The sequence below is a fragment of the Pezoporus occidentalis genome, unplaced genomic scaffold (genome assembly GCF_034315485.1).
Source record: "Pezoporus occidentalis ecotype Australia unplaced genomic scaffold, CSIRO_AGI_Poc_V1 ctg148, whole genome shotgun sequence".
NCBI classification, from domain to species: Eukaryota; Metazoa; Chordata; class Aves; order Psittaciformes; family Psittacidae; genus Pezoporus; species Pezoporus occidentalis.
This window is the reverse complement of record NW_026913295.1, coordinates 526,687-649,718: the sequence shown is the minus strand read 5'-3', so window position 1 is coordinate 649,718 and position 123,032 is coordinate 526,687. Positions and strand designations below refer to the sequence as shown.

The 123,032-nt window shown below is 55.1% G+C and overlaps 4 protein-coding genes across 6 annotated transcripts; 1 reads left to right on the top strand and 3 right to left on the bottom strand.

The window, feature by feature from the left end:
• The first annotated feature begins 2,653 nt into the window (after positions 1–2,653).
• On the top strand, positions 2,654–55,916 carry CCDC42 (coiled-coil domain containing 42). The gene is made up of 8 exons (XM_062610606.1): positions 2,654–2,745; positions 51,993–52,109; positions 52,440–52,542; positions 52,636–52,740; positions 52,949–53,146; positions 53,850–54,071; positions 55,089–55,247; positions 55,621–55,916. Exons 1-8 carry the CDS (start codon positions 2,654–2,656, stop codon positions 55,690–55,692), a joined length of 1,068 nt encoding a protein of 355 aa, XP_062466590.1. The 3' UTR covers positions 55,693–55,916.
• A 5,518-nt stretch (positions 55,917–61,434) lies between these two features.
• Positions 61,435–77,349, bottom strand: LOC134159519 (bMERB domain-containing protein 1-like). Its single transcript, XM_062610543.1, has 7 exons — positions 77,242–77,349; positions 71,392–71,512; positions 68,162–68,235; positions 64,695–64,809; positions 64,497–64,570; positions 63,672–63,826; positions 61,435–63,124 (listed from the first exon to the last, which is right to left on the bottom strand). Exons 1-6 carry the CDS (start codon positions 77,306–77,308, stop codon positions 63,708–63,710), a joined length of 570 nt encoding a protein of 189 aa, XP_062466527.1. The 5' UTR covers positions 77,309–77,349; the 3' UTR covers positions 61,435–63,124; positions 63,672–63,707.
• Positions 77,350–84,474: 7,125 nt separating this feature from the next.
• On the bottom strand, positions 84,475–86,923 carry MFSD6L (major facilitator superfamily domain containing 6 like). The gene has a single exon (XM_062610542.1). It carries the CDS (start codon positions 86,896–86,898, stop codon positions 84,883–84,885), a length of 2,016 nt encoding a protein of 671 aa, XP_062466526.1. The 5' UTR covers positions 86,899–86,923; the 3' UTR covers positions 84,475–84,882.
• Positions 86,924–90,015: 3,092 nt separating this feature from the next.
• PIK3R6 (phosphoinositide-3-kinase regulatory subunit 6) lies at positions 90,016–122,817 on the bottom strand. Of its 3 annotated transcripts, none has more exons than XM_062610539.1 (21): positions 122,575–122,812; positions 115,014–115,381; positions 110,364–110,498; positions 107,061–107,144; positions 105,984–106,075; positions 104,150–104,218; positions 103,525–103,657; positions 102,196–102,265; positions 101,285–101,468; positions 100,394–100,541; positions 99,538–99,624; positions 98,657–99,113; positions 97,518–97,617; positions 96,670–96,792; positions 96,091–96,201; positions 93,748–93,838; positions 93,144–93,214; positions 92,851–92,941; positions 92,292–92,362; positions 91,155–91,267; positions 90,016–90,440 (listed from the first exon to the last, which is right to left on the bottom strand). In XM_062610539.1, exons 2-21 carry the CDS (start codon positions 115,069–115,071, stop codon positions 90,284–90,286), a joined length of 2,445 nt encoding a protein of 814 aa, XP_062466523.1. In that variant the 5' UTR covers positions 115,072–115,381; positions 122,575–122,812; the 3' UTR covers positions 90,016–90,283. The 3 variants fall into 3 exon arrangements, with proteins under 3 accessions (XP_062466523.1, XP_062466525.1, XP_062466524.1); XM_062610540.1 differs by lacking the exon at positions 90,016–90,440 and adding an exon at positions 90,460–90,584 and having other exon boundaries at positions 122,575–122,817; XM_062610541.1 differs by lacking the exon at positions 115,014–115,381.
• Between the last annotated feature and the right edge of the window lie 215 nt (positions 122,818–123,032).

Sequence of the window (123,032 nt, the reverse complement as noted above, 5' to 3'; positions counted from 1 at the left end):
AATATAGATATAAAAACATTAAAGATTTTGAGTGGATAGCTACAGGAACAAGAAGGCAGCAAGAAGATGTTTTAAAATGTGAATCTTCAACTACAGACAAGAACTTGAGCCACTTGGTAGGAGGCAACGAGGTAGCAAAACCTTGCTCACAGTCTTCCTGAAAAGCTTCACTCTGTATTCCTACAGCCTGCTCCTGTTCTCGGTTGGGAGCACTGACATCACCCCATTCCCAGAGAACATCTCCAGATCTCAAGTGCACCGTGAGGCTCAAGACACGGCAAGGACAGACATTAGATTTTAGCCAACAGCTTCATGGGCAATTTGAAGGAGAAAGAAAAACTGCTGACAGCTGCTCCTGCGCGCCCATTGTACCTGCTCGCCTCTCTCTAAGAGACACCACTGCACCTTGAGCTAGGGCTCCTGTCACATCCAGGATTCCTGAAGTGAGCAGTTTCACCTGTAACCGCCTGAGGAGCGGCAAGGTCAGGCCTGACACTGGGTACCCCGGTTATTAAATATGCTGGGGTTTACACACTAGATGTTTTCTTCTGAAGCACGTTACACTGGCTAATGGAGCCTCCTCCTGCAGCTAACCTGGAGGGGAGCTTCAAAAGCGAGGAGGTTTCGCAAACCAGGCTCGTCATCTCTCACAGTGTGGTATGTGCCCTGATGGCAGCTCCACAACACACCCATGCTCAGGAGGCTGTGTAATTACACACAATAGCTGTGTCTCCATCCACACAGGGACACTGGATACACTGTTCAACTTGAATGTAAAGTAAGCATAAAGCCACCGAAGCCCTCGGAGGTTTGAGGAGCAGCAGACCGTTTCCTACAGCCGGCTTCATTCAAACCCAGAGGTGATGACTCAACAGTTAAAGTATTTTAGAGGAGCCTCGGAGAGAACAATTCACCAAGAAAAAGGGAATCGGTGGGGGGACACCTGAGGTGGTAGCTGGGCTCCTCAGCCAGGATAATGAACACATGAGTCAAGGGATGCCACACTGGGCTCAAGAAGCCCCGCAGCGAACAGCCGAGCCTCCCGCCCCAGTGCGGAAAGCCGTTTGTCTCCACGGTGCGAGACCGCAGCTGAAATTCCAACAAAGACCCGACACACCGTCGCTGCCAAGCCTGGGGAAGCTCCCTACACACGCACCACAGAGCTCGGCCGCAGCCCTGCACAGGGAGATGCAGTGAGACCTGGAGGTCAAGCACAGGGCACACCACTAAATCAACCATTCCTCTTCCCCAGCAGAATCGGAGGTGAGGACCAGAATGAGGGCACGGACCGGCTCCAGGCCGCACACACCGAGCACCGAGGGTCACACACAGCTCGGGGTCATTCTTCCACTTCGGCTTTTAAATGCGCAGAGCCCATGACAAAAGACCCCGTGCAGCAGGGAAGCGCGGCGCAGCTCACCCGAACGCAGGGCTGCGCTGCCAACAATGGCATTCAAATCCAACACCCAAACGAGCACATTGCTCATGCAGGAATCCTGCGCTCCCGACGCACGGCGGCTGCAAGGGGGGAACCCTACAGATGTGCGGCTCCTGCACACAAAGGGGCGTGGGGCGGGGACGGGAGCGGATCCCCGCGGCCCGCCCGGCCGCTCCCCAAGGACGGAGGGGCCGGGGCCGCCACCACAGGACAAAGGCGGCGGCCAGAGCGGCTCGGCCCGGGGGGCACCGGGAGCGGCGCGTCCGACCCGACACCCCCCGCCCCATAGCGCGGCCGCGCGCGCCCCCCGCCCGGCCCCGCCCCGCCGGCGCGGGAGAGGCAGAAAATGGCCCCCGCGCCGCCCCGCACCGCTGCGGCCGGGAGCGCGGGGATGCGGCGGGGATGCTGCGGCGGCGCGGGCCGCACAACGGAGCCTTTGTGTGCCGGGCCCGCCGCCCCCGCCCCACCCCCACCCCCCCGCGGGCGGGCCCGGCCGCGCGCCCCCCCTCCCGCAGCTCCCCCCGCCCCGCACAGCCCGGGCCCACCACAGCCACAGCCGCCACAGCCACCACCGCCACCGCCACCGCCTCACCTGGGTCGCGCCCGGCCGCCGCCGCCGCCGCCGTGCCCCGCAGCTCCCGCCGCCCGCTCGCCGCGCGCCTTTAGCGCCACACCGAGCCCTCCGCCCCCCGCGCGCCGCCGCCGCCGGCACCGCCCCCGCCTCCCGCCGCTCTCCCATTGGAAGGCGGCCACGTCCGTTCTCCCCGGCGCGCTCGCCCATTGGTCCGTGGCGCGGCCGCTCTGCAGCCACGGCCATAGCAACCTCCACACGCTACCCTCCAAACCCCGCCCCCCAGCCTCGCCCCGCCCCCTTCGGCGCTCATTGGTTGGACCCGCCCTCCCGGCTGCCCAGTGCGCTTCTCTCATTGGTCAGCCTCAGCGCCGGTCAGAGCGGGCCCCGCCCCGCGCTGCAGCACGCCTGGGGGGGGCGCGGCGCGGTCCCGGCTCTGCAGCGGGCGGCGCGCGCGGTGGTGCAGGGGGAGGCGGCCGCGCGCGTCCCCTCACCCACCCACAGCCCCCTCCCCCCCCGCGGCGGGGTTTTGGGGCAATAAAAGAGGTTTTCGGGTCTCCGCCGACGTGAGCGGTAACGGGAATCCCGGCCCCGGGCCCCGCTGCGGGCCGCTCACGCTCGGCTGAGGTGGGGGCGCCGGGCGGATGGCGGCGCAGCGCGAAGCGCCTGGACCCGGGTCCGCACTCCCGGGAGCTCCGGCGCGGCCGCGGGAGCCGCTCGCAGCGGTCATTGCCCGGTTGGTCAGTGACAGCCAGCCCGCACCGCCTGCTCCTGCCCGAGAGCCGCCCCGCAGCGCCCGCAGCTCCCACAGCACCCACAGCTCCCTACAGCACCCACAGCTCCCTACAACCCCCCACAGCACCCACAGCTCCCTACAGTACCCACAGCTCCCTACAACCCCCCACAGCACCCACAGCCCCCCACAGCACCCACTGTCCCCCACAGCACCCACAGCTCCCTACAGAACCCACAGCTCCCTACAACCCCCCACAGCACCCACAGCTCCCTACAGAACCCACAGCTCCCTACAACCCCCCACAGCACCCACAGCCCCCCACAGCACCCACAGCTCCCTACAGAACCCACAGCTCCCTACAACCCCCCACAGCACCCACAACCCCCTACAGAACCCACAGCTCCCTACAACCCCCACAGCACCCACAGCTCCCCACAGCACCCACAGCTCCCTACAGAACCCACAGCTCCCTACATCCCCCCACAGCACCCACAACCCCCTACAGAACCCACAGCTCCCTACAGTACCCACAGCTCCCTACAACCCCCCACAGCACCCACAGCTCCCTACAACCCCCCACAGCACCCACAGCCCCCTACAGAACCCACAGCTCCCTAAAACCCCCCCAGCACCCACAGAACCCACAGCTCCCTACAGAACCCACAGCTCCCTACAACCCCCCACAGCACCCACAGCCCCCCACAGCACCCACAGCCCCCCACAGCACCCACAGCTCCCTACAGAACCCACAGCTCCCTACAACCCCCCACAGCACCCACAACCCCCTACAGAACCCACAGCTCCCTACAGCACCCACAGCTCCCTACAACCCCCACAGCACCCACAGCTCCCTACAGCACCCACAGCTCCCTACAACCCCCACAGCACCCACAGCTCCCTACAGCACCCACAGCTCCCTACAACCCCAGCTCCCTACAACCCCCCACAGCACCCACAGCTCCCTACAACCCCCCACAGCACCCACAGCCCCCTACAGAACCCACAGCTCCCTACAACCCCCACAGCACCCACAGCTCCCTACAGAACCCACAGCTCCCTACAACCCCCCACAGCACCCACAACACCTACAGTACCCACACTCCCTACAACCCCCACAGCCCCTATAACTCCCTACAGCACCCACAGCTCCCACAGTACCCACTGCACCCACAGCTCCCTACAACCCCCACAGCTCCCATGGCACCCACAGCTCCCTACAGCACCCACAGCTCCGTACAGCTCCCACAGCACCCGCAGTACCCAGAGCCCCTTACAGCACCTTACAGCACCCACAGCTGCCACAGCACCCACAGTACCCAGAGCCCCTTACAGCACCAACAGCACCCACACCTCCCACAGCATCCACAGCCCCCACAGCTTCCACAGCACCCTCTGGCTCCCACACCACCCACAGCACCCACAGCTCCCATAGCACCCACAGCTCCCACAGCACCCACAGATCCCACAGCACCCACAGATCCCCACAGCTCCCACAGCACTTTCTCCTTCCTTGCACCCCATCCCCAGGCTCCGGCAGCCCTCGCCCGTGTGCCAGCAGGGTTTCTGGATGAGACGGGCAGGCAGGAACATCCATTCGCAGCATCCCTGAGGACTTTGGAGAATTCACACCGATCGGGTGTGGGTTACACACCCTCAGGGGGTGCTGGCCTGTGCCCTCCATCACTGCCACCGCCTGGGGTTGAGGGAGGGATGCTCCCCCTCCACTGACTCTGCTGAGGCCACGTCTGGAGCACTGTGTCCAGTGCTAGCTCCTCAGGACAAGAAAGACAAGGAGCTGCTGGAGAGGGTCCAGAGGAGGCCACAAAGACGATCAGGGTTCTGGTGCATCTCTCCTATGACAAGAGGTAGCAGAAGCTGGGCCCGGTTTATCTGGAGAGGAGACCTCATCAATGCAGAGCAGTATCACAAAGGTGGGTGCCAAGAGGATGGGGCCAGGCTCTTGGTGCTCAGTGACAGGACAAGGGTCAATGGTGCATCCAGCCTCCAGGGAATGGGCACACCCTGCTCCCTCCAGCCCCACGCGTGAGCAGTAGCTGAGAGCATCAAGGGTTCCCATCGCTGTGGGTTTCATTCCTCCACCCAGACCAAATGCAAGGGGCTCAGGAGGGTTATTTCAGTGGAAGGAATTTGCCGCAGATCCTTCTGAACAGGACTGAGAGCGGGGTGAGGAGCAGAGAGAAGCGGCAGGAGGAGCATCAAGCATGGCATGGGGCGCAGCTGTGTCGGGGGATCCCAGGAAGGGCTGGGGATGGAAACAAGGATGTCTCCCATTTCCCCTCTGCTTTTATGGACTACCTGCACAAATGGAAGTGTTTCAAAGCAGCACCTGCCATTCCAATACCACTTTGCTTGGTTCAAAAAGGGAGGCGATGAGGTGGGGAGCCAGGCTCCCAGCATGGAGCTGGGAACCCTTGGGTCACCTTGCTCATCTCCACACCCAGATCAGCTCATGCGCAACTCCTGGCGCTTGGATTTCTATGCAAGCCTCCCTCTCAATTACCATGTCAGTGGGAGGCCTCGCACATCCTGTTTCACCGAAAACCCGGGGTGTTGACGGGCAGAGGGAGATGAAAAGCCAGAGGCTGAACTGGTTACTCCCGCCCGGTTTTTGCTTTGCAAGGACGGCCACTCCCGGGGAGCAGAGCGAGGCCAGCACCGAGGCTTTGGGGTGCAGGCACCCGGCATGCAGCATCTCCGGGGCTGCTCAGTTTCCCTTGCTCAGCCACCAGGTTTCCACCAGCGCTCACAGAACGGGTGAGGGCTCTGCCCCGGGATCAGCATCGTGCAGCAGTTACAGTCACCCTTGGGGCGGTGAGCCCTCAGGGTGGTTCAGCACCCATGCCTCGACACCCTCACGCTCCGGGGCAGCACCTCCACATCCTTCAGGCTGCAGTCATAGAAATCCCACTTTTAGCCATACAGGATCCTTTAAAATAAAGAGAGAAACACTGCACAGCAAACGTTATTCTAGATAGGAGCTGTTTGAGAGTTTAGTTTCTTTTAGAAAATGATTTCCATGGAAAATCTTTGAGGATCCTGCAGATGCCATGGGGAGTGTGTCAGGGTTATAACACTGAGTTAGTATTTTTATCACACAATTATTTTTATCCAGGCTGCTGTTATAGGAAGGAATTCCCCAAATCCACTCAATGGCTTTAACCCATAGAAGGAAAGATGATATTTCCCTCTTCCCCAGGGAAAGCAGAAAGAGCAGAGACTGGAAAGAGCTGAAAGAAAAGTCTTTCACAAAGGATTTTTATTGGAAGTAGAAACTCAGCTGGACCCTAATCCTAAAATTGTTTCCCTGCCTTTAAACAGAAGGTTAATGATACCGTTGCTACTAGGGCATGCATGTGCTTAAAGCAAAGCATGTCCCATGGGTGTTTCCAGAGCTGGAACTCAAGCAGGTAAATAAGAACAGCTTGAGCTTAAAGCAATGCTTGAGATTTTTAAAACAATGTGGACAATTTTGGAAGAAATGTTCCATTTGTTTCTAATTTAGAGGCCTTACTACTGGTAGCCTGAATTGGAAAGCTCATCTCCATGCTGGGGGATGTGTGCCTCCATCCCCGCTCCGGTTTGAACATTGCTGGGCAGAACGAACTTCTGCACAGGGAGAACACGCAACCGACACCAACCGCTGTTTGTTCTGTCCCATGTCCCTACCAGCACCTGCACAGAAGCCAAGCAACCCTCGTTCCTTGATTATTTGGCACCTTTGCTTCCTGCAGGGACTGGAGTCCTCCTCCCTGCCCTGCTCCCTGACTGCGGCAGGCTTTGGGCACACTTCCAGAGCCAGCTCTGGCCTCCCCCAGGAGCCCACGTCTCTGCAAATCAGGACATCCTGGCATCTTTCTGGGTCATGTTTTTTCTCCATAGCTTCAAGTACTGAACCATACTGAGCCAGGCGTTAGAGTTAAATGCTTAAATGCGGGAACTGCATATGCACAGACATGGTCTGTGTTTAGGGGTGCTGAGGGGACACATGAATACAATCCATGTGGATCCAGTTTCCAGTTCAAATCCTGACTTGCTGTGGCTTTGAGTGGCCACGGTACCTTCCTTGCCCTTGCTCGCCCTGCAAAGGGAAGAGGCTTCGTTATGCCCATTTGCCATGCCAGGGATGAGAGCACATTTGATGTATAATGTCCTTTGACACCTTCAGAAGGAAGGTGTGAGGAAAAGGTAGGATTGCTCATGTAATTACTGCCGGCTTTGTTGCATGGGATTAAACACAGAGAAGTGGAGGAATAAAAGAAAAATTATTCCACCATAAAATCGCTTTATAGTAAACATTTCTATGGGAGAAGCTTGAAAGGAATTGGAAATTCATGCCTCATGCTTAATGCTGGAGTTTCAAGCTTTCCAAGATGTAATAAATTACAGTAAGATGAGGTTACACTTATTTCTTGAAGCATGCTGCTCTCCAGGGCCGCGCCATTTGTTTTATCTCACATGGCAATAGGAAACGTTCTGAGACAGGAGGTGTTCTCCAGGGCACTGCAGAGGGATCAGCACCAAATATGAGCTTCATCATCTCACCCATCATGTATTTTAGTCCTGGGTAGTTTAAAAAGTTGGCTAAATCAGGCATGGAAAGTCTGCTCCTTACTCACAAAGGGGGATTGCACAAGGGTTGGTTGGACAGGCTGCTGTGAACCTGATGTCAGATCAGCAAAAATAGCCACCTCTGCAGCAAATGAGCCGAGATCAGAGCAGAGAGCGGGAGCTTTGCATCCCCCCAAGCAAGCCTCCAACATCCGCGCGGCCGTTTTCTATCGTGTGGTGCTGGAAACAAAGATGCTCCACGGAACGTCTCAAGCTTCTTCGCACAGGAGGGGCTGAAGCAGTGAACATGGGATGAGATCCATCTCTGATCACCCTGCTGCCATCACGTAGGAGCGAGACCTGGACACGCACAGAGGACCTGTGCTCCCCAGGCCTGGTTTCCTCTATTCCTTTCCCTTTCCTCCATCCGTCACACTGGGAAGGAGCAGAGCTGGAAAGGCAGAGCAGGATTTTTCCACCTTCCGCTCAAGGGTTTGGCATGTGTTTCTCTGCCCTTAAGGAAAAGGAGGGCTCATTCACAAGTCTGTGCTTAAAACCAGCCAGAAAGCTGAACCTCCCTTTTCCCCTCGCAGCAGGATCTGTCCTCCCCCGCCTCGCTCACCACACCCCGGGATTGGGAAGTATCCCCAGGAAATCCACGTGCGGCAGGTTTGGGAGCTGCCCCTTTGCTTCTCTCTAGCTGGGAGCTCGCACTTTGCCAGGCTGGATTCCCACCCCAGTGACACCAGCTCGCACTGCAGAAGCGCCCCTTGTTTGCAGGAGTGTTTATAAGGGAAAAGGATTGAGCTATTATACAGTAGAAAGGTTGGAAAGAGATATTCTCAGTCATCGTGGGATCAGGGTATCTAATTCCATCTGGGACGGGCCTCAGGAGATCATCGACTTCAACCTAGGCAGGATTTTGCAGTCTTCAGAAGGATACAGGAAAGGATTCCCATGGAGCCACTCTCAAAGGGCACATTCCGGTGCCCTGTCCAGAGCTGGCCTTTACTCAGCACAACTGCAAGATTAGGTGCCTGGATGCCAGCAGGACGAGCACATCACACAAACCTCTCCCTAGGGGAAAGATTCCCCTCCTCGCATTCCGGACACGGGGTTTATTTGTAGCCTGCTCTCTCGTGCCCCATCTCCATTTCCCTTCAGCAGGGCTGGAGTATCAGCACTTGTACAGCACCCACCTTGGCTACCCTGGCTGGAAATCCTCTTTATCCCCTCGCTTTCCTTCCCCTGTCCCTCTGGCCATGCTGTGGGGGCTCACAGAATGATTCCTAATTTGAACTAAATGCCCCGTTTACAGCTGGGCAAACCCAGCAGCGGGGTTTGGAGACAAAAGAGAAGCCAAGGAACAGGATTCCCTGCGTGGTCCAGGGTCTGGACTGGCCCTGTGCTGGAGGGGCTGGGCAGAAACCGAGGGGCTGCCCTGGAAGGGGTCACTGCCCCAAAGCTCTTCTAGCAGTGGGGAGCGGGCAGGGGGCAGCTGCCCAGGGCTCATTTACTCACTGACCTGCAGTGGCCCATGGCTGGGCTGAAGAGACCAAACCATTCCTCTCGGGGCAGAACCTCCACTTGGGACCAGTCACTCCCTTGTGGCAGAGATTTAACTAAACCCATCCTTTTTTACCCAATTAAATGATTCAGCAAAGAAGAAACAGTGCTGACATGTTCCCATCAGGGCATAACCTTGGTGGCCATGGGATGAGGAGCAAAGCACAGCAGAGCTGGTCTCAGCAGGGCTGGGGTGGGACACTGAGAATAGAGGGGACATTTTGGCCGGGGCTGCCCCAGGTGTTCCCCAGCCCATGATCTGTGCTGCTGCTGCAACAAGATGGGACCCATGCTGGAAACCAAGCCTGGAAACGCATCCCAGCTCTGCAGATCCCAGCTTCCAGCGCCCCCTCAGCGGCTCTTCGAATGCCCTGATGTGCCATAGAGGAGAAAAACCCATCAGAGCCCACTCTGAGAGCGAATGGTCAAAAGCTGAGCTGAGGATGGCATCTGGCAGACCCCAGGAGAAACCTTCCCCCAGGAGCAGACACCTGGGGTGCCCAGGGCCCATTTTTGAAGACCACACACCTGAAATGCCTCCCTGCCTTGCAGGAAGCCGTGAGCTCCTTGGGGTCCACCCGAGGAGCCCTGGACATGCCCAAGCACGCAGCAGGTCCCACCAGCCTGCCAGCGGTCTCCAGGGCCAGCAGCAGCTTCAGACCTGACCCCGAGAGCTTGTGACTGCTTGGAAAACCACAGGAAAGCATTCCCAAGGCTGACCTCGTGTTCGGACATGGGCACAGGTGCTGCCAGCTCTCCCAGCCCTGCACAACCCTCACCCAGCTCTGCACCTCCAACCATCTCCAGGCCCCTGCGGGTGGCAAGCGCCGGCACGCAGGTCCTGCCCCAGCAATCCCGGTGTGCCAGGGATTTTCCCAGCCTCAGTTGAAGCCTCCTGTCAGGCTCTGCACAGCCTTTAATCGGAGCTGATTTACGGCATTTTTATTGCTGCAGCCAGCCAGCAGTTGGCATGGCAGGCAGCGTTAATATTGCTTGTGCGTTTTGGTATTGAATCACCAGCTTGGAAGGCAACTGCGGGGCTTTTTATAGCTGCCGCCTGCTCAGGAGCAGCCTGGCACCACAGCTCCTCTCTGGTCTCCGAGTGAATACCCCTCAGAGCCAGCAGGACCCCCTCCAGTTGTCCATCCTTGGGCCCAAAGGCTGGGACACAAGCGGGTCTGAGCCCAGAGGGTCAGGGGCTTGTCCTGCTTGGCAGCTCCAGCAGCACGGCCACTGCTCTGGGGCTCCTTGGTTTCTTTCCTGCCCTGTAAGGTTGGCCTTGCCATTTGTGCCTGTGTGTTTTCACCATGGATGTGCAAGTGCTTCTCCCAGAGAGCAAAATGCAGCTTTGCTGGGCTTGGTGCCTGCCTTGGGCACATCCCTCTCACTCCCCAGCTCAGGAGAGCTCAGAGGCTGGGGCAGAAGAGCATGTCCTGTGTCTAGCAGAGACTGTGACAGACCCGGTGGCTGTAGGGTACATCTGTAGGGTACCAGCTCACCCTTTCCATTCATATGTTAATACTTCACTTACTGCTCCCACAGGCATGAAGGATCTCAGTCCTGGTCCAGTTCAACCCCGGTGCAGCTGGCATGATAGTACGCCTGAACGGGGGGGGTGCTGGTTTCCTCCTGTTATCAGTTATCACATGCAGTGTGCTTTAGCGTGTTACATTCAAAGGAGCCACTTGGTCTTTACCAGCCTCCTCCACGGAGTTCCCTCAGGCCCTGGCAGCCAGGCTCACCCTGGGTTGTAGCCCACGGCCACAATCTAATTCAATTTCATTGAATCCAGTTTAATGACTGACTGAACCCTGCTGGTGTAATTAGCAAGCCGATACTCAGCTATGAGCTGGTCATTGAGTTTATACCACGTGTAGCAGCCCCTCCTCTGGGCTGGGGAGGAGGGACCGGAGGGGCCAGAGGGGGATCAATCTGGGCTTGGTCCCAGCTAACGAACCCCTTGGGGCAGATGAGGATGAGCAGGGTGAGGAGCAGTTAACCCCTGGCACAGCCCACATGGCACAGCTCCATCGGCAGATCTGCACCAGTGGATGCCAAAGGGAAAGTGAGCTTGGATATCCCGTTAGGGTGAGGGTGCTCATCCCCTTGTGGCACTGGTGCTGGCCTGAGCACTGCGATCCTGCCAGCAGCATCCAGTCCCACCCGGGCACCTGAAGGCACTCACCAGTCGCGGCAGACACAACTCAGCCATGGGATGCTTGCTTGTTCTCACCAGTGAATGGCACTATCCTGAGCTATCCCTTGCTTGGGAAAGGAGGGAAGCAGCCACAGCCCAGAGCTTGAAGCTGGTGGGTACCACAGAAATGGCTGCCAAGAAGTGCAGAAATACCATTCCTACAACGAGACATCAGGGTCTGAAGGGCAGACATCACGGCAAGCAGGATGCTTCCAGCACAGTCACCTCTCCACTCTCACCAGCATAACCCAGTTCCCACGGCCGTCTCCCTGTTCCTCTGATCATCACCCCATTTTCACCATCATCTCCCCGTTCTGTGATCATCTCCCCATTCTGCAATTGTTGCCCGGTTCCAAGATCATCTCCCTGCTCCCACACAGGCAGCGTTCCCATTTCCCCCATGGTGTGGGTGCAGCCCACATCAGGGGTATGGAGAAACCAGGGACTAACTGCTCCATAACTGCTCCCAGACACAGGGCAGAGCCTTGGTAGAGCTTTAGGACGAAGATAAAGGTGATTTGCAAACCATTCAATGATTTTGGTTTTAATTGGACTTGTGCCTTTTCTCATCTGCTTAAGATGGATGAGATTGGGCTGAACATCTGAACAGGCTGTTTGCAAAGCAAACAGAGTATTAATTACCCTAGATGTTAACCTTGGTCTTTGACTTTGCAGGAAGGCACTGGGGGAAGAAGCTCTGCTCTCACTGAGGGAAGGCCTCTGTTGGGTTCAGCTCACCAGGCATTGCCTTATCACATGGAGTGGTTGCAGCCACCTCCACTTAACCTTCCACAGCCTGGCTGAAGAGACCACACAGCCCAGTTGCATCAGTTTAATGAACCCATCCAGCAATTGACTTTAAGGGAACTTGAGGACAAAGCTGCTGCAGCCTCCCCCACCTCTACTGGAGGGTCTTGGTGCTAGATATTTAAAAGGGGCTTCCTTCCTCCTCATGCATTTACACCTGGGGTTCAAGAGGCTGCAGTGAATGCCTTTTTCAGTACTCAAATGTTTGTCATATCAGTTTATTATTTCTTAGTTGTAGCTTAGTTATCTCTCTGTTGCTGTTCAACCCCCACCAGATCTCTGCAGTGTGGAAACTGAACCTGCTGCTGAGAAAAAGAAAACATCTTCTTTATGTATAGTTTTCTACCTGAACAGCCTCTGCAGGCGCTGCTGAGCCTCCAGGCCAGAGGCAAGGGATTTTTCTATGTAAAATCATGTGGAAATAAGCACAGGGGGGAGAGCTCATACAGGGATTATGTTTAAATAGAATCACAGAACCCCAGCCTGGTTTGTGTTGAAGGGACCTTAAAGCTCCTCCAGCTCCAACCCCTGCCACAGGCAGGGACACCTTCCACTAGAGCAGCTTGCTCCAAGCCCCTGTGTCCAACCTGCCCTTGAACACTGCCAGGGATGGGGCAGCCACAGCTTCTCTGGGCACCCTGTGCCAGCGCCTCAGCACCCTCCCAGGGAAGAGCTTCTGCCTAAGAGCTCAGCTCAGTCTCCCCTCTGGCAGGTTAAAGCCATTCCCCTTGGCCTGTCCCTACAGGCCCTTGTCCAAAGCCCCTCTCCAGGTTTCTTTTAGGCCCCCTACAAGCACGGGCTGATGCTGTTGGAAACAGCTCTGGTAATTATGCAGGTGTGCTGGTGCCATGGCTATCACGGGAGTGCTCATGTTGGGGACAGTGATGGTTTTACACACCCTGAACCAGTGGCTTTGCTTCCTCCCTTGGGGTATCTCAATCCCCAGCTCATGCACCAGAGCTGAGAGTGTGCCCACGGAGCATGGTCCCGGTATCTGTCACTGGTGGCTCCTCATCTCCTCCTGCAGGGCTGAAATTAGGGGATTTCCTTCAACTTGAAGCTCTGCTCATCTCTTCTGTGCTGCTTCATCTCTTTTGGTTTGATCTGCACCATTGGAATGGTCTGCACCATTCAAAACCATTACTGCTCAGTGCCATAGGAACGGTGTTAAGCTTGAAAAGGGGCAAATTTAGATTAGACATTAGGGAGAAGTGCTGAGGCGCTGGCACAGGGTGCCCAGAGAAGCTGTGGCTGCCCCATCCCTGGCAGTGTTCAAGGGCAGGTTGGACACAGGCTTGGAGCAAGCTGCTCTAGTGGAAGGTGTCCCTGCCTGTGGCAGGGGTTGGATCTGGAGGAGCTTTAAGGTCTCTTCAACCCAAACCAGGCTGGAGTTCTGAGTAGCTGCAAACTGGTTGTGGCCGGGCAGGTCCTGTTCACTGGGAGATGCTTTCACAGCTCCGTTCCCAGCTCAGGTTTCCCAAAGGAAGCAGTGCTGCAGAAGAGAGCTTTCAGCAGGGCCCCCGCCCAGGTCCCCGTGTGGAGTCCCTGCCTGGGCTGTGTGCGGCGTTGGTGCAGCCAGCAAGCACCACGTTCAGCAGCATCCTGGCTCACCCGCACCCACCCGTGTCCCCAGCAACCAGGGCCAGGAGGAGGGCGGCTGCTTTCAGAGGGTCAGGGCATGGCCCCTCAACCCCCCAAGCTTTGGGCAGCTGGGGAGAAAGCAGGTGGGTTTTCAGGAGAGATGGGCAATGCCTGAGCTCCTGCTTGGGCTCCTGCCTCAGCAGCAGGGGACCGGGATGCGCTGGTGATCCCAGGGCTCCTGGAGAAGCGCGATGGAGCTCAGGGCTCAAACTGCGGCTGCATCTCTTCACAGCGCTGCTCCTTCTCTGGGAAAACCCCTGGTTTATCTGGTAAGGGCTCAGCCCTCCCTTAAAGCCCATGGCCGGGCCAGTGCCAGGTCACAGCATCACCGTATGTGTAGCAGCGCACACTCATGTGGCTGCTGTGGCCACTTGGCTGCCCTGCCTCTGCCTTCCCAAAGGCACTGTTCCTTTGCCTGCCCGTGTGCTCCCAGCAGGCCGGGTGCAGGGGGTGTGGGAGCAATGCAGCAGCACAATTCACCTTGTCACCCCTGCACAGCAGCAAGAAAAGCCTTCCCCAGCTCCAGGGTACCTGCAGGTTACCCCACACCTAACACAGGGCTCACACATCTCTCCCGAAGCAGGGGAGCATGAACTCCCCCTTTATTGTGCCCCACCGAAGGTACCCCTACTGTGATGTGCCCCTGGACCAGGCACCTCCTCACCTGGGGCACTGGGAACCCCAGGAAGCATCTGGGTCCTCTGGATCTACCTCGGTGTCTCACACCTCCTCCCCCAGCCTCTCCTCCCAGGAATGCTGCGAATGCAAAAGCTGAGAGCTGCCCAAACCAGCTTTTACCCTTATATAGTATCTGCTTACACTCTTCCCTCCCAAAAGCCGGGCTGGAAAAGCCTGATGACAGTGTGGGAAGATAAAGGGCCGCTGACAGAGAGGGGATAAATATTTGTCATTTTCCATCACTTTGTAGGAGCAGGCATCAAGGATCACAGGAACCTGCAACTGAACTGGATTCCAATCTGATTAGCTGCAGTGCTGCTGACTTAACCCTTCTGCAGCCACCCACCTGCCGAGCCAGCGTGGGGCTCCCAGCACCAAAGAGGTGAACGCTGGTACATCCAGGGAGCAAACTGTCACCAGGGATTAACTGCAAGTCCAAGGGCACAGTGCGGCACGCCACTGGTTCCAAGGACTGGATGCACACAGTGGGTGACGGCTGGAAGAGGGTCCTCGAGCAAAGCCCCCTTGCAGAGAGGGTGCTGGCTGTGCCGAGGGGCTGACGTGGCATCTTTGGTCTGGACTGAGCCCTTCTCTCCTGGTATCAGTGTTGGGGGTACCCGTGTGCTGGCAATGCTTCCCAGCAAACAGCCCAGCAGCAGAGCCTGGCTTTGCCATGCACACCCCCCAACCCGTCTGCTTGCCCCCCATCCCTGAACGCTGCACATGAGCCTTGCAGCAAACAGGCACATCCTCCCTCTGCCCATCGGCACAGGGGCCACAGCTCCTACACCCGCCTGCCCTGTGCTACAGCTCCAGTCTCTCCAACATGGGCTGCTTGGCCCCAGCTCCCACTGGCCTTTAGTGGGCCGGTCCCCACTTTGGCAGTGCTGCTGTGACCAGATGTGTCCCTGCAGCAGAAACACTTGCGGTGGGCAGCAGCCCTGGCTGCAAAGCAGATGGGAAAGGGCATGGCCCTGGATGCCCACAGGCACTCCATGGCCTGACGCACCCATCACCAGCTCTGCCAGCTCAGACAATCAGTCAACTGCAGTCTTCCCTTCAGACACACAGGAATTGCATTTCCTCCTTCGTTTTTATGTCCTCTGGGTCTCTGGGTCTCTCATCCTCACTCCTCCTTGAGAATAACCAAGCCCTGCCTGTGTAGGGCTGGACCACACAGATCCCTGCATGGGAGCTGGCTGCAAATGTATTTACTAATTCACCATATAGAGCCCCCCTTTTCTCTCCTTTGCTGGGGGTGCTGCTCTGCTCCACAGAGGAGGACCTGGATTAGATGTAACCCGCTTTTAAAGACGTGTTTCATTTCTCCCTTTGCACTACAGGTGACTGGTGCCTGATCTCTGCATTCCTGACATGCCTGAAATTCCCTGACGATTAACCTCAGCTCTGAATTTCCTGGATTTATAACATTTAGGTTTAGGTTAGTAGCAATGACCTTGTAATATTATTCACCCCAAACTACTGGTATCTGAGCTCCCCCTTGACTCCAGTTTAACACCATTTTCTGCACGTAACATACATACAAGTTTCACTGTTTCTATTCAAATTCATCTGAAATCCTGGGCTGAGGGAGTGTGAATGAGACTGGCTTTGCTCAGCAATCTCTCCCTCTCACACAGACACACTCTGCAGCTTGGTGGGATTCAGACCTGATATGAATCTGAGCATCAGGCTCCCCAGGGCAGGGCTGCAGTCACCGTCCCTGCAAGTGTTCATACCCCATGGAGACGAGGCCTCAGTGCCATGGGTTAGCGGTGGCCTTGGCAGTGCTGGGAACGGTTGGGCTGGATGAGCTTAAAGGGCTTTTCCAACCCAGTTGGTTCTATGATCCTCCAGCTCCCCACACAGCGCCCCAGCCTCTCATCCCATGGCCACGGCCTCTCCCGCACTGTCAGCCTGTGCCTGCTGGGAACACCTCCGGCAGGACAATTCTCCATCACTTGTGCCTTTCCCCAGCGCCTGCCAGCCCCGCTCCCAGCCACCAGCTCTTTCCTTCCCAGCACTGAAGAAGTCCCTTAAACATTCCTAAGCTGCTGGGCTGTGGTGCAGAGCTCTCCCACTCGCAAGAGATGGGGCACGTGGTGAGCAGGGGAAATGCAGCTCAGCTCCCAGGGCTGCACTGGGGGATGTCACTTTGCACCAGCTGGAAACGTGGCCTGTGCTGCTTGAACGAGTGTTCCATAGAGTCACAGAATCAGCCGGGTTGGAAAAGCCCTTCAAGCTCATCCAGTCCAACCCTTACCCCAGCCCTGCCAAGGCCACCCCTAACCCATGGCACTGAGGCCTCGTCCCCACGCTGTGTGAGCACTTGCAGGGACGGTGACTGCAGCCCTGCCCTGGGCAGCCTGTTCCAATGCCTGAGCACCCTCTGGGGCAGGAATTGTTCCTCAGCTCCATCTAAACCTGCCCTGGCGCAGCTTGAGGCCGTTTCCTCTTGTCCTGTCACTGTTTCCTGGTAATAACTGCAGGGCAACTGGGTAAAGGGTAGAAACCTGGGAGGCCCCTGAAGGCAAATACCTGCGTGTGTTTCACAGTGCGGTTCAGGTCTGATCCTGGTCTGGGCATGAGAGGGGCCGGTGGCTCCTCGCTGGCTCCATGCCCACGGGGGATGGAGGATGCTCACGGTGTGAGCAGTGCAGCGCACGGCCGCGTCCTGCCCTTATCCCACATCAAGGGTACCTGCCCCGCCTCCGGCCGGGTGGAGGCCAGGCCTGAGTCAGGATGGGTGCAGCCCTGCCCCTGCTCGCTCAGCGGTTCCCTATCGGCCCCAGCATCGCTTTGCCTCTGAGGGAGCTGCTGCAGATCAGCGGTGCTGAGCAGGTCTGAGCAGCCTCCCCGGTGCTGCAGCAGGGCAGCCCTGGCTCGGCTCAGCTTCCTGCCCTGCTGGAGCCATCCCTGCTGGGACGTGCTGCAGGCCCGCAGGAGGAGTGAGGAGGCGCAGACACAGTGGTCCTGTGCCAGACCCATCCTCAAGATGCGCAGACACTGCCGAGGAGTGTGGTCTACTCCAGCACCCGTTCAGTCCAACCTCTGCAGCTGCCCACATTTACTGGCCTGGGAGATGCTTTGGTGACACAGCCACAGAGGTGATGCTGACACACCTGGATGTGGCTATTTTAACCTGGATGTGGATGTTTTCACCTTCCCCTCTTTGCCCTGTGACACCCCAGCAGGTGTGTTCCCCCTAGTTGTACCATATTTCCAATTTCCAAAGCAGAGCAAAAGCTTCTCCACTTGAAATAGTTTTGTCCTGGAATGTTCCCCCTTTGCTTCCTTTTACAGAAAATGTTCTGGGATTCAGATTTTTGTAAAAAAAAACAAAAACAAACCAAAACCTTACCAAGAAGTGAAATAATCCCTGCACAGAAACCCTCCCAGGTCCATGTGCCCTGTGTGCATCCTGCAGTGTGCATCCTGCAGCGCATCTTTGGGAGCCTCCTGGCTCAGCATCATGAGATCTCAGCATGCTGCTGGCCTCCTGTGCCCTCCTGCTAACCCAGGGACACCAGATGCCAGGTGGGGGGACCCTGCAAAGAGCTGGAAAAGCATCTAGTGCCATCAGCACAGGAGGGACAGGTTAGAGCTGCAAAGGAGGCTGAGCTCCTGCGTCTCAGCTGCAACAGAAATGGTCTCATGGAAAAGAAAAGAGGGGGGTTTCCTTTGCTGAAACCTGGTGGATTTGCCCTTGTTTTCTGCTGAATGAGAAATAAAAGATTAAACCTTGGGGTTGTGGCTGCATTTGCTTGTCCTGGAGACAGTACAGGGGAAGCTCTGCAAACTCCTGGGCTGAGAATCATCCCTATTCCAAACCCCTTCCCACTGCTCCTGCCCAGGGGATGAGTGGGTCCCATTTCCCAGCCATGACATGGAGCTGATCCAGATGTGCATTTCTTTGCAATAGCTGAAGGAGCAAATAACTAAAGCCAAGTCATCATGCATCAAAGTGGGAAGAGGTCTTGTAATCAAATGGTGCTTGGACAGGCCCTGTGAGTAATGCCATCTACACCAGCAGTCCTGTAAGACAGGGTCTGCATGTGTCCCTCAGCCCTTTTTCACCATGTCCATGCTGCTCTTCATCCTGCAGCCCTACAAGCCAAACTCACTCTTCCTCTTCCAGCACCTTTGAGCCCCTCAAGTAACCACCACCACAAGCAGTGGCATCTCTCAGACAGAGAAACCTCAACTTTCCATGTCCCCAGGAGCTGAACCAGTTCTAGGTCTGGGACCAAGGGTCATCAACACCATCCTCTTGCCTGTAGCCAATGCCTTCAAAAGTGACTTTTGGGCCTGCAAATGGAGGCAACCAGACAGAGCGTGGAGAGCGTTTCCTAAACCTGCTCGTTGCCTTGCTCCCAGCCCAGCCAAACCAGGGCGAGCGGTGCTACCTGACCGGTTCCCATCCAGCCTGGCTGGTTTGGCTCTTGTCTTGCTGGCGAGACAACTATATTTTCTGGTTTTACTTGCAGCAGCTTTCATGTGGGATGAGCCTGTTGGCTGATCTGCTTGTACATCATAGCTCCAGCACAGACTGGGACTGGGGGAGCTTCCATGGACACATGGATCTATGGCTGCGCAGTCAGAGTTGCCTTCTCACCAGTAACAACCACTGCTCGGGCACTGGGAATATCCCAGTCTAGGTGGCCATGTATCCACATTGTTCCCTATGTGTGGTAGCTCTGGAAGGTCTCCAGTGCAACAACACCGCTTCGCTTCCCATGGCTGGGCACGGGATGCTCAACCAAAGGGCATCTGTGCCCATACCTTCACCACTAGACCTGCCTTCTTCTGCCAAGGCATGTCTAGGGTCAGTGACAGAGCTAAAAGGCAAGGAACCAAACCCAAGCATCCCAACTGCTCCTCCTCTCCATTTTTCTCCACCCGGCCTGGCTCTCCATAAAGGAAGGCTTAATCAAGGCTGTTACAGTTAACTTGAAAGGACCCTGCAGCATAAATTCATGAACCTAAACATAACCAGTTCCAGGTTAGTAATGAGCGCATTTCAGTGTGCATTGCAGGTGCATCCTGGGAGCTCTGAAACAAGTACAGGATCAGCAAGAAAAATATCTGGAAGGGACAGCAGGGGTTTCAGAGGACTCTGGATTATTGCTGTCTGCCTCGTTAGAACCACTCCGCTACTGGGAAGCCTTAGGGAATTGTGGCAAAATCCTCAGATTTCATCTCCTACCTCAGAAGTGAGGACCCCCATAGCTCCTGTGTCACAGGGCTGGCTGGACCATCCCAGTACGAGCGTGGACAAGCCACTTCATCCCGTGCCTCATTTTCTCCTTCTCTACAACGGCAGCGGTGTTCCCGTGCCTTGGAGGGGTGATGAATATTTGCACAGAGCTTTGGTGTTCAGGGATGGAGGGATGAAGTCCCTGTGAAATGCTGTGGTGCTCCCCCTGCTCTGAGTCACGCTCAGGTCAGTGACCGTGGGGAGCATTCCCAGCATGGTTCGGGGCCAGCACTTGATGAGAGTCAGCCTGGGGAAGTGCTCCATGCAGAACGTGATAAATCACAGCTTTCGCTGAATCCCCCCAGGGGAAACTTGAAGCTGCTTTGTCCAAGCTTGTTAAGTTGCAATACATTAAACAAGGAGGCAACTCATGTCTTCCAGGAGCTGAAACTCTTCCTCGAACCTCCTTCTGCCCCTCTACTCTGCTCTTTCGAGGCCCCACTTGCAGCACTGTGTGTAGTGCTGGTGTCCTCGCTGTAAGAAGGCCATGGAGCTGTTGGAGCAAGTCCAGAGGAGGCCACAAGGACGATCAGGGCCTGGAGCACCTCCTGTATGGAGGCAGGCTGAGAACACTGGGGCTGTTCAGCCTGGAGAAGAGAAGCTGTGTGGAGACCTCAGAGCAGCTTCCAGTGTGTGAAGGGGGCTACAAGGGTGCTGGAGAGGGACTCTTCATCAGGGACTGGAGGGATAGGACACGGGGTGATGGGTTCAAACTGAAACAGGGGAAGTCAGGTTAGATCTAAGGCAGAAGCTCTTCCCTGTGAGGGTGCTGAGGCGCTGGCACAGGGTGCCCAGCGAAGCTGTGGCTGCCCCATCCCTGGCAGTGTTCAAGGCCAGGTTGGACACAGGGGCTTGGAGCAAGCTGCTCTAGTGGAAGGGGTCCCTGCCCGTGGCAGAGGTTGGATCTGGGGGAGCTTTAAGGTCCTTTATACCCCAAACCATTCTATGATTCTAGGACACGTCATGGGATGTGATGGTCCTTCCTGGGAGCCAGGAGCTGGTGGCCCTTGGGCAGAGCTGGGGTCTGAAGTGTATGCCAGGATGAGATTAGCAAGCCTATTTTGGTGGGGAACATGGTCTCCTGGAATTGTTTTTCTCTTCTCTCTGCGGTTTGCCCAGTGTTCTCTCTGTCCCTCTGCTCTCAGCCCCTCTCACATCTCCTGCAGAGAGCCTCCCAGCCAGCTTCCTGGAGATACACACTGGGCCTGAACCTTTGTTGGTCAAAGCCAGTGTCCCTATGATGCTCCTGTGATGTTGGCTCCAGGGTGCAGTGACCCCAGGGGTGCCCATGCTGTTGGCAGCAGTGCCAAGGAAGGGGTTACCTTGCCCTGAGCCTTGCCAGGGACAGGAGGTCCACGTAGTGGTGGACCAAAGCTTATACCTCCCTTGCCCTCATTCGCTCTTTCTCCCGTCAGTTTCCTGCAGTCTGTGATTTTCCAGCCATCCTCACCAGTGATTTACCTGGAAGTCTTGTCTCCCTCCCCATCCCGTCACAACCTCCTGTTTCAGGTACGGTCAGAATCAGACAAAGCAGGTTCTTCCTGTGGCACTCAAGGTCTCTGCCTGGAGGTGAATCTGGTACCTGATCTCCAGGACACGCGCTCACCTGATGGTGCAGGAGCAGAGCTGGCCCCGCTCAGAGCCAGGCAGTGAGAAAGGGCTGGTTCCAGGCACTGCAGCCTCCCAGCAGCGGGGATGTGCGCAGGAAGATGTGTTTGTGTTCCCAGCTCCTTCCCCTGCATCCCACGGCAGGCGCTGGGCTGACAGCAGGAGCCCTGCTGGGCCACCTCCTGATGGGCCATTCCAGCACGGGCTGGGAAGGGCTGGTCTGGAATCTGCCGAGTCCCAGATCCCAGCGTGGGGCAGTGGTGGGAGCAAGGGCTGCTGCATGGGCAGCCCTGCTGGTGCTGTGCTGCTGCTGAAGGACAGGGACGCTGCTGGGGAAGGTCCAGGCAAGGCACCGTGCTCCTGAGAGCTGCTGAGAAAGGTCTGGCTGTACCACTGAGACCCTCTGCTCTGTGGCGGTGGCCACAGGACACGGAGGTGTTGGGTCTGAGCCATGGCAGTGGATCACAGAACCCCAGCCTGGTTTGTGTTGGAAGGGACCTCAAAGCTCCTCCAGTTCCAACTCCAGAGCTCATCTCAGTCTCCCCTCGGGCAGGTTAAAGCCATTCCCCTTGACCTGTCCCTACATCCCTTGTCCCAAGCCCCTCTCCAGGTTTCCTGCAGCCCCTTCAGGCACTGGAGCTGCTCTCAGGTCTCCCCTTTAGGAGCCTTCTCTTCTCCAGGCTGCCCCAGCCCAGCTCTCTCAGCCTGGCTCCAGAGCAGAGCTGCTCCAGCCCTTGCAGCATCTCTATGGCCTCCTCTGACCTTGCTCCAACAGCTCCATGTCCCTCTTGTACTGGGGGCTCCAGAGGACAGCATGGGGTGGGTATCCAGGAGGGTTTGTTTGAGCCAGCTTGGCCCTGATGTGCTGTAAGAACACCCACGTTAGCGACCACCATCTCCAGGCAAGGGCAGCTCCCAACAGGTCTGGGTCTCACCCAGCCCCAGACCAGCACCCAGGGAGGTGCCCACGCTCACTGCCTCCCTCCTCTGCACAAGACTGCGCAGTGGAGAAACGGTGCCCGCCGCTGCTGCAGGGGCTCCCTACATCATTGTGCTGTACCAGAGCAGCGGGTCTCTGCCACAGCCCCAGGCTCTGAAGCATCTGAGTCTTCCATAGGATTGGGAGAAAATGAGCCAGGAAAATACAGAGTGGAAGGATGGAGCAGTGAAAGCTCCAGAGGAGAAACTCCCTGAGCGTGGAGAGAGGGTTTAAACGATGCAGTGGTTAAATGCTGTGTGTGCAGGTTCTGGAGGCCAACAGGAAGGGAGGGGTGGAGGCAGCCTGATTTCAGCACTTGACTCTCTTAATAATGGCTTTTGTGTAACTCCGTGAAAGCCAGCAATAAAAGTGCTGGAGGAGTCTCTGGTATCCTGCGCCCAGCAGGCAAATGGGACTGGGAGAGATGCTTTTATAGTGGAAGATGCAAGAAGGCGAAGCCCAGGTGGGAGCTGAGAACCAGCCATGCAGCTTGGCAAGGAGGCAAACCACGTCCCCAGCACAAAACCAAACTGTGGCAAAACCCCAGAGCCACAGAGCAAGCACACAGACCTGGTCTGCCCAGTCTGGAGCGAGCTGAAAGGCACCCAGGGATGCATGAGGGAGATGCTGGACTTGCCACCCCGTGCTCATCCCCACTGAGGAGCTGAGCTGTTGGAGCACAAAGGTACAAAGTGAAAACCACACAGCTGAGAGCTCTGTAAATGTGACCAAGTTCCTGTCTGCAGCAAGTGCCTGGGGCAAAGGCTCCATAGCTGCACGCTTGGTAGCTGCAGGACAAGAGCTGCAGAGGACATGTAGAGGAAGATGAGGACATCTTCCCTTGACCTGAAGAACACCCAGCTCTGTGCAAAGAGCTGGAAGAGCCCAGCGGTGCCCCAGTGCCTCCCCATAGGAAGGGCTAAGAGAAAAGCCAGCAGCACATTGCTGTGGACACCCTGGTGAGGGTGGAGGTGTGCAGTGACAATCACCGCACAGCAGCAGGCATAGCCTCCACTCACGCCCAGACCCAGCGTGCTGTGCATGTAGGAGGAATATTTCCACTGCTTCCAAGGGGAAAAATTCTGGGAGGTGACTCATGCCAAGTATTATGTGGTGTGCATTAACTGGCAGGTAGGCTTGGAAAAACAGGACCGATCCCATGAGCACTGAGCTCTCCTTTAGGATGTACTGACCTCACTGCTGGCTGGGTGGTAGGCAGCACTGAGGGGCTAGCAAAATAAAGTAAAGCCATTTATGATGGTGTTTGGGGCCTTTCACTTTATACAGGTGGTGTTTGGAGTTGGAAAGAGTAGAGGAACACAGTCCATGGGTCTGAGCCACTCCTGAACAGCCAGAGCTGCTGGACTCAGTCAAAAAACTGAGGACAACAGAATAAACCATCTACAATGAAAACAACACAGCTGAGTGAGGAGTTGCAAGGTGTGAAGGGTCAGGGTGAGGGTATGGCAGCAGCCCCCTCCGATGGCAGAATACAAGAGACCTTCCGATGTGAGTGGTGTTGGGAGCCGGGTCCCTGCTCTAGAAGCTTCAATCACTGCTGGGACTGGCATGAGGTCCATGTGGGGAGCGTCTGGTTCCCCAGGAGGTATGAGATGAGCTTAAAACTGCACAGGAAAGCAAGCCTGGGGTGCTCCTGGGAGGGGAAGACCTGGTTTGCGTGTGACAGACCCTCTGCCCCAAAGGCTGGGACCTCATTTAACTTCCCAGTGGGAATTGCTCCATGGCCATTACATAGCCTTTAATTCTCTTGCAAAGTGGGGGGAGCCCAGGAGGACACCGAGACCCACCACCATCAACAGCATCGCTGAACTCGGACACCAACTTGTTGCTGGAGCTCCAAACCCCCAGCGCAGGAGGAACCACCACCAATATTTCATGTCTTTATTTACAGGAAGCCCATATTAGTGAAACCTGCTTGACAAACAGCCCCCACAAGACTGCAGAAATACCTTTTCCATCTGTAAACGGGCTGTTAATAGGAGAAGATTTAGTGGTTTCAAATGCACTTCAAGAGCCTGTGATAAAAGTGTGTGGGAGCAAAGTCCAGAGCTGAACTAATGCTTCTCTGCTGGATCAAAACCGCCCATCTGGACTCCAGCAGGATGCAGACTGAGTGCCAGAGCTACTGCTGGAGGGGAGGCTGCCGGAGCTGCTGCGGTATTACCCCAGCGCTGTTTCTTGTTTAGTGGGGGCTCTTAATACCCAGTAGGGTCTTGTTTAAAGACCGGTGATTCAGAAGCAGAAACAAGGTCTAAAGGATATATTTAGCATGGGAAATGTAAGATAAAGGCCAGAAATATTTTTAACTGAACTCCAGTGAACACAGAGATAGGGAAGGATGTGAGGGCTCGCTGCGTGTGCCAGAAATAGAGTACATCAAGGAAAATAACCTGTAACAATGGCGCAGGAAAAGCTTATCTGCAGGAGCAAAGTAGCACAGGCTGCTTTATACTGCCTGGAAAAGAAACCAAACCAAACCTAAACAAAAAGATGACCTTGTCCTAGATCCTTGTTCTTAGATGTCTAAACCAGACTTCATAAATCCACCACAGCTACTCAGGATGCAAATGAAATGCGTTGCGGATGTGGCTCACCTGGCCAAGCAGGGGCTGGCCCACATGTCAGTGCTCATACAGGTAGGGAAATTGCAGTGAAAGGTGGAAATAAAGCATAGCACCTAACCTTCAGCACCACAGCTTCATAAAGGGATGCAAACTGAGGAGCCAGGCTGCAGGCCACACTGTGGAATCACACACGGGCAGCACCGAAGGCAGCTCCCGTCTGCTGAATGTTGTCAGAGTGCAGTGGAGGTGTGGGGACTGTCAACGAAAGCAAACCAAGGTCTAGGTCCTCTCAGACAGGATGTGCTACTTCTTCATGAAAACATCCCCTGTCACATCTGCCTGTGGGCCGTAATGTCTGCCTGTAGTGTGTTGCATGAGGCAGCCCCCTTGTGCTTCTCTAGATGGATGGTCCAGAAAACGACTAAGTCCTTCTGCAAATCTGAGAGGAAAGGGCCACCAGATGAAGCATCACATCTAGGAAGGTCTTTGGCAATAAACACAACCAGTGGGAATAGCTGAATGTTTGGGTAGGACAAGGTGGGATAGACAGACCCATTGGGTATGGAGGGATGAGCTGAGGTGGACAGAGAGTTGCAAGCCCTCAGGAGGGCTGGTGGCCCGGTGGGGACAAGCGGGTCCCGTTGGGTACTACCTGATACATCATAGAATCCCAGACTGGTTTGGGTCGGCAGGGACCTTAAAGCTCATCCAGTTCCAACCCCTGCCACTGGCAGGGACACCTTCCACTAGAGCAGCTTGCTCCAAGCCCCTGTGTCCAACCTGGCCTTGAGCACTGCCAGCGATGGGGCAGCCACATCCTCTCTGACATAGCCCAAGGTCAGTATGACCGTGTTCACTGTTATGTGAGCAATGATCTCTCCATGTGAGCAAAGGTGGAGGAACCACCTGGGCAGCGCTGAATTCCAACATCCAGCAGCTGGGTGCCCACAGGTGATGGGCAGGGGCTCAGCAGGACAAGGGAGCCTTGGGCTTTGGGATGTGCATCATCTGCAGGCGATGGGCAGCTCAGCCCTGTGCTGGACAGACCATGGGCAGGTTCAGCAGAGATGCTGTCCCTGTCCGGTGCTGTGCAGAACTGCAGGTTTTAACGTGCTGTGCTTTTCATTGCTGCAGCCCAGCCAGATGAGCAAGTGAGCAGAGCCCAGGCCTGCTCCTGCTGGTGTGAAAGGCTTTCTGCTGCTTGACAGGCAACGTCTTGCAGCCGGTGCCACAGGGTGGGATGGGGACAGAGAGCCCAGGGCAATGGCCATGGGGGCAATGGGAGATGCCCGTGGGCAACAGGGCTGCAATGGCCCTGTTGCCTGGATTTCCTTCTCCGAGTTGGGGTGATGCTCGCAGGGGCCCTGCTGCAATGAGGACACCACAGAGCCCTGGCGAGAGCAGGATCCTGAGGGTTGTGTAAATATTTTGATTAACTTCTCCTTGAATCTGATGAAGGGCAGATTTTTATCACATTCACTGACAAGGGCGGAGGAGGCTGAGTAACAGCAAAAGGAGGATTCCTGGAGTGATTTCATACCAGATGAAAGCAGTGAGATAGGAGCTGCTGCTCCCCAGGAGCAAGTGGACCGCCACCACCAGCGAGTGCGTTGCACATGGATGGGCAAGCTTACGATTCCTGTTTGATTGAGCAATATTTGCCGTTCCCGTCTGCCCGCTTGAGCTGACACAGAGCACGGGGCAGCACAAGGTGCGTGTCCAGCTCTGCGGGCAGCCTGGGCTGGCTCCCTCCTCCCTGTGCAGCAGTTCACATGGTTCATTGAAGGGCTCTGGTTCAATCCCCATGGCTGGCTTGGTGTCCATGGCATCAACACAGCCTGTAAATAATCCTGTGCCAGGGGGGGTGGCAGCGTGGTTCACAGCAGTGCAACTGCCCCACGGGGACGTGGCTCTGCCGTGGTCTGGACCCAACCCAGCACGAGCCCTCCACAGCCACTGTCACAGCCGAGGATGTCCACAAGTCCCCAGGGGAGGTTCAGCTGAGCCTGCAAAGAGCAGGTGCCCAAAGGGGTGCAGAAATGGGGATGGGACGGGTGGCATTTCCATCGGCAACGTCTGCCTGGGTGCAAGCCAGTGCTGCTTGTGCCGGTGCAGGTGGAGGAGGCTGAAAGCAGGAGGTGTTCACCTGCTTCCAGGAAGCAGGTCCAGAGCTGAGGCATCACCAGGGATGGCTCCAGGGGTGTGGGAGGAACACAACCGCAATCAGTGCTTCACACCTCATCTGCATCCCCAGTGCTGGGGATTGCTAAATATCGCCTGGAGGGGATTGCTGACAACTCCTCACTGCAGTTTGCCACCTCCACAGGCAGTAGGGATGGGGCTGGGGTGGCAGTGGGCTTATCGAGACCAGGGCAGGCATCATTCACCTGCTACCCAGCTGCGTCCCGGGTGCTCCTGCTTGGTCTCAGCAGTGTGACACCCTGCAAAGCTGTGGACACCCTCTGTTGCATCGCTTTCCTGTTATAAATGCACCGGGCTCTTCCTTATTTCCTCTGGCAGAGGCACAGCACCAAGCACAACTAGGGATGGATTTTGCTTCGAGGCTACAAGAACTCTCTTTTAAGCTTCTCTGGTAGTTTAAGCATTTGTGAATGCTTTACATTAAAGATTTCACTGTTCGTTTTGCTTTGAATGAAAGAATGGGAGTTATGGAAGATGCTTCAGGGCAGGGAGAGGTGCTGGGGCAAAAATGTAGAAGTTTTGGTAAAGAAAAAGAAGTTAAACCCTTTCCCTCAGAGAGCTGTCTTCAGGGGAAGTCTGCTTCCACCTCGCTCCAGCAAATACCCAAAGGCATCTTTTAGTGTATTTCATACTCAAAGGCAAAGGCTGGAGCAGTTGTGTGTGAGGTGAGTGCAGCGGTGGCTCGCTGATGGGGGAGCTGGAGACAGTCACGGGTTGACTGTCCTGCAAGCAGCACATGGTGTCTGCATCAGGACAACCGTGACAGTTATGGGCCCTATCTCTGCAGGAAGAAAGCCCCAGGTGATATAAGCACATGGAATAAATGGTGCACGGGTTACAGCCTCACTGGTAGAGTAAACAGTTCTGGGAAGGATCCTGGCCCTCGTGTCTTGGCAGACATGAAATAGCCCCAGCCGTGCTTCGGGGTTCCCCTGCAGTGGATTCTCTTTGCCGTGCAGCCCTTTGAGATGAAACGTGTTTCTGGGAGGAAGTCACTGTGATGGCACCCGATGCCCGGGCACAGCCTGCCCTGACCCGCAGGTGGGGATGTCACTGCGCTGCGGTGGCCGGGCTGCTGTAGAACATCACAGCAGCAGTTTGCAGAGGGCTCTGGTAGCCTCATGATCTGAAGTCCTGATTTATTACGCGGGCTGTGTTGTCAACAGATCGGTGATGATAGCGGGCAGCTAACAGCTATTTCACATGCTGATTAGACTTGCTTGTCAGTGAATGCCGGCACGATCGCTATCTCGAGACGTGCGTCATGGCTGGGATTGCTTCTCCTGTCTCTGAGCCCACAAACCCCCACAGACCGCCAGAATGAAGAGCTGTGTCAAGAAGAAAAACAGCGTCGTGCTGGCACAACGTGCAAATCCATGGTGGGGATGCACTGAGAGAGAGGGTGGAGGCAGGATGAGGAGGAGGAGACAGGGAGGGGAGACATCCCTCTCTGGGCACAGGGCAGCTATGCAGCAGTCAACCTGCTGTCCCCGTGCCATCCTCTGCTCAACACGCCTCTTCCCACAGCCAGGTGGAGAAGTCCTTTGCGTTCCCAAAGAGGAAACCTCTCCATCCTCCTGATACAGTTCTGGGAGTTCAGAGCATGACTTGCAGTGGGATGGGGCTTCCTGAAGTCTGGAGTGCCCAGGCCCTTGTTCCCATTAAAATTAACCATCCTAGAGGTCTGGACTGGAGTCACACAGGTGCTTTGGAAAGCCTGGGACCATTCATCCACTCTTCAGGCCTCGGTATATCTTCATAGCCAGTCAGTTTTGGCTGGTGTTTTCTGCCTGTCCTGTTGCATTTGCCTCCAGCTTGGCTCCCCAGGAGTAAGGAGTTTGTTATTTTCTAGAACAAGTTAATTTAGGCAGTAATTTCTGCATTAAAAAAGTGCTTGGCCATTACTGTAAAGAGCAAATGCCCGTTTGACAACATTTGTGCTCATGGCTGGTCACTTGTGGTGTCCTCCAGGAGATCCCTGCTCACGGCCTGGGAGCATCCCCCACCAGAAGAGAGCACAGCTTTGAAAAAGCAGGGCGGGAACAAAGGAGAAAAGAGCAATTTTGTGTTATTTTCCTTTTCTGGGCCATTTTGAATGAATGAAGGAATGTGATCTAAACTATAAATACCCTCCTCACATATGATTTATGGCCTGTTTGTCCGGGATCGGTATGTGCTTAATCTCTAATTGTGAGCCCACCATCTGTTTTTATTGATCCGCTTGCCAGGAGAGTTACTGCTCTCTTTGGCCTTATATGGGAAAATGAGGTATGTGGTGAGCGAGCCAGCCCGGAGTGCTCGGATCCTGCTTCCCAGCCCCGCTCCGGCCCCGTGCCTCTGCCGGCCTCCGTGTGAAACTGGAGCCCCATCACTGTGGGAGCATCCCCCAGCCTCCCTCCGCATCCATCCCTCAGCCCCCGGAACGGCTTTGCCCTTAAAGACCAGAGGACAAGGAGGGGAAAAGCAGCGGCTGGCGTGGCCTCGGTGGTTCTGGTGATAAGTGAGGCTGCCGCCAGCTCAGGCCGTGCTTTCAACGGTGGGAGTGTCTCCATGAGAAAACAGGCTGGATTTAGTCATTAAACCCGAGGGGGATTCGCCTGCGTTATTACCAGCTCGATAACAGCACCCGAGCCCAGCCCTCGTCCTCCAGACCGAGGAGGAGGGCAGGATAAAAGCTCTCAGGAGCATTTTGAGGCTTAAAGGAACCTGTGGGTTTGGAGAAAGAAGTGCAATTTGTCTGCAAAGCTGGGAAAGCAGCGATGGAGCCGCAGGAGAGCTGCCTCCAAAGGGAAGGGGTCTCCATCCCCCTCCACCAGCCAGGGGATGATGATCCCTCTGGCTGTCAGACCCAGCTGGACTGTGGGTGGGATTCTCTGGAGAAGGGTGGGATGAGTCAGCCTCACTTTGGAAGGCACTTTGGGTTTAAGGACGGATAAAAAGGGAGGAGTGGGATGGGGAGAGCAAGAGGTTGCATTGGTTACTGAGGGAGGTCCTGAGCTTGGAGGTGGCTTGTTGGGAAAAAATCCTCGAGGCTTAGCTCAGGGGAAGCAGGAAGGGGCTCTGCTGGGGAAGCTGCGGCACAGGGAGATGGACCTGGGACAAGGTGGATACTGAACCTTTCCTTTTTGTGGCTGGTGCTGGCTGCATGCGTTGCGGTCCTAGCAGGGTCCAGCCACTGAATCGCCATCTAAGCCACAAAGGACCTTAACTGATGCTGTGTGTGCTGCCTGGGAGATCAGTGCCCTCCAGACTATGCTCCTCCTTCTTCTCTTCTCCTCCTTCTCATTCTCTTCTCCTTCACGGTCCCATCAGCCCCTGGACCACTTTCCAGCCCCACTCTGGGGCGGGCTGTGGATCTGGGGTGGTTTTGGTGGGCTGGGAGATGCTCTCACCCTCGTCTGCACCACATCTACAAGGGGAAGGAAGCTTTCAGGTCCAGGCTGCCCGCAGGCCCACTGAATGGCTGCCAGGCAGGGTGTCCACCAGAGCACACCATGGAGGCAAGGGCTTGGCTCTGCTTCTGCCTTGCATTCCCAGGACCACCAAGGGATGTATCCCACTTGGGACACAACCTGGTTCACTACAGGCACCCAGAGCTGCCATGCCACAAGCAGTGGGAACACAGTGGTGTCCAGGACCCACAGTCCCCTGCCCAGGCTCTCCCCATCCCATGGCATGTGTGTGCTGAGCCAATTCCTCCCCCTGGGGGAACTGTTGAGACAGGAGTTGTGCCAAGCCTCTGGCCCCTCAGCTATGGATGAGCCACAGAATGCCCCTATCTCAAGACATGTGCCGTTGGGAAGGAGCTCTCCTCATCTGCTCAGTCCCCGCATCCTCCCGTGGTTATTATTTTAAGCTGCTCCTCTGATTGCAGGCCCTGGTCTGGAGTTTCCCATTCCCAGACTGACTGATGCGTGCGATGACAGAATTTCTGCTGGTGGGCAAATTAATTTCCCATGGGATTGTGGTGTAATCTATAAATATAAACCTGACACATTTGTGCTCAGCTCAAAACAAAGCAGCTCCAGCTCAAGTCTGCAGGAGATAACGCTGCCAGAGATAAGGCAGCTGCTGGAGCGTGAACTGCAGCGCGGATCCTGCTTTTCCCACAGATCCCCAGCGGTGTTTGTTGGCCGGACCGAGCAACGTCAGCTTCCCATTAGCGCCGGCACCAACTGTGTTTGTGCCCTGGTTCATCTCACCCCATACCCAGGCACAGAAGTGGCTGCGACAGTGGGAGCAGGGAGTCTCCGTGCCCGGCATGCTCGGGATTCACCAAGGGGATGCTCCTGGAGCAGCAGCGGTGCTGGGGATGCTGGTTCAGACCTGGAGGAGGTGACAAATAGCTGCTCCTTGGGAATGGCAGGTCCCAGCTGGGCTGGAGGGATGGCAGCTCTGCTTCCCCTCCTCCAGGCAAGGAAACATCGAGAAAGCTGTGCTGGGCTATGGGATTTCCACCCCTGTGGGCAGGGCTGTGCCAGTGCTGAGAGCCGGGCAGCTGGGGCTGAGGTCCTGGCTCCTGTCCACAGCCCTGTGAGCTGCTCTAATCCAGCGCTGTCTCTAAGGCCCCTTTGTGTACGAGTTCTGGTGAGCAGGAGGCTGTGGGCCCGAGCCGATGCGGTGGCTCGGTGCCTCAGGGACCAGGCTGTATTTGGAAGCTGATCTCAGGGCCCTGGAGCCCTGGGTCCGTTAGTGCATGCAACCGAAATGAGTGCGTTCAAGCCAGAGACCCTGACCTCAGCCCTTATAAATAACCCAACCGGGGTCATGCAGACTTTGGCTCCCCTGCTCCCAGAGCAGCCCCTTCCCTTCCCTTCCCTTCCCTTCCCTTCCCTTCCCTTCCCTTCCCTTCCCTTCCCTTCCCTTCCCTTCCCTTCCCTTCCCTTCCCTTCCCTTCCCTTCCCTTCCCGTCCCTTCCCTTCCCTTCCCTTCCCTTCCCTTCCCTTCCCTTCCCTTCCCTTCCCTTCCCTTCCCTTCCCTTCCCTTCCCTTCCCTTCCCTTCCTTCTCCCAGGCTCCCTCACTGCCCTGGGAACCTGCCCACCCCCATGAGGATGATTAAACCCTGAAGAATGCGCCGGGGCTCTGCAGGCACGGGGAGCGGGTGACGAGGCGCACATGGTGTGCGAGCTCAGCACAGCCAGCATACCAGAGGGGGCTTGTCTCCAGGCTGCGTAACCCAGGCAGGGCCAGAGCCTCTTGGCTTGCCGGTATCGCCCCATCCCGATCTCATCCCACTCCATCCCGCCCCAGCCTCTTTGCCTGGAGCCTCTGCGGAGCAGCAGCTCATGGCTGAGCTTTCCCATCTTCCAGCTGCGCCAGCCGCGCTCCCCAGGGATGGATTACCGGCTTGTGGCAGCCCTGCAGCCTGCAGCTGCTCTGCTGCAGTCACTTTCCTGTCGGAGCTGTCACCCTGCCAGGGCCAGGCACGGGTGACCTTCAGCAAGGCAGCCTGGGGCCTGCGGGCACAGCACTTTGGGATGCTCCCCTGGGAGAGCACAGGGAGCGCTGCGGGAGCCATGGACGCTGGGGCTGCCTGGGGCTGGGGCTCAGTGACTCTGGGTCGTTCACCAGGGCAAATTCACTTGTATTCTAGGTGAGCCGTCTGCCCTAGAGCAGGGTGTCTCAGTGTGAGTGGGGGCCATCCCAACTAGCTGGGAGACCCTGGGCAATGCAGCTGGGAGACCCTGGGGCGAAGTAAGAGAGAGCCCTTGCAGGAGCGAGTCACACTCCATGGAAGGAGCCAGCACAGTGCAAATCTGCGGCGGTCCTACCAGAGAGGTGTCACAAGCTCCTGAGTCACAGACGTCCACCTCCATGGGATGCACTTGTCCCAGCTGGGTGCTCCTCATACCTCTGGCTGCGCTGCACCGTGGCGGCCAGAGGAGGGTGAAGGTCTGGGGGCAGTACCAGAGGCAGGCAGTGCAGCTGGTGGCAAACTCCACATCGTTAATGAAGAGTCCACAGAGTACACTTGGGGCAAGAAGCATCACAGAACCCCAGCCTGGTTTGGGTTGAAGGGACCTTAAAGCTCCTCCAGCTCCAACCCCTGCCACAGGCAGGGACACCTTCCACTAGAGCAGCTTGCTCCAAGCCCCTGTGTCCAACCTGGCCTTGAGCACTGCCAGGGATGGGGCAGCCACAGCTGCCATTGTAAGCACCTGAGGTAGCACCGAACAAACAGGAAAGGGCTGTGCAAGTGATGAGGTGGGCAAGCAACTCTTGGAAAGTAGATCTGAGCAAACAATGCCAACCCTAGAAGGATCTGTCCTTTTTCAGAGCACTGCACACGCATACTTAGAAAGAGCTCTGGGGTGTATTGCAAAATTCGCCACGTTTGGCACAGGTTTCACGCACTTCAATCCCTTTTTAATGATACTCCTCAGGAAATGACAAAGCTTTGGAAAAACAACTGGGCTGGATTCTGGTTTGGTCCATTTCAAACTGCCACAGATTTTGTTGATGCAGCTTGCTGAATCACAGCAAAAACACACAGCATCCTGCCACGGCTGCTCGTGTTCCTCTGACACTTCTGGCGTGAGAATTGGACACTGCAGCAGATTCCAAGGCTCAATTACATCCAGGATGGGCCTGCACGAGGAACCTGGTTTTGATGGCACCACTTTCAGGTTTAGAGGTAACAGCCACATGGTGACTTTAGAAAGAAACTCCCCCTGGCACTTGGTACTTCTGCAGTGACCTCCTGGTACCTGTGGATGGGCACTGCCAGCAGGTCGCAGGATGAGGCCATTTTCACTGTGAAAAGCTTGGTCTGAACACCTTATGCGTGTGTGGGACCCACTGTTTATGTAGGAATAGTTGGGTTTTGAGTACTTGGAGGTGTAAGCACAGAGCAGGGACTTCTCAGAGCTCCGTGGACTGACTGCACTAGGGAAAGAAAACAAAGCATTGGTGTTCTTCCAGTGGTGAGTGAATATTGAATTGTTCCACATTTTTAGTTCAGGAGTTGTTTTATGGGGTTATAACTTTTAAAACAGGAAATGGAGAAGCCTCTGTGCTAAACCAAGGTCGTGCATGAGGGGAGGTTACACTTGAGAGAAATCCACATCAGATTTATTGGTATTTACTTTAAACCACAGCGAGAAGGGAGAGCTGGGAAGGAGTCGGAGGCATCTCCTGGAATCCCTTTGTTCTAACCTGGGCCTGCAAACAGCAAATGTGGGGTCTGGGACCTTTCATCAGTGTTTGGTGGAAGTCAGTCCTGCAGCTACAGGTCACACATGGAGCCGCGCTGGCACCTGAACCACGGTGCTGCTGCATGTTGGAGCCCAGTGCAGAGCACCAGGATGAGGGGCAGGGCCCTCCAGAGCTGAGGCATGTCTGGGGTGGGATTTGATTCGGAAGAGCTCTGGCTTCAAGGGACACAGCAGGAAATAGCGACTACCTTCAGCAGAGCGGCATGGGGCCCCTGATGGGAGGCAGAGATAGAGCAGGCGGGGAAGTGCAGCGTGGGAGCAACGAGCTGCAGACCCAAGCAGGGGAAGATGAGCCAAACATCTGGTCCAGCATCCGTTTAAGCTGCTCTGCAGACTGCAAGTGGATTCAGACTCACCACAGAGCAGTGCCAGGGGCTGCATGGGCTCCTGAATCCCACAAAACCAGGTGATGTGGTGGCAATGCCTCCTGCCAGGAAGGAAAAGGGCTCTTGCAGCAGCCTGATGTGATGTCCCATCCGGGAGGGTGGCAGAACAGCCCAGCATCCCCTCCCAGTCCCCAGCCGTTACAAGTCCCTAATGAATGCATGTGCTTTGCATCCCTCTTGCTGGGGCACAGCAGAGGCATGGGGATGGGAACAAGGGCAATGAGTTAAGCATGTGTCTTCTGCATGTAGAGTCAGCAATGGCTGGCATCTCCCCATACCTCCAGGGTCAAGGCTGCTGCTTTATTTCAGCAACAGGGGCTCAGCTGGATGATGGAGCGGGAGTTCCCAGCAGGGCAGAAGCCCCAGGATGGTGCAGTGTGGGATGTGGCAGGGAAGTTGCTGCACCTCATCAGGAGCTGAGCACCCAGAGCAGCAGGGCAGGGACCCTGCTTGGAGGCAAGATCCCAGTGGGACCAGGAGGCTGCCCTCTCCTTCCCTGCAAAGTCACAGCACCGGCTCCTGCAGGGCTGGCTCCGGGCTTCATCCCGGGTCCCTTTCAGATGCGGTCGAGCACTGCAGCAGAGCTGGAAAGCTGGTGCACAGCTCTGCATCAGACTGCAGCTCCAACACCATTTCTTTGCCCTTTCCCCAGGGATTTGACACAAAAACACTGTTATGCTTTGTCCTTCCCCAGCATCTGTGAAAAAATGAGTCTTCCCCATTCTCCTGAACAGCAGTGGCACGCCATCAAACTGGGCTCCATCCAAGCACTGAGGTGCATAAACCTGTGTGCAGACAACTGGAGCTGCAAATGAGGGAATTCCTTACTGGGAAGGGGTGAGAAGGGATTGCCGGCTCCTATCTGCCATCAGTTGTCAGGGCCATGTGTGGTAGATACTGATTTCCTCCAGGACCTTCACACATCAGCCTGCGCGAAGCAGCTCATTAAAAACAGCTAATTGCTGCAGTCAACTGTGACATGAATTTTTCAAGGTTAATTTAGTTTAGCACCGAGAGGCTTCCATTTATCTCCAAAGAGGGTGAACCGCACATACTGCACATCCACCCCTCTGCTGCACTGCTCCGCTGCGGACAGACTGACCAGGATGGGGGGCTCACATGTGGAGCACCCTGAGGGACTGCTCAGAGGGAGCACACTGAGCTGTGATGGGGAAACCCAGGCCAAAGGATGCAGAGTGTGGGTACCACGGTGTCAGGGTGACCAGTGGGCCAGCTCGGTCTGTGCTTGATGCAGACATCAGCTTGATTTCGTCCTGAGATGAACAATTCCTGTGTAATCTGCTCAAGGTGGCCCTGCCTTTGCCCGGGAGTTGGACAGGATGATCTTCAGAGGCCCCTGACAAGCTTCACGGTTCTATGAATTCCTTTGAAAGTCCTTTTAACCATTTACCTGAGCATGCAGGAGTACTGGGGAAAGCAGGGTCTGAAATGGAATGCGTCCAGTAGAATGTTCCTCATCACCTCCCTTATCCTATTTCCTCTTCACCATGGAGTTTCCATAAGCAGATTTTGCTGTCTGCTGGACTTCCAGATGGTATTAAAGGTGTCAGTAATTGTCTTTGGAGGGAAAAGAGACGTTTGATGGAATGGTGATGGTGCTTGGTGATGGAATCATTTTCTGCTGCCTTGCAAATTAAAAGCAAGACCAAGGAAGGAAGCAAATGCAATGCCAGTTTCTGGAGTGGCATTTCAGGTCCAGCTATGGGAGGTAGTACCAGTATTTGCTGCTTCCTTTGTGAATGACCATATAAACCAGGCTGTGCAGGGGTGCTGTGGGACACCAAAGATGAGGCCTCTGCCCATGCAGGATCAGTGGGGGCCTCTGCCCATCTGTCTGCTCACTGTGCATCAGCAACCCATGGAAGGAATCAGCCTCAGGGAGCAGCCTTGCCCCATTTGGGGTGAGGCCCAGCATCCCCACAGCAGCACAGTGGGGCACTGGTCCTGGTGTGGGGCTTCCCCCCTGCCAGACCCCCTTGGCCACAACATGCATGGCCCCAGGATGCAGCACCAGAGGGGAGCTCATGGAGCTTTACTTGTCCCACCTGAGCAAAGTGGGCTTGGCTCCCAGTGTCTGGCGGGGAAGGGAAAAGGGCTGTTTAATGAACGTATCCTGTGTTTAGAGAGGAGCCGCCAGCTATGACAATGCAGATGTTTCCTGTCTCCCCACATCTGCAAACATCCATTTGCTGCCTGAGAGTGGCTCCTACCACGAAGCTGCAGCAACCAACCTCCAGCGGGAGGGACGTGCCGAGGCAGGGACCATCACCTCCGGGGCCAGTGCCCATCTGCAGCCAGCCTGGCTCTGCACCTCCAGGGAGACAAGCCCAGCTCAAAGGCTTGGCCGCCCCATGGCACGACATGAGTCCCCCTGGGGAGGGACAGGGCCGTGCAGAGTGCAGCCAGCCCCATGCAGGATGTGCTGCTCAGCAGGTAGGCAGGAAGATCCCACGTGTGAGCAGGATGGGAGGATGTGACCGCATTTACTGCGCACCTTTGTTGAGTCTCCATGTTTTCCTTGTCTGCCTGACAGCCTCTGCCCTCCGCAACCGGGACCCCGGCACCGAGTGTCGCACCTATTCTGCAATGAGGAATTGGGTAAAAACCAGGTTCAACCCTTTTCTGTCTCAAGCACAGCCTCCTGGCAAGGCTGGGGGAAAACCCTCTCCCTTTCTTTGCCTGAAGAAACCACTGTGCAGCAAAGACACCAAAGAGCAGCTGCAAACACGCAAGGCAAAGCCATTGGGAAGCTGAGGAAGGGCTCGGCTGCAGCCCTGCATGAAGGACGCTTTGCTAAGGGACTCCTGGGTGCTGGTCCCTGCTCGCTAGGATGAGTCGTGAACAAATCCAACTGCTCCTCTGGTCTCAAGAGCAGGGTCTGGGGCCACTGCTCTGACTGCCCAGACACACATCCGCATCCTCCAGGCTCATGGCATCGGTCTGGCCTCTGCCACCCAAAGGCTGGTGGTGGGAATCCCCCTGAGAGGGCTCCCTGCTGCGCCAGTCCTTTGGGAGGTTCATGGGCTGTGGACATCAACAGGAGAGGCAAATCCTCAAGTCCTCAAGGACACACCTGAGCAATGCTGATGCTCTCAGAACGCAAGATCTGCGGTTCAGAGGCACCTCTGGAGGTCTCTGGTCCAACCCCTGCTCTGAGTGGGGCCAACAGATCAGTTAGGTGAGGGCTGTGGTCAGGGTACCTGCAAGGATGGAGATTCCTTCGCTCCACTGGGTCCCTCCACCCTCATGCTGAAGGGGATCATTGGTTAAATCCCACCAGAGTTTCCCTGTTTGTGACTTGTGGATGTTGCCTCTTGTCCTTTCGCTGTGCACCTCGGAGAAGAGACCCTATCTCTACACCTTCCCACCAGGGATTTGAAGACACCTGACTGCCAGAACCCCCTTCACCTTCTCCAGGCTGAAGTAAACCAGCTTTCTCAACCTCTCCTTGTATGTCCTGTGTTTCAGGTCACTGACCATCCCAGAGCCTCCCCACTGGTATCTTTCCAGATTGACAGTGTTGTTCTTATACTGGGGGGTCCCAAAGTTGGACCCAGCTATTCAGAGGTGGTCCCACAAGCACCATATAGAGGACCATAGAGAGTGACTTCCCTCCCTGATGTCCCCCAGGCTTCCTCAGTTACACATGTAGAGTCTTTTGGGAACCATGAGTGTGCAGAGCACCATGATGGGAGCATGGCACACACCACCCAGAAGCCACCTTCTCTGAGGCAGGACATCAGGGATGATTTGCTTTCAACCCGTTCATCATCAATGAGTCTCAACAGAAAAGTGTGAGGTCTTCTTTTCATCCCAGTTTGCAATGAAAAGCCAGGCCAAATGAGCAGGGAGCTGAGTGGAATGGAAACACTGACTGCCTTGCTTTGCTTTGCTTTGCTTTGCTTTGCTATTTAATAGCAGAAACCCCATCCCTCTCTATGCGCCTGCATTCCCGTCCTGCCAGGTTTCCAAGAACAGCAGTTTTGGAGCCTGTGGTGGATTTTCCCCTCTCTGGGCTCACCACCAGCTCACTGCACAGGGCCCTCATGCCGTGTCTCCCTCGAGGTGTCTGGGTTTCAGACTGCAGAGCTGCACAAGGGAGAGGCGCTGGGCAGGGCCAGGGGAAGGGAAGGGGGTACTGCAGCCACTCATGGGTGCATCAGTGGTGCAGTGTGAGCGGGGTCAGACCCACTGCGAGAGGAGAAGGCATGAAAGCCCTGGGCACTGTGAGCCCCCTCCACACATGAGATGGGAACGCTCCAGGGATGGGAGAGCCAAAGCCTCCCCTTGAGGTGCCCATTTGCTGGCATGGGGCTGGGGCAGAGCGAGCAGGACCCAGGACTGCTCTTACTGATCTGTGTCAGAGCCCCTCTCAAGGGATGGAAACGAAGCACAGTGCCAAGAGACAGCTCTCTCCTACCCCTCACATGGGAGGAGCCTTGCTCAGCAAAGTGGTTTCCTCCTGCCGTGGTTGCTTTGTCTCCCTTCATCACAAACAGGCAGATACTGGGGAGGGCTCCTGGTGGGAGCAGAGCGCGGCTGGCGGAGCCCTCCCAGCCAACCTTTGCTTTGCAAAGCTGCTGTTCTCCAGAGACACTGCTGGGACCAACCATCTCCTACCCGCATGGCTTCCTTGCACAGAGAGGGGTTGTGGAGGGGCGCAATGGGTTCTGAGCCGAGGAGGGGCTTTTAGTTCAAAGTTTTCCTCTTGTGCCCTCTGAGCTACAGTGACCTCCTTCCTGACTCTCTCCTGTTCTCTCCAGTGCCAAATCTCAGGAGCAGGCAGTGTCTGGGCTTGACCAAGTCCTCACCTGGGCTGACCCGTGCGTTTTCCCTAATGCAGTGCACCGGGAGCAAATACCTCCTGCGATGTCTCATGCACTGCGGTGCTGGAGCAGGCTCTGAGTGAGGATGCCACCCTCAGTGAGAATTCCAACCTGCACTGTTTCAGATGAACCCTATTCCACCCAATGGGAAGAGGGAGGCAAATTCCCTCCCCTCATTCTGCACAAGTCTGCACGGAGCAGGAATGATCTCTCAGCCCTGCCAGGCTGCTCGGGGGGATTTGTGCCTTGTCACTGGTGAACCCTGTGTCATCGGGGACAGACCCTCACCTCTCCATGCCCGGTTTCCCTAGACCTCAAGAGGACACAGGGTTCAGAGCACAGTGAATCCTCCCCAGCAGTCCCAGAGGAGGCCCGTTGGCCTGGTGGACAATTCCAAGCTCCACAAAAGCTGAGCTGTGGAGCTGCGAGCTCTGTTTGGATGCTGCATGGGGAAGGATGGAGGGGTCAGGGATTGTACCCCAAATCATCCAGCTCTGGGGCAACAGCACAAGAGGGACGTGGAGCTGTTGGAGAGAGGCCAGAGGAGGCCATGGAGCTGCTGCGAGGGCTGGAGCAGCTCTGCTCTGGAGCCAGGCTGAGAGAGCTGGGCTGGGGCAGCCTGGAGAAGAGAAGGCTCCTGAAGGGGAGACCTGAGAGCAGCTCCAGTGCCTGAAGGGGCTGCAGGAAAGCTGGAGATGGGCTTGGGACAAGGGATGTAGGGACAGGCCAAGGGGAATGGCTTTAACCTGCCAGAGGGGAGACTGAGATGAGCTCTTAGGCAGAAGCTCTTCCCTGTGAGGGTGCTGAGGTGCTGGCACAGGGTGCCCAGAGAAGCCGTGGCTGCCCCATCCCTGGCAGTGTTCAAGGGCAGGTTGGACACAGGGGCTTGGAGCAAGCTGCTCTAGTGGAAGGGGTCCCTGCCGTGGCAGGGGTTGGAGCTGGAGGAGCTTTAAGGTCCCTTCCAACACAAACCAGGCTGGGATTCTATTAGCCTGTTAAGCACTGGGACACCCTCAATGTCCTCCAGCCCTCCCTGCTTGCAGGAGCACTGCTTGGCAGTGGGAGCTGAGCCCCGGCATCCTGCCTGGGGCTGTCACACCCACAGGGCTGGACATGGAGGATGCTCCAAGTGCCTCAACACCAGAGGAGGTGAAAAACTCCTGGGGATTGAAGCCAAGACTGGACAATTTAGCCGCTGTTCCTGGAAATGTGTACTGGGAGCCAGGCCTCTGGGCTGGTGGGCACGACTTTGGCTCCCACCTGCATTTCCCAGCCTCAGCCGTGCAAACCCACACGCAGTGATGGGGGCTGTGGGGAGCAGAGCACTGCTGACGTATCCCTGGCAGCAAGCGGGGTTAACTCCAGAGCAACGGCTGCAGCGAGCAAGCAGGAGGGAAGCAATCAGAAATGAGACAAAAGGGCAAGCGGAGCGCTGTGGTCTGGCAGCAGGAATGCTGTGCTGGGAATATCCTCTGCTTCCTTGAGAGAGGTCTGGAAGATGGAGGGAAGAGGGAAAGGGCCCTCAACAGGGTTCCTAAGAAGTGCCTTTTCCGCAGGAGATGGGGCAGAGGAGCTGCGGGGACACATGGAGCGGGAGCCTTGGGGCTGCCCTGCTTAGGAAGCAAGGATTCAGCACCCCACGGTGGGTGTCCCTTGGGAAAGGCCAGCTGGAAAAGCAACCCTGGCCATTTGCAGTGGGGAATGGCAGAGGTGGACAGGTAGGACAGGACAGTGATGGTGCTGCTCCTTGGCTTACTGGGGCTGCGGCAGCCCGTGTGCCCTGACTGTGCCTGGTTATCCAGCCTGGGGAGCATGGACTGTGTGCAGCTGGGTGTCCCAGCAGAGGTGGGTGTCCTGGCCTCTTGGGTGTCCGTACTGAGGGTGGCTTGGCTAAAGCAGCTCTTGCACAACAGGGAGTGACCCCGGAGACTCCGTTGGACAAATGCTCCATCCCCATTCCTGAGAAGCTCCTGCCCCCTCCATCTCTCAGAGCTCCTTGGACAGCCCCTTCACCAGAACCTGGGCCGTCTCCTCCCCACTCCATCACTTTGTAGTTGTACAGCCCTGTTGAGGCTGGGATGTGCTGTGGTGAAGCCACGGGCATGCGAGGACTGCTCCGTGCCCATCAGGGTGCCTCTGGGCAGCCAAGGGAGGGTGGTTCACTTGGGCTGTCCCTGCAGGACACCAGCAATGGGGCACTGCTGCCCTGTGCCCCTGGCTGTGGGACAAGGCAGGGCTGGGCAGTGCTGTCCTCCTGCCTGTGCCCTGTGGCACAGAAGAGCCCAGCCCAGCAGCCTGGACTTGCGCTGGCTCCTGTCCTCCTGGCTGCTGGACCCCTTCCAAAAGACATGCAGGGAAATGTCACTATTGGTGTCCCCAGGGAAATGCAAGTGTTGATTTAGGCTTACAAGTGATATCCCTGCTTTAAGTGTATGAACCTTCTGGCTCCTCCTGCTCCTGGGAGCAGCAGGGCTCCGGGTGCAGGATCCCAGCCCCAGCAGGGCTGGTTTTGCAGGTGTTTTGGCTCAGCACCCTCTGAAAAGCAGGGAGGGAGTTCCCGTGCCTACAGATGGGCCCCCAGAACCAGTGGGAGTTTGCTGTAAGTGTGATCCCAGAGCTCAGGGTCCAGCCTGCTTCACCCCATTGCAGGGGCGATGCTGGGGAGGTGTCCTGGCTAGGGATGGGCTCTGCTCAAGCTGTGGGTCTGTTCTCCAGCATGCAAGGGGACCCGCAGGACCGCACGCCCTGGGGCTCCCGGCTCCATCCCAGTCCCACTGCACATCCCTGGAGCAAGCCCTTCCTTGCTGCCTGCCCAGGAGCAGCAGGAACGTGCCGTGGGTTCTCCTTTGCCTGTCTCTGTGCACCCAGCTCTTGCAACAGGCTCTGTGCTTTGCAAAGCGCTTTAGCCACAGCCCAGGACTTTACAGGAAAACCACACCACAAACACGTTCTTCTCCTGCATTCCAGGGCTCTTTCTGCTCCTGAGCTCCCAGACGGGCCCTGGCAGCCCTCGGGCTCCAGGAGGGGTTGGCTGGAGTCCCCGCAGCCTCTGGGTGCGCGAGGTCCCACCGCGGTGTGTGCACGGGGTACGTGTCACAGCAATGACCTGCGAGCCCCGGGCATGAACTGTGCCTCGCTTCTCCACTGAAAGGCAGGGTGAGGCATGAACCGCACTCATCTGCCCCTGGTTCCATGGGCAGGCCATTTCTTGGCTGGTTTTGCAGGCTCAGAATTTGGGGGATCTCATGCTGGGTTCTGAGCCCCGGTGCTGATCCCTGCTCCTCAGCTTGGGAATAGAATCATGGAATCGTAGAATTCTTTAGGTGGAAAAGACCTGTAAGATCGAGTCCCACTGTTAACCTCGCACTGCCAAGGCCACCACTAAACCACATCCCCAGGTGCCACATCCATGTGTCTTTTCAGAGACCCCCAGGGATGGTGGCACCACCACTGCCCTGGGCAGCCTGTTCCAGTGACAGCCCTTTTGGTGGATAAATTGTTCCTCAGCTCCATCTAAACCTGCCCTGGTGCAGCTTGAGGCCGTTTCCTCTTGTCCCATCCCTTGTTCCTTGGGAGCAGAGCCCAGCCCCTCCTGGCTCCATCCTCCTGTCAGGCACTTGTAGGGAGCCATCAGGTCCCCCCAAGCCTTCTCCTCTTAGAGCCTTCATCCCTCAGAGGGGACACAGCCATTAATGGCAGGGTGGAGAGGACCGAGGCCATGGATGCACAGAGCTGTGCCTCATGCTCCGCTATGGGCCATCACTTGTCCAGGCTGAGTTCTGGCCTCAGAACTGCTCCAGACTCGGGTGCCAGTGGCCAGGCAGGAGCCCCGGGAACAGCTTTGCTCCACAGGGAATGGCAGGGCAGGCAGCAGCCCTTCAGCCCTGGGCTCCTGCGGCCAACACAGAGCCCTTCTCTCCCGCTGCAGTGGATGCTGGTGGGAAGCAAGGGAGCAAATGATCCTCGAAGAAACACGTCTGCCTCGCAGGCAGCCCACGGTGGCAGGTTTTCCATGCTTTTCCACTCCGGAAAGCTGCATGAGGTTTCCATCCCCGGAAGCCCATCAGTGAGCAGCAGCTGTATGTAAATACACAGGGGAAAAGGTGGGTGGGGGGGAGTTCCCACGAGGATCAGGATCGTGGCCCCGGGGCAGGGTCTGAAGTGATGCTGGGGCCCTGCCAGCTCCGCTGCACTGCTGGAGAAGGGAGATTCCCGGAGCCTGGAGCCATCCAGAGCAGTCAGAAGGGATCTCAGTTGCGAGGAAGGTGGGAAGAGAGGCACTGGGGAGAGGCAGGAGCGGAGCAAACCTGCATGGCAGGAGCATTGGGGCACCTTGTGCTGCCCGTTCTCTGCCTGAGCTGACACCAGCTCCCCTGCTTGTGCTCTCCTGGACACTCACCCTGGGCACCCTCTATCCCTCTATCCCCTCCAGCAACCCTGTGGACTGAAAGCCAAGGGGATACACTGGCAGCATCAGCTGAGGGCTTTCCATACGTCCTGGTCTTGGTAAAGGTTGAAGAGGAAAATACTGGCTTGTATCTCAGTGCCAGGCCCTTCCAGAGCTCAGCAGAGGAGAGTCAGGACCCTGCCCTTCCCCTGGCTCTATCCTAGCCTTGCCCAGGCGGTGCTGTGGGGTGCAGAGGGACCTTGGCTGCCTGCGCCATCCCAGGGGATGCAGTTCCCATGCAGGACCCTATAGAGATCCATCATGGGCTGCCCCCAGACTGCAGCTCCTCAGGGAAGCAGAAGTGAGCTGACACCATCCCCAAGAGCTGCTGCACTCCTTGAGACCCATCACTGGCCTGAATTTTTAGGTTTTGTTGTCTCATCTTGGCCAGGCCTTTATGGCCAGCTGGGGACTTGGGCTTGTTCTGAACTCTCGTGCCCTGTGCATAGCTTGAATTTCCTTGCTGTGATTCGGGACGCACGCTGAATGGACTCTGTGGAAGCTGGGATACGGCACCTCCTTGGTCTCCTTGCTTCCCTACGCAGCACAGTGTGCCTCCCTGCGCACTCCATGGGTGCTGGAGGGCTTCCCCTGGGCTATTTGCCTTCCCCAGCAGAGGCAGCAGTCAGGATAACACCTCACCCCTCGCTTTCCATGGGCAGGACTCACAGACATCCGGCTCCCCCCATCCCCAGGCCAGCTTGGATCAGAGCAGCTCCTGCACGAAGTGGCTGTGATGGAGAGGACGTGCCTGGGGCAGACGGGAGGCATGGACCAAGCCCCGGTTCCCCCTCCGCAGCCCGCATGGCCCTGTTGTGCCACCCAAGCTGCCTTTCTCCCCCAGCCTTGCCTCCTCTCAGGGCGCGCACTCGGAGCTCGCTGGTCCCAGGACAGCACCGGCCATTCCGGCTCTTTTGGCCCCCGGACATGGGAAGTGTTCCGGGGCTGGGCAGGGTTTCAAGGGCTCACATCTCACAGACACGTCCGTCCTCCCAGCGCAGAGCTGCTGAGGAGGGAAGGAGCCAGCGAGATGTGGGGAGCCCCTGAGCAGGGGCTTTGAGTGTGGCTCTATTTATGTGTAACGGGTTCAGAACTGCAGAGGCAGCTCCCAGTGGAGGTTCTGCACCCTCCCAGCTCTAGGCCTACGGGACCCCAAGCCCTGATGAAGCTGAGATGAAACATCCCCCAGAGCTCAGACAAGCTCTGCAAAGTCATCCAGCATCCCAGCATGATGGAAGGGGATTTGCCAATCACCAGGACGGTCACCGAAGGCTTGTTGTAGCTTGTCTATCTGCCTGCGGGATGCTCAGCAGGATGGGCACCCTACCTGAGCATCCCTCCTTCCCAGCCCTCCTGTGCCCAGCATTCAGGCTTGGGCACCTTCAACTCTTCCCTAGGAGCCCAGGAGCTCATTTTGGAGGCCCCAGAGCTTGAAGGCCATGGGGCATCAGCCAGCATTAGTCACGCCACGTGGCTTCTGGGGTGTTCTCAGCTTTTTGATCATCCTTCCTTCCCAAGGCAGCAGCACGAAACACTTGACCCATGATGCTGAGAGCGGGGCTGTGCAACGGAGAGGACAGGCACAGAACGCAGTGCTGGCTCCTCAGCCCAGGTACCCGCTGTCCCGGGGTGTGCTCCCTGGCTGCCCCATCCCCTTCGCGCTGCTCAAACGCGCTGCTATTTTTCCCGGAGCCTGGGGATGGCATCACCTCCTCATTTTTGCGGTGAGGAGGCTCAGGGCTGTGCCCTGCGGAGAGCAGGAGCGTGTGGATGGGGTTTGTTTTGGTGGAAAACAAAGAGAGGCCACATTTAAACCTGAGCTCTTCACTCATTTTCAGCTGCAAGTGAAAGTTGACCAGGAAGAAGGGACAAATGCAAATTGCAGGGATATTGCAGCTGGAACGGGACTCAAAACAGAGGCAAAAGCCATGGGATACGGACCTCAATGGAAAAGCAGGCATCAGCCCACAGGGACCTTGCTGGCAGGGGATCTTTGAGGGCAAGGACAGCAGGAATGCTGGTAGCTCCCAGGCAGGACTATCTCAGCTCCATGGGAAATGTTCACATCACAGACGCAGGACCTGCTGGGAGAGGAGTGGGGTGGCTGCATAAGCCCTCCAACACTGCAGCATCGAAGAGGAGAGCACATGAGCAAGGCTGAACCTGGAGGGGTGAGCAGGATGCTGATGGGAAGGCAGAGGGTGCTGCATGGAGGCAGAATAAAGAACATCTGCAGGGAGGAAAATGAAGAGCTTCAGCTCGCTGCTCAGTGGGAGGGAAGCACAGAGCAGGATCAGGGAAGGCAGAGGAGTTTGGTGCTTTCTTTTTTTAGCTTTCATCTTCATAACAATCCAGACGTGACCAGACAGTTAATGAAAGGGGAGGTGAGGAAATAGGCCAGAGCAGGAGAGGTGGGATAAAGGAGAATGTAGATACATGGGATGTGTTTGGGGTGAGCATTCTGGAGAGCTTGTATGGATGCTGGAGAGAACAGTAGAGGAAGAAACTTGGCCAGAAAAGGGGAGTGATGATCAAACCATCATTAGAGTGGTAGACCAAATCAGGGTGAATTTTAAATGCTTTATACACTAATATGAACAATTCACACCAAATATACCTCATGTCCTCCTTTCACCGGGCTGATGGCCTGATGGAAAGGAGGAAGTGATGCTATGAGGTGTATAACACTTTGGGCAGCCCTGGGTCTCCAGAAGGGACTGCAGCCCTGCTAGGTGGAGATCTTGTTCAGGCTGGGAGCATCAGTGTAAAGCATTGTCCTCAGGAGACAAGCCATGTCCTCCCATTCCCCACGTCTCCAACACCCTCCCTTTCCTGGGCACGAGTTTCCATCCCCACAAATGTTCTGCAGCCCCTTGATGGGTCTTTGATGCTGGCTATGTTTTCCAGGCACTTGGTTCCCTGAGCTGGGGCAGGGCAGAGCTTCCCAAACACTTGTGCCAGCACGAGGGGTGTGAAGGGCTGGGAATGAGCAGCTGGGGATGAGGGACCCGGCTTCAGCTTCCACTCCAGGAGGCACGGACAGATTATGGCAGCTTAACACATCCATCAGGATCCATCCCCCCAGGGGACTGTCAGCCTGCAGGAGTGGTTCAAGGGAGGTTGTTGGGGCTCTCTCCTGGATTTCTGAATGGCGTTTGTGTGGTGTGGCTGAGTAACATCAGTGGGTTTGGGCTTTATGGGGTTGCAAGCACTCAGGGTGCGAAATGCAGGTCTGGAAGAAACATCAGATGCATGAAAACTGCATGGGAGCAGGGGACCATCCGGAGCAGGTTCCTGTTATTCATTTGGAATAGATTTCACAGAATCCCAGCCTGGTTTGTGTTTGAAAGGACCTTAAAGCTCCTCCAGCTCCAACCCCTGCCACGGGCAGGGACACCTTCCACTAGAGCAGCTTGCTCCAAGCCCTGTGTCCAACCTGGCCTTGAACACTGCCAGGGATGGGGCAGCCACAGCTTCTCTGGGCACCCTGTGCCAGAGCCTCAGAACCTTTTCTTGTGTGGCATCCCACAGAGCAGCCAGCACCAATGTTATCTTATGGATTCTGCTCCTGCCTCCACCCCCTGTTCTGGCAGACAGCATTGCTGCTTGGATTTGAGATCTCTGTGCCCCCCATCTGTACAGCACCTTGTGACACCGGCTCCTTTTCATTGCCACAGTGCCATCGGGACTGGGATATCCAGACATCTCTCTGCTCTGGTCCCTGGGCTCTGACACCAGGATCCTGTGTCTCCTCCTGCCCAGCAGCTCTGTCATCTGCCCGGTGTTCACCACCATGGTGCCACTTCTGATGAGCTCAGTGGAGTCCCATGTGGGGTTTGGTGCCACCAGGCTTTGCAGGAGGGTTTTCAAAGCCCCAAAGCAGAGCTAGCCCAAGAAACCTGAGGACCTCCAGCTTTGCATTATTATCCTGCTGTGCATTTGAGCTCCTGTGGAGCTGGAATCAAACCTTTGATGGGGAAGAAAGGGAGGGCAAGACCTTGTCAGCAGCCCTGCAGGTGAGGCAGCTCCAACTGAGGTTAGTGCAGAAAACTCATGATGTTTAAAAGACTCGGGTGTGCTGCAGAGCAGTGGAGTGCTGGGGTCTCTGATCTGCAGCACTGCCCAGGCACACCTTGGGGATCAGGTCACCATCTCTGTACCAAGGCTGGACCGTATGAGAACAGCTTCCAACCGGTGCCCCATCCCAGGGCGTGCCTCATCCAGCAAAACCAATGAAACCTGAGGTGTAAAAGGAGGCTCTTTCTGCTCACCTCCATGCCTCCAGTGCCCTCCTGGTGCTGCCATGGGCAGGCTGTGCCTGTCGGAGCTTCCCTGCGAAACAGCTCTTCATCTGATGCTTCTGATCTTGAGATCATTTGCACCATGAAAGATGAACTCAGGTGGTTTGGGACTTAGGGCAGCTCTGGGTGCCCCCATGAGATCGAAGTCCAGAGCCATGGCAGAGCTATTCCTAAAACCCCACCAGGAGAGCCCACCCAAGACGTGTGGGTCCAGCAAACACTGCATTGCTGTGACTGATGCACAAACTGACTGCCTGGGCTTTTGCCATGTGCTCGCCCCACAGCCTGATTGCCATGGGAGGGGGGGCAGGGCCTGGCAAGGATGCTCAAGGTGGCTAGATTAGATATGTCTATGTGAGCTGGTCGTGGCAGGTGCCCTAGACAGTCCACGGAGAGAAGCAGGAGCTTTCAGTTGTTATGCCCTGGGAGTGCTTATCCCTCTCATCAGCTACAGTGGGAGCTTGGGATGGCCTGAGCCATGGGGATGTCTCCATGCAAGACATCTACCATGAAGCTGGATAATGATCCTTAAATGCACTGTTAGCAGACAAAATCCAAACCCCAGCTTGAACTGAACTAGGGGAAGGGAAGTTTGCTGCCCTGAAGCCCTTGGAAAGGGGTAGTTCACTTGCCTTGGGGCAGACCTATGAGCCTTCACCGTTGTCTGCTGGAAATGCATGTTTTGAGCAGTTTAGGCTGTAAAAAAAGGTCAGAAAACTATTCCTGGGGAAAAGAATTGTGTGCTGCTGCTTTGCTTCTGTGTCCAGATGTGTGGGCCTGGAGAGCAGCTCTCAAAGCTGGGAACAGGCAAAGTCTGAAGGCTAGAAACAGACCCGTACCTCATCCTCCTGCTGCTGCACCCTCATTGCACAGCCAATGAATAAACCCATTTTAGCAGTGCCTAATGATTGTTGCTGCCACAGGGATATATGGACACTGAGTCATAGTTTGCTTCTTATTCAGGCTGCATCATCATTTGATTCATGGAGCACGCTGTGCATGAACGTGTAAACTGTCCTGCTTGATTTCTTATACCTGCTATAACGATTTGCTCAACAAATGAGGCCTTAAAATGGAAACCTCCCTGGATACTTGCATTGAATTGACCTTCTCCAATGAGAAAGTGTTCCCTTTTTCTCTCATTCACCCACATATCCAGGCTGCTGTTCTCCTGCACTGAGAGCTGGCAGCAAACTCACCATCTCCTTGCTTCACTGCCCCATGCAGTGAAACAGGAGCCACACCAGCTTGGGAGCAAGCATCTGAAGCACCAGGGATGGCAGGGAAGTGTGGAATAACCCTTCCCAGCAAAGCCTGTACACCCATTTCCTTAGTGGGCTCACGTCTATTCCCTTTTGCAACCCAACTACGTGAGAACAGAGAGAACTCGGTGCAAGAAAGGAACTCGACAAGTTTGCCTTGGTGGTGGAGCCTGATGCACGCAGGGGAAGGGCCGGCACCAGGAAGGCAGGGGAACGGGTCAGCGCCGGGAGCGCAGGGGGACCGCGCACTGGTGCAGTAAGCGCTCCCTCTCCTGGGCTGTGCCCACAGTGTCCCAGAGAGACCTCGGCCCAATCTGGAGGTGCCTCAGGCCGGAGAGGCTCCTGGAGCAGGGCAGCGCCTTTCCCTCGGCTTCAGACGGCCCCAGTTCCACATGGGAACTGCTTCCCAACTCCCAAAAGCCCTGGACACTCAATGAAGATACCGTGTTTGAACATCCCCGTGCTCTCTGTGCCCACCAAGATACAGCATCATGCTCTCCCGGGGTAGAAGCTCATCTTGGGGGACCTAAGAACTGGGGAAAATGCTGGGAAGAGATTCAGCCATTCAAAATCACGTCAATAGAGAGCCCAATGTGATCTGCCATTAAGGCAGAAGCTCTTCCCTGTGAGGGTGCTGAGGCGCTGGCACAGGGTGCCCAGAGAAGCTGTGGCTGCCCCATCCCTGGCAGTGTTCAAGGCCAGGTTGGACACAGGGCTTGGAGCAAGCTGCTCTAGTGGAAGGTGTCCCTGCCCGTGGCAGGGGTTGGAGCTGGAGGAGCTTTAAGGTCCCTTCCAACCCAAGCCAATCTGTGATTGTCTGATTTAGAGGGACCAGCAGTCACCAAGGTTATGTACTGTGCTGGGAGCTTCTGAAGGCCGGCAGGGAAAGTGTGTGTCAGCTTTCCATCAGCCTTCAATGCCAGGAGCTTCAAGAGCAGAGGAGATCTGAAAGAAAAACACAAATGAAGTTTCCTTCAAAGAGTAGAAAGGTGGGGGGTGTACCAAGGGGTGAAAAGAAAAGGGCTCTTCTAGGGAGCTGTGACTCAGAAATGGCATTTTCTATATTCTACTAAGAGATGTCAAGTCAGAGGTAATTTATCCACAGCAAGCTGATGCAGTTGCTATGGAGAGCATAATAGGAAGAAACGCTTTTTAAATGCATAGTCTATAGAGGAAGGAAGAGTTTGTCAGATAAAACCTGGGTGTGAGGGTGAAATGCTGATGAGGAACATTAAAGAAAGCTGTCTGCAAGCATTTGCACCTGGCTGTGAATGCAGGGACTGATCCCACCTTGCTCGCCTTCCCTCCTGCCGGGCAGAGGACTGATCCCAGCTCTGCTCATGCAGAAGTGCAGGACATGGTCACTTCCCTGACACTCTGCTCACCTCCCAGCTCCACACAAGTACTGGGCATTGAGACACACTGAGACCTTCCTGGGTGCTCACCCAGTGCATTCCCGTGCTCTGCCGGGCACCAGCAGCTCCTCCAGCCCAGGGGTGCACGGCTGGGCAGGATTTTTCCTGAGATGGAGCTGAGCCCCCTCACTCATGGGCAGGCACAAGCCCTGTTCCCAGTCAAGGCTTGTCCCTGCCCAGATCCCGAACCGCTCCAGGCCAGGGTTAACCCACCTGACCTGCTGGGATGGGAACAGCCCCATGATGGCCTCAGGATGGACACAGGGGAAGTCTCCTGTGGCTGGTGGGACCGTTTTGAACTTCAGCGATAAAAGCCAGGTGTATTCACTGCTGTACCTTGCGTCATTTGTCTCAAATGAAGCATCTCTCATATAACACATGGTCCTTTTCCTGGACCATGCATCTTGCTGTTCAGTGCCAGACGGACTGGGCAGTCTTGCTCCAGCTCGTACTGGTTGACAATGAGCCAAGGGGTGACATTTGCCTGAAAACAATTGCCCTGATGTGTGTCAGGGCTGTAACGTGAAGACTTCTTCCCCTGCCAGAGAGCAGCAACCTTTCCTACAGGTGTTCCAGGTTCAGTAGCTCACAGAAATGCTCCTGTAGGTAGAGCCAATGAGGGACCAGAGATTCACATGAGCAAAACATCAGAGGGTGGAATCTCTTGTTGGAGCAGACCCAAAAGTCACCATTCTCTGTAGGTCTTCCTCCACCTGGCCCATGAATATCACCCCTTTGTACTGGGCAGCAGACCCTGTTCACACACCTTGTCCTGGGGAAAAAACAACCCACCAAGCAGCTGAATTTTAGCTCGTGGTAGAGCTCAGTCCCACACGGAGCAAACCACGGGCAGTGATCCCGCATCCCTGCGCATGCGCCTCAGTTTCACTGTCCTTCCATCTGGTACTCTGGGAGAGAGGGAGCAAGCTCCTGCCCTGGTCCTGGGGGCAGTGGGGCGCGGATGTCGGGGGCCCTCCAATGCCTGCACAAGACAGCAGAGGCCACAGGACACAGGGGATGATGAACGACAGTGAGGAGAGGAAAGGACTCTGCCTTGGCTCAGCTTCCCAGAGGCCGGGCCCTGGGCAGAGTGGTTGGTTCTCGCTGCCGTGTCCAGGCAACCACATCAGCATCTTCCAACTGTGCCTGGCAACTACCACCAGCAGCTGGTGGGCATCACCACCTCGGGAACAACAGGGACGAGGCAGAGGCCAGAGGCATGCAGGGGCTCACCCCTTGCCCTGATGCCTGCACCCACGCTGCCAGGGCAGCTCTGACCTGGGAGAGGAGCGGTGCTGGGAGGACCTGAACCGGTGGCTGCGGCAATGGGCACCATGGACGATGAGGACCTGCTGGCCTATTTCTGCATGGAACACAGGTGGAACATCCTGCACCTGCGGAGGTGAGGGGGCTCCTCCACCTGCTCCCATCCCGTCCTCCTGTCTCCTCCAACCTCCTTCCCCTACCATAGCAAACACATCCCTTGTCTCCACCACTTCAGTCTCCTCTCATAGCTCCCTTCCCCAGCCCTGTTCCTCCCTGTAACAGCCCCTGGCTCCGTGTGTGGGATCCCTGCTGGGGAGGGTGGGGATGCCGTGCTGACAGCTGGGATCTAAACCAGGGCTGGGTTGCTGTGCCCAGTCACCCCACTCAGGACCTTGAGGGCAGAGCAACCCCGTGCCCTGCCAAGGCACTGGAGCAGCACATAACCTCGAGGAAACCTCGTGTGCAGGAAGCTGCAGCAGGAAGAGGAGGACTCCCTGTCCGTATTTATCCGCCTCCAGGAGAAGAGGAAAGCAGCCAAACTGATGGGAGAGGCTCTGGAGGCGAAGGAGGTGAGGAGGCTGGGGCATGGCTGGGAGGGTTTGCTGGAGGGCAGGGTCTGGCTGTGGGTGCGAGCAGCAGTCACGCTCGCTCTGTGCTGCCAGGAGTTCGAGGAGAGGGTGAAAGCCGTGGAGCGCTGCTGGCGGGACCTGCACGCCCAGGAGGCTGAGCTGAAAACACACACGGAGGAATCCCTGAGGATCGCAAAGGTCAGCACCGGCCTGAGCCACGTCTGCCCCAGCCGCCTGGAGCCCGGAGCTGGCAGGAGCAGCGCTGGCAGTGAAAACGCAGCCAGGGAGCTCCAGGCCCGGTCTCTCCCCTGGGAAGGTTTCTCCTCCCGGTGCTGCCGAGTGACCCGGCTCTGTCTTCCTATGCCTCCCTTTCCCTCTGTGTGTGTCGGTGGGGAAACACCACCAGGAATATGATAAGATGCGAGTCCAAGCTCTGAAGAAAGCCGCCAGAAAAAGGGAGAAGAAGGTACAAAAGGAGCTTGAGCTCTTGAGAGCTAAGAGGGAACTGGAAGTCTGGAGAAACAAGCATGAGAAACTCTACAACAAAGTGCAGAAATACTCCATCTTCAAAAGATACCTGGAGGATGTGGTGAAGAGCTCACAGGTGAGTTTGCACATGAGGGAGATTATGGCCTCGAGGAGGGCCCCATGTGGGTGTTAAGCCCAGAGGAGACAAAGCAACTCCAGGGAAATCATAACAGTTGTTCAAACCCAGAGACCTCAGATGGCATGAGACGTAGTTCTTTGCAACCAAGGTGAGCCAAGGGGACCAGAATTAGGGGAGGAGAATCAGAAGGGGGATGATTGCTTAAGAAAACTAAAGAAAATCTGTTAGAAAGGGGACAAGCAAAGGGCTGAGGGGGATGGGGACCCCTTGGTGTCACTTTCATGTCACATTGATGGTCTGGGAGTAGGGAAAAGCTGCCTGGGAATGGGAACACAGGCAGTTGGCACAAAAGCTGTGCCTGGGCATCACTCCATGCATCACTCCTGCAGTCCCAGCTGCCCCCTCCCGTGTCCAGCTGACTCAGCAGCTGCAGTTGTGCTGTGTGTCCTCTGCTCCTTGGGGAAGAGGTGCGAGATCTCCCCTTGCTTCCAGCAGTGACAACTGTGGGACTGGCATCATACAATGAATGGGGCCATGCCCACAAAGCAACAGGGGCAATGGTCTTGCCAAGAAGGGAAGATCTTTTGGCGATGGGAGATGTTGTCCCTGGTCAGGGCAGGGAGCCGAGGCAGCACATGACGTGCAGTCACGACGATGGGAGGGCAGGGGGATCACTAACACCAGGAGCCCTGTGCTGCAGTTTGTGGACATCCAAGAAGTCATTTCGCCCTACGAGACGCTGCTGAGGGTACTCAGGGACCTGGAGCAGTTGCAAGAGAGGCATAAGGAAAAGTCCGAGCAAGCCAGGGTGTTCTTGGACCAGTACATAGCGGAGAAAGAAGCTGAGATCCTGCACTACAAACACGAGCTGGTGGAGCTCCAGCAACGTTTTGACCAGGCTAAAGAAGATATCCAGTTCTGGGTGAGGAAATGAGGGGCGGGCAGGGGAAGATTCCCAAGGCATGGCTGTGTTAAGAGCAGGTGATGGCTCACCCCTAAGCCATGGGATCATGGCAAGGCCCAGTAGCAGCCTTTGTCATTGGAGATGTGTAATTTTGTCCTCCCAAGGGGTTGTAGAATGAAGAATGACAGAGCAGGTCTGGAGCAGGTTAGAGCAGGGGTTAAAACAAGGCCCACCTCACAAAGCTATTGTGATCTTTCACTCCTTGAGCTCACAGATCAGCCAACCAGGCTCTGGGGAGATCTGTCTTGGCACAAAACCCAAGCCTCCTCCGCCACATGCCCATTGGGTTTGTCTGGCCTGCTTATAATCATTCCCCTTCACCATTGCAGCATCCTCCCTGTCGCTGGGCTTCAGTGTGGCACATCTCATGGTCCTCACTGCTCATGGCTCAGGCCTCAGGGTGAAGCTGGCTTTGTTCATTTTTATTATCTGCTCATCAGGGCTTACCCCTTCTCCTCCCTCCTCACCAGTCCAGCAGTGACCAGACCGGTGCTGACCTGGGCTGTAGTGAGGCACATCAATGTGCAGCCAGTGCTTAGTGTACAGGAATGCCCCAGCTCTGTTGACCTCTGCTCCTTTTGCACTGCTCTGAGGGGGCCCAGTCAAGTTCACTTGGATACTGCAGGCTCCGGGAGCTGGGTCCCATCAGGCACAGCTGGAAAGCAGCCGGTCTGGAAGGCCAGCAGCAGGATGTGCTGCTCTCAGGGTACCAGCCAGCCCTGCTGGGCAGTGAGGACCTGACCTGCCAGGGTGAGGACTGCAGGAGCTGGCACAGACAGGGGGAGGTTTCTGGAGTGGCTCCTGGATCTGCTTCCACCACGCCAAGCTGAACCACCACAGCCTTGGGCAAGGACAGGTTCTTGCTAGCAAAACAGATGAGTGCTGAAGTTAGGGTCTCCAAGCCAGGGTCTTCAGTGCTGAAGCAGCATCTTTGCTGGAGCATGTCCCCATGTTGCCTCTCTCCTCTCCTCTCAGGAGACTCGCTGGGCTGACATCCAGGAAACAAGTCCCAAGAAAGCCCTGGAGCTGGACACCATCAGGATGGCCATCCTCAACCTCTTCCAGAGTGCCAACAGACAGATGAACGCCAAACTAAACATGCCAGTGGAAGTCAGCCATAGACAACTGAACAGGGTAGAGCCAAGCCCTTAACCCCAGAAGGAGGAGCAGGAATAACTCTCAGCTGCCCAAAGGAAAGAGAGGAATCATCGTGCCCAACAGACACCTTCCTTTTCACTCTTGGGCATGGGGAATGGGCAGGGGACACCAGGCAAACCTGTCTCACCTGAGGAGGTCCCTGTGGGGCAGGAGGCAGGGCAGCCAGGCTGGGGCAGTGGATGAGGGGAAGCAGATCAATCCATGGCCAAGGTTTGGTTTTACTCATCCTTGCCCTGAACTCAGAGTCGCCCACAAAAGCCCATTCTGGTGGTGCAGGGCCAACAAGCTCCCCTCTGCCTCCTGTTCCCATCCCTGCTCTGAGCTCTGCCATCTCCTTTCCCCACCCTAGATTCAGCAGCGTATCCAAGACCTTGCAGACATCTCCATGGAGGGCAAAGAGGACATACAGAACCACCAGTGAGCAGCTGTACCTACAGGACATGGCAATGTGAGGGGCTCAGCAAGGATGGGAAGAGCAGGACAGAGTGCCCGACATAGATGTCGCTTCCACCAGTGAAGTTTCATCCCTTCTGACTCTTGTGTCCTGTACAGTTGCTGCCATCTGTTATTCTATTAAAAAGAACCAAGTACCTGAAGGTGACTCCTAATTTCCTGAGAGGACGGGAATCATCAGAGCAGCTCCATCCCACAGCTTCATCTGGGATGCCTTCTCTGGCAGATCTGGCTCATGCAAAGCACACAAGATAGGGAGAGCAGGCTGGGACAGGAATATAGTCTCAAATAGGGAGTAGTACTAGTGCTCACATCTGGACATCCTACTCAGCTCTGCGATACCTGGAGGGATGACACAATGGGGTGGGGGGACTACAACCAGCACACCCGTGGATGTGGGTTTCTCCACACAGCCACGTGCTACATAATAAAACTCCGCTTCCCCCTCAAATGGAGCTCAGGAAGGCACAGATTAACCCCCTCCCTTCCCCAAACCTCTGCTTTCATGGGCGACAAGGAGAACGGGTGCCCCCCAGAGCTGGTGCTGGCTGCATATTTGGAACGCAGAGGAAGGATGGGTTTGGGGAGGGAACACTTGCTGCAGAGCCTCAGCAGAGGATGCTCCTTCTGTGGCTTTGCTGTTGTTATCTGCAAGCTTGAATTTGTAGGAATAAACACAGAAACACAGCACCTTAAGTCAGGTGTCAGCAAGGACTCATCCAGGAAATCCAATTCCCCTCCAGTCTCTGAGCTCAGACCCATGTTGGGCCATTGAAGCTTAGTGAGTTACCATCCATCAGCAGAAAATGACCCTGGCAGTGTCCTCGCTGTGATGCCACTGCAGAAGGAAACACAAGGAAAGCCCCCATTGCAGAGGGAAGGGCAGTAACTGCTTCCCAGCTGTTATATGTGGAAAAAGAGCCCATTTCTTTCTGAAACCTTGACATGCAAATGCAGTGGGGGCCACGATGTGTCCTGTGTAGGTCTGAACAGATCCCCAGAGCAGTGGGAGGTGAGTGGCATCTCAGCTGGCAAGGAAAAGTAAACGCTGCAGCCACCATGTGCCTACACTTCAGTGATTATATTACATTCATTCTATGAAGCAGGGATCATTGTCAGGGAGGAGCAGGGGTGGGAAGGAGTTCAGGTGGCAGCAAAAGAGGCAGGAGGATGCCCTCACTGAGAGGACACAGCCCAGCGGTGTGAGAGCAAGAGCAGAAAGGTCCATGGCTGTGCCCAGTGATGCCCATGCCAGTCTGCAGTGATGAAGCAGCTCTAAGGTGAAGCCAGAAAGTCAAGTCAGGAAGGTAAAGAGAATTAGCCAAGTACAAGGCTGGGCACAGGCTTACCTAAAAGGCAAGGACCAAGGATCTGAGTGTAAATACAGCTCTGAAGCAAAGCAGGGGAAGCTCCAGGGAAGGCTCCACACAGCTCCTCATGTCTTGCCTGTTTTCCCAGTGTCAGTAGCTGCCCACTTGAGGGCTGGCCCTGAGCACAGCCAGCCAGACCATGGTGAGTAGGAAAGGGGTCACAGAGCCTGCAGGTGCACTGAGACCTCCTTGCATTGGGCTGCACCCCCAGAGCATGAGCAGCAGCTCAGGGAGGGGATCCTGCCCCTCTGCTGTGCTCTGGGGAGACCCCCCTGCAGTCCTCATCCAGCTCTGGGGCAGCAGCACAAGAGGGACGTGGAGCTGTTGGAGCGAGGCCAGAGGAGGCCATGGAGATGCTGCGAGGGCTGGAGCAGCTCTGCTCTGGAGCCAGGCTGAGAGAGCTGGGCTGGGGCAGCCTGGAGAAGAGAAGGCTCCTGAAGGGGAGACCTGAGAGCAGCTCCAGTGCCTGAAGGGGCTGCAGGAAAGCTGGAGAGGAGCTTGGGACAAGGGATGTAGGGACAGGCCAAGGGGAATGGCTTTAACCTGCCCGAGGGGAGACTGAGATGAGCTCTTAGGCAGAAGCTCTTCCCTGTGAGGGTGCTGAGGCGCTGGCACAGGGTGCCCAGAGAAGCTGTGGCTGCCCCATCCCTGGCAGTGTTCAAGGGCAGGTTGGACACAGGGGCTTGGAGCAAGCTGCTCTAGTGGAAGGGGTCCCTGCCCGTGGCAGGGGTTGGAGCTGGAGGAGCTTTAAGGTCCTGTCACTCCAAACCAGCCTGAGGTTCTATGATTCTATAAATGGAATGCTTTCTCTTGCTCTTTTTGTAGCCCCCCACATGGGGGCTATGGATCTGCAGTGATTCCTTGTATGAGAAGACCTTCCCCTAATTCCCAAGGGCATACCCTTCCTGCTGCCATGCCTGGGACTCCTTCCCCAGCAATGAGACACCTCCAGCATGGCTGCGCTCTCACCATGGCAATGAGAGGCAGGTGCTGAGAGCACTTCAGGACAGGGAAAATCCATTTCTCAATGGGAAACGAATACATTCACTTGTCTTTGCATGGAGTGATCCATGCTCAGCCTGGGACCAGGCCTCAGGAGCAGCCTGTCCCCTCCTTGGAGACAGCAGCTCTCTGTGCCAGGGCTGGATCTTGAAGCCTTCACCCCATAGGCAGCAGCATCCTCGGGCACTGACCCTTCTCTTGCTCTTCTGGGACGCCAAATACACAGCAGCAGAAGAGAGGAAAAGCACAAGAGAGAGCGATCCCCTCGGGGATCCCAGGGGTTGCTGAGTGCCTCACAGAGGCTCTGGTGATGGCACCAGGAGCTGCTGCCTGCACTGGGAAAGCCAGCCCATGACTCATGAGCCGAGGATGCGCGTTTGTGGCCTTGTGAATCTCAGCAGTGATGTGTCCGAAGGGACCAGCAGCATTTCCACCCATCGCAGAGGTGACTCAGCTGTCCCCTCTCCTTCCGCCCACTGCCACGGCTCACCACATCACCTCGATGCATCTCACTGGGGGCAGCAGGCGGAGCTGGGGCGAGCTAATGGGAGAGGAGGAAGCGGGGCTGCAGCTCTGAGCTGAGTGATGGACAAGGCTGTCTGCAGGCTGAGCTTGTGCAGAGGACAGACGATGGGGCAGGTTCCTGAAGCCCTTTGAGCCAGGTCAGAGAATTCAGAACCTTCAGCATGGGACAGAAAGGAAACAGGCCTTGGTCCAACCAGGAGCTTTCTGACCTGTTTCAATCTATTTTCTGCCTTTCATTGAGCAGACTGGGCTTGGCTGTGTCTGTCAGCCAGTACATCACACTCAGCATGTCCCTTACAACTGAACTCAAAGGCCAAGCTGAAGACCTGTGCTCCTGACTGGTCCTGATGCCATGCTCAGCCCCAGCAGCCCTCACCATCCTGAACGTGAAGCTGCAGGACATGTGGATGCTGCTCTGCAGTATCATTTGCTGGAGCTGCTCAGTTCTGTGGCACCATCCATGCCCCACATACTGAAATACCTCGTTTTAGAAAGTCAGAGACCAGCAATTGAAGCTTGGGGGCAGATTTTACCTTTTCTTATGTGCCATTTATGCCACACTAGCAGAGCAAAGAGCAGATCCCACCAATGCCCAATTTACTTTTTTGGACAAAGCGAAACCACTGTGACTGGTGATGCCATGGGAATATGGAAGGAAAGACTAAAATGACCTATTTAGGTATTAGGGTTTCAGTTCTATGATGCTTTGTGTAATGAACAAGCTTTTTGTGTTCATAACCTGCCTTCTCCCTGGGGAATTGCTGGGCTTGGATTTGTTTGCATTGTGCTTTTTGGGTTGGGGTGGGTTTTTCTGTAAGATTTCTTTCTCTTGGCACAGAGAAGAGATGATTAAAGCATTGGCTAAATGCACAGTGTGCTTTGCCTCTTGCTGATGGCAAATTTCCAGCACATGGAGATGTTATTGGTTTCATGTGGACTCTGTCAACGTTTCCTCTGGAGCAGCCTGCGACTCCACCCGCGTGGGCATGAGCAGGCACCGCTGGTCCTCCCCACTGCTCCCTGCTCTGCAGGGCAGCTCTGCCCCAGCACCTGGGGGGGTTCCCACTTCAGGGGCTTGTGCCCCGAGTGGCCACATGCAGAGAGGCCACTGCACAGCCCCAGTGACAGGAACATGCTCTGACACAGAGCACGCTTGTACGGAAAGGTCCCTTAGGATGCTTTCCCTTGGAGACCTGCTACCTCGCCTCTGGGGCACTCTGCAAGGGAGCATGGGGACAGCCCTGTGCTAGCACTGACCAATGTCCTCAGCAGTGACTTCAGAAGTTACTTCAGACATTGTTGGTTTGTTATCCCCACAATTAGCACTTATCCAGGACATATCCAGAACATGGAATGCCAAGCACCACTGGGTGCCAGATGGCAAAGACATGGAAGTCATTAAACCCAAATTAGAGCCCATGCAGTTTGCAGCCTCCTGATCCAAGAGAAGATGTGGGTGCCAGAGCTTCCTGCTCCCCTCTCAGCAGTCACTGGCATGAGAGCACATCATACCTGTGGGTGAATGCAAGCTTCCCTGGTCCTGCACGACTGACAAGACCCAGCAAAGCCCAGACTCCGTCCTGCCCCTCTGCTCCTCCTCAGCCCATCTCCCACCTCCTTGTCTTCCCCGGCACGTCCACCATGAGGTGTTCTTTAGTCACCACCAAAGGCCCTGCAGTGTGCAGGCCTGCCTGCCCTGCTCCGGAGCTCCTGGAGGGTGGGATACAGGAGGCAGACCAAGAGAAGAGGCGGTGCAGCCAGACACCCTTCAGTGCTCCATTAAGCAAAGTGCTCACAACCCATCTATAAATGGTACCATTGAGGCTTGGTGAGGACAGAAGGCTGTTCTCAGTGAACCAATGTATCAGTATACTGACAAATAAAGGATACAAACCCAGGGAGGCTGTTTTTTACCTTTCCAAAGATTTTTCAGCCTGGCCCAGAAGTGAAATGTTAGGTAAAGAATCAGAGATGGAGGGTTGGGAATCCTGCTGCAGCAGCTCCTGTACCACTGCAATACCAGGGAGCTCCAAAGTCAACCTGACTTTAGGATCTTGCTTCTGTTCCACTTCAACCACCCTGGTGTGACACAGCCTCTGCAGAGGTCCCAGGCAGGGAAAATACCTCCAAACCAAGCTTCCAACAGACATTTATTTGGGTTGAAATCATTGCACATGAAACAGTGTCGCTCCCGTGCGCTGCACACCTTTGCCATGGGTTAAACTACAGGCCAAATAGTATTGTACAACCAGGACAGAAGCCTCCTTCTCCATGACCAGCCACACAAACACAGAACAAACCAGGCGAGGACCTTGCCCATGTGCCCCAAGCCATCCTCCTGCCTGGCCAAGCACTGCTCAGCTGAAGTCTGGGTCTCGGGGTCTTGTGGGTTGGAGGTAGGGATGAATTAGAGGAGCAAGCTCTGAGTCAAGGGCTCTTCTTCTTTAGCTCCCTCTTGGTCCAAACTGTTCTAGCTGCCCACCCTTCCTGGGGAAGGCAAGGACAGTGAGGGGAGGGCTTCTAGGTCTGGAGCCTTTGTTCTGTGTGGATCCAAGCAAACACATGGCACCACACACATGACTGTAGAGTGACCAAGCAAAGCAATCACTGGACAGTTCCTGTAAGAGCAGGGAGTGAGTGGCCTCATCTGTCCCACGACCTATAGGATGGATGCTACCAGTGATGTCCTAGCATCCCTGGCTGGACAACAGCCCCATGTACTGCACCTCACTTGATTACACAGGGCTGGCAAAGCAGAGGGGAGTTCCCTGTGGCTTAATTTGCCCCTGTGATGTACAGAAGGCTCGTGAAGCCTCCCCCAAGCAAGGAGAGCACCAGGAACTGTCAGGTGGTGGTCGCAGGATGCTGTAGGACATTAACAATGAGCAGCACAAAGTCAGCAGGCTCAGACTGAGAACACTGAAGTGACTCAGAGGTGACACAAGCCAAAGTGGGGTCAAGTTTGCTGGAGGTGACCAGATGTTGTGTTGGCCCATTTGGACCTCGCAGCCTGGTGTGTATGCAATAGACCAGAGGGACAATATGTGCGGAAGGACTGGTTTAGTTTGTGGACTATTCTGGCTGCTGCTGAGCCATATGAGGAGGAGATTGCTCAAGACAGACAAGGGAGTGGAACCCCCCCTGCGCAGGCTGGAGAACAGGTTCCCACACACTGGGTTTCCTGGCAGCGCTGATGAAGACATTCAGGAGGGACTTGGACCCGCTCATGGCACTGCACTAGGAAGGATCCCACCTGCTTGTGTTTTAGAAGGACAAATGTGCTATCAGGTGAAAGGGAAAGGGCCAAATAGGTTGTGGCCATCTCACTGGCATGGACACGATGGGCAGTGTTGAGCACCATCTCAACACCCTACAGCAAGTTGCAGAAAGACTGAGCTGGAGCCTTTTGGCCAGACAGCAGCCAGAGCTCTTGGGCAGCCACCCAAATGGGAGCCCACCCCAGAACACCCCGTGAAGCCATAGCAGCCTATGGAGCAGAAGGGCAGGCAGGGGGAGAGGTGTGAGAGACCTTCACACTCAGGGAGAAGGAGAGCCCCTGTCCTGCCACGATGGGCATCAGCAGCTCTGGCTGTGCCACCTCAACACCGGGGATGCTCAGAAGGGACAATGGGAACTGAGACACTGGGTGGCTTCAGGGTGCCATGAGGCTTTGGCACAGGGCTTTACGTCCAGCTCCTGGTCCCAAGCCCAGAGGCGCTGGCTGGGGCACTGGAGGGCAGGACTGAATGCCCTCTTGGCAGTGAAGGTGTCTCCCCACCTTCCCCTGGCACGTTTCCAGGCTCCTCTTTGGTTTTCCTTTCCTCCTGCCCTGTTCCGTATTTATCTCCCTTTCTCTTTTGCTCTGATTTCCTCCTTTTTCTTATAGCTGAAAACTGAATCCATCTTAGCAAGGTGGGGAAAGCAACTCATCTGCCCAGAGCTCAACACACCAGGTCTGTGCTCAGGTGAGAACTCCACAAATTAGCCCTTCATTCAGCCAGCTCTGGGGAACGTCCTTCACGCTTTGCTCAGCTCTACCCAGAGCCACAGAGCACCTTGCAATAAAACTGATGCAAACACAACAAAACCCAGACCAGAGACATTCCCCACCAAGAGTCCTCAGGAATCACCCGTAGACTCACAAGGTGGCACAAGGCCGAGGATGAGACATCATCTGTGGCCACAGCGTGTCTTGGATGGCAGAGCACGATGTTCTCCAACACTTTATCACTGTCCATATGCAGGACTGTACTGGTCCTCTTTCTCATGGCCTCGCTTGCTGCTGCTGCACACACCTCTCCCAAGCTGAGCTCGGGTGGAATTCGGCGTTTGTGTGAAGTCATGGAGGAGACAACCACTGACATGGCACCAAGGACACATGCCATCATTCAAGCTTGCACCAGCCTGCTTGGGAAGTCTCTTCGGTGGCGGTGCTGCAGTGGGAAGCATGAACAATGACGAAGTTGAAACCCTCAGAGCAGGTTGTGGACTCTGGCTGGAGACCTGGGGAGGAAAAGAGAGGTAGCAAACCATGAGCTGCAAGCATGGGATCCCCCTGGTGCCTCCCTTCTCTAGAGGCTAGGGAGACAACCCTGCTTTATAGAGCACCTAATGCCAATGAGACCAACTCTGGGGTGTCAGGCCAGCTCTAGGAGTCTCCAGCGATATGAAGGATGAGATGCATCCTCCCACAGCGAGTACAACCCACTGGACCCCTTTCCCATCATCTTCCTCTTACACAGTGCTTGTCACAGTCAGGACCTGTCACTCAGTTTGGTCATGATCATCACCCACTGGGTGAGGCCCAGGCTTGGAGGAAGGTGGGAGCTCTCCAGCTGCCCTGCGATGAGCTCTAAGGTCTGGACTCACATTCATGGTGCTGTAATTTCACTTCACCCATGTTACAGTTGGGACGTGATGGCAGCCCCTCCGGGGGGTGGTCCCTCATGGCACATGTGTGGGTCACCATCCCCGCACAGGCACGTGGCCATGTCAGCACTCCAAGGAAGCCCCTCTTGCCCAGCCCAGCTTCCCGGGATGTGTGCACTACCATGGTCCTGTCCTGTGCAGAGGGGCTGGGGGTGGCCTACATGATGGAGCAGGTGAAGCCACAGCACTCCTTGAGCAGGGTGAGGCCCGTCTTGGTCACATACGGTGCAGAGGTTTGCTGCCCCCGGGAAGTCATCTTCTTCTCTTTGGCAGGAGCTGTGGAAAGAGGAATCAATGTGTGCCTGATGGTAAGGGCACAGGCCCATCACTGCTTCCTAGAGCTCTTTCCAAGGCTAAGATGCTGACCCTCCTCAGCACCACAGCTGGACATGAACTCCTGCATCCAGGAAGCACATCACCATCCATGCTTCATAGGTATCCACAGGTGGGACACAGTCACAGGGACCCTGGACTGGAAAAGCCTCCCACCATGCTGGGAAGGTGTTCCTGCAGCGATGATGAAGGCACAGGGAAGAGGGTGGTCTGCCATTAGAGGCCATGAAGAGGGTAGGACTGGATGGATACCACAGTTTGCAACCTTAGGTAATGGTGTGATGAAATGTAAGGAGCTTTTTAGAAAGTGTCAGATGAAGTGTATCAGCCAGAAAAGAACCTATTCCCATTCTCATAGGATGTGATGGCTGGGAAATGCCAGGAGGGAAATGGAAGCATAACCTCTGAACTGATTCAGGATGTTGCCATAATGGGACCTCAGGCACCAGCATCCCCCAGATGCCACTTCCCCACACCCTCCTCTAGCAACAGATGGCCTCCAGGTAAGCTGGCCCCATGAAGAGCAATGAAATCTTGGAGCCAGAGTGCTTAGGGAAGGGGAGAGACTGTCAGGGAGGTTCATTGGAAGGAATAAAACTCATCAACCACCTACTTGTTTTCTGGAGGTAGCTTTTGGAGAGCTTACTTTGCAAGAACTCTGCCATTTCCTTGTCTTCTTCCCTTTCCCTGTCACAAAGAGATTGGTTACCACTCAGGAAGAGCCAGCAAGGCACGAGGAGCATGGCACGGTGCAGAGCAGAGGACAGACTGCACTGTCCTCAGCGCAAAGGAATCAATTGCATCCAGCTACCTGAGCCTCTCAAACTCCACATCATCCACCAGGAAATCCCGTGTTTCCACCAGCTTGTGTATCTGCTGCACCAGCTCCTCCTCCTTCTGCCTCTCCTCGTTGGACTTCTCATTCTCTGCAGCACAGGGAACACATTTAACACACATACAGGGGCCATCCCACCCATGCCAAGGCAATGCTTGTTCTGCTCCTGCTTAACCCCGGAACAGATACGAGTGTGGGGGTAAAAGCCAACCCAAGGTAAGCACCTGGATGCAGATACAAGCTGCTAAATAAGCAGCCACCTCATCCCAAACGCCCTGGCTGGGAGGGGTCAGGTTTGGTGCCATCACGCTGGGAAGTTTTAGCTTCTCCCGTGAATTTTCACTGCACTGCAGGACGCAGCTGAGCTCTGCAGAGGAGCCCCTCAACGCGTGCTCCACAACCACAGCTCCCCTGGGGCCTTCACCCTGTGCTGCAGGAGAGGCCGTGTACCAGTCTGAAGGAGCTCAGAAATGCCAGACTCGGATGTCACCCTTCACCCGGGATGTGCTCACCCCACGCTTCCCATGCCAGCACAACCCTTGGCCCTGAGCTGGGTCTGGATCCAGAGATCTCTGAGCCACATCTTCCATGTGGCTGGGAACCCAGCCAGGGCCTCAGGTCTATAGGGAATTGGCAACAACGCCGATGCTTCACGAACAACGCATCCCACTACTTAGCCCACACCTACAGAGACATGAAAACCAATATGATCCACAGGCTTTGAGCCTTATTCCCTTAGCTAAACATGGTCCCAGTGAGCTCATCCTCTACATCTGACGTTCCAAACCACTGTCAGCTCCATTCCCACCCCAAGGCTGACCGCAGGTGCCTGCCTGGCTATTTTGAATGTGTTAGCCTTGGTTGTCACTTGAACCCTCAGACTGACCTACCTTGAGCACGGTGGGACTCACTTGTGCCACATACGTCTGGGCAGTGAGTTAGTGAGGACCTGGAAAACTCTCACCTCGCTATGAAGTCATGTCCTATATAAATTGGTACATAATGGTAAAATGGCATATGTGAAGATGATAGAGATAGGGCTAAGGAGTGTTAAATACAAATAGAAAGCTACCTAAGGTGGAAACTATAACCATCTGTGCTGCAGCTATTTAATACCATTTCTGAATTCAGCAGCTGGCTCCAAAATCAATCCAGCACAGGATGGATCCATCTCCAGTCTTCCTTCAGCTAAATAATAATGGAGAAATTCACAGTGTGGAGCAAACTCTGCAGGTTGGGTCCCAGCAGTTACCTAAATTATGTATTGACTTGTAGTTTAAAGTCTGTTATGTATTGATCAGAGGTGCTGCTGCAGGTCTCTGAGTAGGAGGAACTTCTCATCATCACGTTGTTAGGAACATCCCCAGCAAACAAAGGTTCTCCTACAGTCGTCTTGTGCAGGGAGTGAGCTCGAGCCTCCAGGCAGAGAGATCTGGACTGAGGTCTGGGCTGATGATCTTCTACCATGAAGAGTTAATCCAGAGTCTCCTGACTATGGGCACTGCCCCTGCTCCACCTGCCTGGCAGGAATAGGAGCACTTCACAGTGTCGTTTGGACGCCACACGAATCAGCAACTTGGGGTGCACACAAACACACCAGCTCCTTGGGGTTCATTAACAATCTGCAGCCCTGCGTTAGAGCATGTCAGCGTTCACATACCCACTGCATAAACAGCACACTTCTTTTCCTGACTTGCTGATGTCAGAGCCCATCGTGACCATGGTATCGCTCTGAATCAGGAAAGGCACCTTGGTCTGGTGAGGTTTCAAGCCACAGGTCTGGCTGAGCTCTGAGTAAGCTCTGACGTGTTTCAGTCTTTATCTGAACCAAGGTTCAGTGCCCACTGTTACAGATGATCTGCTGCCACAGTCCCACCAGACCAGTGATGTGCAGGATCTTTCTAGCACAGTCTAAGTTGTAAAGAAGACAAAAAGAGCATCCCTGATGCAAGCAGCGTTTCTGATCTCATCTGAACCTGGGAGTGCTAAAAAAGGATAGAAATAAAAGACAGAAGCAGATGAGGGGAAGCCAGCCACATTTCTCCAGCTTCAGAAAAGGCCAAGTTTATCTCTGGTCCTGAGCCAGCATTTGTCAAGTCTTTTATGAACTAGAAGGTCTTTGATTAAAAGCTCACAGATTCGGGCCTACACTTTGCAAGCAGCTCCAATTTTTATGGCAGAATCCTCTCCTCCCCTGTCTAAACCTCCCTCTGGATGCAGTCAGGTTGTAGTAAATGAATCAAGATGTGCATATTAAGCAGCAGTTGGGCTCTAAATGCATGCTGAAGACTCACAAGCACACACATCATAGCGGCACTATGGCATTAGAAAGAGTCAAGGTTTCTTGCCACTCTTGGCTTCAGGATAACCTTGGGTATAGAACCTATGAACTGAGCTGCTGCTCTGGGGAACAGATGTGCACAGCTGGTCCCTTGTCTGCATCCAGGCATCGCCCCCTGCTACACACTCACTGGTCTCCGTGAGTGCAGCATCTTCAGAGAGAGGCTTGTGGTGGAGATGAGGGCCAAATGTTAATGCTTGGATAGGTACAAATAAGCAGGGACATATATCCCACCTGGTTCTGAAAATGAACCTAAAGTCCTCACTGGGGGATGAATGAGGATGCCCTAGGAGGAGGCATAGCTGATGGACACAGCTTGGAGGGAAGCCTTTCCGGTTCCTCCTCATTCAAACCCTGAGCTCTTAGGATGTGCTTTCCTCTGAATACTTTGGTTGAGTGGGATCCTTTAGAAAAATGAGGTTTGACCTTTCCTGGGCTGTGAAGGGACAAGGGCTGCTCTGACAGGAACATGGAGGTCACTGGTCACGATAAAGGGGGTGATAAAAGCAGCATTTCCTCTCAGCTGAAGTTTTCATCCAGGTTGCCCTGGATTGTTTGCCTCTTTTCAATGTCAACGATTTCACCTAAATCAGGGACATCATCAAGCCCTTTAGGTGTGACATGTCCCTAGCACCCATCCTACTGTTGCACCCAGGAATCCTTCCCTGCCCCATCACTGACTCGCAGTTCTGACATGGCCACAGCAAGAATCCATGGCTTTTCATGTACTTCAGGCCTCTGAAGGCATCTCCTCCTGCTACCTCCAGAGAGGACTCTCCATGGTGTGCTCTGACAATGACTCCCGATCTTAACCCTCCTCAGTGCACACAACAGGTCCCACTGTGCCAGCATTCACTGCACCTCCCTCGCCTCCTGTCCTCCTCCTGGACCAGACCAATGCTCTCTCTCAAGGGACTCATGGTTTTTCTCCTTTCTTGTTTCAGACACCCATGTTCCTTGAGGCTCACACCCTGCCCGCAGCAGCAGCGTCTCCAGAGCACCCTGGGGTGGGAGCCCTTCAAGAGGTTCTTGTGTTTGATGGAAACGCTTCTGCTGAGAGCAGCGGCAGGGTGCAGCTCTCCGGAGCCTTACGGAGCCGTACCTGGAAGCGCGATGAGCTGTTGGAGCTCCTGTTTCAGCCGGCTGATTTCCTTACAAAGCTGAATGTCATCCATCCTGCAGAGACACAAAGGGAACCACTGAGAGAGGAAAGGGTCAGAAGGTCCAGAGGAGCACCCAACCAGCACTGGAAGGCAGTGAAGCGGGGAGCACAGATTTACCTGCCTTCCCATGGGAAATGGAACGTCATCTCAGAGCTGTTGGTAGAGCTACATGGGTTGTGCCACTGGCTGCTGGCAAAGAAAAGGTTTCATTGCTCTGATGAAACCTGGCACATCCACAACGCAACAGGAGCTGGGTTTCTCCTCCTAAACAATTATCCCCAAACAGCAAAACACAAAAGCAAAGAGGAGCTGCTGCCACAGTAAAGATGTGTCGTTTTCATGCTGCCTTACTGTAGAACCAGAAAAAGGCAGAAAAAGGAACCACAGCAGAGGAGGGAATGGTGTGAATGCTGCAGCAGCCACTGGGAAACAAGGTCATGTCAACAGGAGAAAGGAGCCTGCTGGGGCTGCGGGCACTGAAACCACCTCCAGCTCAAACCACACACAGCAGCGAGACACTGGTCAGGATGGGCTCAGTGCAAATGTCAGCACAAACCAAGGGCTGCCCAGCCCCACCTGCCCTTCCAGCAGTCTCTGAGGTCACATCAGCCTGGGGCCAACCTTGGCCATCCACATCTCCAACCAAAGCATGACAAGGCCAACAACCTGATGCTTTTCCTTCTGCTCTGAGCCCTCCCAGGGCTCCTCACACACTATCCCTCTCTGGGATGATTAGGAAAAGCTGCTGCTGTGATAACGGACTTATGAGCTGATGCCACCTCGAACAGATGTGCCTCTGCTGCCTTTTGAAGTACATGTTAGTAAAAGCCCTGTCTGCGTCTTCAATAATCCTGCTGGTCCTTCCACTGAGTCACAGCATCCACCCCTTCTGGGATGAGTCATTTGCTGGAGCTACTTGAAGCTGCAGCATTACCAGCTGAGCAGAGGACACCAGAGGTATCAATAAGGGAAGGGAAAATAGACTTTAGGTCCCTAAAGAGGGACCCTGTGAGATATTGCTCAGGCAGGGGAGACTTCTTCTTAGCTCTGTCAGATTTCTGCTCCATCTGACAATGTCTTCCTTTGTTTGCCTACCACATCAAGCCAATGCCTGTGAGCTGCACGTGGAGAAGGAGAGGTGTTTGGCCTTTTATTGACTGCTCATAGTCCCATGGTGGCCAAGCCCTGAGCTTGTACAAGGAGCACCAAGCAGGTCTGCACAGGACACATGGGCAACAGGCTGATTGCTGGTGATACTAAAATGAAAATCAAATGGCAACTGAAATATTAACATTAAATTGGAATTTAATGCTGTGAAAAGTGATCATGAGAATAATAAATGGGCAATCATGAGCACTCAGTTCAATAAAGCTGCAAAGACCAGCACCCGGGAGGCTGCTGCTGGAGCTGAGATTCCTTCTGCCACTGGGGATAAAACTCACTGCAGGCTCAGCCATAGCCACGGCAGCCCTGCACGTCCCAGGGAGCTGATCAGAGCACTGAGCGGGTGAGGTGTGGAGCTGAGTCTGCCACAGGAATCAGACCCTTCTTTTTGCCCTATAAAAGGGGAACTACCTGGAGCTTTGTTGTTTCCCAGAGCACAGACATCCCAGAAACACTGGAAAGCTTTAGTCTGATGTTTCCATCAAAACACTGATCCTGATCATAATTGACTGACCAGATGGATCACTCCTCAGCAACCAGAGGGGACGTCCATCTCCCCACAGTCCAGACATCCCAAACAGCAATATTTTCCCCTGTTGGATAAAAATAAAGCCCTCACTGCCCCAGCTCCCATCATTTTAATCCCTGTCCTGCAGAGCCAGGTCTGGGACCTCTCTCCTCCAGCAGTGATGCCCAGGGAAGCCCTCAGCCCTCCTCACACTGCTCCCCACTGCTGTGCTCTGCAGAGCCAATGCTCAAGCTCCCCACAGCGCCTCCAAACCACCCAGACGTCATCCTGGCATTCCCAGACTTCCCAGTGATCTCTTCCTGCATGCCCACCCCCGTGTGTGGTCGCTGTGGGCGATTTCCTCTTGTTTTCCAGGGGCTGGCCAAGAAAGAAAGCAAAGGGATAGGAAAAGTGGGGGATGTAGAGGTGTGACAGCACCTGTGGGGTTTAGGCACCGGTTGCATTGGAAAGCATTTGAGGATAACACTTTGTGGTTTCCAAAAGTCCTTTTCAACAATACATTAGTGGGGAACTGTGCCTCCAAGACATCATCACTCCAAGCCTGAGTCCCTAAACCAGCTCTCAGCTTCCCCAGGCAGTGGATTTACACAGGCACTTCCAGGCTTTGGTGACCCCTTAGTGCAGGTACCAGTGTGGACGCAGGCACATTAACAAAGCACATATCAAGTGCTGCAGCCCAGGAAATACAATCTTTGCCATTCCCAGTAAAAATCCCAGGCTTTTTGAACTGCCAGCACGGGATCTCAGGACTGGGCTGACTATAGCAATGTAGTGGCATTAAAAAGCTTAACCCAGACTATGGAATGCTGTCCTTTTCCTCCCAAACCATAACATTTCCCAATATACCCAGGGAAAATGTTCTGTACCTGCTTTGATTATTGAAATAGACCCTAGGGAAAATCCTTCCCCAGCTGTGCTGGGAGCAGAGAGCAGGATGGGGCATGGAGACAGGCATCAGGCACCAGTACTGTTCCAGCCCCACTGTGTGCTGCTGACTCCAGCACTCAGGGGCTGGGGGAGGAACAGAGGAGCTGGGAGGATGTGTAGTACTTCGCAATGGGGAGAGAAAACCGTGGTTGTGTGGCTGTTCAGCAGCACACATCTGCATGCTGCCCCCAAACCTCAGGTCCATTCCCAAGCGCAGCCCAAGAGCCACACTGAGGCAGAGTATGGAGCCACTAGGAAGATGAGGTGCTCGTGGTTGAATACGGGAACATTCAGTGTAGTTTGGCCTGTGCCATAAACTGTTTGCTTAGGAACAGGCTGGCTCAAATCATCACAGCATCAGTGGCAGCTTTGTAACAGGCGCCTATCGAAGCCCCTTCCAAGAGCAAGGCCAGAGAAGAGGGAGAGGTCGCACCTCCAGGTGGGAACAAGGTGGAAAGCAGCCTCAGCTGCTTCATCCCTGGCATGCTCCATGCTTGATGGGGCAGGCAGAAGGTGCTGGAGGACCCTGGGAAGGGGTCAGGTACTCACATGTACCGCAGCTCTGACTCCCTCCTCACCAGGATCTCCCTGATCCGCTCGATTTTGAAGAGCTCCCCTTCAATGTCATCGATGGTGGTGGTTGAGTCAGCCATGGAGACAATCTCATCCTCTGCAAACGGAACAGGAGTCACGTTACACAGCAGGAGACCTCAGATGGGCGCTGAGGACAGAGAGGGACCACATGGCTAGCATGGAACCCCCTGCAAGCCCCAGGCCAGCAAAACCCCTAAGCATGTGCGCTAAGCAGGCTTCTTGATACCCCGTGGGTGCTGCAAGAGGAAACAGCCCAACAAGCACATGGAAGGTCACCAGTGTAAGCAAAGGCATTGAGCTGCTGGGACTGGGCTTGGTTTGATTGTGCTCTGTGTGAGTTGGGCACTGTGAGTTAGGTCACAGCCAGCTCGTCCCACTGAGCACAGCTCCATACACACATGCAATGTGCATGAAGTGCCTGCAGGAAAGAGGACCCCAGAGGCCAGCAGCTCTCTGAGCCTTAGAAACAAGCAGCATTTCACCTGCTGGTGCTGCTTTGCAGCACATCCTGCTCACACCAGTGCTGGGCAGGAGGACAAGGGGCTAAAAGCTGTGGGAGGGAAGGGCAGGAGCACCTCTTTCAAGCCTCAGGCATTTCCAGCACATGAGCCTCTGTGTGCACCCTCCTCCAGAACGTGCCAGGAACAAATGCTGTGTCCATACAGCACAAGCTGAGGAGTCACGGAGGTGCTCCTACGGCTGCTCCCCTTCTATCACAGGATGGATGAAGTCCCCCACCCATCCTTCCCAGCTCACAGCGGAAAAAAGCCCTTAAGGTATCCAGCAGGCCAGTTTGGCTTCATCATCCTCTGGAGCACTGAGCATCACCTCTACAACCACCTGGGGGAAACTGGGGCAGGGAAAGGGGTGTCACTTGTTCAGGGCAAGAGACTCATGGCAAAATGTGGGTAAAAGGAGCTGTGATTTCCGTTTAAGAGGAGCAGAGTGGCAAGCTCAGGGTCAGGATGAGAGCCCAGCATCCTCTGTCTATTGTTCTGCCTCCCCCATCTCCACTGATTCATACACAGATGTCCCTCTGATGTCCCCCTGCTTTGCACAAGATGCTCACACTGATTTGCACAGGGATCCGTGCTGATTCCCACAGTGCCGGCACATCCCACAGGAGCTCCAGACCCCTTCTACTGGCATAGGGGAGGTTTGACTCAGGCCAGCTCCCACCTCCCAGCCTGCTCTGGCTCTGGGAGACATCACTGAGCTTGTTATCACTGACAAGCAGCAGCACGTTTACCACAGGCAGGTTAATCTGGTTCTGCTGTCATACACACACAGCACAGGCTGGGGAGAGGGGGCTCGGCAGCTACAGCAAAGCCAGATCACAAACACCAGGGGCAAATTCTGCTTCCTTTGGATCTTCACAGGGTGCAGCTCCCCTGCACAAGGAGAGCTAAAAGCACAGAGGGAGCACTGACTGCAGGAGCAGGATTTTCCAGGCAGCTGAGATCTGGGAAATGGAGATGTCAGAGCTGGAGCATGTGGTCGTGGGGATCCCAAACGGGACCCAGGCCAGTGCTGAGGGTTACAGGGCAGCACTAAGGCACAAGGCAAAACACTGTATCCACTAGTCCTCTACCCATTATGTGAAACTGCTTGAGAAATCCTTCCCAGCATGAGGTATGTTTCCAAGGCTGGCAGCAGAGAGGGTTTATAGTGGAAATATGAGTGGTTTGGGTTACTGTCACTGGTTTGGAGAACAGTTGTCTGCTGTTTCTGGCTTAGAAACTCATGACTACTTGGAGATTCCCTCCCTCTCCTCTGAGCCATGAAGGCTCCATTCAGCTCATGCCAGCATGCTGAATCCTTGATCACTCCCCATTCTGAGCTTCGAGATGCTCTCAGGAGCCAGCACAGGACAGGCTCAGGACAGCCTGATGGACACACAGGTTGGACAAAGTCCAGGGCAGGATGCGCTGCCCTCCCTCAGCTCCTGCTCACTGGCTCTGCTGCAGATCTGCATAGAAACCCTCGCTTAGCCTCGTCTCTACAGGCCTGAAGGGGGTTGCTAAGGGGACTGGACTGTGGTTGCTACAGGACCAGGCTGTGGTTGCTAGGGGACCAGAGTGCAGTTGCTAGGGGACAGGGATGCCGAGGTCCCTCATCCAAAGCATCCTGTTGCTCTGCCACCCCAGAGCTCCTCTTGCCCAGGGCATCATTTCTGGGCACATCATTACCCAGGATCGCTCTGTGACTGATTTTGCTGCACCCAATCTCAGTGCCTCGGAGCAGGATATGCCTGCGGGTGGTGGCCAGCACAGGTGACACCACACGTGAAGGTGTACATGGTACAGCCGGCGTGTGCCTGTAGGCAGCCACTCCCTGAGGTCAGGCTGTACTTCAGTGCAGCTCCAGACCTGTTGGGAAAATGCTGCCTTGTTCCAAGCGATGCTGCTGTGAGCAGGGTAAACCGATAGGGCTGATTATGTGAGAGATGCGCCAACAACTATGAGCTTGCTGCAGCCTTCATTAGCCGAGGACAGATCTAACCCCCCAGGAGCACAGGGGTGGCTCTGGGGGAGGAGGACTGTCACTCCCGGCCTGGGTGGGAGGATGAATAACCCAGAACATCTTTGATCACTGGTGGCAGACAATTTGGCTGGGGTTCTCAGCCAGCTGCTTCCCGCTGGGTGAGTGCAGGGGTTTGTGACAAGTGGAGCATCGCTTCTCCCTGATCATCCTCATTAGCAGAAGCCATACCAGGTGGGAGAGGTGATTCCTCACCTGTGTATGCAAAGGGCGGAGGTGGTGGTGCTTGGGCAGGAGGCTGGGGTAGGGGGACACAGAGGACTCTGCATCAAAGCCATCCACTGATCCTCAAGAGAAATCAATGAATCCATATAGGTGATGAACAGGCATCTGCCCAGGACCACAGGTCATCCTGCCAAGACCTGAACATCTGAGGCCAGGGACTGAAGCATGGGATGGACAAGGAGTGACTGAGAGAAGAGGCTGAAGGGTTGTTCAGACACTGGAACAGTGAACAGAGTTGGGGGATCTCCACCTTTGATCCAGGATCCCTCCTGGAGAAGGCTGTGAGCAGCCTGATCTATTGAACCTGCTTTGAGCAAGGGATTGAACACAATAACCCCAGAGATCCCTCCAAATTCCTCAGTGATTCCACATAGTGATCAGTGAGTGACAGCTGGTTGGGATCACAGAATCCCAGACTGGTTTGGGTTGAAGAGATGTTAAAGCTCCTCCAGCTCCAACCCCTGCCACAGGCAGGGACACCTTCCACTGGAGCACCTTGCTCCAAGCCCCTGTGTCCAACCTGCCCTTGAACACTGCCAGGGATGGGGCAGCCACAGCTTCTCTGTGCCAGCGCCTCAGCACCCTCACAGGGAAGAGATTCTGCCTCAGAGCTCATCTCAGTCTCCCCTCTGGCAGGTTAAAGCCATTCCCCTTGACCTCCCCTGCTAGCTCAAGAGATGCTTTCTCCAGGCAGATAGAGATGACGCTGAGTTCCTGAACCCCAGCAGCCACAGGCATGGGCCAGGGGACAGCTCTCCTGAGGCAGTGGTGAGACCAGAGGGCACTGTGTGCCCATGGACCTGCACGGTGCCAGCGACACCATCCAGCAACCAGGAACAGCAAATTGGGACACTTGGAGTACAGCGCATCCTGCAGCAGAGAGCTGGGCAAGAGATCTCAATGGAGATGGTTCTGCCAAAGCTGCACATGGGTTTCTTACACCCTGAGTGCCTGGCACCAGCAAGGGATTAAGGCAGGTTTATTAGAGCTGGGATCAAGCTCACAGTCCTGAGTCTCCCTTTGGGGATGGAGGGATGATGCCCATGTGCAGCCGCGCTGGCCAGGGCTCCCTTTGCTCCCACAGCTGCACACACAACAGCACAGCCAGGCACAGAAACCACCCCCATGCTGCCTAAAGCACCCCGGACTGGCACCATCTCAACCTGGCAATGCAGGGAAGGGGAGAAAGCTTCAACTGAAACTTGGAGATGCTCATCATCACACATGGCCCACGGGGAGCAAGTATCGTTAATGAGGAGTATAATAGCCGGAGTCTTCCACTCCATATGGCTTTGGTGAAAATATTTAGACAGCAGCAGCAAGCCTGGGATGAGTCACAGCAGCACCAGCGCGGGGCTGTTTCAAGCACTTTGCTTCGTGATTAAAGTTGGCGATTGAGTGACATTGTGCTGAGGAGGGGTCGAAGCTCTTCCCTTGAGCTCCATCCCGGGTGCCTTTAACCCAGCCGTGCGCTGTCTCTGCTGCAGGAAGCAGGTGGCCAGGGGGCACCCAGCCTGTCAGAACCAGCCCCTGCTCCACAAGCTTGATGGTGACGCACCCCCCGGCGCTGGGGCTGCCCTGTCAAAGGGGGCTGTGTCCCCATCACCCTCCCTGCTCCGCACGGGAGACACCAGCCTCCAGGACCACCAATGCCTGGCCAAGCACAGTGGTCCCAGGTTCCTGCTCCGCCTGGAGGGATCCCAGCTGCAAACCACAGGAGTTCCCAGTGCCCCAGGGACAAGTGTGCATCCTTCTCCCCCTGCAGTCAGGGGCATCCCTCTGGCTGTGTCTGTGCAGCCCCCGGCACAGCCGGCACTGCCGGGGCCCTGTGAGACAGCCATAACAACAGCCAGAGTGCAAGGTGGGGTGCCTGGGGGCCTTACAGGGGTGTCACCAGGGCTTAGCCCCCCGGTGTGCACACTGCCCTGTGTCACGTCCTGAGCACAAGAGGCTGCTCGGGGCTTCACAGGGTTGGCCTGAGGTTTCCTGGGGTGGTAGCAAGGAGCAGAGCATCATTCAGAGACCAGGCACTGACTGTTGCCGTGCTCCTGCCTGTCCCCCAGCACAAAGGTCCCCCAGCAGCTGGGGTTTACAGAACTACACTGAAGCAGCAAAAAGCCACCAAAACCCTGCTCACAGGCCCCTGAGGGGGGGATGCTCAGGCCATACCCAGCACCCTGAGTCCAGCAAGTGTTGGACCCTTGCTGGAGCACCCTGATGTCACCCAGCTGCTGGGAGCAGAGGACCCAGGTGTGGAAGTGCTCAGACCCCACAAGGGCAAAGTCTCCACAGGGACAGTTCCCAGGCAGGGGAGGTGAACAGAGAGCCATTGCCATGCTAAAAGGCACAATGGAGAAGGACTGAAACTTCAGGCATCTCATCAAGGAGCTGAGCAGCTTTACCCCTCCACAGCCGTACTAAGCAGGATGCTTGGAGTTTGCTCCATCGCTCCTTCCCTGCCTTTCCAACTGCCTGTCCCTATCCCGTTGGATGCAAGGGGATAAGGGACCAGGAAGAGAAGACCCCGGAGGGATGTCATGGCAGAAGGACTGCAGGAGCCTCCCCTCCTCAGGATGCTGCCCACAGCCCAGCTTGGGCACCTCTTTGCTCCCACCCCAAGATCGGGGACTGCCCAGGACAATCCCCCTCGTCCGTGTCTCCCGTGTCCACCCCGTTCCGTACCGGAGGAACCGGTTAGAGACGGAAAAAGGCGGCTAAAGGCGGTGGGACCCCGTTCTCGGTCACACCCGGCAGCACCAGCCGCGACCGGGCTGCATCCCTCCTTCCAGCGCTCCGCTCCCTCCAGCCACCCCCCTGCCCTCCGTCCTTCTCCCTCCTCGCGCTCAGTCCCTTCCCTCCGTCCTCTCTCCCTTCCCTCCGTCCCCTGCTCCCCCCGCACCCCTCCCGCTGCCGGAGCTCCGGCAGCACCGGTACCGGTACCGGTACCGCCCCGGGGAGCGGTCCCCGCCGGTCCGCTCGGGGGTGCCCGGGTTGTCCGGGGCCGGTTTGGTTCCGGCTGTTCCCCCCCCCCCCCCTCACCTGGCTGCCACCGGGTGGGCTCCAGCGACCCGTACCGGGGCGGGCTCCGGCTCCGGCTCCGCTCCATGCCGCAGCCCTGCCCGCGCCCGCCGCGCCGCGCCCTCTGCCGGCCGCGCCCCCCGCGACACCCCCCGGCTCCCCCCCGCTCCGGGGCTCGGCCCGGCCGCTGCGCACCGCGGGGTCCCGGCACCCGCAGCCGGAGCACGGGGCGGGCGGGGAACGCGCCCGGCGGGACACGGCACCGAGCTGCTCCCTCCCGGCACGAGTCCCTGTTCCCTATGGACAGACACAACAGCAGGTGTTCAAAATGCACCCGAAGGTTCGCGTTGGTCGGAAATCCAGACGTTGGTTGGCGGGGTGTTGGCAGCACGCACAACAGCAGGGATCTCCGGCTGGGACCTCCTGCAGCAACTGGTCCCACCATCCTGAAGGCCTGTCCCAGCACAACGGCATGGGGAAGCAGGATGGAGTTGGTTGGGAACCCTCCTGCTCACAGGGTTGCACACTTCTCACACTGGTGACGGTTGTTTCCGCACTACTTTTCCCAAAGCACACAGAGGGGACACACATCCTCTGCCAGGACACTAATGCTGGGCTGCACCCCCAGAGCAGGAGCAGCAGCTCAGGGAGGGGATCCTGCCCCTCTGCTGCTCTCTGGGGAGACCCCCCTGCAGCCCTGATCCAGCTCTGGGGCAGCAGCACAAGAGGGACGTGGAGCTGTTGGAGCGAGGCCAGAGGAGGCCATGGAGATGCTGCAAGGGCTGGAGCAGCTCTGCTCTGGAGCCAGGCTGAGAGAGCTGGGCTGGGTCAGCCTGGAGAAGAGAAGGCTCCTGAAGGGGAGACCTGAGAGCAGCTCCAGTGCCTGAAGGGGCTGCAGGAAACCTGGAGAGGGGCTTGGGACAAGGGCCTCAGGAGAGCTGTCACCTGGCCCATGCCTGTGGCTGCTGGGGTTCAGGAACTCAGCATCATCTCTATCTGCCTGGAGAAAGCATCTCTTGAGCTAGCAGGGGAGATCAAGGGGAATGGCTTTAACCTGCCCGAGGGGAGACTGAGCTGAGCTCTTAGGCAGAAGCTCTTCCCTGTGAGGGTGCTGAGGCGCTGGCACAGGGTGCCCAGAGAAGCTGTGGCTGCCCCATCCCTGGCAGTGTTGGACACAGGGGTTGGAGCAAGCTGCTCTAGTGGAAGGTGTCCCTGCCTGTGGCAGGGGGTGGAGCTGGAGGAGCTTTAAGGTCGCTGCAACCCAAACCAGGCTGGGATTCTACGGTATGATTGTATGACACGTTTCTCTGCAGGTCATGCCCAAGATCTCCATGCTGGCTTCATGCAAGGGCACAGGTCCAAGGCAAGGGCAGGGCTGGCTCAGGGACCCTCTTGGGAAGTGCCACTGTTGTGGTTTAACTGCAACCAGCAGCCAAGGCACAAGCAGCTGCTCACACACTGCTGGGATGGGATGGGGGAGAGAACTGGGAGGGTAAAAGTGAGTAGATTCGTGGGCTGAGATAAAGGCAGTTCAGTGAGTAAAGCAAAAACCACATCGGAGCAACACAAGGAATTCATTCACCACTTCCCATGGCAGGCAGGTGTTCAGCCATCTCTAGGAGAGCAGGGCTCCATCACACGTTGTTACTTACAAACACAAATGCCATCCCTCCCAGTGATCCCTCACTTCCTTCTTACCCCAGTGTTACATGCTGAGTATGGCATCATTTAGTATGGAATATGTGTGGGGTCAGTTGGAGTCAGCTGTCCCAGCCTTGTTCCCCCAATTCCTCATGCTCCCCCAGCTTCCTCACTGGTGGGGTAGGGTGGGAAGCAGGAAAGGCCTTGATGCTCTGCAACCACTGCTCAGCAGTAACAAAACCACTCATGTTATCAGTATTACCCTGAAGTCAAAGCACAGCACAGCACTACAGCAGCTACTGAGAACAAAGCTAACTCCATTCCAGCTGAAACCAGGGTGGCCACAGGAAGCCTCTGGGCTGGAGAGCAGCAGGAGTGACGGCTGTGGGGAGGTGAGGGCCAGGCCAGGGGGTTTCTCCCCTCTCATCTGGCTGGCAGTGACTGCTGGAAGTTTATAGGTGCAAAACCATAAGCTCTCAGTGAGCAAAACAGAGGGGTGGCATTGTAAGGGATGGGTCTGGAGGATCAACCCCTGCAGAGAGACACCAGAGTGTGGGATCTGCTTTCTGTACCCCTCTCAGCATTGCCTCTAGCTGCTCCCCTCCCAGTGTAACAGGCAGCCAAGCTAATCTGTGTGAAACATCCTCACTGGAACTGACAGAAATCTGAGCAATGTCTTGGGCTTCCCATCTCCAAAACCTAGGGAGGAGCTGCTGACTTTTGATCCAGCCCAGTGTTTTAAACCAGAACACGAGCAAGGGAGATGGTGCTCCAGTTAGACAGGCAAAGCTCTACTGAGGGACACAGCCACCTCAAGATCTAGTGGTCTGGCTGTCTTAATAGGAAAGGTAAGCACAGCCATTAAATACTGTTCATTAAATGATGAGCATCCGCCAGCACTGTGATCATGAGCTCAGGTCTGAAGTGACTCACCTTGTTCTGATTGCTCCCCGTGCAGAGAAAACGGATGTGCAAATATTTTGATCACTTCTTCAGTCCAGTACTGGACAGGATTCCTTGTGCCATGAGTAGCCAGATCTGCTGTGGGCTGCAGCGTGAATTCACCCCATTCTGTGCACTGACTTAATAAAAACATGGGATTCAAACAGCCCAGAGTCACACAAAGAGCTATAATCTAACATGCTGCCCGGCAGGCGAACCCCACAGCTCTTCCTTCCCCCACGTGCACTCTACATCCTCAGCTGAGAGGCTTTAGTGTGTCCTGAGGTGACTTCCCCGTGGGTCTGTGTGTGAACTGAGTCACCAGCAGCAGCGCTTTCAGGGCATGAGCAGAATGTTTCTTAAAAGCACAAATATCTCCCCGTACACAGTCACTTCTCTAGGAATGAAGCAGCTTCATGTACATGGTAAGCTCATAACTGTGCCAAGCAAGAGTAACGCAATCTCCCAGGTACCTGAGGGCTGCCAACAAACAGATTTAAAACACAACTTGGAAACCATGAGAATGGACAGAGTCATTCGAAAGTCTTTAAAGAAACAACCTGAGCAGGCAACAGCAGACAATAGGAACCACTAAGGCACACTGAACTGATTCTGAGCCTTCAAAAACATATCCCAGGTGATGCTCACAGGGCCCTTCTTTGCCAACTCAATCAGGTGCATCTTGAGGACAGAAGGAAGCTGTATATTTAATTCGTCACTGTTGAGAAAGGAGTGAGGTCCCAAGGACCCGAATGCATGTACGTGTCATAATAACTGGAGTCATTTAGTATTTTCCTTAGGAGTTATCATAACATCAGGTTCATGTTTCTCCAAGCCACACTTTGAATATTCATGTTATTTCAGCACGTGGCTGTGTTTTCTGGCTCAAAATTCCTTTTCCTAACAATAAACCCCTGTGTTAACACAAGCATGCTATTTCGGGTTGTAACTACCCCCTAGTTCTGACCTTTCAACCTAACTAGAGGCGGAAATGTTCTCAAGGTTTCAAAACTGCAGCGTCCCTGTCTGCTGTACCAGCGAGCTCAAGGCAAGGTAACTAGAGGCTCTGTTCCTGGATTTCTTCAGGCAAGATTTCTATTAGAGGTGAAGCAAAGGTTAATTTTAAAGTTGCTTCATCCTCACCTCTACATTTGGGTTCACAGTTTTATGGTCTCAACATACCCAACTTGAAGTGAGAAACTGCCCTTGGACAGAAATATCATTTATATTAGAGTAAAATCAGGCCCCAGGGAGAAACCGTGCAGAAAACCCCCCATGTATCAGTTCCCTGAGAAATGCACAGTCTAAATGAGCAGATTCCTTTACACTGGCTCCCTATTGATAAATACAGCAATAGGTAATGCCAAGCCGAGAGTGTCAAGATATTTCAATACAGATTCTTCCCCCCCCGGCCCCTTCCTGCATTAGTACCACTCAGGGCTGATGCCAGCAACACTCGAGCTGCCCAATACTTTCAAGGACTCTATACAGGACCCATATTATAGACATGGAATTTTGGTATCATGCTGTAACCATAATTCTCCTCAGAGTTCAAATCAGCATAGGAATGTCTTGTCTGGACCTCAAAGATGAACAAAAGGAGAAATGCTTCCACGAGCAGCACCAAGGAGCACAGAGCATGCTTTAGAGATGTAACACCCCATCCTGGAATAAAAGACAATTCAGAAGCTCTTGCTTTTAAGATTTAGAACATGCAGAATAACCCCACAGCTCTCAAAAACATCACTCTCCCCATCTTGTGAAACTACAGCTAAATGGACCTACTTTCAATGGTTCATATCTATGATGCTGGGAAATAACTCATTGGAAAACTACAAAAGCTCTGTGTGAATTCATCTGGGCAGGTTTCACTGCAGTCCACAAAGGCGCAGGCTGCGGTTGTTTGCTGGATTGTAGAAATCTTCAGAGAATACTGGAACGGATCTTACTATGCTGATCAGATCCACAGGAAAAACGAACATTTAGAGATCATTGCCCACCGAGTTTTACCTGATTTCATATGCTGAGTGCCACACTTGTGAAGTCAATCGCAGATGTGAGGTGCACACAGAGAGGAGCTGAAGGAAGCATCTGCAATACCCCATCATAAAATAACTGCCAGAAAGACACATTCTGCTATTTGAGTTTCCTTCTAACTTAGGAATGGAATTTTAGACAGCAGGAGAAGGTGTCTGATCCAATGGGTTACTCAGGTTCCAGTCCAGCTGCATCAGCAGTGCACTAAAACTACCTGCAGCATTTCATGATAAGCAAAGAGCCCTTTGTCAGTTTTTGGCCTTATCTAACAAAACTGATTTACCCAGATCCTTTGAAACCTCTCACAAAGTACACACACATCGGGCTATGCTGCATTTCAAATCTCAGAGCTACAAAGACCAGCATTGTGCTGAACTTGTTCCTCAGCACTAACTATGGGTTTCCTCCTGAGCTCAATTAAATAGAACTGTATTCAGAGAAGGACAGCTCCACTTAAACCCTGGACTGACACAAAGGGGCAAAAAAAAAAAAGTATTTGTACACATAAGCCTCTGAAATTTGCTTAAAGTTCACCATGATTTAGGCAAACACTAAAATGTTACATGATTTTATAATCACTTTTAACATTACAGTGCTGATTAAGGATAAAAGCTTAAAACCCCTGAAGTTGCAACATCATTTTTTTTGGCAAATAGTTGCAAAGCAGTGCAAAAATAAGTGCTGATGTGGTTGGAAATACATCATGAGAATCTATCTTCCCCAGAGGCGGTTTAGTTCTTCTCAGTTACATCTTATTCTCAGCAGCATTAAATTCCTTGGCATGTTCTTAAAAGCCACGCTCAGAGCAAAGAAGTCTCACACAGTTTAATTTGAGCCTCTTCCTTCTGTCCCCGTTTGCCTTGCAGGGTCTGTGACCATCAGAGAGGAAGAAATGGAGTCACTGATGTTGTAGAGCTCAAAGACAGAAACTGTCTAAACCTCAGTGGAAAATGATTTCATCAAATTGGTGCAATGTCTTCAGGGAATGAGCCCTCTGCCACATTCACTTCCACAGCGGTTTGTAACTCAGAACATGTGTCAAACTGGATAAAGGATTCCCCCCGAATCAGCACCAAATGTTTGTTGTATTAATAACGTGTAAAAAATCATAATAAATCTTATGATGCAAGTTTATTATACTAGAGTTGAGCTTTGGGCCAAATTTTAGATCCTCCCTGTTCTTAAGGGCAGTGGCTCAGCACATCTAATCATCCATGGCCGAGACAAGCATGACGCTGTCACCACCCCTCCGCCCCAGTCACAGGATGGATTACACACAAGCACTTTTCATTTCAAGGTTTCTCTTTGCAAAGCTGGAATTCCAGCAGCTGTTTTCTGTGCCAAAGCAGGTAAAAGGACAATTTATCACCTGTTTAATGGGCTTCAAATGAGAGCAGTCACTTCCAGCTAAAGAAGGGACTGCATTTTAAAACATTCCAGCTATTCCTGCATCATTTTCTTCTCACAAAAGGGCTGATGGCTCCGTGATGTGCTATGTGCAGTTATGTTACATAACTCGACTGAAGGAAGATGCTCTATTAGCAGGTAAATAGAGTTCCTGAGGTATTATATAATAAGGCTGTGATAAATACTTGACACTAAAACTGCTCTCAACTTGAGTTTGAATTCCTGGGGGAAAGTAACATCTTAATGAAAAGTTCCAGCTATTCTTGGCACGAGGACAGTTCTATCTATAGTCATTCTAGTAGAGTATTCTGCATGGCAGAGTGGATTGTGTCAGGAAAAGACAGACCTAATTACCCTGAAAGCATCTGATACACAGATAATGTGGAATTGATGCATACAGAGAAAGATTATCTTCAGTGGCACTGCTTTTCTTTGCCTGCAACCACGTTCTACTGAGTCCAGAATGCAGCAGGGTGACAGATTGCAATGCCATTTGCATACTACAGATTAAATACGCATTTAAATATTCTGCTTTCTGCAGCTGCCTATCTCATGGCTTGTAAAACACTAGGAAGATGTTATTAAAATCTATCCCTCTGCAAAGGAATAAACAGGTGTTGCTCCTTGACCAAGGAAGTACGTAACGAACCGACAGCAGCGTTTGATGTAACTGAAAGGACCATAATGCTCACAGCTTCTCTGCCAGTCTTTTAATGAGATCAGACCATCCACTTCTCAACCTTTACGCAAATCTTACCTACTGAAGAGGTGTCGAAATCTCTGTGCCTTTGAGGTAAAGGGAGGGCAGACAAAGCAGCCTGAGGATCATTCATAGCAGGCCCTGTTCAGGGCACAGTTTTAAAAAGGAAACATGACAAGAGGGCTGCCCTCAGGCCAAACTGACCCAGGGGGGAATCTCCAGCTTCCACCAGGTCACCTCAGTCAGTGCCAAGCCGTTTGAACCAATACTGCCCTCGGTAATTCCCAGCACACATTAGTTCCTTGGCTCAGGAGGGCAGCCTGCTTCCTGGTCACCCCTGACGCTGCCTGCCACCTTAAACAATCACACAATCTATTCACCACAAGGAAGTGCAGAGGCTGCTCTGCTCCGTTTGGCCAGCCAGCAGGCCCTGACTGTGAGCGCACATGGTGCACTGTTACCAACAGATGCCAACGCAGCACACTTAAATCCCCAACAGGAGAGGACAGTCTGTAGCAAAACCTGAGTTTAGAAATCAAAGGAGAGCAAATGAACCATGTTTTTATTCACAGCCCTTATTTAGCAGAAGGAGTTCGGATACAGCACCTTGAACAAGTTCAGTGTGCTGTCAGCATGACAGCAGTTTTCACTCAGCTCTGTCAGGAGAGGTCACAGCTTTGCCCAGTTTCCACAGCACCAGCTCTGGGGAGCAGGAATTCAAGTTTGGTTTTTTTGACTACAAACAGCTACATTCATTTCAGCAAATGTATACCTGGAATACCTCAGTATGATTTTGGAAGCAAAATCATTCAGTCAAAAAGGCAAAATTACCATCAGAACACTATAAGAAAATTACAAGATTTATAAAATTTCAAGAATAAAAATCTGTCCTGTCAGATATATACTGCATGTATTTAGCACTTTAGAATTAAAGGTCATTTCCAGGCATTATCATCACCCCACGTCACCACTCCACCCCCTGCATTCAAGTTGATCCCACGCCGGTGTGACCAATTCCTACCGAAGCTTTCATCCTTCACAGCTTTCACCAGCCAGTCCCTCTCGTTCTCCTCACCAGAGTCACTCCCATCACTGGAACCGGCAGCCAGGAGATGAGAATAATTAATTTTCTTCTGCTGTGGCAGTTTAGATTGGACGATCAAGAACAGGAAGAGCCACAGCACCAGGCACACGCAGCACGCCCGGTACAGAACAGCCAGGCCAAAGTGCTCCACCACAAATCCTCCTGCAAAACTGCCCAAGCTTGCTCCTCCACCATGGCAGAGGCCCTGGAGAGCAGCATGCAGGGACCTCGCCGTGCCCGGCGTGGCTATGTCATCCACGGTCATGCTGACCACCCACCACAAAGCACCGTTACTGAAGGCAGATAAAATCTGGATGAGGAGAACTGACCATGCAGTCCACAAGAAGGAGTAGCACAGAAGCTGAGCTGCCAGGAGGCTGAGGCTGATTGCGACAGTTGTGCTGCTTGAGAAAGTCCTCAGCAACTTCCCTTTGAAGAAATAAAGCAACATCTCAGCAAGTAGCCCCACGGCCACAGAGAGCCCCATGTACAGCTCACTGCTGCCTCGGTCCTCCAGCTGCCAGAAGAGGAAGTTGTCCACGGCAGCACCAGCCACGCCGGTGAGGAGCACGGTGCTGGCGTACAGCATCGCCCAGCCATCGCCCCACAGCAGTGCCAGCGCTCTGCCCGTCCTGTTAACGCGCTTGCTTTCCTTGGGAAGGTGGATGGGAAAGAAGACGGTGACAAGCAGTGAGAGCGTTACCAGGAGAGCGTAGCCATAGAAATGGACAGCAAGGCGGGTGATGGAACTGCTCAGGAAGCAATTCAGATGATCCACGACTACAGCAATGCTGCAGGCACCTACAGAGGCACCCAAGTAACTCCAAATCCAGAGCTTGCCATAACCGTCAGTCGCATCCACAAAGTCAAGGAACTCATAGAGACTCTCATCCACTGTCCATTCGAGAGAAGTGGCCAAGAGCTCCCAAAGCACCACAGCACCCAGCACCATAAGGAAAATCTGGTACTCTCTGCCCTGAAAGATGTTTTGCGTTGCTTCAAAGCCGGTATCTTGAGAATCTTTCTGGTGGTCTGAAAGGTTTCCAGACACATAAGCATCTCCAGCAGTTGGAAGGGTTGTTTTAAACACAGGGAGCTCGTTACTCTTGGTAGCAGAAAGCCTTTCCTCAGCATTACCAGCAGCACCTCTTGCAGCAGAACCCAGAATGCTCGTTTCCTTCTCGCGTCCACGCAGGGGAGGTCCGCTGGAATCCGGCATTTCTGGCTCGCGTGTCTCCCAGTTAAGTGCTTTCACAGGCGGTGTCCGGCCAGAGACACCACCCAGGTCCCCGTTTGTCTCTGTGCCACCTTCACCACCCCCTCCGCCTTGTTTCTCAAGCACATCTGCCAGGCCAAACAGCCCCCGGGAGGCTGGGGGGCTCGCCGCTGCCCTCCCGCTCGCTGTTAAACCGCCTGCAGCCCTTCTCGTCGCTCCTCCTGACACAGCCTTCGCGGTGGGCGCAGCACTCACGCTCTGCACACCGTAGCTGCCGGCGTCCGGACGCGGCCCCGCGGCGGCCGCTCGGTGCCCCGGCTGCCGGGTGTCGTTACAGCGGGCGCCGGCGGCGGTGGCGGCGGGCGGGACGAGCGTGAGCAGCAGCCCGGCCCCCACCGAGCCCAGCGCGGCCCCGGCCACCAGCAGCCGCCGCCTCCCGGCCGCGCGGGGGCAGCGGGCGCAGAGCGGGGCGCACAGCGCTGCCGCCAGGCGCCGCGCCCCGGCCACCAGCCCCACGAGCGCGGCCGGCAGCCCCAGGTGCCGCAGGTACAGCGTCAGGAACGGGGCGGCGCAGGCCCGGCCCGCGCCCTGCAGCGCACGGAACAGCCCGGAGAGCGCCAGGGCTCGGCCGACGTCCCACTGCTGGCTCATGGCGCTGCCGCATGCTCCGCCCGCGGGCACCGCAGCGGCACGGCCCGGGCCCGGCCTCCGCTGCCCCCGCACCTGCCACCGCCCGCGGCGCCGCGCCCCGGGCCCGCCCCGTTGCCATGGGACGGAGGGGGGGGCAGCGCCACCTGGCGGCCGCGGGGAAAACAACGGGGGTACTGCGGGCGGGGGCAGGAGTGGCCCGGGCCGGTGCGGGTCCCAAAGGCAGGTGATGTTTGTGCAGATCCCCGTGCGCAGGGAGAAGGAAAAGCTAAACTCCAGGATGGACTCAGAGCCGAATCCTCCTGCACTGGTCACAAAGCGACAGGAAACGCTTTCCCTATTTCATAGAATAGAATCCCAGACTGGTTTGGGTTGCATTCCACTGGAGCACCTTGCTCCAAGCCCCTGTGTCCAACCTGCCCTTGAACACTGCCAGGGATGGGGCAGCCACAGCTTCTCTGGGCACCCTGTGCCAGCGCCTCAGCACCCTCACAGGGAAGAGCTTCTGCCTAAGAGCTCATCTCAGTCTCCCCTCTGGCAGATTAAAGCCATTCCCCTTGGGCTGTCCCTACAGGCCCTTATAAAGAACTCTTTGGCCATGAAGTCTCTATCTGTGTAACACAGTGTGTAGCCCCAGGGTGGGGAGAAGACATTAGCCATAGAGGGCCAAATGACACTGATGTCTTTCTGTTCCTACCAGCTTATTCCCCAGCCACACACAAATATAAAAACCAACCAAACTGACAGTTTCTATTGGCTTAATATATTTTTTTTTAAAAATGGCTTTAAAAGGATTGCACCTTCTGACACAGATCACCTCTGACACTATACAAATAACTTATAATCCATCTACATCATTTACAGCTGTACAGAGCAAACTCTGGACACCACAGACCACACTCTAACCCAGCACAGAGTCTCTTGGCTTTGCAAGCAATTGCCTTGTGTGCCAGGGTACATGAACCCCCCCAGAGAAGCCCCGAGGAGGCAGAGGTGTGAAGAGCCACTGGTCCTCCCTTGAGCTCTGTGTTACCCTATGCAGCAGCACAGGAGGACAAGCAGGGGTTTCCTGACTTGTTCCTGAGCATCCTGTTGAAATTCAGCTTCCTCCAGGACCGAAGTGCTCACTGCTCAGGTGTGGTGTTGGTGAGGATCAGCCGTGTCTGACTTGTGAGGTGAAGAACAGTACTGAAAAACCGAATGCTGCTGCTGGGATCTTGCAGCCTTGTGACTCCTGGGGAAGAACATTAAGGCCTGAGGACTGTGCTTGGCTCAGCTGGGAGCAAGGGGCTACATCTGCCAGCATTTCGAGGAGCTTCCTTAGGAAACAGTCACGTTGCTGTTGCCCAAAAGGACCTTTCAGCTGTTGGTGCTGGTTTATGATTAAATAGCTCCTGGGACGTGGAGGCTTTTCACACTGCTGGATACCCCATCACATGCTGCCAGCTCTAGAGCTGCTATGCCCCCACGAGTGTCAGTGGTTGTTTTGGACCACATGGTACGTTCAAAGTGAAGGTGGATAAACCTTTAGCTTGGGAAAGGGAAGCGATGATGCCTGCTGTGCCAGGTGGTAATGTGGACAGGAGCAGGAGCATGGCAGCCGTGTGCTTGTTGGCAAAGAGAGGGAACAGGGAAATCTGAGGGCTGAGCCCTTTAAAGCCTTGTGCAGATGGCAAGAGATGCAAGAAGAGCTGGCAGATTTCCGTGGGACCCAACCAGCCAGGAGGGCCCAGAGCAGTTCTGCACAAGGGAAGCTGCTCTCTGGTGCCCCAGGCTGCGATACCTGCAGAGGAGCTCCTCGTTCCTGGTGTGACTCCAGAAGCTGAAGTGACTTCCAGAGGTGCAGCTCCCCAGGGCTGGGCAGACAGGACAGGGAATGGGTTTGTCCCCAGCCATCAGGGCTAACACAGGGGTGTGCCAGAGCCACCACAGCTGGGTCAGCATCACCCTGTAGCACAGGGACTCCCCGTCAGTGACAGCCATGCATGACTGGGGATAGCTGCTCTGCACATAGGCAAAGCTAAAGGACATTTTCATTGGGCTGCTGATCCAAGCAAGCACCCCTGAGTGAAGGCAACCCAGGTAATGAGTTATCAGGGAGCTGAGAGAATAGTGCCATAGAGGGAACCCCCCATATCCCCTCTCAATGTGGATTTAGGGAAGACTCCCTGGAGACAGTGCAGAAACCACAGGTCACATTCAGAAAGTCAATAAATACACGCTGTGTTTCTTCTTTGTCAGCCACAGAGTGGAATGCAGTCAGGGTCCTCCTGCACCATCATCCTTCACAGCGGCTTTATCTGAGCCTATCATTGCCCATCCGCAAACCAGGGGAGTGTTTGTACACAGTGGCAGCAGGAAAGGAAAAGAACTGAAGTCTTGCAGGCATCCTGCCCACCCATCAATCCCAGGAGCACTCTTCTACATCTCTTACCCATGCAGCAGACATGGACAGGCTGGGACTGCATGGCAGACTGGGATGCAGAGGTATTGCCGGCTGACCTCACAGAGGAGATCTGCTGCTGCTGCTGGGGTTGTAGGTGGTTGTTGCTGAGACGTCCAACTGGAGGGATGTAATCAGTGCTCATGAGGCTCCAGACCAGATGTGGAGAGGTTGTGTAGCGAAGCCACAGCGAAATCCCAAGTGTACTCAGAGGTTCAGCTCAGACATTGCAGAGCTGCTTCACTGTCTGCTCAATGATGGCTTCTTCAGGCAGATCTATACCCATTGACAGCCTATCCCACAGCACTGCCCAGGCAGCCCAAGCTGTGCATGCCCTGTTCATCACTGCCAAGTATTGCACCAGAGTTCCCATTTCCCAGTTTCATTGTTTATATGGCGCCTTTGAACCAAAAGCAGGTTTTCCACGGGCTCCCATAGAAGCTGCATTAAACACAGGCTCTCCCAGTTGTGGTCAGGCTTACAATGAGCTTTCCCAAATCAGTCAGGGGAATAATTGCTGATTTGCCCAAATACAGCACCCTGTGCCAGAATGAAGAGTGTGCTGTGCAGAGCCCTGCACAACAGGCACTGATTCCCTGCCGGGCTGTGAGACGTCACCGTCACAGATGTACTGACAGGGACTGTGTCCCACAGCGCAGGCAGCACCCTCACCCCAGGCTCCCTGAAATGAAGCAGCTCAAAGGTTTTCCTTGTCTTGTGCAAAAGATTAAAACTCAGTTCTCCAGCCTCGCTCTGCCCCTTGGCAGGGGCTCCCAGCTCTGGTCATCGCTGCCATTCAGCAGGGCACAGCCCCAGCCACCTCTGCTGTTGCAGCGTTTCGCACCATGACCACTGTAAAATCACTGCTGGTGGCCTTTAGTGTGTTTTTGTCTTCCATCTCCTCTGTGATGAGCCAACGTCACATCTCTCACACCAGCTTTTCCTTCATTGAATGACGCCTGCAAATGTGTTGATAGGCAGCAGCAGAGATTTGGGCATGTATTTCACAAGTCCCACATCTTCCTTTTCGTGCAGGTTGTATTTCATTGTCCTTGTCTTTTGCAAGCAGTAGCTGGGCTCTAGGCAAGGAGACACTTCCACGCTGCAACAGCACAAGAACGCATTTACTGCATGTGCAAATCTGCCCTCTAGAGCCAGAGCCTGATCTCAGACTGAACACCAGGTCCCTCCACTGACTGCTGAGGGAGGATGTGCAGCTGCTTTTACGCTTTGTCAACTGTTTTGACTGGAAAGATGAGCTGATGTGTGTTAGTGTCTGACCAGAAAACCAGTGTCCTTAGCCTGGCTCAGTTCCCTTCTCAGAAATTCACTTCACAGAATGTTCTATGTGGCCCATGGACCCTGAACCACCAGTCTGCTCCCAAGACATCATATGTCACTGCAACTACTACAGGCACATTGATTCCTGCTATTTTCACAAGGCTGAATTCTCTTCCCCTACCTTCATATGCTTGAGACAGCCTGGTGAGGAATGCAGTCAGTGGAGAGAGCATCAGCTCCATGATATAATTCAGAAGGCCCAAGATCTCACTTTGTCCCTGGAGGTACCTATCTTTCTACTGTCTTAATGACAGCACCTCACTTAAAACGTAAGAACCATTTCAGTTCTCACAGCATCCCCCAAAATACAACAGAAAGCACCACTTTCCCTGGAGAAGCAATGTATTTGCCCGTGGGTCTTTTGCTGTGTAGGAGGATCAGGACTAGGACTAGATGGGAAACAGCTCTGCCACCCTGGCAGCCCAGCCAGGGTCACAGCAAGGTGCGCAGAGCCTGGCATACGTGGCATTCTCACCTGATCACGTTCCTGTAGGTTCTTCTGCTGTCCTTGTCCAGACACACGGCGAAGGGCCTCTGCTCTGTGCTCCTGATTTTGATATTGCGTGTTTTCAACCTGTTTGCCACAGCCTGGATTGAGAGAGGAGGAAGAGCCCAGTGAGTTTTTCACTTCCCTTCTCTCGGATGGGTGGTGTATGCACAACGGGTTTGAAAGGGACAAATGACATTTCTCTTTTTTAACCTCAGATGTGACACAAGGTGAATTGTTTTCCTGTAATTACAGCCCAGTCAAACTTTCCAAACTGGCAATGCTTGCACAGGTGGCAAGGTTTGGGATGTCTGATGGGGGGCATGGTCCGCTCTCCAGGGCTGTGGTGTATCTTTTCAAGCCACATGAACTGAAGTACCTTGGTGTTTCCAAAAGCCAGGTGAAAACAAGCACAAGTTGGTGCTGGCAAGCTAAAAATACCACCTGAGAGACTGTAGGCTCCAAGGCCCAAATGACCAAGGTACAACAACATTTAATGCCACCTAAACTGCAGCAATACAATTCCCATGGGGCAGCATGTCCTCTGGGGTCTATTTGACCTCTCATATAAAACACAAAGGAGAGGAGCTCAAGCTTTCAGTCCCATCTCTGGCATATCCAGCTTTATGATGGTTTGAATCAGATTCTTCGAAGTCCCTACTTCTTGTTTATGCTTTGTTCAAGTATTTCTCCAACAGCCTCTATTCTGGTGAGCTCTGTGGGGATGGACACATAGAGTGTGGGGAGGGCACTGCCACTGCAGGTAAGGAGCTAATGGAGTGATCACAAAACTACAGACCCTCTCTTGTACCCAAATGGAGCCACAGTGACAGGGGCTTTATTTCTCCACTTTGTCCCTGGGGTCAAACAAACCCTGCAGCAGCTCAGTCCTTCCGGGTGCCCTGAGACACGATTCAATGTGGTGCTGACCAGCAGGGATGCCATTGGAGTGCTGGCTCCAAAATCTAGACTTTTCCATGGAAAGTAATGGCAAAACACTCTCTGAGCAGGGTGACCCCAAAGCCTTCTCCTCCCAGGAGACTGTTTCCGCTTTCATCCTTGTTGTAAGGGATTCCCATGTGTTTTCTGTCCCCTCAAGGGCCATGAGCATCCACAGCTACTTACTGAGAACGATCGTCCTGACAAGTTGTTGATCCGAACAATTTCAGTGATGGTCACATTCAGACACACCAGGTCTGCAACAGAAGCAGTGTGTTAGCCTTAGGCATGGAATGATCTCAGCTCAGCTTTGAGTGGGGCGGTTGCCAGATCCCACGTTTGAGTGCACTGCCAGAGGTCCATGGGATACACAGGACAGCAGAAAAGGAGGATTCTAGTAAGCTCCACAGGCTAAAGGTTTGCATGGGATCATGCTCAGGGCGGAAACCTCAGAGGCTATGCTAAGGGCAAGGTGAAAGAGGAAGGCTGCAGCAAGAGGAGATGCTGCCAAGCCCAGATTATGGTTCTGATGAACTGAACCCCACATTACAGGGAGTCCCAGGCACATCATTCATGAGGAACTACGCAACCACAGACTGTGGTGACACTGACACGTGCCCATCACTGATTCACCCGTCACAGCCCAGGCACAACTGGCACTAAGAACCACGGTCAGATTTACTCTGTCAAGCACCAGAAAACTCAGCAAACTGTCTTCACATGGTTCCAAGCAGGAAGAACCCACCTTCAGCCTCTTCAGCAGGGATGGCTTTCATCACCAGACCTGTGGACCGCAGGGACATAGCGAGCTCCTTCACCCGCTCACTCAGCACAACCTGCAGGCAAGGCTCTGTTAGCTCACCCCGGCAGAGAGGGTGCAGGTTTTCCCACATGCAAGGCTCACCATGAGCTCTCCATCCTCTCCCGGAGTGCAATTCCAGAGGAAAGGAGGGACAGAGCACTCCTCCTAGGAGATCTGTGCCATGCTGGGTACCGCTGTGAGCAGGGACATTTTGGGCTGCTGAGAGCCCCACTTACCTTCTTGTATGTTACTGTGAGATCTAAGCCAGGGCCATCCAGGGTCGTTTTCTTCTTGGTCGTGCTTGACTCTGCAAGGAAGGAATGGGATTGAGGTTTCGCTCATCCCACCTGTCTATGGTCAGCAGAGGGGTCCTCCCATGGAAAAAGTCACCCCCTCTGTCACACAGCAGTTCTGCTCTGGCACAGTGGCCCTTCTCTCCTTGCCTATGGAATGAGGCTCTGTGCACTCAACAGGTCCAGCCAGATGGACTCACTCAAAGGTCTATGCCCATTAGCAATGGCAAACATCCATTGGATCAGACAGCAGAGTGCATGGGCTGGATGTGCCCTCTGTAATGGTCCAGTCTTCAAGCACCCTCATCACTGGCAACTCAAGGAAGCTGCATGTCTAATAGGGAAAACATCTGGCAAAAGGGATGGCTGTAATGCCCTGCTTGTTTCCTCAACAGAAACATGGTGCTGGTCCAGATTTAGAGGGTCCTGGAGCCAGGCAAAGGCACAGCTCGACTGCTGCAGGCTGAGGGACAGGGCGAGCTGGAGCTGGGCAGGACCCCGCACAGGGTGGCAGCCGCAGGGCTCAGCTCAGGGGACACACACACACCTCTGTGGGAGATGCTGTCCTGGCCCTGGGTGCGCAGCTCCGTGAGGAACACGTCCTCGGCTGGCTCCTGCGCCGGGTCGTTGAAGAAAACCTGGAAAAGAGGCAACCTCCATGAGCAGCTCGTCCCTGGGCACCCACTGGGTGTCACTGCACACACACGAGTCCCTTCCCAGCCACACACCACCGGGCACAGGGAGCCGCTTCCAGGCGTGCCTGCAGGTGCTGGCTGAGCTTCAAGGCACGTAATTTCTAACTGATGCGCTTAAAACCAACCGCTGTCTTCAGAGCTGGTCGGTATTTCCTTCCAATAGGCTTGTTTTGAGCAAAATGTGAAGATGGACAGAGGGATTGATGCACCCTCAGCAAGTTTGAGGATGACACCAAGCTATGTGGGTCGGTTGATACGCTGGAGGGAAGGAATGGGATCCAGAGGGACGTGGACATGTTTGAGACATGGGACAATGCCAACCTCATGAAGTTCAACCATGCCAAGTGCAAGGTCCTACATGTGGGTCGGAGCAATCCCAGGCACAGCTACAGGTTGGGCAGAGAAGAGATTCAGAGCAGCCCTGCAGAGAAGGACTTGGGGGTGTTGGTCGATGAGAAAATGAATGTGAGCTGGTTTCAGTGTGCACTTGAGCCCAGAAACCACCTGTATCCTGGGCTTCATCAAAAGGAGGATGACCAGCAGGTTGAAGGAGGTGATCCTGCCCCTCTACTCTGCTCTCATGAGACCTCTTGCAGCACTGTGTGCAGTTCTGATGTCCTCAACATAAAGAGGATATGGAGCTGTTTGTTGGAGCAAGTCCAGAGGAGGCCATGAGGATGACCAGGAGGCTGGGCACCTCCCGTAAGGAGACAGGCTGAGAAAGTTGGGGCTGTTCAGCCTGGAGAAGAGAAGCTGCTTGGAGACCTCAGAGCAGCTTCCAGTGTCTGAAGGGGGCCTACAAGGATGCTGGGGAGGGACTCTTCATTAGGGACTGCAGTGATAGGACAAGGGGTGATGGGTTCAAACTGAAACAGGGGAAGTTCAGGTTAGATCTAAGGCAGAAGCTCTTCCCTATGAGGGTGCTGAGGCACTGGCACAGGGCCCCCAGAGAAGCTGTGGCTGCCCCATCCCTGGTGGTGTTCAAGGCCAGGTTGGACAAAGCCTTGGGTGACATGGTTTAGTGGGAGGCATCGCTGCCCGTGGCAGGGGGTTGGGACTGGATGATCTTAAGGTCCTTTCTAACCCAAACTGATTCTATGATCCTGTGAGGTATTGAAGAACCTCTCCTAAGCCTACATCCAGCTCCTGTGGGACTTGACCCTCAGTTCCAGGAAAACTCTCTTCAGCTAAAGAACTGTGGTCTTAACCAAAAAAGGCAGACTAGGCCCAGTGATTCCAGATGAAGCAGCATCACACCGTGTGCGACAACAGGGTAGGTTGGGCACCTCTATCTGAAAACCTCATCTGGAGTCAGTTCCTCTTCCCCTGCTTGAGTCACCCAGCCTCTCACTTGCTTTTGATTTTTGTCTAGGAGGAGAAATGAGTGAAATAAAAATTCACCGAAAAACCCCCAGTCCCCAACCACACGAGCTGCAGACCTGGTGGTCCAAGGGTTTACAAGCTCTGTTGTTAGATCAAGTCCTGGTAATGCTCTCCTAGTAGTTACCAAAGTCCTTGAGCTCTTTGCAAGCCACATACCAGTTTGCTCATGCAATGGCTGCTCCTTTGCCACAGGTTACCACATTGGCTACGTGTAGACTAAAAGGAGGTACGTGCATTAGTACCACCCTGAGCTTTGAAGGGGGAGAACTGCTGGGGGAGCAGAGGGAGCTGATGTTACGTGTACAAATGCAGTAGTTGTTTGCTCTCGTATCAAGGGCCAGGTCTCACTCTGAAGCCATTTCACAGACAAGCTGGCAGAAAAAGTGGTGTTTCAGAAAGCCCTGCAGGGGCCCTGCAAGGCACAGGGAGGTTTTGGCAAAGCCACTGAGAAAACTCCTGTTTCCTCCCAGCATCCAAAGCAGCACAAGGAACCAGAGCTGAGCAATCCCCAGTTCAGTAGAGCAGGAAATTTGGGCCCTTACATTTCAGGGCTGACTTTGCTGACCTGCGTGATCCTGAAACGGTCTTCCCAGGATCACCGATTCTGAGCTTGTACATTGATTCTGTACGTGATGTACATGGGCTACATGTTGCTAGATCTGGGAGCCAGGCAAGGAGGGGACAGGTTAAAGAGCAGGAGATCCAGGCTCATGCTCTAAGCCACCAGACCCCGCTGACTTGGCACGGCTCTGCTAGCAGTGGGGCTCTACAAGCCCTGCAGGACCCCTGAAGGCACAAGAGGTGGCACCCACCTTCACAGAGTAGACCTGGAAGCAGACGGGCTGGATGCCCATGCGAACGTAGTAAGCGATCACATCAGTGATGAACAGATCAGTCACAAGATGCTTGCTCGGTGAGGAAGGCTGGGGGGGACAAATCACATCATGGATCAGGCACAGTAATCTCAAAAACACTGCCACAAACCCTCACGCCTGCTTTGGTAAATGAGCAAGGAGCTGCTGTGCCAGAAGTAGTCAAAGCAAATGGGAGCAGCGAAGGCTTGCACCCACCTACCTGCCCTTTCTGGAGGCTATCGGTGGTGGTTCAGACTGCTGGGAAATGAGAACTGGGGGATTTCAGCAAATGCCTCATTTACATTTTCTTTCTTGAAATCTGCCATTTCCTGTCCCTTGGCCAAAAAACCCACCAGTGGGTCTTACGGGCTGGGGCAGTGCAGCCACATGCACCTCTCTGCGGCAGGGCCCTGGTGGAGGGAGCAAGCCCTTGTCTTGGGGCACAGAGGAGCTGCAGGGTACAAGCTCATCCTAAGGGATGGCAGATGTGCTTGGGGAGTGGGCTGGGCTGGGGAGGTGGGCAGGTTTCCCTCGTACCATGGTGGCCAGCTTGGGAATCATGTGGCACAGAGTGTTGATGTTGCTCTCGTACCACGGGTCGGCTCTGCCCAGGTACCCAGCCACCTCGCAGAGCTCCTCCTGGCCGGAGGCAGCATGGTCCTGTGGGAGAAACACACAGCTCAGAGTATGAGCATGGCTCAGAACACCAGGAGACGCAGAGAAGGCAGAGGGAGCTGGGGCATGAGCAACTCCCACATCCCTCCCCCTTCCCTGCTTGGTCCAGAGAAGGCAACAAAACATTGCTTGCAGCACTCAGCAGGTGCTCAAGAACAACACCTAAGTGAAGAATGAAAAGAGAAATACTTTTATAATGGGTGTTTGTCAGCCTGCTCTGGGCCAGCTTAAAATACTGTGTAAAGTGCAACTGTTTGTTTACTGCTGTCATGAGGCTGCCAGAGGGGAAGAGGTGTGCCCATGATAGACAGGAAGGTAATGACTTGTAGAGCTAGAATGGACCATGACCAAGCAGGTAAAGCTTTCAGTGAGGGTGACCACTTCCCCTAGGTGTTTGAGAGGTGAAAAAAGCATCACTCCTCTGCTAAAGCTCTCTCAATCTTCCTATTACTGAGCTATAGAAGCAAAACTGAATACTGCTTCTAGGTTGTGCATTATCACCCATCAGGCTAATTGGAGCAACCTGAATGTCTCAGGCTGATGGATTCCTGAAGCCAGTGTGCAAACTGAGCCCAGGCACCCTGTCTTGGCTCCCCTCCTCTTTGTTCTAGGAACAAGGCATTAACGGATATGAATTTCCAGTAAAGCCCCTCCTCTTCCTCCCAAACCACTGTCAGGTGCTGGCAACCAGCAGCAGAGCCCAGACGCACCGTAACATCCAAGGTGTTTGGCTGCCCCGTCACCACCGGGATGTAGTAGAACTGCAGGTTCAGCCTGGAAGTCAGGAAAACTCGCCGTGTCTCCCGCTTCCTTGGAGTGGAAAATAAGCAGCCATGTCACAGGGGGAGGTGGAAGGAAGAACTTGGCTCTTGCCAAGGCTGGGCAGTGCCTGGAGACTGCAGTGGCTCTGTTACAGGAACACATGCCCTGCTCACACCCCTCCTTAGCCCAGTGGCACAGGATGGCAAGCAGTGTCCCTGGGTTCCCAATGTGAGCAAGGGGAGATGATGGGGGAAAGGGGTGTCTTGCACACAGGTGCTCAGCTGGGACACATGCAACACTCTGCACCCAGCTCTGCTGCCTGCACCATGACCCAGACCCACCCCATGCTGCTCTTCTGGATCAGGTGAACCAGCTGGAAAAAGCCACCTGGGAAACAGCTTTTCTTTAGGATCTTCTTTTGCATACGAAACGTCTTGCCTCATTTATTATTCATTTAGCTCCTTCCATGGACAGAAGCGAAGAACCCACTGTGTGCATTATTTGGAGTAACAGCCAAATGATGCCATGAAGCCAGTGAAATCAGATGCGTTTGAATCATAGCGTCATAGAATGGTTTGTGTTGGAAATGACCTTAAACCTCGTCCAGTTCCAACCCCTGCCACGGGCAGGGACACCTTCCACTAGAGCAGCTTGCTCCAAGCCCCTGTGTCCAACCTGCCCTTGAACACTGCCAGGGATGGGGCAGCCACAGCTTCCCTGGGCACCCTGTGCCAGCGCCTCAGCACCCTCACAGGGAAGAGCTTCTGCCTAAGAGCTCATCTCAGTCTCCCCTCTGGCAGGTTAAAGCCATTCCCCTTGGCCTGTCCCTACATCCCTTGTCCCAAGCCCCTCTCCAGGTTTTCTGCAGCCCCTTCAGGCACTGGAGCTGCTCTCAGGTCTCCCCTTCAGGAGCCTTCTCCAGGCTGACCCAGCCCAGCTCTCTCAGCCTGGCTTCATCCTTAGGTGCAAAACACCAAGGTCCCATCCTGTCCTAGGTAATGCTGGAGCCCAACCCCATCCCCAGCCTTCTTGGCTACTTTAACCACCTGAAGAGCAAAGCCTCCCAGGGGCTGTGGCCACTGCTTACCTCAAGGAGTGGTAGGCTTGCGCCAGGCGCCCCAGGATGCGGTCGTCGCCCAGCAGCAGGATGCGGGCAGTGTGCAGCCTCTGGAGCGGGGCTGCCGGCGCGGGGGGGCTGCCCGGTCTCCTCTGCAGCTTCGCGGGGGGCTTTGCGGCGGGGCCGTTGCAGCCAGCCTGCAGGAAGGCCACGCTCTCCAGCGGCGACGGCTTCTTCTTGATGCCGCCCTTCCTGTGGAGCCGGGAGAGCTCCGCTTCGCCGCTGCAGGGCGCGAGGGGCTCCTCGCCCGCCGCGGGCAGGTCGCGCTCGATGCCGCTGTCAGTGGAGAGCACCGAGAAGCGGCTCTGCTCACAGCACTCGCAGCCCGAAATGATGTCCTGGATCTCGAAGCTGTCCAGGTCCTGGCTGAGGCAGTCGGGCTCGCAGCTCTGCGACAGCGGGCGGATGAACAGCACCAACTCCTTCCCTGCGGGCAGAACCGAGCTTGAGGAGCGAAATACAGCCGAGGGCAGGCTGAGCTCTAGTCCTGCCCCAGCTTCCCTCTTCTTATGCCAGTCCTCCTCCAAGAGGAGTCACTCTTCCAGTCCTGTCTCACTGCACCGCGAAGAGAGCTCAGTATCAGATGGGAGACTCTGGGGACATCCTGCTGCAGCCTGTCCCATGGGGGCTCCTTCCTCATCTCCTTCATCCCTTTTCCCCCCTAATCCCCTGATCTGACCCCAACAGCCCACAGGTCAGCCCCACGGTCAGCAGGAGCCTCCATGGGCTTGGCCTTTCAGCAAAGGTTGTGAAACTCACTGCTCGAGAACCAGGACTAAAATGTTTTGCACAGGGTTCCCAGCCTCAGGCATCATCCAACACCCCCCACACCCCCCCCCCAGGGCACTCACAGAGCTGGTCATCTTCAGTCCAGAGGTGAAAACTGATGTTGGGGTTGGGGAGAGGGGCACCCTGCATCCCTCCCAGGGGAGCATTGCCTAGGGGAGACAAGGATGTTGTAACACAGAAGCAGTTTTCCCACAGAGGTGCATGAACCCCACTGGTGCTGTGCTTCAGGCCCCCGCTGATATAGCCCATGCTATCTCTTGGCAATCTCAGCTGAAATGCAAGGGAGCCCTCTGACCCCACCATTGCTGGTGATCTTTATCCCATTATGGCTCTGTGAGAAGCAGCGAGAATTCAATAGCTCACTGCCACTGAAGGAGATGTTCCTCCTCCTCTCCCTCACACAGATTCGTGTGAGGAGCTGTGATGGACTGGGATGTTCGTTATAGTCTGTGCAGCCCCTTGGGACCAGGCTGGAACAGAGCACTGCGAGGGATGGAAGGAGATGGCAGCCCCACTGCCCACCACAGCAGTACAAGGAGGTCTCGAGTGATGCAGTGTCTCCTCAGCCAGGGCCACAGCAGGATGTGTCTTGCACCAGCAGAGCACTAGAAAGTCTGTCCACCCTTTGCAAATGACAGACGCATGCCTCTGGGCCCCAGGGCACCTCAGTTAGCAGCAGCAATTGCCAGTCCCTTTCCTCAGGTGACAAGTCTGCCTTTCACTGCCATGCGCAGTTTATCCTGGACATCAGGTCGCAGCAAAGAGCCAGGCTGCAAGGACCTGATGCCAGTGGTGGGGTGCTGCTGAAGTGGAGGCAGAAGGGAGGTGGGGATGGACAGCCACAGGAGGGCACAGAGGCAAGGTCCTGGCAGCTTGCTCTGCTCCCCGGACCCCTGTGCATGGCTGGCTGGAGCTCACCTGCTTGTGAGGAGCCGAGGATGCTGTGGTGGATCTTCTCCAGCCTCGCTGCGTGCTGCCCGCGGTCGGTGCCAGCCTCGCTTCCTGCACACTCCACTGCCAGCACCACTTGCTGGAACCAGTGCTCCACATCGGTGCTGGGCATATCCTGTCATGAGGAGAGGCTGTTAACACCCGGAAGCATGAAAAGAGGTGGTGCTGCACACAGGGCCACAGGATGGGCAGAGAGACGGCAAGTGAGTCCTGCCAAAATCAGTGTTTCACAGCAGAGGACACAGATGTCCTCTTGCCCACAGGGAAGGCTGGAGGAGGAGGGATGCTGGCTGTACTATCTACTTGAAGCTATTTCTGGCAGGTTTTCAGCTGGTGGGCATGAGCTGCAGCAGAGCTGGCAGCTCACGCGACCCTCAGGAGATGGGGACAGCAGGCACACCAAGGTGTCCTTGGAGTGGAAATCACTGACAGCCCCTGCAGAGCTGCCTTTTAAAACCATTTGTCTTACTGTGACCCCACAGCTCCCTGAAGGAGGTTTTGGAGGAAACTGGTTGAAACGTGTCCACTGCGAGGCCCTGCAATGCCCAGCGGCTCAAGGACGAGCGGGTATTTCACAGCAGAGCCCAGCTTTGCTGTGCAAAACTGAAGACTCAAACTGAAGATCCAGAACCTTTGGCTCCTCCTGCAGCAAGTCTTTTGTATTTGAAGAGGTTTTTAGTGTGCCACCAGCTCTGCTCATAGCCCAGCCTTGCAAGTACCGCTGGGGCTGGAGACCAGCAGTGAGGACCCAGCAGGGCTTCTCCACTTGCTGTAACATCTTCCTCTGCTCAGAGGAGCCCAGCAAGAGCAGGACCATCGGGAAACCACACGTGGTGCTGCAGAAGTGCTGCCCCTTACCTGGAGGCTCGCCTTCAAGCCACTGACGTCGCAGCCCTCTCCCAGGGCTGCCTGCATGGCGTGGATGATCACGTAGCACATGCATGCCCGCGGGCTCTGCGAGACCTGAGCTGCCTCCGTGTCGGTGACCAGTGCGTTGCAGATGGCTTCAGAGAGCAGCTCTGGATCAGCAAAGATGAAAATCCTGCGTGGGCAGGAGTGAGGGAAAAAGGAAGAGAAGGCTCAGGGAGACCTCAGAGCAGGCTTCTAATACCTAAAGGGCTCCAGGAAACCTGGAGAGGGGCTTGGGACAAGGGATGGAGGGACAGGCCAAGGGGAATGGCTTTAACCTGCCCGAGGGGAGACTGAGATGAGCTCTTAGGCAGAAGCTCTTCCCTGTGAGGGTGCTGAGGTGCTGGCACAGGGTGCCCAGAGAAGCTGTGGCTGCCCCATCCCTGTCAGTGTTCAAGGGCAGGTTGGACACAGGGGCTTGGAGCAAGCTGCTCTAGTGGAAGGTGTCCCTGCCCGTGGCAGGGGTTGGAGCTGGAGGAGCTTTAAGGTCCCTTCCAACACAAACCAGTCTGGGATTCTGTGATTCTAAGATGAGGACTTCACATTACTGATATCAGGGCATATCCATTATCCCATGCGAAGAAAAACAGTTGCTGCTGATATCCCCCTTCTATGCCCTGTCTTCCCACCAAAGGAAGCTCCCTGCCTCCCAGGGCCACAGAAATAAATTGGAGTACATGGAAGGAATGCAAAGCTCATTTTAGCAAGGCGCTTGATGCCACTAAATTGTTTCCCCCAGCAGCACAAACTGCCATGTGGGTTATGTCCAAATTTCCTGTTCCAATCAACATTAATTCAGGGCAGGAAAAGGCCAGATTTCACTGTGAGACTATAAAAGAAATCAAAGTAACAATACTCACTTTTCCTGATAAGGATATGGGTCACTTTTGAGGCTTTGTTCGGAAATGACCATTCTCTGGTACAACATTCCTAGGAAATGCAAGAAGATAAACACGGAGGAGTCAGAGCCTGAGAAACGACAACACAACTCCCTGGAGCTGCTCAGCACTACTCCTGGTTGTGGGTCTGCCAAGTCGGTGAACACACTGCAGTGATGTAAGCCAAGAATCAGGCCCAGAGTTAAAAATAGTCCAGGACAAAGATAGACCATGTTACAGAAAAAGAAAACTCCTATTCAGGGACTATTTCCTGTATTTCCCTTCCTTTGTTTAGTGGATTATGAGCTTGGGAGCAGAGTCGGAAGTAGGAGGAAGAGCCCTGCTCCCAGCCTCCCTGCCCAGGGCCAGGTCAGGAGACAGCGTTTGGTGGATATGGAGCACAACATGCTTCTGAATCAGGAGAGACGTGCTTTGCCCTCACCCAGCTCTTGCGCGGGGAAGATACATCCACCCCACATTGCAACCATCTCATGAACCTTGTTGCGAACCCCGCTGGACATCCCCATCTCCCCACACTGAATCCTTCTTTCACCAAGTCGGGTGAATTAAAGGTGGACCTGGAGCTCCAGACAATGCAGTACTGGGGAAGAATGGTTGGAGTGATGCTGGTGAGCTGACTACCAAGAATGGCGCTCTCTAATGTCCCACCAGGTCTCTCAAATTCTTCCTCCACCTCACAAGCTATCTGCACCTTGCACTATTTTACAGGATTGCTTTTAAAGACTTTAATCAGAAGCATTATAAAGAGCAACACAGAAAAATGAAACTAGAGCTGTCCTCTGGCTTGGGTTGTTCTCTGCAGAAGCTAATGATGTTTTAGTGTCTAAAACCTGATGCATGGGTACTGGAGGGAGAGCCCATGCTCCTCAGCCTGCAACTACGTCTCGGAGATTTCACTTTGGGAAAGGAGACCTCCACAAAATGTACTGAGATGTCCATGCTGGAGCATACAGAGTGTAAGCAACCTTTCCTCACAGATGTATGTATACCTGGCATTAGGCTGGACTTGGTTCTGGTGGTGCCTACACCAACAGCAGGAGGACCCCAGTGTTTTCTGCTAGTAACTAAGGCTCAACAGCCTGAAATCAGGAGAGGGGAACCCTCCATCCAAATGCACCCTTAACACTCGCAAGCATTTGTCCACCCCCTGCAGAAATCCCTGCCACGGCTCCCTGCATTAGGCAAAGGCCAACTGAGGGATAGAAATCCCCCCAGGATCTCACTACCATTGCCTCCAGGACCCAAGCCATTCACTGTGCCATGCATGGGCAGAGGAGAGAGCCCTCGTACCTGGTGCTGTCCTTTCCATCTTCAGCCTGACGGCATAGTCCAAGCCAATGGTGCAGAAAGGCTTGGGCAGGGTGAGCAGCTTCTTGCAGAAGTCATACACTCTGCCACAGAGCTCGTCGGAGATGCAGGGAGCCTGGAGTGAGAAAGGGGCAGATAAGGAGATGCCACAGGCAGTGATCCCTAAGGGTGCTCTCCCCACAGCACACCCCAGGGTGGGAATGCACAGAACTGCACCGAGCTCAACATGGATTTAAACACAATAGAAGAAGCAGAACCAGGCCCAGCAATGGTTTGGAAACCTCCAGCAGTACCCACTGAAGGGCAGGGAGCACGTTTTTGCCAGGTTGTGGCTTCCTGCACCACCAGGCACCTGAAGAGCTCCAGAGGAGGGGATGAGCTGGAAGGGCCTGTCACTTCCACACGGCAGAGCTCACAGTGCCTCAGCCACCAAACAGCACACTGCAAAATGCACGTTTGAGTCCACCTGTGGTACCCCCAGGACTTTGCTGGGCGAGTACTGGGATATCTCGGCACAGGAATAGGTGCTGAGTGACCTCAGGTGGCCCCTCCTGTGGGCTCTGATTTCCCTGGATCTTGCCCCAGTGAAGCCCCACAAGCAACTCACCTTGATCAAGGCGTACATCAGCGTGTGCAGCAGGGGGATGATGTAATGCCTGAAGTCACCTCGCTCTGCCTGTGGGACCAAAAGGAACCATCAGCACCCTGCAGGGTGCTGGGACGGGAGACACCAGAGCCAGAGGAGCTACTGGAGACCCCAGCATGTGCCGGGTTCTGTCTGTGCAGCCACTCTGATGCCCTGGCTTAGGGGTGATGCTCCCTGTGTCAAGGTGAGGTTTGGGATCCCTGACAGGCAAGATGTCCCTGGGGCAGTGGGTCCTGCATAGTGGGCATCCCATAGAGCTAAGCCCTGGGGAGGGGTGTAGGGGAATGGACCACAGGGCTGGAGGTGGCTGTAAGGATGTGGAGCCCCAGGAGCTGCTACCAGAGTGTGATTTGCCCATGCAGCAGCCACGGTGGGAGAGAACCAGCAGAAGTTTCTAATTGAGCTCACTGAGGAGCTTTCTGTTGCAAAAACTCATGTGGAAATACAAGACCTCTGGGAAAAGCCTGATTTACATTTGGTGGGTGTGGGACCAGAGTAAACAGGGAGGAGAGATGGTCTTGCATCCCCATCTTGGCCCATGGGAAGCCAGATGGATGCTCTGGCTGACACAGATCCAGCCCCTCCCTGCAGCCTGGTCTGGCTCTAACAGCAGCTCCAACAACAGGAATGCCCCTGGATAAAACTGGGGAAGACAATTTCACCTCAAAGATATTTCCAGCGCCTTCCTTCAGGGCTGCTGTGCTGATGGATCCCAGTTCAATGGGAAGCAAAGCTTTAGAAATCAACATGAATAACAATTGCTGAGACCAGCTCATATCTGCCCATGGCCCTGCTGGAACTCAAGCATGAGGAATAACTGCAGGATGTTCACAGTGCTTCGATATGTGCCCAAGGACCTGTGCTGTGCTGGCACCTTGGCTCAAGAGTGTGATATGGGTGTTGATGGAGGGAGGTGACAGGGTCTGCAGAGGCACTGAGCAGCACCCAGAGACATGGGAGCTGAGCGATGCTGAGCAGGGCAGCTCCATCCTTCCAGCTCAAAGGGAGAACTAGCAAAGATGCGGAGCAGATGGTACTGGGAGGTTCTGCACACAGGATGGGTGGCAGGGGCTCATCACCAGCATGGGGAGGAGGAGGAGTGGGGACAAGGGATGTTCCTCCTGGCATCGGAATGAGAAGGCGCTGGGTAAAGTGAAACAGGCTTATCAGAAAGAAAAGGTATTCTAGACACCTCCCCAGACCACAGACCAGGCCCCACCGGGTGCTGCAAGCACTGAAGGTTTCCATGAGACCAGAACATGACAAGAGAAATCAGTGAAACAAAGAACCCGTCAAGTTTTCCAGCAGCTGCTCTCAGGACAGGACCTGCACTGCGGGTTCTGCTCTGACATGCTCTGGGGTGGAAATGAGTGAAGCAGGGCAGAAACCCGCTCTGCTTGTCCTGCAGCTGGCAGGGGCAGGGTGAGGGAGATCTGGGGTGGTCAGAAGGGTTTCTCACTCTGCTCCTTACAAGCTCAAAGGCTGTTTTCTGCCCCTGCAGCACTGAGGAGCCTGGGGAGGTTCCCTGCTCTGCCCACAGCTCACTGTCACTGCTGGGGCAATCTCCCGTCCCTGCAGCCATCAGCTGGGCCAAGCTCCAGCTCTGCCCTGCTGTCCCATGGTGTTTCACTGTGCTGTGAACACCAGTCCCCAGTCAGGCTCAAGGCCCCTAAAAGCATCTGTTTGAGGTGGAGCTGAGGACCCATCCTCTGCTCCCCCAGGCACTGCAGAGGAGCATGTGCCATGGATGGGGCTGATCCTGGTGCTCCAGGGATGTCTGTGAGGCAGCACTCACCCTTTCCAGCTCCTTCACCAGGATCCTGACCAGGACAGAGCTGTTACTGGGGTTCTGGTCGATTTTCTTATGCAGGGTCCATCGCAGCATCCCTGAGGAGTGAAAGCCAAGGAAGGTGTCAGATGCAGAGCAGTGATGGCTCAGGCAGTTTCACTGAGGAACCAGGAGACCTGGGCACTGCTGCTGCAGCAATCACCCACTGGGATGCTACACTGAGCACCATCAGAGTTAAACAAGGCTTTGATGTCTCCTGCTTCAGTCACTGACCCTCTGCAAGGGACAAGTCATGCTGCTGCCCTGGTTCTAGATGCAGCATTGATGTATCGTACCTTTAACACTGGGAAACCCCTGGAAAAATGACCCAGAGATCCTAGGACTGGGGGGGGAGGGCTGTAAAAACAAGGCAGGCAATGGATGTGAGTTTCTGCTTGCTGTTCCTTATGTTGCTCTGCCTGCTTTCACCGCCTGCCCCAAAGGATTTGGGTTCCTCTGGCCCCAGCACACAGCACTCGAATGCTGGCTGCCAATGGGTCACAGTCAGAGCAAGGACCCAAAGGACCTCAGTCCTGAGGATGGCAAGGCTCATTCCAGACAAAACTGAATTTAATGAACTGTAAAATATCCCATGCACTCCAAGTAAAATCAGTTCTTCAAAATGAATTCATTTCCTGAAGCTGCAGCAGTCCAGCTGCCAGGTCAGCAAGGGTTTTCTTCTCCAAAACCATCGCACGGGCATTTCAACTGACACTTTAGGAGGAGCTGAGCAGCATGTGGCAAAGCAATATCACGCAGGGAGAGACAGGGAGACTCCCAGCTCGAGGTGCTCAGTGAGCTGGACAGGTCTGTGTGGGAACAGTGTCACAGACTTGCGCTGGATGTCATCCCACCTCAGTGCTGGACCTGCGGGGCAAGTGAAGGGTGTCGGGGATGCTGAGACACGTAGAGGAGGGATGGAAGCTGCCGAGGGGCAGAGAGCTCCCAGAGCAGGGTGGAAAGGGCCGCCCCGTGTCCCCCCCACCGCGGGGAGCGATGTGGGTTTGGGGCTAAGCAGTGCCCCAGCGAGGCGGGAGCTCCTACCTCGGTCGCACTGGCAGGCGGGGTGGTGCCCATCGAGCTCTCGCAGCAGCGTGCGGACGCGGCGCAGGATGTCGGATTCCACCTCTGCGGGGACAAAGAGGACGTGAGGCTGCAGGCAGGGGCAGCCCCGGAGGAGGAGGCTGGGTTCGGGTGCGTACAGGGACTGCGCCCTCACCGCATCCCTCAGGACGGCGGCCGCAGCAGGTTTCGAGCCTGGGTGAGCCTCCACGGAACTGGAGCAGGGAGCAAGTGCCACCCTGTGGATTGGTAGCCCCAGCAGCTACGCTGGAGAGCAAAGTGCTCCTGCAGGGCCATGGTGGTGAAGCTCTGCAGAACATTGCTCACACATGAGCTCTCCCCTTGTTTGATAAAGAAACTACACATTAAATATAGAAACAGAAACCACAGTGCAGCACCATCAGTCACAGAATCAACAGGGTTGGAAAAGAGCTTTAAGCTCATCCAGTCCAACCCTTACCCCAGCCCTGCCAAGGCCACCCCTAACCCATGGCACTGAGGCCTCGTCCCCACGCTGTGTGAACACTTGCAGGGACGGTGACTGCAGCCCTGCCCTGGGCAGCCTGTTCCAATGCCTGTGCACTCTCTGGGGCAGGAATTGTTCCTCAGCTCCATCTAAACCTGCCCTGGTGCAGCTTGAGGCCGTTTCCTCTTGTCCCATCCCTTGTTCCTTGTTAAAGAGCACTGTGCTTTGGCACTGCATGGATTCAGTCTCAACTTCAGACCCATTGCAAGGAGCACAATCGCCGCAAGGCCTGCTGCCCACACCAGCACCTCACCCTGCATGGGAAACCCAGGCAGAGCCGCCACATCACCTCCTGCCTCCCGCCCGTGCCCCCTCGCAGCCCCCCTGGGTGCAACCAGACACCCTTGGGCACTGCGCACCTTCAGCTCCCCAGGCAGGGACCCGATGTGGGTGCTGCTCCCTGGTAACCACCACACACCCTCGTACACGTCAAAACCAGCATCCTGCTTCAGCCAAAAATAACCTGACAACCTCAGACTGGGCTGGGGCAAGGACTCGTGATGACAAGTGAGCTCGTGCGCAGCTGGCTGGCCATGCATGCCAACACAGAGCAGTGTGAAATCAGAGTCAGCCCTGAGAGTATGTGGGGTATCGGCCAGGCAAGCTGCAAGGCCCCTGTACTCCACCATGGCCTGTCTTTGTGTCCCCTCTTACACTGGGCCACTCCTTGTCTATCAGCAAAATGATTCTTCCTTTGTAATAAGAACAAGAGCATCCTATAAGGTTGGGTATTCGTCATGCGATGTTCTCCTTCTGTATGAAGCTGTGGGCTGGGGCAGGCAGAGCATGCCCTGACCAGGGAAGCATCTCAGATGTTTGTAGTAACAATAATCCAGGGCCTTTTCCCAGGGCATGTTCCTGGCCCTGTGTCCACTGGTGGGGCCCAGACCATTGCCAGTAGCAGCTGAGTGCCTCTCGCCTTCATGGCAAGGACGCAAGCAAGGAGCAATTTGTCCAGATCCTAAGGAAGCTCCAGACACATACTGCCCCGTCTGAGGAGTCTCATCCACATGGGGTTGCCTTTGGGATCAGTGCCATTGCCACCACTTTTCCTGCCCAGTTTTGCTCCTGAGTTTTCTATTTCCCTCTCTTCTGTCACAGCTCCATCTTTCCTAATACCGGAGAGATGGAGGGCACGGGCAGGCACTCATCTTTACCTACAAGAAACAGGAGGCAGCCAGGGTGACACTAAAGAGGGTGCTCAGGGACTACAGCCTCCAAACCTCCTTCTTTGGCTCTGGAAGGAAATAAAGCCAACCAGGCTATGAGTGGTTGGTGGAGCAGGCAGTGCTGATCATGCAGGAGATGGAGCAGCTTAGCACCTGGCCCCTCATCCCATGGAGACCTGTGCACCATCCCAGGATGGGTTTGAAGTGAAAAACATGATTTTTTCCTCTTATACCATGTATTTTAGTGGTTGCCCAGGGTTATCATACAGGGGAGCAGACGCAGCATGCCAAGTTGCCACTGTTCCCACTGGTGATACACTACAGAGAGCAGGAGCATTTTGCCCCTCACAGCATCCTTGCTGCCATCATCATCAGCTCACAGGGCGGGCGGCCTGGCCAGGCATGACAAGCCCCTCGTCCTCTCCAAGCCTGAGACTGCAGTGCCATGGGTGCAGAAAGGTGGTGACCAGGGCACAGGGGCAGCAGACATGAGCCCTGCATAAAAGACAGCTGGGAAATGCAAAGTGTAAAGTATTGGGATGGGATGGCCTATTCCTGAGTATGCCCCCAAAACGGGTCATCTCCTTAAGGATGCTTGTAACAGAGCATGCATTCAATTCAGGCTTCTTCTGCAGAGGAGAAAGTGCTGTGGCTTCAGTGGAAGCTGCACCTGAAAACAACCACACACCCAGGTCATGGTTCTTCCCAAGTGCTGGTGAAGCACTGTGTGTGTACAGGGGAACTCCCCACACAGTTTGTGCCATCGCTCCCCACCCAGGGAGAAATGGTGGTGCCGAAATGGCCTTGGAAATGGGATCTTCCTCATTGTGGGAGTGCCATTTGAGGAAATGTCTCCAAAATGTGTGTTTTCTCTGCCTGTTTTCTCCCCAGTGACTCTGTGAAGCTCCTGTTTCACTGTTATGTTCACGGGCTTTGCACTAGGGAATTCTGCAATAATGGACTATTTGGAATTTCCTATTCTTTCCATTTGTGTATGTTAATTACCAGGGAAGCTTTTCCTGAGCACTGATATAAATACTCTCCTCTTTTCTAAATCAAAGCAGTTACAGCCCCTATACACTGAGGTTCCTTCATGGGGAGCAGAGCTTCGGCTCCAACACAAACAAGAGGCACTTTGATCTAAAAACAGTCTCAACCCACCAGTAACAAGCGGTAGTGGCTTAGAAATGAAATAAAACGTTTCAGCATCAATATCCTGACCTCAGGGTGCCAGGAGAGCAAAAGCACCTTGTGAACCAGCATGAAAACACATGGAGAGTGGGGGAGGATGGACACCAAAACCCACAAACACAAAAACCTTTAAAATTGATGTGAGTCTTTGCCAGAGCTGGTGGCTTCAAAGTGCCCTGCAGCAAACCTTCTCGATGCCTTGCAGTGGCTTCGTGCCTCATTTCCCAGCTATCCAGCAGGGTCTGCCAACACCTTGCAAAGACCAAGGTCTGCCCAGAGGCAACGAGGCCTCCTCAGATACCCACATACTTTATCAGAGGGTAACCAAGGCACAAGAAGACGGATGAAGGGGGTTCATTGGGTTGGGATCCCCCACACCGGGGTCTCAGCATCACCCACCTGCGCTGTCCATGGCTGGGCTGAGGCTGCAGCGTGGGGGGGGGGGCTCGGCAGCCACAGGGTGTCCGCAGTGATGGGTGGGTGCAGAGCTGCTCCTCACTCCACATGGGCATGGCCTTGGGTCCTGTGTCCCACCTGCAGAAAGACAGGGCACACTTGGCTGAGGCTGGCGGTGGAGACCAGGATCAGCCTGGACCTTGGTGGGGAGCGCAGAGGCACTGGGACACTGTGGGCATGGGAACCCAGCACAGAGGATGCGCGGCAGGGAGGGAGGCAGAGCCCTATGGGTGAGCACAGCATGGCTCAGGGGCTGTGTTTCACTGAGAAAGCTGCAGCTCAAAGCTGAACCCATCTGAACACTTGCCCCCCAAAGCCTCCTGCAGCAAGGAGGACCCCAGGGGTGAGCATCATTGAGCAGGGCAGGAGAGGGAACCTCATCCTCCCTGGGATTTGAGAAGAAATGCTCAGGTGAAAAACGGAGTCTGAAATGCAAGGTCCAAGCAGGAAAAAATAAAAAGAGCCCAAATTGCCAAGAGGTTTCCATGCTCAGTGTGTGCTGAGCTGCTGCCATCCTGAGCCAGCATCCAAGACACAAACCCGAGGGAAAGCTCCGGAGCTGGTTACGCTGCAGAGGGAGGCCAGCCCAGAGCTGGACAGCTTCCTTTGCCCTCAAGCATTGTTCTATCAAAGAAAGAGGAAAAAAAATATAAACCCTGTGAGCCGAGGAGGAAGGAAGGGAGATTTGCCTATGACATGACTACAGGCAGGGGGGAGCCAGCATAGGGCAGCTGCAGGGGAGCAGAGGAAATGCAGCATCTTCTGTGCACGATACCACTGCTGAGATGTTCAGCTGTAGCCATCTACCCCTCAGTCAGATCCCTTCCAGCCCACGCACCCGGCACCTTGTGGTCCTGCACCCCCAGTGCCTACCACAAGGCAGCATCTCCCTAGAGTGTTGCCCTCTCCTGTCTTCCCATCCACGGGCACAGCAGCAACCACAGGACCGTGCTGCCTGTGCTCACAGCCCGAGGGAGCCGCAGCACTGCTTTCAGCATCCCAGCCCGCAGGTTTTCCTCTCTCCTTGCCTTTAGGGAAGATAAAAAATACCAGCACATAGCTCTGAATTCTGCATTTCCCTGCAACACCCACATTTATGGCTGAAGACAGGGAGCCTGCCTCCAGTGGTCCCCAGAGCAGCACAGGCAGCAATAACATCCCAGTCCCACCAGTTCCCTGCATCCCTCCAAGCACCGCCAGGCCTTCAGCCCACGCTTGTGTTCAGGTCTTTGCTTTCTTTAGGATATTTGTAGATTTAGGACCTAACTACCCAGGTCAGTCCTAAACTTGTAAATATCCATCCCCAAAGCCAACAGCTCTGCAGCTGCAGGAGGAGATGGACGGACACATGTGGGAATGCCCCTGCCACGCACCACTGGAGCCTCGGGCGCATCCTGCTTTCAGCAGCTCTCAGAAGCTCATTAAAGGTTTCCTGCGGCACGCCAAGTGTTCAAACCCACCCCAGGTCCATGGAGCCTCTATTTCTGGGCTGGATAACACGTCTGGCACTGAGCCACCAAGGCGGTTTCCACCGCCCGCTGTGCAGCAGCACCATGGGAGCAGCTCCCAGCCACGGCTGATGGCAGAGAGGACAAGGGAGGTGAGGACAGGGTCCTTCTGCAGGCCAGGGTCTTATGAGAGCAAAACAACTGCCTCTGCTTGCACAGCTGGTGGGCAGCTTGGTCCAGGGCCAGGAGCAGGGAGGAGATTCCAGCTCTCCTCCAGCTCAGCTTGCTCATAGAATCATAGAACCCCAGACTGGTTTGTGTTGGAAAGGACCTAAAAGCTCCTCCAGCTCCAACCCCTGCCACGGGCAGGGACACCTTCCACTAGAGCAGCTTGCTCCAAGCCCCTGTGTCCAACCTGGCCTTGAACACTGCCAGGGATGGGGCAGCCACAGCTTCTCTGGGCACCCTGTGCCAGCGCCTCAGCACCCTCACAGGGAAGAGCTTCTGCCTAAGAGCTCGTCTCAGTCTCCCATCTGGCAGGTTAAAGCCATTCCCCTTGGCCTGTCACTACATGACCTTGAAGGTCCTTTCCAATGCAAACCATTCTATGATTCTCTGAAATGAGATGTGCCTCCTGTTATGTGCAGAACTCATCCTCCTAGTTTCAAAAATTACAGATCACCCCCTTTTCAGTGGTTACAGAAGGAAAGAGAATGATTCCTCTAAGCCCTTGCATGCACAAGAGCAGCCTTACACAAACAGTGAGCTGCTCGACACTGTGGTCCACAAGATATTACCTGCTGGGAAGAGCATTGGGATTCCCAGTGCTGTGGGAGACCCACATCACTGGCACCGGGCGGCAGTGATGGGGCTGTGCCCTGTCCCATGGAGCCTTCCTGATGAAGGGAAACCCAGCCTGGTGCTAATTGTATCAGTGGTTTTCCACATCCGCATCCTACCTGCCCGCACGTGGGAGGGGAGCTGGTGACCCAGCATGGAGCCTGCTCACCACTGCTCAGCCTCCCCACTTAGGAAAGGACTCAGCAGTGCCGAAGGGACCTGAGCTTCTCCTGCCAGAGACCCTTCAGGTTCCACTTCACTTGTCCCCTTACACTGCTCGTTTTCCTCACTGCCAGCAAAGAGGAGCTGAGGTTGGATCCATGGTCAGCCTCTCTGCTCCAAGTGCTTGGCCTCCTAAGAAAATGCAATGTAAAATGTCCAAAACTAATCCCCAGCTCATTCAGAATCCAGTCACTGTCTGCAGAAGGACAGGTAAATGTTGTATGAGAAGAGGCTGAAAGGATGGAAACAGGCTGGAGAGGGTCCTAGCTCTCTAGTTTTGTTCCTGCCAGGAACCAGCTACTGGTTCTCACTGGCCATAACCAGCACATGGACATAAATGTGCAGAAAATCACCCATTTTCATTGGGGATGCTTTCTGACCACTTTGATCCCATGAGTGAGGGGACCAGGGCCACCAAAGAAGGAGAAGGAGGGATGCAGGGCTGAGGATGGGGAGAGCTGGACAGGATCAGCCCCAGTTCAGACAGCAGGACCACATTTGCCCTCCCTGGCCACAACAGACAGGCAGGCCCTTCTCTCATGGGCTTCATCAGGACTTTCCCCACAGCAGATGTGACCCTGCAACCACGCCAACACAAATCCAAACCCAGTAACACAGCAAGGGAGGCTCTGAAGATGCAAGAGCCTGTGCTGTAACCAAGGACTTCATTCAGCCTTTGCACAGAGCATTTACCCTCAGCCCTTGCCTGAGCAGAAGGAGGCTGTGCCCCAGCCAAGGTGCATGGGTAGCTTTTGAGTGCATTAATGAAGCCAGGCTAATTTATGCCCGATCATCTGACCTGGGTACCCCTTTGGCTGAGCAGAGCAGAGCAGTGAGCAAAGACCCAGGCTCTGCTCCCCTGGGAAGGACACTGTCAGCCCCCGCCCTGGCAGTGATGCTGCTCTGGGCAGAGGCTGACCATAAGGGATGAATCCATCCCCTGGCAGGAGGGATTCCTTGGACATTATCTAGAAGCCGTGTGTCACTGCAGGGAAACAACAACCGTGGGAAGCTCAGTTCACTCATTTAGAGCTGCTGATTTGGGTGAAAAAGCATTTTAGCCGAGGCTGTGTGGAACTACAGGTACACACCATGGAGACCCCAGTGCTGGTGTCACAGCAGTGGGGGATGTCACCCACCGGCACCAGGAACCTGAGCTATAGGTGGATCCCTATCACTGCCCCGGGCTGTTTCTTGGCTTGCTAAGGCAGGATCAGTCCCAACACCCACTTTTCCAGGCTGCTCCCAAGACACAGAAGCCATAAATCCCCTGGGAGAAGATGTGACATGCGGGGATGTGATGCTGCCATGCTGGAAATGCTTCTTTTCTGGCGAAGATGGAGAGGGATGTCCCTACATCCTCTGCATGCAGGGACAAGTCCCTTCCTGCTGGCTCCTTGGCCATTGCCACCCCTTCTGGTCATAGACCATGGGGCTAAAGACCCTGGTTACAGCCTCTTTGTGTCCCTCGAGCCCTGACCCACCATGTGCTGTGAGCAGCCAGTGGGATCCCCATGCCCATGGCTTGCTCAGGCTCTGCATGGGAATGGCAGGCGCAGAGATGTCTGAGCTGCACTGCAGTCCCGCTTCTCCTGCGGGGATCCAGGAGAGGCAGGTTTGCACTGGTGTCTCATGCAGGGATGCTTGCAACCAGGGGACTTCACCTCTAGAACCAGACCCTCAGCATTAACTGCCACATCCCAACATCCCAGCAGAGTAGACTGGGGATGTTGGAGACAGCAGGTGTCATGTCAGCACCGTCCCCAGAGGAAGGGGAGCACAAAACATCAGAGCTCTCTGCTACAGCCAGCCCTCCCTGCCTCACCTCTCCCGAAATGACTGATCTCTGGTGCAAGTAGGGGGATATTGTCCCCATTTTTAGGGATGGACTCAGCACTGCTCCTAGTGCTTGGTGGACTAACTTGGACCTTTCTCCTGGGAACACTGCCCAGCTCCCTGAAAGTCAGGGGACATGATCTCCCACCACAGCCTGACTTGCACCATCCCCACTGAGAGTGGGAGCAGAGAGACCATGCAAGGAAGGACCCAGTCCCAAACCGGCTCTGTTCCGGGCTGCACTCACCTTCCCTTGCATCCTTCCAGCTCCCAGGACCACAGCTCCCTTCGGGGCACAGGACCATCCCAGCAGGCTCATCGTGAGGAGGAGGACAGAGGCAGCAGCAGTGAATCAGGTGCAGCAGAAGGGCACCAGCTCCGCGGCCGAGGTGGGAGGCAGGCGGCAAAGCAGTGATCCCTACGGCATCAGCACTGAAGCCTGCACAGCGCTGCCGAGCACAGACAGGGCTTGCTTCTGCTCCATGTGCATGTGCCTGAGCTCACCGGTGACCACAGGCTTCCTACCCAGACAGGAAGGGCTCATGGGCCCCGGCCAACGCACACGACCATGGGGAGACGAGAGATGAATCGAGGGGAAATATGACAGCGCAAGCCCTGCAAAAGTGACGGCAAAAGGTAGAAGCTGCTCAGTTCCCTGATCCACACCAGTGATTTCTGCTTTCTGTCCCCCTCCTCCCCCTTGGATCTCTTCCCTTCCCTGCAGCAGACACGAGACACATTTCATCCTGTAACTGGTTATTTTGCTGTCTGCCAGCTCAGCAAGACCAAAGTCTTCTCTGCATTCATCCCATTGCTTTGCAGAGCTGCAAATCCCCGCTTCCTCTCTGCAAGTCTTAAAATACCCATGGCATCAGCTGTATTTTATTTCATTTGCAAGAAAAAATGAAGAGGCAAAGGCAAGGAGGGAAGCACATTCCTCCCTTTGGTTTGCAATAGCTGTGAGGCATCAGTGGCAAACCCTGAGTGACCCCAAAGCCACCTTTCCCGGGAGTTTGGGGTATTATGGGAACCAGCTGGTTATATTCTTGAAGAACTTTGCATTGGAAGTACAGTTCACCTGGAAACCGACAGAAAAAGAGCAGGGTCAAAGGGCTTTGCAGCCTCATCCTCCTATCCCAAACTACCAGGGTGCTGGAGACTGCGTGAGCAGGATCTGGATGATCATTCCATAAATCGCATAAAGCCACCCTCAGCATCCCTCCTCTGCAGGCAGTGGTAATGAGGACCCAGAGCTTGGGAACAGGTTGTGATGGCTGCTTAAGATGAAGCATAGTCCCATATAAAGACGAGGCCACCGGGGCTGGGATCCCTCAGCCGCCTGCCTCCCTCCTCACCTCTCCATCCTCCTCCCATTGAATCACCTTCCTCCTAAGTAGGGATTCCCCACTTCCATCATGCTCTGTCGCAGGCCTGCACAAGGAAATAACCACCTTCCTCCAGGGTTGTTCCCTCCCCCGTGCTTACATTCAGGTGGGGACCACACCGATGCCGTCACCTCTGCTGAGGGCTGGCCATTAGCAGGACAGGCACCAAAGACACCGCAACAAGGCAGGCTTCAGCAGATCACACATCACCCTGTTTGCATTTTAAGTGTGTCTGGAGGGTTCTAGCTACAGCTGGGTGTGCACCACCAGGCTGTACAGGTCGTTGATCCCTACTGTACACAGAGGCCAGGCTGGGCTGCATCAGCCGCTCTTGTCCTCCATGGAGGATCCATGCTCACTCAGGTTGTTTTAGTTATACCATAGGCTAGCACCCTTATAGGGGTTAGGCTACAATCACCTGCAGTCCCTAAGGACAACAGGTCAGGCTCAGCGCTATGGTCCCACACGTGGAGGGCCACCAGCCTTCCAGCACACCCAAGCAGAGACAGAGCAAGGCACCACACAGCCACAGCCTCACCACCAAAAGAGCTGGGGCATTCTCAGAAGTGCCACCAACACACTGCCAGCAAACACCTAAACCCTCTTTAAGTCTCAGGATGTGAGGACACTGGGGTAAGATGAAAATCTAGTAGAGATGTGTCCATCCACATGAGTCATGGCAACTCCATCACAGTGGGGAGAAGTGACTCAAGCTGTCCGCTGGAGACACTCACCATGGGGATGCACAGCTCCCCACCAGCCGCTGTCTCGCAGATTATCAAAAGCCAGTGGAAACCACTAAAACCCAACACCCCTGGAGCAGGGGACACATTTGACACAGACCAGGGGACGCAGAAAGAGGCTGTGAAGGAAAACCTAAACCCAGACCTTTGGTGGTGGGAGCTGGGCTAGCAGCAAATGGGCTCTCTCTGACCACTGCCAGCCCTGGGGGATGTCCCCTCTCCCACCTCCCCTGTGCCCAAGGACAGCGCTGACACAGCAGGGCATATGTGTGCTTTCTCCAAGTTATATTTAGTCCCACTCCAAAGCCAGTCTCCCCGTGCCTTGTGCAGCTCTGTATTCAGTTACAAATTCACTCCTCGGGTACGTCTGAGGTTTCCTGTGCTTGTTTATCAGCAAGTACAGGCGCTCACAAACTAAAGCTAGTACATTGCACGGGCACCAAGCATGGAGAGCCGTCCCTGGCCACGCTCCTCCTCTGCCCCCTCCCCATCCCACCACCAGTTACTGCCCTGATCCCAACGCTTGCCTCCCCGCAGCGGACACCCCGCTTGCTCCCAGCATAAGGAAGCATTTACCGGTACCGCTGGAGCCGTGAGCGAGCTGTTCCGAGCTGAAGGGTCCTGAAGGGAGACGGGGCGAGTGCTCGGCTGCGAGGCGGACACAGGAGCACGTGTACCCACAGCGTTCCGTCAGGACATGACAGAGGTCCCATGGAGCAGACCAGGACTCGCCACCCCTCGCACTGCCCTCCCCTGCTGCCTGCAGTTGCCTTAGAGTGAGATCAGCTCTGACAGTGGCACATCTGAGGCTTCGTCTAACGTTACAGCCCAGCCCGCGGCTCCTGGGCTCCAGGGACAGCGGCCAGAGCACAGGGTTCAGGATGAACAAGGGGGTTCCTGACTGCAGGACTTGAGGAGCCACTTCCCCCCAGCCAACCTGGGGCTCTGACACTGCATACCCAGGGCTGGCAGCTCCCAAAGTGCTTTGCAACTGTTCCTTTGGACCCAGCATCATCACTTACACCAGGAGACACTGGTGCAGAATCACCCACGGGAGCCCATCAGAGGCAGGTTTTACATCAGACCCCCCGTGTGCTGGTCTGCACCCCCAGAGCGTGAGGAGCTGCTCAGGGAGGGGATCCTGCCCCTCTGCTGCTCTCTGGGGAGAACCCCCTGCAGCCCTGATCCAGCTCTGGGGCAGCAGCACAAGAGGGATGTGGAGCTGTTGGAGCGAAGCCAGAGGAGGCCATGGAGATGCTGCGAGGGCTGGAGCAGCTCTGCTCTGGAGCCAGGATGAGAGAGCTGGGCTGGGGCAGCCTGGAGAAGAGAAGGCTCCTGAAGGGGAGACCTGAGAGCAGCTCCAGTGCCTAAAGGGGCTGCAGGAAACCTGGAGAGGGGCTTGGGACAAGGGATGTAGGGACAGGCCAAGGGGAATGGCTTTAACCTGCCAGAGGGGAGACTGAGATGAGCTCTTAGGCAGAAGCTCTTCCCTGTGAGGGTGCTGAGGCGCTGGCACAGGGTGCCCAGAGAAGCTGTGGCTGCCCCATCCCTGTCAGTGTTCAAGGGCAGGTTGGACACAGGGGCTTGGAGCAAGCTGCTCTAGTGGAAGGTGTCCCGGCCCGTGGCAGGGGGCAGAACTGGATGAGCTTTAAGGTCCCAACACAAACCATTCTGTGGCTCTATGATCCTGTTTGCACTCTCCTCTTAAACCAGGTCTGTCTGTCCATGGAGCAACCACTGGTTTTGGCCCTGATCCTGACCTCCAGCCCAGCAGCACAGGTGGGACACCAGGACAAAAGCAGCTTTCCAGCTTCCAGCCTCATTGTCCAGCAAGAGCAGCTCCAGGCTCCCCTGAAGACCAAACCATGTCCAGATTGAAACACCGGGGACAGGGTTTGAGTCCATCTCACCTTACGTGGTCCACCCCAGCGCAAGGTGCCTCAGTGTAAATGAACACTAAGCAAAACCTTCATTATGGAGCTCCACACCCACCTGCACATCACCTGCCTCATTTCTGGCCCCATTCAGACAGGCTGCTGGGGCAGAGGAGGCTTGCAGAGAAGGGGGTACCACACGTGCTGCAGACCAGCCTGGAGCCCCCTTTCTGGACTCAGTTTCAGCTCAAAACCTGGCAGTGCCTGTGGTTTCAGACAGCTCTGATACAAAACCAGATGCTCCCCCGTAGGCTCTCCCTGCCAAGGAAACACATCTCAAGCTCAGATCCTGCTTTCCAGCAGCACTTTGCTCAACGCTTGCCTGGCAGCTGCTCTGGCAAGGCACGTCCCTGCCTTCAGCCTGATGCCTACGGAGGGAGAAGGCGAGGATGCCTCTTACAGCCACTTCACTAATGAAACACCTTCAAAGCTTGCACTGCAGTGGACGTTCATCTGCCCACCAGGACTGAATGAGCCCCAGAGACCTTTGCTATAGCTGGAGTGGAAGTTGAGTGGCTTCCCGGACAATAATGACTCTTTGGAGACTTCCCCACCAGCGTCACTGCATTCTTTCTAAGGAAAGACACGGGCTTTCCGGAAGCAGCGGTTCAGATTTAAGCATCTCCTTCTTCCCAGAGCTGACTGGAAAAAACACCCAGAGGAAAAAAGTGTTTTGAAAGCCGGTGCCAGGTTTGCTCGCACAAACAGCCCAGGCAAGAGCTGCCCACCTGAGGGGGAAGAAAAGCGGGAAGGGCTCAGGATCCCAAATGTGGGCAGCCTGGGAGCGGCCAGGCAGGAAGCCGGCTGCACCTTCCCCTCTGTCAGCGCTGAGCAGGGTAGTGGTGCCTGCCGGCACTGCTCTGGCAGTGAGGAATGAGCGGGGTGAAAAGTGCTGACAGGGTTAACACGGAGCACAAAGCAGATTAGCAAGGAAGGGGTGAGTATACAATGCTTGATCAGGAGGAGAAGGTCGATAAGATTTAGTTACATGGTACCGGCAACAACAGAAACCACTGCTCTCTATAGGACCATTACACCTCCCGGTAACACCAGTCTGGACTGAAGAATCCCACTAGAGGCTCACAAGCAAAAGCCATCCCAGCACAGATCACAACAGCAGCTCCCTTGGAAAGCTCCTGCCCAAACCATGTTTGATGGACGGTGCTGTCTTCAAGGCATGTCACACCTCAAAATAGAAAGACGTGACTCAGCCAACACGGCATCTGCCTTCAGATCAGCCATTAACACCAGCAAAGCTCACGAAAGCAAGAAAGCAACTGGGAAAGCAGTTCCTGAGAGCTCCCACGTCTGGGTAGGAGATGTGATCAGTGTTAGGAGGGCTGGACACAACCAGAACAAGTCTTTCCCAAACAGAGCAGGGGAGCTCTTCTGTGAATCAGTGTTCTCTGTGAATCAGTGCTCTCCTCTGTGGGTACACAGAGATGCTGGGGGGAGGCTGCTCCTCTACCCACATCCCAACAGCTGGCTGCAAAGCCAGGGAAGGTGACTCATGAAAGGTTGTTGTGCCCCTGCCACAGCAGCAGCCGTGCCCACCCCATGTATCGGGAGGTGGGAACAGTATGTCCCAGTGAGGGGGCACACAGAGAACCCCTGCCAAAGGGGCCACAGACGGTTTTTACATCTAGGTCCTTGTCACCAGTGGGGAGAGACCGTGTCCAGCACAAGCAGGACTGCCCGGAGAGGGCTTTCACAGGACACACCAGTGGGGATGTGCAACTTGGGCCTAGCAATGAGGAGCTGTGACCACCTCCCGCACAGCCCTTCCATGAAGAACAGCTTGTTTCACTTTCACAGCAAAAAAGCAGTGTTTCCATCATAAAACACCATGAACATAGTGTCACATAAGGTCCAGAAAACTCTCAAAACAACTGCTAGGTGCCCTCTGCCACCTCACCCAGAGCAAAATTCTTTTCCTCTGATTTGGGGCTATCCAGCCAGGAATATGGGCTGTACCAGAGTGATGGACACACAACAGTGAAGTCTCACAGCTCTCTATGAAACAGGTCTGAAAGAACCAAAATACTTGGCAATACAGGAACACCATCAGAGCTGATCTTCGTGGCAGGACAGCCCGGTGCCACTGCTGCAGCCCCAGCAGCTCACGGCTGAGTGGAGAGGCTGCAGGGCAGAGCTGTGCTGAGGCCAGCACCGGCTGTGAGCAGCAAGCCCAGGTCTTGCCAGAACAGCTTGAGCCTCTGAGGACTCAAGCTATTTCCTCAGGTCAAATTAATGCTTGAGAGAAAGCTGTGCGGTTTAAACAGGTTCACGTGACTGAGCAGCGGCTCTGTCAGAGCTGCATGTGAAAGAGCAAAAGCTATTTCACCAGACTGACCCATGTTCTTTTCCACTGATGTAGGACCTATGTTCAGTTCAGTGGGACCCAGAGCTGTAAGGCTGAATTAATGTCTTGTGGATTTAGGCCATCCACAGAAGAATTCAGGAACTGGTTGGGGAAGGCTTGGGTGTCATGTAGTCCACAACCCAAGTACCAAACAAGTACACACCTAACCCTTTGTGTAGAGCTCAGAGGGGATAAGCCCTTGAAGCCCAGAGGAATTTGGGTTTGTGTTCAGGCTTAGTCAAGACAAATAAAACCTGCTGCTAGGTTGCACAGATGCTTGGATTGCTCCCAGGGAAGGGCAAGAGCACCCACGGAGGTGAGTGGTCAGGGTGCAATGGCTCAGGCTCGGTGCCTCCGGTGCAGCCAGGGGATGCAAACACCCACCAGGCACAGAGGGAGGAGGGCTCAAACCTGCTCGTTGCACAGAGTTGGCTCATCTACATTATTTTGAAGCTCAGGCCCCAAGCACTCCCCTTTTCATTTCCTTTCTGGATGGGACTGCTGAACCCTCCTCCCTATCGCCACTACCATCACTGTTTATTGCCATGTCACTGCTCAGGGCCCCCATGGGACAGGAGGCGCCCGGCCAAGGGGAGGGGAAGCTGGGCAGCCACACGACTGCACAGCAGCCAGCGCCGGAGCATGCATCACCGCAGACACCCTCTGAGCACAGACAGCGCAGCCTGCGCCGGCGCTGGGTGCATGAGCGCTGCCTGCCCTGCGCGGCATGGGGCTGGCAGAGGGGAGCCCCAGCAATGCCCGGGAAGTGCAGGCGATGGCCAGGGGCGGCTCTGGGCAGGTGACTCCGTTCCTTGCCACTGGGAGTTGTTTCGCTTAGAGCAAAATGAATAAGCATGAGGTAGTGCTGCAGCAGTCCCAAGTCAGTGATGTAAAGCACTTGCCCCATGTGGGCTGAGCTGGAGGCAGCGGCTGTCGGTGCGGTGTGCTGCGAGGGGCCGGGCGCCTTGAGCAAGTGCCAGAGCACCAACATCAAAACCCCCGTCTTCTCCAGGGGTGCGGGCACAAAGTCCTCACACTCCTCCACGGGACCGGCTCCAGGGCAAACCCGGTTCCCACCAGCATCCCGCTCGCTGGCAGGGGAAGCTTGCACAAATATTCCCTTTCAGCACGTTCCTGTCCCCAGCACCACCAGCGCCCCCTCCCCTAATTCTTCCTCAGAAAAGAAACCAAACTGACCCCGGTCAGGGTCATCCCCAGAGAAGCAGCACTCCCTGCCAACCCCTCGGGCTTAAAGCACTCGCAGCACAGCACCGGGGGCCGGCAGCGGAGCTCCCCCTCGCAGAAGCCGAGGCGCAAGGCAGAGGGGGAGCGCTGCGATTCCCCATGCACGGACCCAGCAGCAAGGCGCCCTCCAGGACCCTACCTGCGTCTCAGGGCAGAGCCGCGAGCCTGGTGGGTCACGCGTGGACGCGAGGTCCCGTCCGGCGCCGGGCGGCAGCGCGGGGTCCCGCAGGAGGCATCGCGGTGGGTGCCGCGCTCTGAGCGCACTTCAAAGTCTGCGGAGCGAGAAGGGAAGCGCAGGAGTTATTTCGAGACAACTTCCTCTTTCAGAGCAGCCTCAAGGAGAAGCTGTCCCCGCGCCCGCCTGGCGCTCCGGCCGCGCAGGGCTCAGCCCTGCCTCTGATCCCCAGAACCAGCCCTGCGGGTCGGGCTGGGATGTGGTGACCCCTGGCGCTGGCGCAGCCTCTGCCGCCAGCACCACACACTTGGGCAACTCCTCCGGTGCTGCCGCCTCTGAGCCGAGGCAGAGAGCGCCTGATGCTGCACACCCAGCGCCTCGAAACAAACAGTGTTGCTACGAGAGACAAGGAGGAGTCTGTC

Excerpts from the sequence above, each read along its gene's own strand:
- CCDC42 (XM_062610606.1), top strand. The coding sequence starts at position 2,654 with ATGGCGGCGCAGCGCGAAGCGCCTGGACCCGGGTCCGCACTCCCGGGA. Across the intron at positions 2,746-51,992 it reads CTCGCAGCGGTCATTGCCCG|AGGAGCGGTGCTGGGAGGAC; the intron begins GTTGGTCAGTGA and ends CTGACCTGGGAG. Across the intron at positions 55,248-55,620 it reads GCCATAGACAACTGAACAGG|ATTCAGCAGCGTATCCAAGA; the intron begins GTAGAGCCAAGC and ends TCCCCACCCTAG.
- LOC134159519 (XM_062610543.1), bottom strand. The coding sequence starts at position 77,308 with ATGGAGCGGAGCCGGAGCCGGAGCCCGCCCCGGTACGGGTCGCTGGAG. Across the intron at positions 71,513-77,241 it reads GCCCACCCGGTGGCAGCCAG|AGGATGAGATTGTCTCCATG; the intron begins GTGAGGGGGGGG and ends TTCCGTTTGCAG. Across the intron at positions 63,827-64,496 it reads AAGCTACCTCCAGAAAACAA|CTCCTGCCAAAGAGAAGAAG; the intron begins GTAGGTGGTTGA and ends CTCTTTCCACAG.
- MFSD6L (XM_062610542.1), bottom strand. The coding sequence starts at position 86,898 with ATGAGCCAGCAGTGGGACGTCGGCCGAGCCCTGGCGCTCTCCGGGCTG.
- PIK3R6 (XM_062610539.1), bottom strand. The coding sequence starts at position 115,071 with ATGGTCCTGTGCCCCGAAGGGAGCTGTGGTCCTGGGAGCTGGAAGGAT. Across the intron at positions 103,658-104,149 it reads TGATGTACGCCTTGATCAAG|GCTCCCTGCATCTCCGACGA; the intron begins GTGAGTTGCTTG and ends TTCTCACTCCAG. Across the intron at positions 92,942-93,143 it reads TCACAGTAACATACAAGAAG|GTTGTGCTGAGTGAGCGGGT; the intron begins GTAAGTGGGGCT and ends CCTTGCCTGCAG.